The following is a 144179-nucleotide window of genomic DNA, read 5'->3' on the forward strand; positions in this document are numbered from 1 at the left end:
TTCAATCGCTCGTTTTTGATAGTGTTTTGTTTGTTTCTTTCATTAAAAAACACAACAGCAGCAGGCAAACGATTTACGTGTTCCCGGCTCTTCCAGAATCAAAAACCTTCTCCTTCCCCCTCACCACCCACTGCCTGAAGGGCAAACGTGTGTACGAACGAGCGAGCGAATGGGCGTTGAGCTCCGATGTATGCACTTTTTTCTTTTGTTTCTACTTCCCGGGGGTTTCTTCCCTCGTTTGGAGGGCAACGCGCACAAAAAGGGCAGCGTGACGAAACGGTTGGGGGGTTCTAAGAACACAGCGACGACACACTTTACCACACAACCATAAATAAGAGCGGGCGCTCACTGGGGCGAACCCCGACACTGTGCCAGACATTGTGCCGCCATGCCACGGGCTCAGGCGCGATCACGTTTTTCTGGCGCGCAGTGCACGACGACGCGCCGTTACAGAATAATGAGCGGGCGGGCAGCGGTGGCGAGCGAGACTGAGAAGAGGGAGAACGGGCGCAAAATGGCAAGCGGAAGCTGGGTTGAGACTGGCGGCGTGTGTTGGCCGGGAACGTCCCCCTCAGGATCGTGTTGCAGCACAGTGTTCGGGTGGTTGAACGGATGCAGAATTGCAAAATGCGCATTAAATAAACATGGCAATTTTGTGTATTCTTTTCAAAAAAAGTAGCGAATTTTTGGGTTGTTACAAAAATTGTTGAATTTAAAACGTTGAATCTTTTATATGTTAATTTAGTCCAACTGGTAGACACACACGCACTGCCCTGTTGGCGTTCTAATGATGCGATCCACCGTCGGGCGGAAACCACTTGCCGGATGGAAATTCCCTACTCCCCTTCCCAGACAGTCCGCACAGGTCCGGCACACTATTAGGGAAATACCGAGAAAACCACCACGCCACGCCTGATCCGACGGAAGCGGCCAGCCACTCGACTGCAGTTGGCGCGAGCGCGCGCTCGCGGGTCGGAAGCGATCGGTAGGAAGTTGTCGTCGTTTGAGTCGCATCGTATCATCCCGGATGGTTTATATTCCGTGCCCCTCTTATTTCCCTCCCATTGTATCCCCCACAACCTTCATGTTCCGGGGCTACAGGGGCAGCAAACGCCCACTTTCACGCGGCAGCGGCCGTTGACAGACGTGCGGTGATTCATTAATTGAGCGCTAGAAACACGATCGCCTAGAATGGTAAATTTAATTATTATTCTTGCCAGATCGTTGAACGGTTGAGGCGACGGTTTTTTAAGTGGGATGGGGTGGTTGGGCTCTTGGCTAGGTTGTAGTAAATTTAATCTGGAGTTTGGGTCGTATCGTTGGTTGTAACTTGTTGATGGTTGCATTATGATTGAATGGTGCATGCATTATTGATGGCTTTGGTGGCGTTTTGTAATTGTAGGTTCTATTACATCAAGTTGACATAGCATCAGACTCTTACAAAAAGAAGGTTTGTGCATATATGAGTAGTTTTGTTCATCGTTATGCTATCTTCAGATGAAAAGGGTTCCCTGTTTAGGGTTTTGTTATCTAAAGACCTGTTTAGATAGAATTCAGGTACCTAGTTTTATTTTTAATATGCCCTTTTAATATTTTATTTTTAATTTTATATTACCAAAGCATGATTAAATTAAATAAAAAAAATATAAATTCTATTTTGCTGACATGTAATGACATATTATTGGCAGATGAAGGCACATAAATAAATAGAATGAGGATGAGGTGCCTTTATAAACAGAAATGCGGTCATATCAGAATGTACTGTTAATAAATATATTTAAAAAATAATAATACGTCTTAATGAAAAAACCTAAGCTATCAAGGGTCAGTGGCTCAGTAAAAAAAAACTGGCCAGATGTCATTACAGTCCGGAGTGTTAAAATGGTACAGTTATGTACAGCTTGTCCTGAATTTTGGGTTAAAGTAAAAGGTTTGGTAATTTTTCAACATAAATTAAAAACAACTGAGAATACTATAAAAAGGCCTTAAAAAATTGCAAAATTGCATTGGATGCATAAGCTAGCTAAGATAATATACAGATTATGCACAATCTAATGAAAGGCATCGAAGGATAAGTCGTTGCATTCATCTGTTCATCAAAATTTTATATATATTTTAAATAATTTTCAATGAAATGTCAATAAAAAAATACCTTTCGTTTGATGGCAAAATCCTTTTTTATGTTGAAAATGGCTTGTTTTACAATTTGTACTAGGTGACCAGATTCCAAACAAACAGGTCTTAATTGATTCGTTTGTGATCATCAATTTTGTGATTGGCAGTGAACCACACTTTGAGGCAGTTGCAATGGTTTAACTTGTAATTAGAATAGAATAGAACAGATACTAAAATTATTATTTTTTTAATGCCACACTAATAGCCGAGTTCATACTTTGTTATAGCAAATGATATGGTTTTAAACACATTTAGAAATACTTCAACCTGTGCCAATATCGCCAACAATGATCACACTTTGCCTATCAGTAGTGAACTGTATTTTTCAAGAGCGACCGCCTAGCGACACACCTATCTTTGCTTCTTATCTGCGCTTGACCTTCTCGAGTGCTTAAATGCTTGGCTCAATGGGAATATTCTTTAATTTTAGCGAGGATTGTAGCTGACCGAAGCTATTAAGGTAGAATTGATTCGTCTTTTCAAGTATGTTAGAGATGTCAATGTGCATCATTTACTCAAATCTTGAAATCTTGAAATGCCATCCAATTAGGCTTATAAAAGAAGAAAAGGTATTCATCATTTACAACTTCACACAAGATGTTGGAATGCTGGAATTGACGAAGATATGTTAAAATTGCATGATTTATGACACATACATTTTTTTCGCTTAAACTGTGCAATTACAACGAAACTAATGAGCAGCTCAACCACAACACGCACCATAACGGCCGTGCTTTATGGTGTGCCGAAACCCGCTCAAAAAGATAGGTATCAGTTCGGGTACACCAAACCAAAAGTGCCTCAACTTTACCTCATTTTAACCTCGGGGGCACACTCACCACCTCTGCAACTGCTGCCGTTATCTCTTGCACTTGGCGTGCCGGTATTTGCGGTGGAAGAAACACTTTAAACACTTTAAACGGGGCGCCATAAGTGAGCGAGAGCCCCGCCATTTCCTGCGAAGATTGTTACATCATCGGGAGCAACAAGCAACTGCAGCCCTAATGATTGGACACACTGGGCGTTTCGATGGTTGAAACCGAGCGTGACGCGTGCGAGGGGTTGGTTTGGGTGTTTTTCCCAGTTTCGTTTTCCACCTAATTGGAGCAAGGTTTTTCAGCCCTAAGCAAAGACGACAGCCACACACACATGTACACATAATTCTCTTAAATAGTCGCTGTGCTGGGGCGTATTTGTTTTTCTCTGTTGTGGGTTTCGGTTTGTTGTTTTCGCTTTCTTTGAAATTTTCATGGGCCCATCATGGTACGGATTGCACGTAATCCAATTACCCCACAAATTGCACACGGACGACAGGGAAATTTGCCCCCCACCGGCGCGGGTTATGCTACTGTGGGGAGAGAGAAAACTTTCCTCTTCTATTGTAGTTGCACTTGCTGTGGGTTTGTCGCCATGCTGTCTCTCTTATGGAGACGTCTCGGATGGCGCTGTTGTAAAAAAGCTTGACCTCCTTCGGGAAATTATTGACGAGTCATATCGATTGGTAAACAATTCAGAGGAATGTTATGGTCGGGAAGCACCTTTGGCCATTGGTTCGTTTTGTGGGTGAGGTTTGATGTAACTGAAGAACTAATACGTTTAAGGTTGGAAATTGGAGTTGAGAATTTGTTGGGGAATTGAAGTTATAACGAAATGCTTTCTTTCTTGGAATGGATATTTGATAGAGCTTTACAGAAAAGGTATCTGTTTAATCTACGATCGAAGAACTCATGATCCATATAACTTTTACAAGATGATCTAATATTTGAGGACATATTTAAGCTATTTATGGCTATTGCTGAGATTTTTTGGTATTCAGTTATTGGAAAAAAAAGTAAATTTTACAACGGATAATAATAGGTACGGTGAAGTTGATGAAAATGTATGAAAGGTATTGACTTCAACAGTTCAATAAACAGTCATAAATAAACTCATATGCCTGTTCATTGTTCTTTATTACGTTCTTGAAACCGGAAATATAAAATTATCATAGTAATCACCACCAACGTGCAACAGTAGTAAGCATAAAATGTATCAACAAATGATTCCAAGAAACGCCTTAAATCCCAAAACCCACATTAAGAAGAAAAAAACGCCAAACTTTGTTGCTGAACACTGTTGTTCAAGGTTAACATAAATTATTACAACGATGCGTGTCGAACACGACATTGATGGTACTCTCGCGCCGTGAATCTTCAGGCTTTACCATAATTGAAAACAATAAAATCGCTTACGTGCGTGCGAGTGGAAGAAGCGCAAGAAGGGCGAGCAACGACGGCACCAACCTATCCCGCCGGGCCGGCTCCATCATGTCTGTCACAGACGGTGGCGGTTGGTCCGTCGGTCGGTGGTCGGTATTACACAGTAGCCCATCCGCCCCGTCACACAGGTTCGGCACACTCGAACACAGGAGGGAAAGGAAAAGGTTAAGCGGCTTTACCGGAGACCGTAAGTCGGTTCACGAGCCGTGTAGGCGGAAACAATGAGCAAAATGTTATAACTTCATAAGTGTGCAAAGATTTGTGTATTTGTTCTGGTGGTTAGAGTGTCGTATTTTTTTTTTGACGCTCTGAACGAGCCGCCAATGAATGAAGATGGTGCGAATGTGGGATGGTTTTGTGGGTATGTGTGTTTTTTTTACTATTTGCCTCTGGCACACATTTACCAAAGCGATGATGTGTAATCGTGGAGGAAAGATTTAGAAAACTGTGGGTTGTATTAGATATACACATTAGATAAAGTATTAAAGTCAGTATTGAAATTGAAATTTAAAACGCTCTAAAGTGGGACAAAATGAAAGCAAATGATTATTACAACGATTTCAAATATAATCTGCTTTTTAAAATAATAAAATAAAATAAATTAAACCCAACACTTCCAGCGCCAGTTCCGGATTTGTAGATAACCCTTACAAACAGCGTCTACATGACCGTTAATTTGTCAACATGCCGAACGCTCGTCATAACAAAAACACATCAAGTAGCATAGGGCTTCAATTTCACCTACTTGTTTTTGCCCCTCTTGTGTTTCCTTGTTTAATGTCTCGTGCCTTTTTTCTGCACCTGTTGCTGTTTTGCTAGCACTGGAGGTAAAACTACCCCGCGTAACATTATATTTAAACATTACTGGATATGTTTTTGTCATTCTTTGTTTTGTTGTGTAAATTATGCGTTGAAAGTCTTCTTTTTCGCCTAACTTGTAACACGCATGTAGAAAAAAACTCAACCAACCCATACGCATAAGTTTGTGCCAAACTCAACTCACCCAAGACAGGACAGCATCAGCAACATAAGCGTTACATCATCAGACAAAAATAAGTCCGCGTTCTAGCACGGACTCTTCACACTTCACAGGCGATCGCGAGCAGTGATGTGTGTTGGGATTTTTTGTTGTTAGTTCGGTTTCGTCTTTCCGTTGGCCGAAATCGATCGTGGTGCGTGTTGGAGCCGGATCAGGCTAGAAATGATCGATGACAGTCGACAGATTTGCTCAACGCGGGGTGGAAAAGAGTAAGAGAAAAGATTTAGCTAAACTTGTGTTTTACTTCAAAATTATGCCTTTTTTCATCTTTTTGGTGGGGTTTTGTAAATGATATATCCTTTATGATGTTTTCAAATAAAAGTAATTTACTTAAAACGGATTAAAATCACACAAAAAAACTCCACATCCCGGTGGAACAGGCACACAATGGTAGTGCTGCTGCTGCTGCGTGTGTCAGCTGTGGAGGTGAAGTGTAATAAAAATAGATGTTTATCTTTGAACATAACGATTAGCATAATGATTGAAATTGGCCCGCGAGGGTAGCCCTCCCTGGGTGCAAATGTGCGCCATTTGCGTGCGGGATTTATGGGACGTGCGGGGTGCCCACTTATGCTCTGAAGCAAGAGAGACTGTATGTTTTCTGTGGTAGAGATCTTTAGCGGCGGACAACGCAAAAAAAAAACAATAGCAAAGGACGTTACCGATCGGGTTGGCAAGGTCGCGCTTAAACCTGCTCGGTTTCGAGTAAAGGATTTGCGTGTCAAGTAGCAGAGAAGAGCGGCAATAGGTGGCAGCCACGGTGGCAGCCTGCAGGTGTATTGGCTTTGGCGCGCTCATTTATGCACACACGGCCGTTAGCATACATTAGCGAGAAAGTGGTCGCTTCTCGGCTTCTCGATTGAATGGTCGTATCAAGGAGGGGTTTGCGCTGTGTGCACAAACCCGCGAACAGACCTAATTTTCCCGGTGGTCAACTGATAAGATTCGCATTAGCGTTCGGTATCAGGGAGGATTGCGTCACCTTCCCAAAAGGAACCAAGCAGAAACACAGCAGTTTACAATGGTCGTTTTGATTGTTGTTTATACCATCGTAATACACGAGCGTATAGTGAAGACCGGGTAGTAAAGACAAATATCGATAGAAAATTTAAATTCCAAACTATAACTCATACACCGGACGGAGAAAGTGTCCATATGCATGGGGATGAGAGCTTGGGAATTATTGCACCGCATTGGGTTCGTCTTTTCCCGAACAGCAAGTTCCGTTAGCAGCTGGAAAGAAGCTATAGATGACATCAAAAACGGTTCGGTGGGAATGATTTGTTTAACAATTTGCATCCAATCCCAAGTTTTGCATATGAACGCACAGGTGTCCGATCACGAAAACTAAAAAGCTCCTCGTGCGGAAAAGCGTGTTTGTGTGTCGCTGGAAGAGTGCGCGCGGGTGTGCCAAGAACATCAAGCGCCCCGGAGGGGCGATTTGAGCAAATAAACACATAAAATGAAGTGTTATGACACGACATTTGATCCAAGCGGAGAAGCACTTGGACCGAGCGAATCGGTTGCCCCGGACCAAACTGTCCGTCTGGGTCGTAAATAATTTTATCGACCATCCATTTCCACGTCCACGAGTTTTAGGTAAATGGCGTTTGTGGGGTCGCTTTTAGTCGCTTTTAGGCATTAGTTTCCCACGGCTTGTGCGGAGAAACACAAACCAACATCCTTCACACAAACGATGGGGGAGTTGCCGTGATGCAAATGCAAATGCAAAGGATGTGTTTTGTTCCCGTGTTAATATGGTGCTGAATAATTGTTCAACGCGTCCGGGGGACGGACGCGATGCTCATAATGTTGGATGATTCTCGTAAATTATGGAACTCAAATTTGAATAAACTATAATCACCGATTTTTTTTTTATTATTGGGAACGCGTGTTATATGAACATGGGGCTTTGAGATGGTGAGAATTGTTTGTCCTGACATGCAAATTGATGGTGAAAATGTCTCCACTATTTGGGAGCTGTACTATGATTGACGGCAAAAATGACATTTAATCGATAAAAGATACGTTAAAAATTATATTTGTTATTTTTTGTTGCTTTTTGTTGTAAGATTACTAAATGTTTAGGTAATATTTTAATAACTTGAAAATTTTATCCTCTGCAAAAGTTTCAGAATCGTTCTGAAGATTCAACAATGGTACATGTCTAGTAAATCGTTCATGCGCAACAGGAATCAAATCTTAAATTTGAATTCAACATGTTTGTGAAAAGTTTGCGTAACTTTGAAGATTGATAATACTTTAAACTTCAGGATCTTTGTGGAATTATGTTTGGGTTTTGAAGTTGAAGAAGTGAAGTCCCTCGATGCATCTTATGTTATGACTCTTGAATATTGCCACACTGGAAATATTCTCGTGGTTCATGAATCAGATGATGCAGTTTAAAAACTATGTGTAATTTAAAATAATTTTCTATTTTATTAAAAGCATCACAGTCAGGATGATCCACAAGAATTGTAGACTCACAAGGCCTTGTATTCTATGATTAGGTAATAGGGTCGATTATGTGAGTCAAATGGAAAAGTCTCAAATAAACTCATTCCAAACAAACCGAAATTTTAGGTCCAATTATGCGACTCGAGTGTTACAAAAAGTGTCAACAATGCTGAATTTCTATTATGATCTGAAAAAATAGATAAATCACTAACAAGTTTGTATAAAGCCAGAGTGGTTTTGTTCGACACTTTTCCGTTTGACTCAGATTATTGGTCCTAATATTACCGAGCTCTCAAAATTCGACGATTTTTGAATAATGTAATGTATTGATTTAGTTTAAAGAAATCTAGTTTATCTCCAACAGCAACTCATCGAGGAATAGGTAACATATGAGTTCTTAAGTTAGAGTTCAAAATGGTCAATTTTTGAAAGATAAATCCAAACAAAGATATAGCAATTGAAATCAACTTCTTCTCCTTGCGAAGAGCTAGTCCTCCTGCTACACTTCTTGCCACACCAACTTGTGTACTACTACAACATCTAACATCAAACACAACTCACAGCTGGACGATACTGATGGAGTAGCGCGAGTAGCAGTTTGTTTGATTAACTCGCGCGTTTACTTTCGGTTTCCCTGTTTCTCCAAAAAAACGCCCCCCAAAAAGGGTTTTTGTAGCCTCCACGGCTAATTAGGTCATAAATATTTGCATCCACTAATATGTGCCCAGGGCGTACCGATGCGCGCTTGGCACGCTTATGTCGCTCGATGATTGTTGATACAACAACACATACACATCACGCCGTTCCAGGTCGCGATCAAAGCAAATGGATTGTGTGTGTGTTTTTTGTTGTTGCTGTGGCTTCCGATCACTTTCCCTGATGGGTGTGGGAAGCTCCGTAATCGATCACCAACGAAGTCAATATCTTGACCGTTTTTTTTTTAAAGGAGCGTGAACACCCACAACGAAAATAGGCAACATCAAATCGATCGATGCTTACATTGTGTGGTTTCCTGATTGCTGCTGCTGCTGCTACTCGTCTTCAAACAACACCCAAGATCATACCATCAAACGTAGCTAGCGAGATAGAGAGCAAACAGTGGATGTCCACTCCACCACGCAGCTGAAGGCAGACGAGAAGCCTGCATAATTCCCAGCCTCATTCTTGGGCTTTTTTGTTGTTGTTGGTTTGAGCAAATACCAGCAAGCAAGTACATTGTTGTTTGCGTTACGCAGTCGATCGCAATCCAAATAAATATTAACCCACCGTCCCGTCGGTGTGGACTCCGGGACAGCAATCGGTTTGGTACGTGCGCAGCCGAAAGACCACACACGATGCTGGATTGTGGTGGGATGGCTGGGAGTTTCAAAACTGGTAGGCAAACCCTGGGCAGGTCGCCGGTAGGTCTCGTACTGCCTGGACTGCTGTGTAAGAGGCACCAAAAGATCCAAAAGTTCAATTAACGCACCAGAGACCAGTTCCCCTGGTTGGTTGGTTGGTTGGTTGGTGGGTGTTTTGAAGGGTACTCCTTTATTTCTGACCGTATCTCACACGATCTGCGACGCTCGAAGGTGTCGAAGAAGCTGACTCCTTGAAGCTTGAGGTGTGCAACGAAAGACAACTTGACTCGATTACGATTGCGATCGTATTTAGCTGTGAATTGAATTTATACCTGTGTGTCCCGGTTCTGCAAAACTGTCTGATCTACGTGGGATCCATGGATTTGATGATGGTTGTAAGGGCTCGGGCCGCGAAAACCGGTCGCTGATTGGAGTGTAATAGGACCTAGATCAGGGCAACTTCTAGCAGATATTAAACCCTGCCCCAGGTTTAATCCGATAGCGGATTGATCGTCTCCCGAGCAAACCTGATTCGGGTAGGTAGCTATTAGAAATCTATTAGGCTATTCGACTCTCCCGTGGACATGGGGAGTTGCGTGGGATTCGCAACGCGCACCCGAGGCGCGTGATTGAGATCTAACTGCTATTGAGAATGTCACTGACGGTAACCGTTTTGACGAGGGTTTGTTGCCTAGAATTTAGTGCCAGTCCCACCGCAGTAGGCGTAGGTTTTGAAATGGCGTACGTACACGCGATCGCGATACAATTGCATGCTCGGTTGGTAATTGTTTGCCAGCTCCAGTAATGGTTCAACAGTGCGCGCGGTCCAACAAAACCCCCTTGCACAACCCATTAATGCTCTCCACTCCTTGGCATCCCGGACAACAAAACGGTCCAATTACGCGAGCGCTCTGAGGGGAGATTGCAACGGACGAACAGCACGCAAAGGTACTAGTGGGTGCCTCCCAATTCCAGCTGTCGCGCACCATTAGCCACGCGACCGGGGCAACCACCGGAGCGCCACTGGAGGATAATTTATTGACAGCACTGTCCGTCTCAGGTGGACGTGAAAGGCGCCCCAATTCCAATCGCGCTGCGCGGAGGTGTGCGCACGACACGGACATTGGTGACATTGTGAAATTACCTTTCTACCCGCCCTTGTTTCTCCTCTATCCTCTAGACCGGATTTCGGTTTTAATTACACGAATCAGAGGCAGTTTTTTTGCGGTAGTGGTGGTACACCCTCGATTGGAGTTCCGTGTGTTATCGGGCCGGGTTTTGTACACCACTCTGATAACTAACTAATATCTGTCACCGTATCGTGTGATGCGGAGAACACATAGCCCCCCCTGTCGATAATCAAGGACGTTTGGAAAGGTTGAATCATATCTCGACTTTTTCTGTTGTGCGCTGATTATTTGCTAAATCATATTGCTGTGTGCTGTTGTTGTTTTAAACTGAAGAATGGTGGCGAGCTTTCTATAGCGGTTCGCGCAGGGTGTGCCACCGTTTAGCAGAATTGCTAGGTAAGACGTGTGCGTACGTGTGGTTCTTATTTCACTTCACTGCGTACTTGTTGCAGAGATGGCTAATTGTGTGGTAGGGCCCTATCTGCCATGTGACAGCGCCCATTCTTAGAACGATATCTTTCGTCCGGCTGCATTAGACTGTTTGGCGCAACTGCACAAGGTACGTCAAGTCATGGTAAGAGTGGTTTTGTGCAAGATAATAGTTCCGAAGCTGGTACTTTTCCAGCTCCTAATTGTTTCTTGTGAGAATGACGTTGTGGACAATTTGCGCCACAGCAGCTGCAATAGGCTGAAAGTCTGAATGTTGAGTCAGAAGAGATCCCCAACAAAAAAGAACACAAAATCAGTGGATATGGTCTGGTTTTGTTGACTCACGACGTGCAGTAGTAATGATATGATTAATATTCACACGTTTTAGCGTATACCCAATATCACAAAAACTCTTGGGATGATGGTGGGTTTTGTTTTAGAAAATACGTTTATGCTATCAACCAATCTTGAGATGAAAATTGTCAAAACTCTGTAAGCTTAGAAATCTGTTACCATTATGAATTTTTAAGTAGAGTACTAGGAAGTTCATGACTGTGGACTTTTTATACATGTCGGTTGATTCGAAAAAAACTCCCTAGTTAATCATGTATCTTGAAGTTGACAAACGGGATGTACTCTTGAGTAATATTGCCTGACACGAACATATGTCTTGTTGTAACAATTCATACTTGGGACTCGAAGACATCTTTGGGTATTTTGATTATTTTGTTAAGTTTAGTTTTATTTAGTCTTTATTAATCGATTGACTATACAGCCCTCTCGAGTCAAATAGTGATTACAATATACAATAGATAATGTACAGAACATTTATATATAGTTTTGATTGGGCGCATTTCGAAAACTTAAACGTGAAGTCAGTTCTGCTATCGTAATTTCAGGCTCGTAGAGATTTTACTTAGAGTTACTAGTTTACTTAATTTTGTAAACGGCACATACAAAGAAGGGAGTTGCGAAAGCCAAATATTGTCCGGGTTTCAGCACCTGCCAGCAGGGGCCGGTGGCGGAGTAATCTGGTATGAACATAGAAGCGAATCCGCGAAAGCAGTTCGGGACAGTCGATGGTTCCGTTTAAGATTTCGTTGATAAATGCCAGCCTGGCGTGCTCAACACGTTCAGCGCAAGCGTTTTATTTTACAGATATTTGCATATTATTTCTGTACAGATTATTGGCTTTATTTGCTTCTTTTCATTTTAGAGATGTGTTCAATTCCATCAACCACACTAAAGAAAAATACATCCAGAATTAGCCTTGATACTCTATTATCTTATGCAAAATTGACTACAAAATTCTTAAGTTGAAATGCCTTTTTCCCTCCAGGACTACAGTAAAGGATAAATATTTATAATATGTGTCCTTGGATTGTTATTCTGGTAAACATTTAGTTATGAACTATTTACTACAATTACCCAGAGTTTGTTTATAAAAGGGGAACTTTCAAAGAACAAATGTGCAACCGGCACGATGAATCCCCAAAAATGACTGATCATAAAATTATTGCAAAAGAAAAATCAGTCTTAAACACGTCGAGACATGTCTAAACAAACCACAACAAACATAACGTTTTATCAGTTTTCTGCAACACAAATTGTTAGATAGATTAGTAGATAAAGCAAAAATGCTGTGTCTCTCTAGGGCGTATTTTTCATCAACATTAGTTTTTTTAATGCTACAATGCTAACAAAATAATGTATGAATGTGAACATCATGAATTGTGAACATCATGAATGTGAACATGGCAAGAAAGAAAATTATTGGTTTTCAGTTGAAATACAATGTCAAAATGGTTCAAACCCCATTCCGCACAACATCCTAGACGACGATTTCATAACGTGCGTTTTCAAAAATGTTTCAATAAAGCTTGCAATCTAACGGACGATCATAATTTCTTAACACTCTCTAACCGCCAATCCCGAAGAAGATGATCCTAAATCTCCTTCACAAGCAAAAAAAAAAAAAACATTTGAACACCAAACCGGAGCTACGAACACGCTGATCCAATCCAAATAGAGAGACACACGACAACAGAAAAAAAAAACAACCGCGGTCACCTCTGACCTTTCCGTCTTTTCTCGCGGTGACAAACAACAACTGCGTGCGCTTTGGCTATGTGCGACGACGGCTTCGGCTACAAAATCGTCCAAACTTAGCCGCTCACGTAACTGTTGCACCCCGCGCGCGCCCGAAGCGCGTTTCGTCCCACTGATAAGCCAACGCCGCTGGGAAGGGGGCACATGCGGCAGTCGTAGCGGGCCCCGTTACCGGTTTTTGCTTTCGCATTCGATTGTCGCGGCAATGTTGTCCAATTTCACCGCAACCATCAGACAAACGCCACCCCAGCATCGAATCTGGGACGCGCACTGGGCGCTCGGGCTGGAGGATTCCAGTGTGGGAGCACTGGGGGACTGGGATGGAGAGACCGGGCGGATGAAGGTTACGGGGCCCTGCTATTTGTCACCGGCCTATGACCTCGCGCGCGCTGATTAGACTTATCGTGCCAAAAGTCGTTCGGGCAAGTGATAGCGAGAGCCCGCGAGAGCCGCAGCAAATGTGGTCGCAACCCGCAACCTGCTGTTCGGGCAAGTAGCTTGTACTGGCCAGACAAGCCGTCGCCATGTCGGTTGTGCCTGAGAGAGGGAGGGTGCCTTAGGAGCTCTTGATCTTTTCAGTGGAACGTTCAAGATCGTCGATTGTTTCGACGTATCGGATGACAATGCCCGAGCCGCAGATGCAAACTCCCGAAAGGCGTGATCGAGCTCAATTAGCAAAGCAGGAATTATTAGTGCCCTCAGCTTGACTACGTCAATCAACCGGACCGTGTCAGCGAACCTGGCAAGCTTTTTGCACCATTATTACATTCTTCTATCGCTCCCTCGCTCAACCTCAAAGCCTCCCTATCCAATTGCTGCCCAAGAACGCCCACCAGCACTGCAAACGGAGTGCGTCTCTAAGCGTTTCTCAAATACAGTTGCAAGCCGATTTTATCTTTCCCCTTGTGGTGGTTCCCCTTCTCCCTTTGTTTCCAAAGTTGTGGCGGTGTGGTGGCGCGGAGTGCTGCGAGGGTGCGAGCGTGCGCGCGCGCGCACGCTTGCGATACGGCTGCGCATGTTTGCGCACTTGGCCAGCGGTGGAGGCCTCGATGTTTACAAACACCAGCGCAAGACCGAAGCCATCTCCCCGTCCCTTTGCTGTTTGGTTCAGTTGGTTCCTCATTTCTCACCCCCATATGTCCCACGTGTATGTGTGCCTGTGTGTCGGTGTGCGGCAGGCCGAAAGGCGCAGTCGTCGTCCCACACACCCGCTGAAGTCGTCGTCGTCCCACTGATGACGAGAAGCGATAATAAATTACCGCGCTAGACTGGCTGGCACAGTCATTTATTTATTTTATGATTAATTTTCCTCCGTTTTCTGCCTCCCGCAACGTGTTCCGTTCCGTGGGGAGTCAGAGGTTTCGGGTCTTCCGCCTAGGCCTCTTCCCTCTGGATCTCTTTCTCTCTCTCTCTCTCTCTCCCTCTCACAGTTTCTGGGATGCATTTTTCGACGTGGTCCTCGGGAAAATGTCTTCACCTCTAGATATTCAAATTTGAGGTTTGGAGTTGTTTTTTTTTTGTTGCTTCTTTCTCAGGTTTTGAGGTCCTCTACCGCTCTCCGGTCACACGGCGTTGCGATACGGTCCGCTTGGTTCCACACTGGCTGCTTTGTTCTTTCACTTGCCACAATGATCTGTCAATTGCTGTCACGTCGTCGTCGTAGTCGTCGTCGGCCGGAATGAGATTTCGAGTTGTCAATTTTTAAGCGCTTCTAGCAAGATCAATGGCCAATACGAGGCGAGGGATAGGAAGCTAGGGAGCCTGAAGAAATGAAATATTGTGCAGGGAGGTCTTTTAAGGTGACTTTTTTTGGCAATTGATGATGGTGTGGGAACGGAATTGGGAAAGGCATGACTTCCGATGGTCATTAACCTTCTAGGGGATATTTATTTCTTGTGGAGTTGTTGGGTGTAGATGGTTGGTGTTTTGACATCTGGCCACAAAAGGGTATATTTTTGCCACCTTTCAATACTATTGTGTGAGTGTGTGAGTGTTTGTATTGAACGGCTCGATATGGGATTTGTTATGACAGCTCAAAGAATGAAAACCCAAATGCCTCTCTATTTCATGTGTGTCATTTGTACTGTAATTTCGTGAAGATCACGATGCATAACACTAGCCACAGTGCGGGAAACACACATTCCTTGGCTTGATAGATGCAATAGATTGACGTTTACGGACGTAACAGAGCCAAAAAGCTGATCTATTGTTCGTTACATGGTTCACAGAGTGGTTGTCCCTGTGTCCCGAGATTAGACGCGCTAGACCTATCGACGCCATGACATGTTCCGAATGATCCGGTCCTTTGTTTGCCCCAGTACCTTCTAGCAGTCACATAATTCTCTGACATACCCGCCCGAGGCTACAACAGTCCTCCAGAAAGCAAATTAAATTATGCTCGCATGGTCTGATCGTTGTCTAAAAATAAACATATAAGCGCGGGCAAGATAACGCATCGGATTTATTAAAAATCACAACCTGTGCCACTGCTGCTGAGCGCCTGGGTTTAATCAAATCCCTATTGGTGGTACGATTTTATCACTGCACATGGTACATGGGCCAAATTAAACATTCCAATCCAGTTTGCGTGTGTGTGCGGGTGCTGCTTCCCCCAAACGCTACGGTCTCTTGACGTCCCGAAGGCCTGGCCCGATAAGCAAAAACATGAATTTCAATACGCCAACTCTAGGCAGAAGGAAAAACGCAACGCGGGCGGCACGAATGTTGAGAAAGTTGACGACAAACCGCCCCTAAAGACCGCAAGGTAGGTAGGATGGTAACGCCGCAAGCGTATTTGGTCGTGGAAGTGCGAAAATATCCGGGTCAGGTTTAGGTGGCGCACTGTTGCCAGTGGGACTGGCAGTGCAAAATGGCGCCTGACGTTGGCCTCGATTGATCCGGGGCCTAATCGGTGCGCATCTGACACTTGATGCATTGTTTGACAGCTGTCGGTGCTGCTGCATCTTGCGCGTTCGGTAATGAGCATGGTGTCTAGGCAGCGGAAAGCCTTTCGCATGGGGGGTTTGCAGGGGTTGACTGTGAGGGATTGGTCAGAGATGTTTAAATAAGTAGAATTAGTTACATTAAACTAGGTTTGAACCCGAGATTCTAGAACAGCTTTGGAGATTCAAGTTATTTACTGAAGATCTTCAGGATTTCTGGAGAGCTGAACGGCATTGAGGATTAGGACCTAATATAGGAAATTATTCTTTAGAATTTGGAACACTGTCATGAAAGACGTATAATCATATGAATATCAATTTACAGATACTTAAATGTAAAATATTCGGCGAACCTTTATTTGCCTGAATATTTGTCAAATTTGAAAAACAAGTAATATGGGATTTAGTTTCTCTAATTATCAATTATTGAGAATGGCATCAATTGTATGTTATTTACGTTTTCTGAGTGAGTTTAAACGATAGATTTTGTAGTTCCTTAGATATCTGGTTATTTGGAATGATTTAAACTAGCATTAATCTCCATTCTTTTGGATCTTGATGAAGTTCTGATTCCACTTTTAATTCCCACACTCAATCGACACCCAGAGAAGCCTTAGAAATGGTTACATTTCAACAGACAACCCCTTTTGGCCGATTAGCAGTAACTTCTGAACCGTAACAACCACTCTCATACTTAACAACCTTTTTCAAACACAAATCACACGTCAACTCCATCGCTCGATCCATCTAGCAACCGGAGCATGTGTGCTACCTACTTTCCCTTGGTGGCGCAAACACTGTCAGTCAGCCCCGGGGAAGGAACATGTCGGATGAGTGTTTGATAAGCGAGCGCCCGCGCAGTCAAATCGATTGGTACACACGCTCATACGCGATGCAGCGCAAAGTGTGTTCTACTGACACGAAACTGACTGGCGTCCGGGTGGGTAAAAGTTCTGCTGTGCTTGGGCCGTAGAGCCGCCAACGATTACTCAACGGTTTCGCACCGAGCTGACATCATCATCACCATCATCATCGCGAGTGCGGCCTAAAGAACTGATAACCATCGCCGGTCGCGGGTGTTTGTGCTGATAATTCCTGGGAGAATGGGGGAGGGGGAGTTATGGTTACGAAAAATAGCAAATTAGTAATACAGTAAGGGCCGACTGTACGGATTGGAATTTCTTTGTTGTACAAGGTGTATAGATGTGTTGTGAGATTAGATAGGCTTTTGAATTCGTAATTGTGTGTTAGAATAGAAGAGTGTTAGAATGAAATCATTTACTGCTCTGTTGGATTGAATGATTTGTTTTCTTTCCATGTACATTAAAAGAATTTCCTTAATAAACAACATTTAATAGTCTAAAAAGGATCCAAATAAATAAAAACTAGGCGTCTCCATCCAGACTTCAGTAAAATATACTAAATAGTAGAAAACAATCCTGTTATAGTATTCAACAATTAACCTTTTATAAAACTATGTTCGGATTTTATAAGCCATTTTTGCATAACCTTACCTTTTTCTCTTCTGCACCATAATGGGGTGTATGCATTTCAAATGAGTGTGCCATGGATTTTTATAGTTATTGCTGTGTTTTTAATGACAAAAACAAGCGAAATGAAAGTGTTACATACATCACAAACATCGTTAACGGTAGAATAATCTTAATTGTTATTGTTTGCATTAATTACACCCTAAATCCTTTCGCAACAAATTGTTAATTAAAAACAAAAACTGAATAACCAATAAGGTGACATTTTACTTAAGGTTCTCTCCCAATCGTCACCCCAACTTATCGAAAATGGAACATATTTTACCGTGAAGCTTTTAATTAAATTAAATGTCCCGGCAGAGGCAAAACGCTCCGGGCCCGTCTTTTGCTCGAGCCCATATGAAAGTTTTTCGATTTATAGCAAGTTTATTCAGCAAGCAGATCCGATTATAGCAATCTAATTTGTCGTAGCACAATAATTGAGCAAAAAATATTCATCCATTCCCCGCCGCATTCATTGCCATAGTCACAGGTTAGTCCTGCCAAAGAAAGCCTGCAGCACAGGCACAACTCTGCCCGAAAGCGGTGATGACTCACGTGCCGTGCGTGTGTTTGTCTTAGCGAAATGCCAAACCAATCGCAATCCGTCCCGAATCCGTCCGGCACGACTTTGACTTCGACTAATGAAACTGTCAGATGCCGAAAACCGCCGAAAACTGCCGAATTTAACGACTCATTTTCATTAGCATATACGCACGGCGGCAGGCGTGGGGATGCTTAGATTATGGTGGCTTCGGATTTCTCTCTCTTTCTCTCTCTCGCTCTCCCTTGCTTCCATCACCCCTTCCTATCCATCCTCTGCAGCATCAAAAAGTTGTTTTTCTCATTTCATTCAAAAAGCTAACCCATTCAAACGACTACCAAACTGGCCCGCTGGTCTCCGGTAACCACCCGAATTCCCCATTACCCCCGGCGGCACTTATCAACCGTGGCCCCCCCGTATAGGTGCACAGGTGATAATTTGAATTTTCGATTGGTTTGCCGCCTTTTTCGGGCGGTTGAGGATGAGACCCCTCGTACCCTGGATGCTCGACTAGAATCAATAAATATTGAATTTCATTTTGACGAAATCAACTGTCTTGCCGTGGTGCCGTCCCCGGAGAGATCAAACGGTTAATTTTTATCACACCGAAGAACCACCTACCCACCCGCTCACAGCTCTTCCGCCGTGTGTTGCAGAAGATTGAGTTAAAAAAAATAGCCACAGCATGAGCCAAGGCAGGGTGACGCCATCATCTAGTGACAATTTATGAATAAAATATTCACATTCTTGGCCCCGGGAGGAGGGAAAGAACAGAAATCTCGTTTCTTTTCGTGGCTGAATTAATTAGAGAGCATCGCGTTTTTTACTTCTTTTAGACGCCCAAACGGTGGGGTAGAGCTTTTTTGACATTGAGGCATACAGGAAGAGTTTTGGGAGCTTTTTTCCGTAATAGTCCGTTTATTGGATTAGATCATTCACGCTCCGGCTCGATTCCCCTAACTTGGGGATTTTTTGTATTGCGGAAAGAAAACGGCAACAATCAAGCGCCATCCAACGGTTGTTTGAAGCTGTCCTGGTTTTGAAATGTAAATAATACAAGCACATACATACAATTACTACCGCAGAATCATACGGTAGTTAGAGAGGAGATAAAATGTTGTTAAAATCTTTTTGGAATGTTGATTAAACACAATAAATGTATGAAATGAAACGCAGTATTTTCATGATGCTAGTATTTTTCTTTGACTTAACGACCTATCTGCTCAACTGGTCAGGTTTTTTGAGGCCTCTTTTACTACGTATCATGACAAATGCGTCGTGGTATACCCGTCAAAAGCATGCCGTAAGTACGCTGTCGCGCATCTCTCTGGGTTCAAATCTCAAATGGACATAACTTGACCTTCTTCCCAACATGGCCAAAAGCTCCAAAATGCTTCTTCTGACCAAAAATGAGCCACTATTTTCAAGAAGCTAGCGATAGAAGTTGCTGTGCACACGACGCCTGTTGTGTTGTGTTAAGCATTCAAAAAATGGTGTTGAACCATTGGAGCAGAGACGTGTTTGCTTGCTCCTAACCCCTCCTATCCTGCAAAGGCAAACACCACGCATCAAGAAGGTGCTGCTGCTGCTTGCTTTTGCTGGCTTTAATGTATTCTCCTTTTTGAAACTATTAATAGACATTCTGAAAACATTCCGTGCCCGATTACCATTCGTTGGGTTGCTCTCTCGGACCAGAGATTATGATCGCCTTTTCAAGATGATTGATCGTGTAGTCCAGCGAAGGAATGGCCCTAGAGGTGGTGCCTCGCTTCCCAAGAGTGTTGGAATTGATAATTCAATCGATTACGTTCCAAAAATGGTATTTTGATTGGCATACTTGCTTAAAGTGTTTTAGCAGAGGTAAGGTGAGGTACAAATTAGACAGTTCTCGGGGAAAGGAATTTTGAAGCAGCTATGCAAAATTTGATTAATGTGGGTTTGAACGTTTCACGTGGAGTCTGAATTCAAGAATTGAAGAATTATTCAACAATTTATTGCAATGGTTTTGCACTTATACTTATGATGACCATGTAGATCTCCAAAAAGGAATGATTGACAAAGCAAAGTATAAAAAATAATAGCCTAGAACATGAGCAAGAAATGTCAGTTTTATGTGCAGTTGAGTCATTGATATAAACGCCTTCCATCATTTACTGCTCATAGTTTATTCAAATTGATCACTGGAAGTCAAGACTTTGACACTATAGTCACTTCTTTTCCACGATCTCTTTAGACTTTGACATTAAGAAATCCAATTCAATAGCAACAAATTAAGCCTTTAAAATTAATCTTTCCGTCCAATTGGATCAGCTAGCGTCATTTAGCAGACATTCGTCGACAATTTATTTCGTTTCCCTTGTGAGCTTGCGAGCGTTGGAAAATTAATTATTGTTTTCCTTCACAATCGATCAACGAATGGTTGACGTTGCCTACTGCCACCGGTCGGTTGATAAAGCTAGCCAAACCGATCATTAAACGCTGGAGAAAAAAACAACAAACTAAAAGTCGTCGATCGTTTTGCACCATTCAAATGACGCACCTCTCCACCTGTTTCAGGCTGTTCTCCCCAACGGTGGCGTTAACTTAACGGGGCGCGCCCTAAAGAGGTGCATAATCGACCTCCCCGAACCTCCTGAACGGGCCCCGCGACAGCGCATTTATTATCCGTTGCGTTCGAATCCACCTGCGACCCGCCGTGCGGTCGTCCCACCAGGTTTTGATAAATGCCTTTTAATCGCCTTGGGAACCACACGTCCGCGCCGCTCCGCTAATGGTTGCGGTGGCCATTCGGCGCAACAAATCTTTCTCCCGGGGTCATAAATTTTAACCGATCGACGTTGGGTTTCCCTCCTGCCCTGCCTCGCTTCCGCACAGATTCTCTCTTCCTCAACCCACCGTCTTAGTCATGCCATAGGGACAGAGAGAGAGAGAGAGAGAGCAAGGAGTGTTGGCGCAGGTTGACGATTGAGTCGATCACTTTGAGGTCAAAACATACGCGCGAAGGTGAGGGCCCCCGAAGTGGAAGAAATAAAAGAGAAGAGGAGGGAGTATAAAACCCAATTCCACATCTACAACAGCTACAAGGGCTGGGAGGGAGGGAACACCCTCGAAGCAACTCCTGCCTCCTCTATCCGCTCTCGGCATGATCGACCCACCCGCCAATTCCAAGCGAGCCCCCGGGGCAATGCTCAACCGAGAGTGCTGGCCTAACTTCCATGTAAATATCTGCCCCGACGCGCACGACGACGATGGCGACGCGTTGTCTGGCCCGACTTGGCCTGGGCCAGCTTGCTCTCTCACTCTCTCGCGTGTGTTTGCGCACTCATTCTCGCCACCTTGAGCGGGGACGACGGCAAAACCCTAAGGCGATCGTTTCCCTTTTTCCATATTATCTTTTTTCGCTCTTCGCTCTCCGCTCCCGCATTCCCCGGCTTGCCTGCTGCCGGGCCCGGGGCGTGAATATTGGCCGTGGAGTGTCCGAAGAACTTGGAAAACAGCCATACACGCACATACAAACACACACACAGAGAGTGGTGCAACATAACACGCTTCGCGCAAGACGCGCAAGTCGTCGTTTAGCATCGAAAGCCTGAAAGGTGGACGAGGAGGAGCTCCGAGAAATAGAGGAGGCAACATGCTGATCGTATCTCCGCTTGAGTCTTCTTCTTCGTCTTCTGCCTTTTCTTCTTGTCTTCTTTGGCCCTGTTTGTATGAGATGATGATCAGGTTAAATGAGTGATTTAGTCCTTTGACGAGGAAAGAGACCATCCAAGTCTAAGGGAAGAGTCCAACCAACCTCCCAAAAAAAAAAAAAAACACACCCCAAAACTCTGCATTGCCCGTTTTTGTTTGCAAAAATAAAAGTATCACCCCATTGCTAAAACCGTCTTTTTATCTGATTCGCTTGGTGGTTGTGGTTTTTGTGGACCAGCTCTTTTAACGCCCTTCATCCCTACATCATCCCTCGTGCCTGGTTTGCGGTGTACGCGCGTGTGCGATCTGCTGGCAGCGATTGAATTCCCAAAAAAGGAAACCGACTCGCGCACGCTCGCGTCGGGTTTCGGCTCCATCCCGTCTGCTGCGGTCTGCGATGGCGTTTTCTGGCTGTGCGTGCCTACGTGCACATGCGGTGCACGGTCCCCGTGTGGTTCTCGGTGTGGGTTGGTGGAAGGGTGCACCCCAACGACTCCTTAAACTGTTCTTCGAAGAGAGTTCTGGAGATGGGGGTACGTTCTTGGTATGAGATGGTCCCGCTATGGTTGGGTTTTCGCAAAACACGAACGAAGTGTTTGGAGCACATTTGAAGTTATCATAAATGTTGTGGAAGTGTTTTACCGCTTGGATTGTTTAGGCTTTTAGCTTATTAGCTGTTTGTTTTTAAGCGTTTCGATGGTTGCAAACAAATTATCACGTCTTAGAGAATACTTTCTCAATTGCTGAAATCCTCAGAAGTCTCTCCAAAAATATGACTATAGATCGTCAGAAATTGGGTTGGGAAGGTTTATGTAACCCGTACATCGTAGAACCTCTTCAAGATGATCGCAATCGATCAGCGATCAAATGAATAATTTGATTCCATTTGAATGCACACAACCTTGGCGGGTTGGTCGAGGTCGTAGCAGGAATAAAACATTGATTTGCTATGAAAGCTGAGTCGTTACGTTGATTTCATTAAAATTTGATCGTTTAACGCCAATGATAGAGCTGATACTTTGACTGCAATGTCCAACATCAGGAAAAATGTAGATCTTTTTGTCCGCTTTTTGATCTTCTTTGTATAGATCATCGAGCTCAGGTCGAGATTTCATTTGTATATCTGTACACAGTGAAGTCTATCTGAAGTCACTCTCTAAGGGACCTAGAGCTGAGAGATCATTGAAGTTATCTCGTGTTAAAATATAGCCCTATTTGCCCTATTTAAAATGTGATCGTTTAACGCCAATGATAGAGTTGATACTTTGACTGCAATGTCCAACATCAGGAAAAATGTAGATCTTTTTGTCCGCCTTTTGATCTTCTTTGTATAGATCATCGAGCTCAGGTCGAGATTTCATTTGTATATCTGTACACAGTGAAGTCTCTCTGAAGTCACTCTCTATGGGACCTAGAGCTGAGGGATCATTGAAGTTATCTCGTGTTAAAATATAGCCCTATTTGTTCGCAAACAGAAATATTTCTGAGAATTCGTATTCTTGACAGGCAAATGCAGCTATGGTCAAGCAAGAAATAATTAACTGTATGGGAATGCTTGTGTACGTTTCAGATGACTGAAATCACTTCTATCATCACACAATCTTTCAAACAACAAAGATCTAGAGCTTGAAGAACTTAATCTACACTTGATCTTCCAAACGTGGATATTTCTTTCCTGATGTGATCATTAGGTCAAGATTGTTGAGAGATATTCTAGTTTAAGCATTAGGATTTGATTGAATTGTTACTAGAACTCTAATGTATTTTGAAAACTTTAGATATTCTGGAAGAATTTAAAATAGCTTTAGATGAGCGAAGAAACTCTGTAGTCATTAGACGACTGAAAATATTCATCTAATGATAAATTCTACACTTAATGAGATTTGGGTGGGAATGTAAGTATTTTTTTCCCTCCATTTAAAACAAAAGCAACGCCACAATGTCTTTACATGGTATGTCTGACTGCTGTATTCTGCCTCCAGACCTCCGAAAGATGTCCAACCATTCACTCGGCGTGCATGCCGCTGCAGTAAGTGCCTACCAAACATCCATTACACCTACAAGTCGCTGCATATTTGTGTACATTGGGAGAGTTCTTTCGCTGCCTGGCTACACCCACCCGTCCGTCCTTCCCATCGCGCCACCATATTCAATTGATTATTTCTCTTATGCTGCTCTGTCTTCCGACCCCCAGGGTTACGGGGCACTTTTAATGATTTTCCGTCCCATTCCCCCCCTCGAGCCTCACGAGCCAAGGGCGTGCGAGAATGTGTACCATGTTATTGTTGCTGTTGTTGTTGTTGTTGTTGTTGTTTGTGAACGGATCCTTCCCTTCGTAACGATCTCCGTACTCCGAACATAAAACACCCATCGCGTCGTCGATCGGTTGACTCAGCTTGCATGACGATGCTGCTGCTGCTACTACCTCTTCCTGTTAATGTTGTCGAATTGCGTCCCGTTTCCCGTCTTTCCTTGACACCTCTTGTTTGCCGCCCCTTCTGGTGGCGAATCGATCGCTGGACATGGTCGCTGTTGAGCTGTGCCCGAGGGCCTATCTCATCCCTTTTTCGGTGAATTCTTGAGTCTTCTTGAGCACCGCACCGAGTGTTCCAAAGGCGTCCGTCCCCCAAGAGGCGCAACGGTTTGTGTGGGCAGGTGTGTGAGGTGGGTGTTGTGTATAGAGGAGGTGCCTTTAAGCCTCGGCAACCCCTCGGTACCCGGCAACATCCCGGCACCTGATCTACACACAGCGTCCCGGGGATCTGCACCCGGGGATCGAGTGTGTGTGTGTGTTGCCTTTCATTTGTGCGTCTTCCTCTTCTTCTGCGTGTTGTTCGCTTCTCAGTTTCCAGCTTGTCTTGCTTCGTGCCCGCGCTTGCTGACGTGGCCCATCCCTTTGGTCAGCTCTTATGCTTTTTCTCGGCTTATGCTCGATGCTGTGTTACTGCGTCGCCCGCTTTCCCCCTGTTCCTTTCCCCTTGTTTTGTGGCACCCTTGCACTCTTGCTGTGTGCCGGGCATGAGCCCCGCGCGTCGCCACCTTCAGGTCGTTTTGAAAGTTTCACCCTGCCCCGAAAGGGATTCTCCGGGGACTGCCGGGGATAACAGAGGTCAGAGTGAGAATGAGAAGGAAAGAAAATGAGGGAAACAGAGAGAGAGAGAGAGGTTTTGCAGGGAACGAAACGATTGAAAGCAGCAACGTCAGCAACGATGATCTTCTTTGCCGCTTCTTTGCCGGCCCGGGGCGTTGTTGTCTTCCCCGTTTCTGGCAGACAGACTGGCATCGAGAGTTGTTGGATTTTTGCTAGGCACGGTTCGGGGGTGAAGAATCGGGGCAATCCGTAGTGAGGGGATCTTAAAAATGGACCTTTCCACACCGTCATCCCGTCCCCGCAGCAAGAACACGACCCATCGTCGACATGCAAGCGTACACAGGCCGGAGTCGGAGATTTCAAAACCTTCGCCGTGCCGGTCGTCGTTGCTGGTGCCATGCTGTCTGGAGTGTCTGATATTTATTTTTGAATGCATGCACCCCGTGGGCGTCTGGGATGGGTGCAGGTGATGCGGGTGCAGGGTTTCTTTAGCAGAGGGTTCCCGTGCAGAGCTGCTGCTGCTGCTAATAAGGATAGCCGATCCCCGGGCTAACAGCGTAGAAGCAATGTCGTTTCCTGGTTTTTAATAGATTGTGCGAAACAGCGCCCGGTTGAGTGAGCGACAGCCTATATAAACGCACTGGCAGAACAAAACAGGCGAACCGTTTTGCAGCACGTAATGACTTCCTAATAAGTCGCATGATTTATTAGGATGCGTGACAAATGGTTGTACCACTTCTCGCCCCCCCCCCCCCTCCCACTCCTCTGTGAGGGACCATTGGACGGTTTATTTTTGGCACGACCAGCATCCTTCGCGTCCCGGTTAGCTGCGGTTTCGATACTTTTTGGGGGTTGTTTTTCGGGGAGAAAAGATGAGCACAGATTTTACGCGAATGAATACTACTCCTTGCGTGGTGCAAATTTTAAGTTTTGGCAGATAATTTATGTTTTGGGGGTTTCGTGCCTTTTTTGGTTAGGTTGGGCTGTCTCGATGAAAGATAATGGTGGTCCTAAAACTGCATCCAATTTTGAGAACAGTTAATATCATATAAGATCATTGTAGTTCAATAACGATGTTGAAACATTTGATTATTTGCTACAAAAAGCAGCACTAGCAAATTTGTATTCAATTCAATATTTGATGGTTAAATTCATTCTTGAGCTAATAATGTATTTTTGGAATTTAATTTTGACTTCTAATTCCATGTAAAATTATTCATTATTCTCACGCAGTAACTGCTACATTGAAGAAAGAATTCCAAGGAACTACGGGACTGGGTAGAGTCGTCAAATAGTACGACTTAACAATCTACTTGTTGTAGGTTCAAACCTCATATGCACAGTCTCCTCGTAGTAAGGACTGACTACCTGTCCCGAAATAAGTCTGTTCTGTTCAACAAGTCCAATGAGTCAATTCAATAATATGTTCAATAAGTCCTGGATGCCTGTGCAGGCCGGCATGCTCACTTAGGACGTTACGTTAAGTAGTAGAAGATGAATTCGATGTCTTATTTGATTCAACTTAAACAAACAAGGAATCCAATATTCCAAATTATTTGGCTAAATTGTATACCGCCCATTATGTGTAATAATTAGGTAGATCGATTTTTATTCAAATACTATATGTCATGTACATTTATTGTACATGTTAAAATAAAAGAAATAAAAGATTTATTTTAAAGCTTGCTATTATGTTATCCATCAAACTTTTAAAAGGATAAATCTCATGTACAATTAATTTAACCCTTTTAATATCCTTAACTGTCATTGGGAAAAATGGATGATAACATTAATTATACATATAGTTTAATTTGTCTGAAGATCATATTAATTTGTTGTAGAATTGATTTATCAATTTTATTTTCATGCTCATTTTTACGATTTAATAACGGCTTAAAAATGTGTCATTTTTGTGTAAAAAAATTATTTTTAAATACTAATAACATCCAAAAAACGTTCTTATCGCACACATATTGTTTGTATACTTGAATATCCGGTTCGAAGGACTATTTACAGCCGTTTACTAGTTGGTAAATATTTACACTTATTTTGCTTTGTTAGGAGTTTTTGTTTTTGGGAGCTTTTGAAACTTTATTTGTTTTATTTTTCATCCTTTATTGATTAATCAGTTCCAACTTTACTGCTCTTGCTACGCTTACTCAATGAGCATTTGAAGAAAACGGTTCATAATATACTAAGCAAATGGTTAGAGCAAAAAAGGCAAATAACGAAACAATGTAATTCACACACCATAATCAAACGTTGTATATGCTGAAAAGATTCGGCTACTTGCAAACAGCAACACCATGCAATCATTTCATCACGGCTTCATCGTTCTTCATCGTGCAGCAAACAAAAAAAAAGGCAATCTAGAACGAAATGTTTGCTGCTGTCACAATTCAAGATCAACAAGTCAAAAACGCGGGCTACGGTCTCGTAGCTGGAACGAAGCGAACATAATAATAATAATAACAACACTTAAGCAAAAGAACAAAATCAAACAGCGCAGAAAAAAGGAGTATTCCGTTGGATTCCGTTTGCTTACAAAAAAAAAACGGCTTTCAAGAAGTGAAGCAAGGGCAGGACAAAAAACGCAACGCCTGCCGACGGATGTGGGAGGGAACCGAAAATCTTCGCCTCATTTGAAGGTTTCCAAATTTAAAAGGAGCTAGAAAGAGGAAGAGGTAGAAAAAGAGCAAGAGGAAGGGGGAAAGCAGTACCACAAGGAACTTGAAACGCATTCGAAGACGAAATGCGCGCGGCCTAACCTTAACTTTATCTTCGTTTCTCAGGAAACTCTCGCTCGGTGTGAGGGGTAGTGGGGAAGGGTGATCGTGCCAACAAGGGAAAGGTTGACAGCATAAAAGGGGGAGAAGAAGAAGAAAAAAGCTATACAACGTCAGAATCAGAAAGCAGAGTATACAAAAGTTGAAATACGACGGCGCAAAAGTTTGGAGTTGGAGTTGAGAGATTTTTTGTTTCTTGTCGTTGTTGTTCCTTCATCCTTACTTTCCCTTCGCCGTGTGCCTCCGTGCGGTTCGTTCTTTAGCACTTTGCCTTCGAAAGTTCTTTTGTATCGCGAGCATTGTGTGTTCGGTGGACTGGAGGACGTAGAGGAGAGGAGAGTACTGCTGCTCGAAGCATAATGTTGCTACCAGCGGCGAAACACGGGAGTGCGCCAGATCCGGCAGAGAGAGAGAGAGAGGGAAAGAAAGAGAGCCAGAAGGACTCGAAAATCACCGCATAATAATCTGATTAAGAAGAAGCATAAGTAGCGCCCACAGCATAAGAGCAAGGTGTGGGCCGCAGGAGTAGTCCCGGAGGACGCCAGCGGCGGTGGCGGTGGCCAGGCCTTTCAGGCATTTGTTCGGTGGCGTTGCCCAGTTGTTGTTCGTAAACTGGTTGGGCCCTATGTTGGCTTCCTCTGGTTAAAGGCGATCAGTTTCGGAAACACTGTTCCCGGTAGAACGCTTTGCTTCTTTTTGCTTTGGAGTGGTGTCTGTGTGTGTGTGTGTCTGTGTCACCAGTAGCCATTGTCACCCTTGGCTATCAGGCTCCTTGGCAACCCGCGCGTAACCTATTGCATTTGGGCATTGGGTGAAGGTGTTTGTTTCCCCTGGGAGGAAGAAACAGACCAGAAGCTGCCACTACACACACCGGAGTAATGCACCATTCAGTTCATTTTTTGCTGATGGTGGTGTGCGCTTGCGAGTCTCGGGTGAACAACAGGGGTAGCGCTGGTCTTTCGTGCATGAATGCATCTCGATTCGAAGAGGATCCTTTTCATTCTCTTCATAGTCCGTTCCGGTCCCGGGACGTGGAATTGGACGGATTGGATTATCGGGAGAAACAGGGTGTCGGCCCGGATACTATCCCCGGGCTAACGACAACAACGGTGCCCCGTGCAATGATCATGAAAGACGATCCTTGGTAAATCTGTGAACTTTGCTGTAATCCTTGGCGGAAAGTTGGGAAAACAAATCTACGAGCGAAACAAGCGATCGGGAATGGGTGAAAGGAGTTCAACGGAACAATGTGCGGTACTTGCATTGTATGTCTGTTGATCATTAGATCTTACTGATAGGTTGGTGGAATGGTTCTTTCCAACCAACCAACAAACGGGGAAACAATGGTTTTGGAAATATTTGCTCTTCATGGATCATTTAAAGTTTTTCTCTGGAAAATACTATGGAACATCTATGAACCTTCCGTAGTAATATTGTTATTCATTTGCGCTTCACGGTGACTTGTGCTAGACAATCTCAGGTGTAGATCAAAATCGTTTTTTTTTAAGAAATACCAGTCTAACGACTGGATTAACTGGAGAATTATGATTTGCATATTAGATATATAACGTTAAAATTCAACAAAATTTGAGTATAAGCAACCAAAAGTAAAAAACAATCCATCAATTCATTTTTTCATGGTTTTGAATTCATGATTTTATACGAAAAAAGCTAGACAAAACAGACATCAAGAAGAAACACATGGGCTCTCAACTGGAACCCATTGAAGCATTCTAGACTATGCCGGAGCATCTGATCGCCAATAAAAGTCTAATGGACCGTGCAGTGATCCAGATTTTGTTGTGTGGTTTCCTAGCTAAGGTTCTGGCCATCTGCACCGTGTGAGTCAGTCACATAAGGCTTTGAAGACTTTACATTGACACAGGAATCAAGAAATCACCTTTGATTACCTCCAATAAATCAAGCGTGCACACCAGATCTTTTGAAAAGACTCAAACTACCTGATAGATAACACAGTTAATCACTCTTCTCTTCTTAATATATTGCAGTTATAATTCTTGTCCAGTGTCGAGTGGGATTACCATTCGTGAATTGTTACACACGATGGATTGCATGAAGATTCTTTTCGATGACAGCTCGAGCATTTGATGTTGGTGCACAACTGTGAACAGGAAGAGGTAAGTAATAAAATATATTAAATATAGATCATAAATATCTTAGATGTCTAGACAATCAAGGGGTTCATTGTACTATGAGCCGTTAAAGTTGCAGTTCAATAGACATCTGGAGGACACGCATCGACCGTGTCGACTATTGATGTATTAAAATAGGATCTTTGAAGAAGTTATATTATTCCACAGTCTAGTCAACGCTGTGTGGCAGCAAAACGCGCATCAAAGGTACACGCATAAAACAATTGTTTTTGTTAGCATAATGCTTCTGCAAGCAAAGGGTATTGCATCCGGCTTAGTTGAAAGAACTACATATCCCATGTAGGCAGGCGATCGACGTGCGTTGGTAAAATATGTCCCACTGTCGTCAGCGCAATGACCTGCCAGCTCGATTGATGTTTTAAAATAATAGCGTCTGAAGTAGCGTTGTTATCTCAGCATTGTGCTCCTCCAGACCAGTACCACCGTGAAGGAACATCCTAATGCGAAAGGCGAAGGAGATCATCGCTCTAGCTCTAAGTGTGTGGGACACGTGCAGCATCAAACGACATTAGATGTTGTTAGCATTAGGCACTACACAGTCGATCGTTCTGCGTTGGTTTGAGGTATGAAAACACCGGAAGGCAGATCAAAGATGGCCAAACATGGTGAGATTGTTGAACTCTTCGCCGTTGTCGTCCAAAATAATTCTGATTGTAGGCATTTTTTCCACATCTTTCGGGGTGGGATTTTCGACCATATACGGTACACCTTTGGAAGGCATCTTTAAATAGCAACTGCTAGGCTGTATCCAAAGCACTGACGCATCGCACATCTACCCACACTAGGGTAAGCAGCAGTGCCTGTACAATTCGCAACGGGTGCAATGCTCGATGCCTCGCGATCGATCGCCGTGCCGTGAGAGATGCTGCGCAAATGAAAAGAAACGGCGTAGGAATGATGAACGGGAAAGGCAGCAAACACATTCTACACACTCCCTGCACACGCACAGGAAATCGTAAAAGTGCATGTTGCTCGAGTGCGCTCGATTTGGCGCAAAAAGAAGAAGAGGAAGAAGCCGGGCACAAGGGCGGCGGCTAATGCGATATAGCTGCGCGTAGCGCGTCGGTGCCAGCACGTCTAGCGCTGATGGTGCCTCCCCAACCCCAGTGTGATGTGGTGGGGAGTTGGAAGTTGGAAGGTTTCCGGCGCGAGGGGAGCGTATGCTCAGCGAACGAGGAAGCATACAAAAACACACACACGCACGTACGTACGCATGCACATAAACAAGTACGCGTCCATATCCGCCGCCGGGGCACACAGCAGGGCTGATGGGGCGGGCGCGATCGTTTCAAAAAACGGCGCGCGTTTTGGTTGCCTTTTGCTCGACGCGCTCACGACGCTCCACGCGGCCCCACTCGCGGAGGTTAGGGCGGGTGTTGCGCGAGTGCTCCCCATCTTCTACACACAGCCACAGTCACACCACACCCGCCGTATCCATGTGTCTCCCTTCCAACGGTTTGTCTCGGGAGCACGGGCCAGACTTTTTGACGCTACGTGTGTTATTTTCACTGCTGCGCGCTCCGCTTGCTATCTCTCGCACATACGCACAAACGGCATAAATCTATTGGCCGTGTTCCCTTCCATTCGCGTGTGTGTGTGCTGGGACGACGACGGTTTCTTTATTTGCCCGTTTATCATCTGAATTTTATCTCGAAAAATACTCTTATCTCAAATTCATCACGCGTCTCTCTCTCCCTTTTGCTGCGGGGAAAGGGGTGCCCATCGCCGAATCGGGGGGGGGGGGGGGTTGTTCGGGTTTCCTCCACGCCAGAGAATGGAGAGAAGTGTCCAGAACCGGTTAAACCACCACCATCACCCTCGAGAAAAGGGATGTATTGTGTTGTGCCTGCAGCTACCGTGCACTTTTGGGAACCGATCGATTGGGGTTTTTTGGGAAATGGTTTATTTATATTAGCCCCAGCGCCTTAGTTGTTCGAGTTATCGAGGTCGTCTTTTCGGTTGTGTCCGTCGAAATGTGTGTATGTGTACTCTGTCAGTCTGCGTGGCTGTCTTTTTTTGGTGGGGAGATCTTTGTTTTAATGGGTCTTGTTGCCTGAGAAGATGCTTTTTAGTTCTGGAGTTCAGATCTTTAGTATTATTTTTAATGCTACATTGAATTAGTCTTGATTGAAAGACTTCAATTGTGCCTAAAAGGTTTGGTGATGGGATTTGTTCCAGGAAGACTTCATATTCTGAATGTTATGATCAATAATACTTAAAAAATAAAACTACTCATTCTCCAACAAATAAAGAACAAACCTTCAAAAATGAGGCATCTTTCTATTTCGAACATCTCAAAAAGGTACTAAATGCTACTACCCCTCCTATTCTTCCTTGTGGTTTAGTGTGTGGGAAATGCCTTCTAATGAGCGGGCAACGGGTGTTTACGGAAAATTACACGCTTCAGATATTATTAGAACCATCTCGAAGCTCGTACCGCCACGATCCCCCTCAGTGCTGCTGCATCGCGCTTACGCACCATCCCCTGCGCTCGTTAATAATGCGCAATCTCCAAAAGCCGTCATCATCGGTCGAAGAAGACCACCCCGGCGGACCACATCAGCCGAGGATCGCCGTCCAACGTTTGATACACAAATCGTATCATTTCGAGTGGGGTTCGAGAAGAGCATTAGCAAAGCCGACGAAACCTTCTCGCGCACGTTTGTGTATGTGTGTGTGGTCAGGAAATTGACCACCCCATATACACACAGATACGTACCATCGATTTACGTAGTCTTCCATCATGCCGTTTGATCTGGTGATGTGTCGTTTTATTTATGAATTGAAAAAAAAAAAACGCACGCGCGGTGTGTTTAAAGTTCTGTGGGACGAGTGTTCGAGTGTTGAATTCTCTGCTAACCCGGAAGTTTTGCGTGTGTGTTTTGGTTTTGTATCTAGTAGTAATGCTATGCTTGCGAGGTGGTTTGGTTCGATCAATCGATCTTCATTTCGATTCTTTTCCTAACGGCGAAAGTGATTGAGTGTTTGATGATGTTCAAACGAATGCATTATGTGTTGTGTGTGTGTGTGTGTTTGTGGGCGGGCTATTGGGGCGGGTTAGATGGCTTCCGTTTTGGATGATTAATCGACGGGGAACACACACTGCTAGAGCAGGAGTTAGTAAATCATATGATGATCTTTTTAGTAAGATCATTTTTGTAATGTCTTCTTGGAGATCTTTTGGTAGAAATAAAAGACACTGAATGAAGTTGTTTTATTATTGGACACACCTAGGGTTTTAGTATTCCCCGGGTTTTATGAAAAAAAAAGTTGGTGAACTTTATTTATACAAACTATTTCGGATAATTTGAGTCATCATGTCCTGTCAATAGCCAAAATAATTAACAAATACATGGTGCTTTTGACTGAGAATCGGTGTGAAGTTGTATTTCCGAGAACTTCAGTAATTGTCAGCAAAATTGCAGTTTCCGGATAAATCGTATCGTTTTACATACATTATATATTAGTTTTGTATCGAGGTACGTAGTATTTTTTAACTATACTATATAGCATAAAATTTAACCAAAATTTAAGTGGCGAGTGGGCTTAAAATCGACACTTAGTAGTTTAATGATGGCTATTTGTAGTTTTTTAATATTATATTTTTATCGAAATTTAAAAGTGGCTATATTTTATACTTATAGCTTACTTTTTAGGCATCACTCTTTCTACGTAGAATACGTAGAAAAGTAATGCTTTAGAGGATATGATACCCGAGAAGTCAACACAGAAAAAAAGGTAATAAACATGGTATTTATTTATAATTATCTCATAGAACGTCTGCCAAGCTCGGACACAAATAATTTATTTAGTATCAGGATTAAGCTGAACAGCAGAGAAAAAATCCAGCATCTACACGATCTGGAGAGCCGTTTGTATGAGACCATAATATAATGACCAATGTTTGCCTTTTGGCTTTTGAGTTAGCAGAGAAACACAAAATAAACACACATCCATTTTATGAGACTATTATGACAAGACTGCTAGAAGAGACTGGTCGCACAGAGTTTTAAATGAATCCGAACCATACACTACTTCCTGAGTTTCTTCAATGTGGAACCTGGTTCATTGCTTCATTTCTTTCGTGTGTTTCAATAATTTTTTGTGTATTTTTTGTCATAAAATTGGTATGAAATACTTTGATGAGCTTAAATTTAAAAAAATGGCCATTATAGTTTATTAATTCAATAGTTATAACCAATTTGTCGAAATCTCCACACATGGTGTCGATCTTACCCGCACTGTAGTCTTGGTGCAACAAAAACACACTTTTTTTTTACTTAAATGTTTTGAAATCATTAGAGGAACCGTAATGTCTCATAAAATAGTACATAATGAATCAAAAAAGCTTTTTCGATGTTTACTAGTAAGTTAACAACCCGCCATGCAATTGACAGCGATTTGCGAGGGCGCGCGAGGGCTCGCACGCCATACAAGTTCACCGCCCCAGAGCCCTCGCATTAAAGAGCTTGCGAGCCTTGGTAGTTTTTTCACTCTTAGTTTTAGCAGTTATAATTATAGCACCCCAAGAGCAGGTATAACAGTGCAAATTGTAGCGTACTAAACACCTGAATTTTGTCATTTTATTTTAAAAAATCCACAAAAATTTAAATAGTGATCTTTTCGACAAATACTACCGCAAAAAAAAAATCCATGAATAAAAATCAAAGATTATTTAAAATACCATAAGATTTCGAGCAGATGATATCATTCGCAACCCTCGCAATGTTTGACGGGAATGTCAAAACTATTGGAATCAGGAGAAAACCCTGAGATGTTTATCTACCCCTACTTCCCCCCATACAATTATTCAGATGCTCTTAATAACACCAGAGCTTGCAGATTGATCAACCAATGGAAATTATTTAAAAGACCTTTAAACATGAAAATTTAAAAATAAGTAGATAAAATTAAGCTACTAAATGCATCATGGAAGGAATTGTCCAGAATTTATCCGGTTATTTGTTTAATCTGCGATTGATATTCTGCTGAGTACATTTGGCTCCAATTACGATTCTCTGCTCTAATGAAGCACGTGTCGTAATGACAACTTCAATGATACCAATATGTGGGTCGATTCCAATCCAATTGAATGTCCTGCAACAATGTCAAAATCAGTAATTCTATCGAAATGATAGTGACACAATCCTACAATGATATAATTTTAGACATAACCAAAACTTGCACAATTGCAATACAAAAGTAGTTTATAGGAAAAGTCAACTAAGGAGGGATTATATTCAATCCATTAAAGGAATTCAAGGAAGATATTGGGTAAAAAATTTCAGATCATTGAAAAAATCTTCAAAAAATCAAATTTGACATGAACGTACCGAAAAGATACAACTTTTTCTCATGCATTCTCAATCATCCGTACCCAGAAACTGTGAACTTATTTACTGCTTATTTTCATCAGAAGTTCTAAGCATTTGCACTACACAGGTGCCATCAAATATATAAGTCATCTTCTTCTATTTGACGTAAACGTCTCATGGGTTCAAGCCTGAAATGGACCGTCGCTCCGTTGCAAGGATTGACTATCCGGCTGCGTGGTAATGAATTAAGTCTCGAAAGCCTGTATAGGCCGGCATGTCCGCGTAGGACGTTACGCCAATTAGAAGAAGAAAAAGTCCCACGGGGACATGCCGGTCTACACAGACTTTATAGACATTATTTAGTACCACGCAGCCAGATAGTGAGTCTTTGCTACGGGGGAGTGGTCAATATGAGGGTTGAAACCATGGCGGACAAGTTGTTAAGTCGTATGAGTTGCCGACTGTACAATGATTTCGACCCGAAATCTCATACACAAATTACAAAACAGTAAAAAAAGATAGCAACATAACTTTCGCATCGAAAGAAAGCATTTTTACGGCAGATAGCGTTCTGTAAGTGTTCCAAAAGAATGAGAACCATTGAAAAATCCTGTAAATACGTACATTAATGAACCTTTTCGACGATTCATTTTTTAATGCCTCCCTAAAATCTATACTTTATTGTGGATATGTCTGTACAAAAAGTAGCAACATCAATGTACCTAGTTTTAAAATAATTAAATCGATGTTCAAATCAAAGTACAAATTAATTTCAATGTTGTAATTCCAATAATTTCCTTAATCCAATGTCATTTTCCTTCTTTTATGGTCATTTCGATTAAATTTCATGGACAATATTTTGCTGATGTTTTACCATGACAGTGTAAGTGACTGTTCTGTTAAATTTTACCCGAACGATCATAAACAGCAAAATGTGAAACAAAGTGCTTTGATACTTTCATACCTGTTTACCCGAGAGCTTATCAAAACGTGCGATTGTAAATAAAATTAAATAAAACGTAAATGAGCGATTTATTAAAAAGGTCAACCACGAGCCAAATGGGCTGTGCTGTGCCATATTTTGTACGCGCAAAATTCCATATCCCTTGCACCACAAACACGAGTACTTACGGGGAACGTTTTCATTCCATCATCTCTTCCCCCTGAAGCCAACCGAAGCCAGAGCAAGCGTGTATGATGAATTGGTTAAGACTGTTGCTGCTGCTGCTGCTGCTGCCAACCCTCAGTGGTACGACTTTTAATTTACGATTTCGATAACCTTGCCGGAACGGTTTTCAATGGACTTTAATATTTTTAACGATCCATAAAGATCTCTTACATTCTGCTGGGACGAGACGACGGGTGGGTCGTCGTTTGCTTTGCAAACGATAAGTTTTTACGACTACTGGCCGGTGCCGGTGGCGACCGTTTCCAGCGAAATGGGAAGATTACGAGTGCACAAATCTCGTGTTGTTGTGACTGAAAAACGGTTCAAGCGATCACTCGCCTAACGCATCATCCCCGTCCGACATACGGCTACGACGACGACGAGGATTTATGTTGTCTCCAGCGACATTAATTGCAGTTCGGTCTTAGGGAAACACATTTGCTTCTGCTTCTTCTTTTTCCGCCCAAATGTGGGTGTTTTGGGGAGTGGTGCCCAACCGTCAACCAGGCTCAGGCTAGGATGATAACGTGATACAGGGCACACTGTGTGTGTCAGCTTCTACTCTTTCTCTCCCTTGATGCGTTTGCGTTGATGCTTCCGCTGACAGCTTCCGGAGACGCTTGGTCTTGGTCGGAATGTCATTAATGTTATTTGACTGGATGCGCTCCAAAGGGACTCCATCCCAAAGAAGGCCCACGACCACGGCCCACAGGCTTCTGAATTCCAGACTCCCGTCTACCAATTCCCGAAGGAGTTTTCAACGCCATTGGGGATCGGATCGGAGAGAAGGACTCCAAAACGGGTCCGACTGTCAGCTTCTGCTACTTCTGTCCACTGCTGTGCACCGAAATACAGACAGAAGAGCAAGGGAAGGATGCTGGAAGCTGGCATATAAAATAATGTGTTAGGCTTCCTTTGCTCCGCGAGGCCAAGAGGCCGTCTCCCCGTCGATTAAGGGCAAACGCGCGCTTCATATCCCCAAGCTGTGCACAGCCTGACAAAAACACGCAAGTCAGCAAAACATTCCAGCACCGTCCGGGCTCACGGCGGGAGTATTCGTGCCAGTAAAAGATGGACGTTTAGAGATCGTTTACCCTGGACGACAAAACTCCGATCGCTGCCGGTTAATAATGCGCACACGCCACATGCCTCCCGGGGCCATATCGAAAAGGGGGGGGGGGGGGGGGGGGGTGAGTGAAAAAAGGCGATGGGTGGCAGCATTATGCTAATTGTTTGTGCCCCTTAGTTGGCACAAAGGATATGTGACTCCGCCACTATCCCTTGGTGGCGTTCATTGGCGGATGCTTTAATCTAATCGTCTACTTGGCAGCTCGTAAAGTACGGCACCACCACGAACTCCACCGTGAGTGTCGCGCTTGGTGGAGGTAATAAACGAAATAATTGTGCCACGATTGGCTAATGCAGCGCTTTTATGGGGTGTTCCGGTGGTGGCAATTTCATTTCACCGGAGAGTACTATTTAGCTGAGGTGTTTCGTTTAGTGTTATGGGGGTTTAATTAATGTGTGTGTTTGTGCTTTTGGTCGTTGTTCATTTCAGTGTGGCTCATTTTCAAGTAAATAGGATTGAGAGTGAAATGTCTATTCTTTTTAGGTAAACTGTTTGAACTGTTGAAGTGATTTGTTCTCAAGAGTGAACAATTTTATTATTTGTTACGTTACGTTTAGAAAATCCAGGTTAAAGCGTCTTTTGTTAAATAAATGTTTCCCCTTTTTATTTTTTTTATATTTTGTGCTGAATGTGTTTATTTGGTTCTTAAATACATTTCCATGTAATTTCGTCATATTGTCACAAAGTGTAACATAAATGATTGAATGAAAAGCTAGTAACATAATAGTCGTTGCCGCTAAATTTGGCGTTTAAGGAGCTACTTTTTGCCTCGATATTGCCAAATTGTGAAATTGTGTGCCAAAATAGGTAAATTGAAGTAACTTAATTAATAAAAAAATAATATACTGCAGAAAGTCGTTTCTCCGGGCCCCAATGAGACTCGAACTCGCACGGATATTTGAATAACACGAAAAACTAATGGGTCAACGGATATATTTCGATGTTTAGTGATTGGTGATTTATACCTAGAAGATTTTTAGAAATTTATATTATATTTGGTAAAACCTAAACAGCTTTTATCGACCAAATGTTTTTTCGATGAGAACATTCGAAATTTGCCATGACAAGCTTTTTATTTCGTTGTTTTGATATGAAAATGTACTCTGATAATGGTATTTTTCTTTCCAATATCCTGTGCACGCAATATCACCTTTGTATTCAACTCGATCATTTCGGTCAACAGCACGGATAAACTGCCGGATAAAAGGTATCCGGATAAACGGCGTCCCAATGTATTACGATTGATATACTAATTTCAAGAGCGATTTTAAGTTGTCATGTGTTTTTAAAACTAAACCCTTGAAAAAATGATTAAATTTCATGTAATTGTTTACAAACAAACAATGGAATTAACAGACTTTTAAATACTCTAAAGCAGGGGTTTCCAAACTTTTCAGTTTGCGGGCCCGCTTCACAAAAAAAGAAAAAAATGTTGAGGCCCATTTTGACGTTACTTTTTGGTTAATGGGTTAACGCTTAAATCTCGTGTTGATAAGAAAATTCTCAAATCTCTTCTTTGTATTTATTTTTTTAAGCTTGGTATCGTCTTTAAAAAGCCAAAATTGAAATTTTTAAACAAAACAATCAAACTAAAAGCAATTTATTTTAAACTTTACAAGGTCATCTCGGGTCACAGTATAGGCTCTCATTACAATTATACTACACAGTCGAGTGGTAAATAAATAGCTAAGAATGAACTGATTCAAAATAAGAAACAATAAGAAAACAAGTATACAAATATAACGCAATAATGATAACGAAAGATAAATATACAATATATGTGCAAAAACATATAAACAAAACATAGCATTCGAAACAAATACAAACGAAGTTGCTCTATGTTTAGAAATAAATCAAAAGTATTGCAGTTTGACAGCATAACATAAATTATATTAATTTCATCTGTCAAATTGGAGAATGGCACACTTTAACAGGAAACTAGTAAATAAACCAATCAAACCCCCATTAACTGCAGGTCAACACACTTCGCAGCACGTTTATGGCACATCAAAAACCACAAGACGATTCGAAAGCATGTCCGCCACCTAAGAAGAAGAAAAAAAAAACTCCGGAAGCTGCGAAAATTATCACCCTGCCGCAAAACATCGATGCAAATTGCTCATCAATCGATGGCAAAAAGCGTGTTGGCGGCTGACTAGGTGGTCTAGATGAAATTTGGACTCCCAAGTGCTGGAGCAGATGCTTTTATTTGCTCTTCGCGAGTTTCTTTGCCGTATGGTAAATTAGCCAAGTACAAAAATGAAATTAAAAAAAAAAGTTTTTCTAACTCAAGATTTTGAAGATGGCGCAACCGCCAACATTTACTTTCTTTCCATCACGATGTTTAAACACACTAAAAAGGCTTGCCGACAAGCATAATGCACAACGAAAACAACGGACAAAAAAGCCTTCTTTTCTCATTCGAAAAAGCGAGAGAGACACGAGATGGAGTAAAGGTAACTAGCCGCAGTGTGCATATATTTTACCTTCTTATTATGACAACATTAATGGTGCTTCACTTGTACCGTCCGTCATATGCACACCGCGAACGAGCGCGAACGCGCGCGCCCCTCCGGTGCCCGGTGGTAGTACGGCGGCAAAACACAACACGTCTGTGGCTGGCTGGCGCGAAAAAGAGAAACGATAATCGTATAATTAGACATAAATGTCAAGCAAGCAAAAGACGGCGACGGTGACTGCGGCGACTGTGGCGGTGACGGCTCCAAATGGCGACCGAGCGACTGGGAGATCACGGCACCGGGCACGGTTTAAGATACGGCCGCGGCAGACTCGGTGGTGCGCGCGCGAGACCTTATCTTAACCCATCTCCCCCATCTCCCCGAGGCTGACTGACTGGCTGTGTGTGTGTATGAGAGTGTCGCAGGTTTACTGCGAAGGATGTTCAGCTCCCTCCCTCTTCCATCCACTATTTGGGTGGACGATACGATCGGTGAAGTACCACCAGGTTCCATAGTGTCTGGGCGGCCACCACGGTTGTGTGTCTCTCTGCTGCTGCGTGGGAATGAATATGACGCCATCTCTCTTCTTGGTCCGATTCCGCGTCCGAGCGCGGGCTGCTGATGAACGTGATCATTTCTCGATCGTCGTCTTCCTCTGGGTTTTTTTTAATGCGGCTGGGGGCGAGTAGTGATGGAGGGCGCCAGCACAAAAATCCAAATCGAGAGGAAAATAAAGAGAAGTCCGTGAAGCGTAAGACGAATGTGCGGCGGTGCCGCGCGATAAGGTAGAACGGGCGATGATGGCGATGATGACGACGGTCACGGCGGTTTCTCCGGGGGTTTTTGGTTTTGGTACGGACTCCCACCCGCCACCATCACCTTCACCCTCCCACTTTACACACCTGAGCGATGGGGCTTATGCGTACGATAGACAGAGATGCAGAAAGTTGTCCGGATAGCTGAGGTGCTCCGACAGCCACTGGAGTGGAGTGGATTCCGGCACGGTAACGCCATGGGTTCTTGCCTCGACTGTGGAGTGGGAAAAGGAGAGAAAGAGAGAATGGCTGATTAGCTGATGGGGGCAATGGCGCGCAACGTGTGATCTGAAAAGGCAAAATCAAGCCCCATCGGGTTCCCGCCGTCCGCTTTCGATCACTTGCCGCCCGGGATACGCCTGGCCCACGATACACATCTTTTCCAATTAGGAGCGCTTCCCTTTGCCGGCTACAGAGGTCCCGCACGGGGCGCGCGGGCCGACAGACGGACGGCGGCGATGGGGCGAATGAAAAATAAAATCAAACGTATCTAAGTATCGCGTTTGCCGAATATGGCCACTTGGAACCGGTTTTGGGACAATGTTAAGAATTATTCGATCCCTTTAGGATGAGTAAACATGTTTGTCGAGCGCATGCTGGAGTAGAAGGGAGATCGTTCGTTTAGGGATGTGGGGATGATATAGGAAGAACACTACTATGCGACAAAGTAAAACCAAAAATTGAAAAGAGTCTTAACGTGATCTTTAGCCAAAGAAAGATAAAATGGGTGATACAGGAGATGATCAAAGTATTAGATTTCTTGATCTATGTCTAAAGAGCATAGTTCTCAATGAAAAATATGAAGTATACCAACCTACTACATTCCCGACAAGGTATTCCAAGGTAATACAGTCTGGGGTCTAATCTTTGCTAAGTAATCTGAGTATTATACGAGTATAGCATTGATTACCAATCAGGTTAGAACTCAAATTGCATAGAAAAAGGCAAATAGAATGCAGTAAATATCGAAGCATCATAGAACTGCATGATGTCATATCTTTAAGAGTGGACCCAACAAATGGTATATTGATCCAAATCATTTCTTTTTGATATGGGACAATGAGATCATTTATATTATGATCCGTCTATTCTATAAAGATTCATGTTTTGTTTGAAATCGTCCATGTATAATTGTTTGACTTAATTTGAGATTTTATCATCTTCTCAATAACATGTTCACAAAACAGTCTTCAAAGCTATGACATCAGCCAGAAGAAGAAGAATCAATGTGACCATTAAAATATCAAGTACCAGGAACATTTCTAATCACAGAGAAGTCTCTCAGAGGAGATCCTCGAAGGAGTCAGCTGATTAGACAGACGTTCTTGGATCTTGGACAAATTAACCAAATCTTTTAAAAACCAAACATTTATGTAAAATGACAGGACCTTTAATGTACTCATACTAGACAAACATCAAGCATTGGACATCTTGTAGAAATTTCAGAATAGAAAGACTTCACTGTATTTTGATTCTTAAAGTGTCTTAGCATTACGGTTGGGGTTTAGGATACATAGATGCAAAATATATGTAAGATAGGTCCATAGATCCAAGATTCTAGGTCTTCAAGATCCAAGATCCATGATCTTTATTACAAACAATCTCTAGTTATATATTCACCCAATATTATCAAAGAATCTAAAACTTCATACACAAACGATTGAAATCTATCTCAGAACATTCCCCTTTATATCTGTCATCATCATCACATCCCCCTTATTGCCACGTTAATCAGCAACCACCCATCGACAGAACGCCACCCATTGATAGGAGATTAGGCTTGCGTTGGAAAACAAACCGAAACCCAAAAGCCCTTCCGAACGTAACGACTCGTTTCTCAAGAAATTCTTAATTCGTTTCTTGGTTATTTAAATAGTTTCTCCCCACACAAACACACGTATATGGGTCTCAGAGCGAAAGAGTGTATCAGGCAACAGAAATGTGATCTTCAATCCTTCGACGTCGCACGTCGTTCTTTCTTGAAGGAAGCTGGCGTTTCGGATCGTTTTTGTATCTCTCTTCTCTCGCCCCTTTTCTTCAGGAAAATGATTTAACAACATTCCTGTTGCTGTTTTTGTAAGCTCGCTCCGTCCACCGGGACAGACCCGCGGGCGTCAAGCAGGGCGTGTATCAACTCTGCTTTGTTTGTTGTCCTCCGTGCTCTACAAAAATCCACCACCCATCCAAACAATCTTTGCTGGGGAGTAAAACTGTCGATCTGATGTATTCCTGTGTTGCTCGCTCTCCAACTCCAACCAGCACTTTAGTCATCCTCATCATCACCATCATATGTGTGGAACCTATCTCCACCATCGAGAGCCGCCGTTTGGGGACCCAAAAGGTGGCCCATAAAACCGGTCTCCAACGATCTGTAGAGAAAACGAGCCTTCCCGAGCAGGCTGGCTGCGCAAAGCAAGCTCGTCAAAGAGCGATTAGAAAATTAATAAACCGACCCTGTCTTTCTCTCTCTCTTTCCATTCGTTTGAGGTCTAGGGGTGCGCTTCTTGGGTTCCAAAATAAAATAAAATAAAATAAAAAAAATAAAAAAAAATACAGACGCCGGAAAGGAATGATCGAAAATTGCTTTGAAATGAGTTCACCATATCTCGAGAGCGAGTTTCGGTTAGATCGAGCGGGCTCTCTGCCGAAAGTCGAGAAGGAAAGGGGAAAAGACAAATTCCACAGAACAGACCCCTGGGCGATGATGGCGCAGCGAGATAGTGGCGACCCGGCCGAAGCAACGAGACGTCGAGGAGCCCAGGATCGGTTTCTTTTTTTTTGGGTAGGCTGGTTTGACGTAGGACCGTTTTATTTTTGCGGCTTTGTCGGGTTACGGGTTGTGTTAATTTTGGGCAAACTTGAGCATTGGGTTGGTTGGATGACGCCACCATCCAGTCGTTCCTGTACGAGCTCTCCTGGGCTTGTGTTTTTTAATCCAACCCAAAAGCAATTTAACAGAAAAAGAATTAAAATTAGACAGACAAAAAACAAGAACCTCAAGATTACCTCACTAAGTGGCTCTCTGTGTGAGCTCTTTTTTGCGTTGCTTTTTCCTGCCTCCACCGGCTCGTGGCTCATTTCGCACCTAAACCTTCTGCGGACATTCTTTGACGTGCTTCTACTTGTGATTTGCTGCCCGATAGGGATCGACACCACAAACAATGAATATCATTCAGCATAATCTCCCGTTTCCAACGTACTTTCACGAAGCTTCCAGGAAAACCGCACCCAAAAACCGTTGCTCTCGCTCATTTTGAACCAAACACACACGGGCTGAAATCTGAAATCCGCCGATCATTCTTGAGCCTTGACTCTCCCCTGCATCCCCGCGTTTTGGCGTTTGGAAGATCCTGTCAATCCGCGGGCTCACACTTCTTTATGTTATGGGCGGCAAAAGTTCAGGCATTTTTTTTCTCGATTGGCGCATATTATTTTTAGCTCTTTTATCGCATCCTTCATCCCCATCCTCAGGGTACACTTTTTTTCCTCTTCCTCCCCATTTTATAATTCATTAGGAGGCTTATGCATACACAGGATGCGGCGAGACCTGAGGATCGGGTGCGCGTTGAGCCGAAATTGAAAAATTCCATTCATCCCAATCATGAACGAATGTGTGATGGAGAGCGGTTTTTTTCGATTTACCGTGATCTTTTGGGGAGGTTCGAAATTCTTTGCCTCATTTAGGGTGTGTGTGTGTGTGTGTGTGTGTGGAATGCTACTCCATTTTAAGGCATGACTCGTAAAGGTGTGTTATTTTGGGGCAGATGCTACCGGTTCATCTGCTTGAACTGATCTAAATAGATCATTTGCATCTGAATATTACTTTTTGAGTTAGTTGAAGTTGAAAAACATGTGTATAATTTTATTTTTATATATTTTTATCACATTGTAACCGAAATGCACAAATATGAGAATTTAAGAAATTGTCCAGTACCAATTTTAATATTTTTTTCTTCAATGTGGCAAGAACAAATTGTCTCCACAAATAGAAGACATCTGAATTATAGAGGCATTGCAGGATCATCAGCCTTTTCTTTTAGTAGAGAAAAGAATTTGTCCATCATGATTAAATTTGTCGCTTACAAAGATAATAAAGATCTAAGACATAAAAGTAGGTTTAAAGAACCCAAACAGAGCTATTTGTTCGGTCTTTTGATTTTATTTTCGCGTTATTTAATAAATTTTGATAAAATTTATCGTATCTTTTTTAAAGGCTGGTGCAGGAAGCTTTAATTCTAAGTTATATTTCCGCTAAACAGCGGTTAAGCTTGTTTTAACGCGCCATAACCACGATCGCAAATAAATCAGATGATGCTTGGAAGAGTCAACTAACGTTTGTATTTAAAAAAATGCACAAAAATTGTCGATTTTTCAAGGGTTTATCTTCACCTGCACTAACGAAACGTTAATTTCACTTTCAATTATAGTATCCCATGAGCCTGTAGACAAAATTTGATACCTTTATCAGTCGAACTCTAACCGTGATGGTCAAAAAAGTAAAGCAACTTTATTCTGTAGCGTACGCGATCAAAGAACGGCACTCCGTGGCGTCTAAAACGGACTCCGTGAGGCGGTTTGTGGACGTCGTATAAGCCTGTTCCAGCATCTACAACATTTTGGCATTATTAGACAACAATCAGAGCTCCAAAAGAAGGCCCGGCACCGAATGGCCGACGACCCTGAGCGACTTGAGTCTCAAAGGAAGTTGAAAATGAAGACCGAGAGACAAGTGACTGCATCGCTGCGATAGATTGGCCCGGAGGTTGATGCAACCGGTCAAACAGTGAAATAGTACCTGGGGAATATTAACAAACATAACCGCGTCCATTGGCTTTGCAGCGGTAAGCTTTGACGCCAAAAGTCAATGTGATTATTTCAAGCGAATTTCGATTGAGTTTCGATATGACACTCTAGTCTGCGAACCGGTCCAACATCCACTAGCTGCGTCCCATCGATTTTTTTTCTGGACCAACATTATGCAAAAGCTCTACTCTAACAATTTTGTCGCGAAAACTGAGGAGGAATGGATAAAAATCAAAGGTAGATCTTTAAACATGCCTATACGCATATCTTCGTCTGCCATTAGTTAGTTTTATTTCATCTACTGTTCAGAATAGCTACTCCGTATTAGAAGTAAATGTAGAGAGAATGAGTAAGAATGTCTCAGCTTCTAAGAATCACACAATATGAACCATTAAACATTTAGTGAGTTGCTTCGTGCAGAGTTAACACATTCAACACTCAAAAGAGCTATATGAATCAAGAATGATTTAATAGTATTCAATATCGAGGTTAAAGTTATCATCGTGATCATGATCATCGTAACGCTCGAAAGAGATGTTTTACCCACAAATGATTAGAATCTTTGTGACTTACGAGTCACCATCGAGAGTTAAATCATTATTCGTAGCAATCAATCCATTCATGTTTACATTCTGACACATTATGTTGTTAATTATTTTTATTCAGCTTATTAATTTTGGTTCGTAAAATTCTTAAAAGTAGCTTTTAACTATTATTAAAAATAGAAGAATCAAGCAGTTTATAACTTTCCCATTCTTTACGGACGGTTACTGTGTCATACTGAAACAGTAACTGAAACCATTCTTCTGCACCATTCATAACTCAGGTTTTCCTCGACATTCAACTTGACCTCACCCAAACCGGAACCCCCCCCCCCCCCCCCCATTCCCTTTTGGACGGCGTCTTCTTTATTATGTGGAGCAGTTTCCCATTCTTAACACACGTCATTTCAAGACCAATGACCACCAACAACCGGTGTGGACACCGGCCAGAGCACGATGTGTGCTGGCTATGAGGACGCGGAAAAATATCACGTCAAACAACACCAGCCTTTTTCCCAACCAGCGCACACCGCAGGTAAGGCACTTGTCGACCGATAATGAACCGGTGAACCGAGTACGTTTGGTGCGTTTAAAAATAAGTACACAATTTTCCCCCCAGTGCGCGCACACCGAGATTTTTGCCAAGCGACAGTGACACGGCAGTGTCATGAAGACACATTGTCTACCACGATCCACCGGTTGGATACTTGGGAGAAGTGGACAACTTCAAAACCTGTTGGTATGCGCCACCCGCGCCATGGGAATATTGAAAAAGGGACAACAACGCGATTAGGAAAAAAGGCTGATAAAAAGGACAATCGTAGGACGTACAATCTATTTTCAAAACCAATCCTCTGCAGTTATGTTCCCGCAAGGAAGGCTCGTCCAATGGTCCGATTCTGATGATAGCTGATGCTGAGTTTCGTAACAGCCCAGGCAAAACCCATTGCTAATGATTGATTTTCTCAGCAAGGGATTTGGTTTCTTTTTTCTTCTCTCTCTAAAAATGTGTGCTGGCCATTGATGGGTGGGTGAATGGGGCAAGGGGGTGTTAGGGTAAAATCCACCACCGCCTCGGTACACGTTCGTTTGATGTACGTCAAATCGTTGACCGTTGTCGCGGTGTGGGTTGTTGTCAGTTCGGATGATCTATTTTCGAAATCGACCTCACCCTTTCCCTCCCACGAACACTTTTCCTCTCTTCCGCCCTCTGGTGACTCCACCCTCAGTAGTGGTAGAGGAATTTTTGCAGGCCTCAATTTGTCTGTAATGTGCCAAACACCGCCTCGGCTTGCCCTTTTTTTGTGCTGTACGCCCTCAGCCGTCTCACTGGGTGACTCGAGTCAGTGTTGGGTGGGTGTGTCCTCCGCGCTCACTGTCACCGCCGCCGCCGCCGATTTCGGTTTTGGTGCAGCATCCGAAGGATATTTTCAGATCGATTGAGTCACCGAGTGTAGAAGAGGCGGCAGAGAGATACGAAAAAAAGAACCAACAACCACGCCACATTGCTGCCGATGCTGCAATTACCGTTGCCAAAATAAAGCGAACATTCTCAACGCTCACTTAGGGCACCCTCTGCCCCCCACGCTGCTGTGTCTTTCCTCACCTCTCAGGTGGGGTGGTGACTTACTGTTTACTTCAAACCCCGCACGCTCGGTCGGTAGATAGTGTAGCATGTGCAGTTTCAGTTGCATGATGCAACCGTGAGGCAATGCGCCATATCACCAACGAACATCGAAGCCTTCGGCTAATGGGTAGTAAGTTGGCGCACTGATAGAACATTTCTTGGAATACGACGGGCTATTTGATACTTAGTACAAGATGCTATAAAAATGATTTATAGCAGTTTTATAGCAAGTTTATAGCAACTTTAATAATATCAAGAATGATGTCTACTGATTTTTAATTGGACTATTTATAATATTATGTAATGTAATTTTTATAACAGAATTATATAGCAACTTTATAGCATGGATAATTTTACTAAAATATGTTACTTAAAAGATTTGTAACGAATAATCTATACTTGTAACAACACTTCTATACCAGATAACTATCAGCAACGCCTTATGTCGCTTTTTTTACTCATCGTTCGCTGACGACGGCTGGCGATGATCGTTGCCAAGCGACACATGTGTTTTGCTACAATCCTTTTACCCGGGCTACAATCGGCCGGATCTGCACTTAGTGTCCCATTTAGCGCCGTCCTCTCTCCTTCCTCCTCCACCTTCCACCAAACCACCACCCACTCGAGGCTCCCTGCTTCACTGTTCGGCGCTTCCTTGCAAAACTATTCGCTTTTCTAATTCAGCCAAACAACCGCGGCGCAACAAAACCAACAACTTAAAAAAAAAGACAACCCGTGGCAGATGCTTTTCGCATGAGGCGATGCGCGTGACAGTAACGAAAAAGAGAAGAATAAGAAAAGGAAAAAGGGGCCCCCACGGCCCCAAAATTGCTATTGCTGCGGTGGTTGCCAAGAAAGAAGGATTCCACCGCGCGGCGTCTTTCAATCAGGTGTGCGGTGTGCGGTGGGTATGATGAAAGGGGTGGTGGAGTGGCTCTTTCAGGGGGTGATAAAAACACCACAAATAAAATTACCTCAAAAGTACACGCCCTGCGGATGACGTATGTGATGTGGTGTGGTACGGGGGGTAAGCGAAACAGTGATGGACAGTGAAATGTTGAACGTCACACCTTTCTATAGAAAAAAATGCTTTGCACGTACATTTTTATGCTTTATCACAACTGATAGAAAAAAAGATACGTCATACGAAGGATGTTTATTGCGATTTTTTTTAAATTTTTATGAACTGATGTGAAATTTTATAACTGAGTATTAAATAATTACCGAACTGTGCGTGAGTAATAAGTCTTAGGGAGTGCTCTAGCTAATGTTTCTTGTTTGGTTTTACAAAAAAGAAATAAATTGTTTATGGGTTGTAAGTTAACTGTCCAAAATTCATAACAAATCTTGCAAGTTGATGGCGGCGGGTATTGGATTAAATAAATGAAAAAAATGAATTGAAAATAAACAAACAAGCATGATAGGCATATTTTTATTTTTCAATTATTCTATTCCATTTACCTGTAATGTGATCGACGGCATACGATCAATCATACTTATTGATCAATTCTTTTATTGCTGCTATATGTGTTAGAGCACAGCCTTAGCTTTATTTATTCAATTGTGTACCTCCCTTGGGAAGGAATCTCTTTTATCTATTTTAAAATGCACAAAAATAAAAGGATTCGTCATAGACCCGCAACACAACTCATTATCGTAAAATTTCATGATCTCCTATCTATCTACAAAACACAACACGACCATGTTGCTCACCATAAAATAATAGTACCAATGTAAATTGAGGAGAGAGAATTGTTTGTTGAGTGACCTCTTTAATGGCTGTTTTCCCCCCCTTCTTCTGGGTGCTTTGGTTTGTTGCTCTTGATAGGCGTTTTGGCATCATTTTTTTTTTCGTTTTACTTTCACGCGTTCTCAGGCGCGCGGCAAAGAACAAAGTGAAAGCAAATTCGGGTGCAAAACGAAAATAAAACACCAACCAACGGGCAGGGCAAACGACGGCAGCAAAAAAGGGCTTTCTCTTTCATTTGTCCTCACACGCGCGTTGATCCTTACTTGCTGAGGGGGTTGGATGCGCACAAAAATTGCATGTGCTCGCCGCCATCACGAAAGCGCCAAAGGTATGCGCCAGAGCAGGCCGAAAAGGCAAAGCACAACACACCAGAATCGGTTCAATTTTTAGCAGGCACCGTCAGTTACATTTCGATCACTAAGTGCTCGGCGATGATTGACGATCGAGCGCCACATGATCAAGCGCAGCGCACGGGGGTTTATTTTCGCTCTCTGCGTATCACCGCCTTCCTTTCCACCACCACTTCCATTGCGCCACACGAGCGCAAAAAGGGCTCGAGAGAATGCCCGAGCGACTGCGACGTGCTGGTTCGCACGCAAACCCCGTGAAGATGAACCCACCACCACTAACACCACCAGTGTTGCTTGTTGTTTTGCCGTTTTTTCACCCTCCGTTCTTGACACACGGCGGCTCCGATGGGGGCGACACGATGGCTAATCTCTTCCGTTTTGGCAGACCGCGCTTGGCGCGCGGGGTGTTTCTGGTTGCGCGCCGCCGATGACCGATTAGGTCATTGTTTTATTTCGTGCTCGTGATGTCAGCCCATCGAAATGTTGGCCACCGGGCCATGGCGGTATGTGCGTGTGTGTGGTGGGGGTCTTTTTTTGCTTTTTGATACCGTTTTGTTGTGTGTGTGTTTTTTTAAAATTCAATAGGTAATAAGTATTCTCGGTAAAAGGGGAACAAACTCATCGAAAAATTGTCACAGAGTGCAAAATAAACCGACCGGGTTACACGCGTACCACGGTGTCCTGAGTATGTCTCTGGTAATTCGGGTAACCCATCCCGGTTACAACCGGACACACAAGGCCGCTTTGTCAAAGCGAAGACCCATTTTGGCAAGTTTTGGGCGAGGTCTCAAACGGACTCCAATGCCGCGCGATGATGGAATCGGTCCACAGCGCACAATCGACGAGATAAGAAAGCGCGTAATGGCGCCAGGGGATGTTTTCGCTGTAGCACAACCCGATAGCACAACCCCATTCCCCTGCCCGATAAGTTTGCTGTCAACAAAAAAAAAAAAAAAAAGAGCGCACCAAAATCGACAATGCATTCCAAAGTGCAAACCAATGGAGACCCACACGCGATAAGCTGACAACGCTTTGTGGCCGTTCGTATCAATTTTCACACTCGCAACTCGTCAATTTTATCAGCATCGATCGGTGACGTTCGTTTTTTGGGGGAAGGGCGGCTTCTTGAAAAAAACAAGATAGAAGGTGGTGCACACAACTGCTGCAAAGGTCTCGCTGTGTGGCCCTGCAAGAGTTGTTGCATTCCAATGTCAATGTTTGCGCAGAATGTGTGATGTAACGGTCTTTCGATTGACCAACTACACCATAAAGTGTGTTTGCTGTGAGAGTTTAAACGCTAAAATCCGCAAGCAAATGTGTATTAAAAATACAAAATAATGCCACGCAAAGCAACTAAGTGGGTACTGCGTACTCATACAGCACAACAACGCGCGCCAAGTCAACAAGAAGCTGCGCATCGGTAACGATGCGAGCCGATTTCCAATTAAAGCAAATGAGATAATCTACATTACGCTATGATTGATAATGTTGCGCGAGGTGACGTTATCGGTGACGGAGCGTGAAAACTGCATCATTAGTAGATAATGGGAGAAGTAAAAAAAGGTATAGCTCCCGAAGGGTTCCCAGTTGAGTCACGTGATGACTGACTTAGAAATATGGGAGGTTGTTTTGACTCTACGTAAAGCAATCATATTCATAAGAATCTTAAAAACATACAATAATCTAGATTAAAAGATCATCTAGATCATGTTTCTCATTTTCCTCAATGGAATTAAATTTGATGTTAGAAAAGATTGAACACCGTTTCGTGTGTGTATCTCTGTAATTTCAATTGTAAAATCAATTCAATTCGCATAGTATGCTAAAAATAGTGCTCTTTAGGGCTTAAGTGATGTAGGAGCAAAAATAGTGATGGGAGCTCGGAATCTGCTCCGGAATTGGAATCGACCTAGGAATCGCAATTTGCTCCGGTAACGAAATCAGAATTGACTCCAGAATTGGAATTATTTCAGAAATGAGAATCAACTCTTAAATTGGAATAAGAATTTTCAGAAGCGAAATCATTCCGGGCATCTCCTTTAGAATGGATCATTTACAAATAATTTTTTTGTAAATCTATCACGTAGCATCATTGGACCCAAACGCCTATTCTTATGGAGCTGCCAAAACTAACACCGATTTCGAAGCCGATTCTGATTCCGGAGCTGATTTCAATACCAGAACCGATTCCGGAACCGATTCCATAATTGATTCCAGACACTGATTCCGGGCCTAATAATCGGAATCGATTCCAGAAAACTTCGAAGCTAGCCGAAATCGATTCCGACGAAAACTTAATTTACAAATCACTAATCCTGAAGAAGTGTATGAGTGTTAATTCCAATTTCAGTATACATCCATACATTGGCAACCACAACAACTATGCAAAACTTAAAAAAAAAACTATGAAAAACGTAATTTGACGAACAATACAAATTACAGTCAGAATTCAATAGATTAACACTTTTCCGTGGTTTTACGAGATTTTTTCATATATGGACCTGAGTTTTTGACTGAAACATAGCAAAAGAATGTCAACTTCGACGTGTGAGCAAAGTTTTTAAAATAGCCCCAAGGAACTGTCTAGGAAACCACAAAGTCAGAATATATGTGTCTTACTTTAGGTGGACGCCATTGTAGGTCCAGATATATGAAAATGTCGCGGTAACAATTCCATAAACAAGTTACAGCATCAAATAACTTTCTTTTAGGGGTTACGGATCATGGCGGCCTATTCAGGCTTTCGAGACTTACTAAGTATCATGCAGCCGGATAGTCAATCGTTACTTAGAGCGATCGTTCATACGAAGCTTGAATTCAGGACGGGTATGTCGTTAAGTCGTCAGAGTTGAGAGGATAGTATTGATGAAAAAAGTACCGGTATAGGGTCAGCATAAGTTCTGGTTTGGGTTCGACATTAACTCCAGGACCGCTACAGATTTTGGAGCAGTTTCAGGACCGGTATAGGGTTAAGATCAATTCCATACCCGGTGTGGGATCGGGATCAATTCCACGACCGGTATGTTATCAGTATCAGTTAAAGGACCGTTAGGATCAGTACCAGGGCCAATATATGTTCATGACTAATTCTAACATCTGTATGGGATTGGAATCAGTTATAACACCAGTATGAGTGCTGTAAAATTCCAGGATCAACATGGGTTCTGAATCAGTTTCTTTCCATGTGTCCCTTGGAGTTAAAATTCTCCTGGAATTTGTGTTCTATTTTCAAACTGCAAAACACTGGAGTAGTATCCTAACGGCTATTATTTTATTTTATAATACGTTGAATAAATTCTCTTAGGGGCCATCTTGCATATCTGTATAAGAATAATTAACGATTAATTTTCACTAAGCTTTCACCATTTATCCTGCTCCCAAAGGTTGCCTTAAATCTTCACAACGGCAGCAGAACCCTACAAATAAAACAATTAACCTAATGCAAAACGGGAAAAGAAAACAAATGCAACAAGTTCTCGGGTAATACAACACAGGTTATTAAAAACCCTCTAAAGCTCTTCAAAGCCTAAACCCGTTGCTTGCTGAAGCCGAAACCGAATTAATTACCAATCCAACACACCCACCGAAAGGATCCATTTCCATAACTCTTCGACATTGTTACACTGATTGTTTCATGTTACCTGGGTTAAATCCTTTTCCTCAGCCAACAGAACAGATGAGCAAAACGTTTAAGATGCGCTCTTACCCGTCGACAACCATATTTTTACAAATAGCATTAAAAACGCACACATACAAAATCTACGCACAATGCTACGATCCTCCCACGAGTGTTGCATTTTGAAGATGCATTGCTGCATTCCACTTCTTCTAACATAAAGCCAAAAAGGGAACTGGTTCGGGATGCAGACACACATATGGCCCACCTCTCTGTGCGCAGTTGGAAATAATGATAATAATTTATGCAAATTTCTTTCTTCTCTCGCAACGCCAATCCGCTTTTCACTTGGGATTGGAGGTGTATTGTGCGCACATCGAAACCGTGGGAGAGATAGAGCACAAGGTGGACCACCATCACCACACCATGAATGGCAGGTAACGGAAGATTCCTTGGGCTGTTTGGAGTTGTTTAGAAGAAAGACAGCGCCGCACCATCCAACCCAACTTACACACTTTGCACTTGAGAGAAGTGCATTTGCATTTTTTATGTGACTCTCCGCACTCTGCACAGGTTTTGTCTGAACCTAATGTACGTGCCACATTCCCCTCCTTGGGTTTCCTCCTGGTGGGTGCAAGAACGCAGGTTGGGAAAGTCTCAACGATGGGCTGCCAACTTCATCTTGAAGGCGATAGCATCCCTTGCTTCCAAGTGTCGAACAACCAGAGTTCCTCTGATGCGTCCAAGGCTTCCTCGTACCTTGCACACCTTGCTGCTCTGTAGTGCAAGCAATAAAATCACTACCAACGGTTCAAATTACCTATTTTTTGCTTTCTCTCATCAACCATCGTGTGAGGTGCATTTTGACCATTGCAAACAGGACCGGCACAAGAACCATACAGCATCGTGTTGCTGCGCTCTTCAGACACTGTTGAAGCCTCCGCAAATAGGCGCTCGGGAAAAAGGACTAGAACACAGAACGAAACATAAAACGATCCGCGTATGCGCCTGTTGGCTCTTCTCTACTCGCCCTACACGTCTCCTTATTTATACATTTACGATGGTAATAAAATATTCACACCTTGCTGAATAAACAGCAGTCCGTTTTCGGCTGGAGGCGCAACCAACCAGGTACCTTTCTCTCGCCGTAGAGCCGGGCACGATCGACGATGATCCTTGGCGTTTTTCTTTTCTCTCGGTCAAGGTGCTTTCTCGTCAGGACATCGCATACACTTGTGGCATGTGAAGAACGGGCGGCTAGCGAGCAAAAAGGGAAAAGATCCGACCGTCTTTTCATTACATCCATAAGACACACACAGAAAGGCCGACCTTTCCGTTCCCTTTTGTTTTACCGCATTCGCATCTTCCTTTGCTGCTGCTGCTGGTGTTTGTGTTGCCACAGAGAGTCCTTTTAGGTCGGGACAAGGATCTTCCCATATCCTTCGAGAATCGGAGGATCTACCTGTCCTGTCCTAAAACAATATTTAACTGGCTAACACACCTTGATGCTGCTGCGATGGCAGTGAGGTGCAGCCGAGGACGGAAACATTCCATCTGGCAAAACGGCAGGTAGGCATGCCGGCAGGTTGGTTTAGTGTACTTTGCATATTGCACCGGGTTTAGGTTCGATGATTGAGTGTGGAAAAATAACAATCGTCAAGGTGTCAACGGGCAAACACCGACACACAAGTGGCGGGGAACGACCGGCTGCAGATGGCGACCGTGGGATCACACTTCAAATGGGCCGTCGGAAAATAAACCCATCGAACCTACAGGTCACATAAAGCCACAGCTGGCCACTACTGGTATGGGAGGCAGGATTTTTTTAATTATAAGAGAAAAAATCCACAATTCTATAAAACAAGTAGATTTCATTCCCTCGCAGCTGTTAAAACACAACGAATTTGCTTCCCTAGGATATTAATAATTCAAGTTGTTTATGATTTTGTGTTATTTTGAATATCTTAAACTAATCGTTACTCGAACACTCCTTACTCCAAGGCAACTCCAAGGATCTCATGAAGATTTTGAAAGTTATTATCTTATTTTTGGATCGATCTATCTCAGATCTTAGTTTGTTAAGGAGAACCTGCTCTCTTTCCTATCTAATACTTAAAGATCGATCGCTAATGATGTTGAATTGGGCAGATGATTATTACACACATGTGTTAGGAACACATTACTCCATTTATACTACCCGTACAGCTTAGATATTTATTGCTGGTACTGTCAGATGGTAGGTTGGTAGGTCTTCCTAGTTATTTCAATCATTCGAAGTAAAAATCCGATCTAGAAAATGTCAACCATCTGACAAACCCTGAAATGTAATTACATAAATCGTTTACTTCTTGTTGTAATAGGATAGATCAAACCATATGACCAAGTTTTGGCAAATATTGTTCCGTCTGTTACCGAGTAATGCGATTTGCGACCTACGCCGGCTCTGAGCCATTAGAATTAATAATAATTGTAATAATTAATAGTAAATCACAACAATTGTGTTGTGAAAAACATCAATGACAACAATGACACAAATAAGCAAATTGTCCGGCACGAATTTTTCATTGTTTATTGGCAAACCCCACAAAATTGTACCGGGACTACCCATATTAATTAAATATGTTATACAATTGCAGCTTTATAATACAATTTATGTATAAAAAAGTGCTCGTACGACTTAACAACATGCCCGCCATGGGTTCAAGCCCCAAATGGACCGTGCCGCCATACGTAGGACTGACTATCCTGCTATGGGGGGGATCAATAAGTCACTGAAAGCCAAGCCCACAAGCAGTGGTACAGGCAGGCCTTGACCGACAACGGTTGTTGAGCCAAAAAGAAGAAGAAGAAGAAGAAGATAAAAAGTCCTTTGTTGAAAAGATTGAAATGTAGATCCTTTGAAGCCAAAGGGACAAGAGTGTCAACAAGCGTTTTTTTTTTCAGTAAAACTTTAGTTAAATGACTAATTGAGTATTCAGATGGTTTCGTTCCAATGACTAGGTATACAGTGCCGAATTTCATATAACTTAATCGATTTTTCTCATTGTTTTCATCTGTTTTATATTTAGTATAAAAAATTAGCAGAGTATTTTCATTTTTGAACCATACCGAATAACCTCACAAAACACATAGGAACAAAGAACTGAGCTTAAACACATAGAAGCTGAGAAAAAGTGAAATTTTTCGTGGGATTGCTTTGAAATAAATCATTTGTCCTGTTCTCCTGTTTGTCAATTAAAAATCTAATTAAAAACAACTTTTGGGGCAAAAGAGCTACCTCTATTTGGGGCAAGTGTGCCACTATATTGCATAGACATGGAACTGTAAAAAAACATAAACATTGTTTTAGAATGCAGCTGTATGATGCGCTATTATGAGCGGATTTCGACCCCGAGAAAACAGACCACTAACTTCCATATTTAGGTTTTAGTGAGTTGTAACATGAAATGCTTAAGATGGCACACTTGTCCTAAATTACGCTACTGTTTATCATTCTTAAATAATAATAAAAACACGATAAAGAAGGTTTTTTTACCCATGGATATTTTTGTACAAATATTTCCTTATTGTCCTTTAATGATCTTTATTTGTGCTTTGTGCTCGCCCCAACATCAAACAACTTTTGGTATCACTAAATCATAATTATGGTTCATTCCCAACTGTAAGTAATTAGATCAAAATGTGAATTCTTATTGTTCGCCAGAGAAAGATCTCCCTCAGCCAACCGACAACCAACAACCAACAACCAAAATTATCGAAACCGCTAATAATCGAGCAAAATATGCTGCTGCGTGCCTGTATTTTTCGGGGCTAAAATTACCCAAAAGAATCCACCGGATCGGGTAGTTCCGCGTAGAGGAAGCTGGGAATGCTTTGCTATTTTCGAAGTAGATCACACCGCAGCACAGGAATGCCGGATCACAACGGGCGAACCACCCCGTTGGGGGTTGGCATCCTGGGAATGTTGTGAATTTTTAGCTTGAATCACAAACCAGGAAGTGGTAGTACAAGAGGGAATGAGAGGAAGGAAGCGATGTAGTAGGTGTGAAATTTATTTGTTTGTTTGCCGCACGCCCAAAAATGCTGCCCGAAAAAGTGTGTTTATATTAATTGAATTCTCACACAGAACAATTCGAACGATCCAACAATTCATCTTCATCGCGCAAGTATCGCCGTCCAACGACGTCACGATTTGGCCCCGAGTGCAGAGAGTTCAGAGCCGTCATCGGTTGGAATGCCAGAGACCCGAAGTGAGCTCGAAAGAACATTCGCCAAGGGTCGAGCCAAACGGCGACGATATCAATTGTCACTTGCGCGACGACAGACCATTGCTCGACCGTCTGCCTATTGCTCATAAATCAGATATTAAACAGGAGCGCGGTGGTAGCGAACTGCAACTCGTAAAGGAGCTATATCCATCGACAAATCGTCCGGGTCAGAGATAGACACCCCAAAATGACAAACGACTAATTGATAGACGACACTTGCACCATCCGTCGGCAACCAGGTGCTGTGTATTGTGCATTCGTGCATAGTTTCATCAGACAATTCCTTATCGTGTGTGTGTGTGTGTGTGCTTGTGGCGTGGCTAATGGCGGACAGCGATATGCGGACGACCACAAATCAACAAACAAACATCCTTTAATAACCCTCCCCCGGGGTACATCGTACATCGGGGCAGTTGTGAAAAAGCTTCCCCACCACTTTGCAATCGGGAGGTGGGCCGTCCTGTATGGGGTTGGGTTTGATTTTGCAACACCCAAACCGATCCCCCCCATTGCTCTATTGCGGTTGTGCAAACACCGAAACACTAACGAATCGATGAACCCTTCCCCATCCGATCCGGACTCGGAGCGGAGGACGAACACGGTCATCACGCGCGCGAACGATGTGGCACACGCGACTATTCCATCTCCCTTCCCAGACCCCGCAAAGCGACCACGGCACACCTGACACATGACAGGTGACGACCGATGCCCGTCCCGAAACAGGTGGAGAGCATAGTGTCTATAGGCGGGAAAGGGGGGGAAAGGAGAATGATCTTCTCCGTGGACAAATTTTCACTAATTGATCGTACGTGAGCGTACTGCTAAACGCATTATTCTGTTCGCATTGAATTTTAGGGCTGACCGCGTGCGTGGGGTTTTGGGTGTTGGAACGAGACAAGCAAACTAATCAAATCGCATACTCCCCTCAATTGGTCGTACTTTTCTTAAACGTATGTGTGTGTTTGTCGACAGCGCACGAATGGTAATGAGGCCGAAATCGCGCTTCGGTCAATGATCAATGATTTCCGATTGCTTATCGTCGTGTGTTTACCGAGAGCTGATGTGCGATCGGGCTACTTAACGCAGGTGATCGATCAGCACCAATCAAGGGTGCTGAAGCAGCACAATAGATAATATGGGCGGTGGAGGGTGGGGTGGTGTGCCCGCCGATCAGTCATCCAGTAGCGGAGCGCGTTTCTAATTGCCGGCAAATTTCGGTGTCGGTACGCTTTTCGACAACGGCAAAGGGACCACAAACTCAAACCCGATTGAGAAATGCATCGCAACCAGCAGCACTTCGTATTATCGATCTAATGGGCCGTTCCGTTGAATTATTCTGTAATTGATTAGATGAGATCTTAAGATTGGGCGAAAGGGTGTTTGACAAATGTGACCAAGCAGGGGTTATGGAAGTAATTTAATTTGAGCATTGGCACACTTTCTCGACACGCGATCAAGTAATGTGGAAACTATGTAGGAGAAGGTAGGTAAAGACGGACACGTTAAGGAAAATGTTAAAAAACTAGGGATATATAAATACAGTCACCATGAAGATGGGCATACCTTATCTTATAGCCATGTTTTATTGGAAAAACTGTTGAAATTGTCAAGTTCCTATCACCTGTTTTGTTTTGTCATGAATAAAAAACATGTCTTTTTCGTGCAGTTTTGAAATGTTCGGGTAAGACAGACACCTGATATGGGAAAGATGAACACTATGAAGGGTAAGATGGACACCTGTAGAAAACGTTAGATATTGAAGAGTTTTATAGTATTTTAGCACAACCTATTACTTTCCACATCCTCGTACGTACATAAACTAATTCTTGGCCAATTGGCACAAAGGTTCATTCTGCCATGAATTTAGGAATTGTAAGCGCAATCTATGATGTATTATAAACGGATATCATAGATTGCAGAATCTGAAGCATTATTGAAATATCGCACACTAACAGCTGACGTTGCTCCAGCTTACAGAGCAGCTGTTTAAAACTTCGCTTTAGGAAATTACTCCGCAGAAAGTACGTGGCCCCAGCGTGTTTGAAGGACTTGTTAACAGCTCAAGCCAATTTTTTCACCATGTCAAAATTCATCTTATTGGTCTTTGTAATCCCATAGAATCTCTCATCTATTCCTGAATGATGTCATATCAATGCCTCTTCTTTTTGTTGATCAAAGATGTCCAAGTCGTGGTTAGATATTGGGTTTCGTGAAGTGCCTCATCAGCGTCGAGCGAGTAATAGCATAAAGTATGAATGCTTTCTTTAGTTTCTGGATGGTTTATATCTTCAGAATACCCGTAGTATTTAAGGGATTTGATGAAATCTATTCATCATCAATTGATATACGAAGTAAAATGTTCCAACAAATTCGGTGTCAATCTTTCCCTACTAAAGAGTGTCCGTATTTCCCGCTTTGGTGTTAGGATGTTAAAAAACCACATGAAAACAAGATTTTTTAGTGCTTTCATCCTTGTTTTTTCGCTAGTTTTTTGCTTTATAACCACGACAGCTCATTAAAGTTGCAACTCACGAAATAAAAATTCCGAAAATATACACAAGATACAGAGCTTCAGAACTAAAGCAGTCAAATTAGATCCACAAGCGACCGCATGATTGAAAATTTGTTTTGTTCGTGAATTTAACCATTTTTGCATATATTATGCCGAAAATATTCTCAAATGGGTTGTTTTACTTTCAGTTTGGATGCTGCATTTTTTAATTATTCGATAATAACTTGTTTCATGAATTTATGAGAAGTATTCATTTTACCTGTAGTGTCCATCTTTACCTACCTTCCCCTACTATATTTAGGCTGTGAAATTATGTCAAAGAGTCGAAAATGTGTGCCAATTTGTTGAGAAAATAATGAAATTGTTTAGAAACTATTTTCTTATATCCTTATGATTGTGATTATTTGAAATATAATCGTTTAAACGGACTGCAAAAAGCCCCAAAAAGGGCTCGAGAAACTGTGCCACCTTACTAATTTAATCAATTATTCATTCACCGAAAGGACACCCATATCAGACCAGGTGACAAAAACTCCTGTAAAATCAACGATTTAAGTTCGCTGTGACACATTTACACAACCCTGTATGTCTGGTGTGCCATCAGAGCACCAGTTTGCTCTCATACAACAGAGCGACAAGCAATAATTAATTACCCCTCGACAACAACAAGCGAACCCGCACACCGGTGGATTGGTTTTAGAAGCCAAACCCCCCTACTGTCCTTCGTCGAACACAGCCGAAACGGATGCGATCGCACCATCCTAATTGGCTATAAAATACATCCATTTCGTGTCCATAACTTAAGTCCACCGGGACAGGAGTGTGAGGGAACGTGGAAAACCCCCGTGGAGGGGACCTAAGCGGAGTAAGCGGACAACTCGCCAGCGAACCAATAGCGAAATTCGGCACACGGTGTAAACAATTTGCATATAAACAGACACGGACCGACGACGATTCGGCAAATCAGATCGCTTGGCTTTGATTCGTCCGCCAAGGCGTGCGTGAGGGGTGGGGGATGCATACACACACACACCTGGCATGGCATCAGATACACACAACAAGCCGATGCCTGGTGGAGCAGTAGTGCCTAGAGAGTGCGCATAAATCCCGAAGGAGGTCCCATACATTCCCTTCGGGACGCGTCAAAGACGGCATCAGTGAAGAAGAAAAAAAAACCACCACCCCATCGATCGGAATCGAAATACAGAGAGACAGGGAGGCAAGAGAGTTTTAAATACATAACATAGAAATAATCGTTGCTCGTTAGCAATATTAATGAGCGGTGGGACACTCGGTTTTGAGACAGGCTGCGGACCCCGTTTTTGGAGGAGCATATGGAGATGCGAAGCATTATGGAAGCTCATTTCGTATTCCGGTTGGGTGATGGAAATTCGTAAACAAAATATTAATTTCAAAAAAACCGATCGAACCGAATCGATCGTATGCTTCCGTCCCTTCCCATCTGGGTAGGGTACCAGACCTTCTCGGCAGCGGCAAGTCCCGGTCCCGGCTGACAAGTGTGAGAAAATTAGCAATCCACCGATTGCATCGCATTACACAGAGAGAGAGAGAGGACCGACGGAATGGTCCAGATGGTCGGTAACGGAGAGGAAGCAAACAAAAACACTGATAGCATCATCGCCGTGTCTCCATGCTGTCTCGCATCATTTCAGCCAAGCTCAAGGATGATACAATGCAACAGGGCAACAGGGCCTCAGGGGGGAAACAAATTAGCCGTAAAGCTATACCTCCGAAAGCCGGGACTTTCCCGGGGTACCTGTGTACCGCCACGATTTCGGACAGTTTATCCTTAACCGTACGCACAATCACGTACGCACTACTGCACAGCAGTGCATTGTGTCCTTCGGGGCAGGTTCTGGTCCTGGCCCATTCATATGCCTCGAGCAGCATCGATCCTGACTGACCCACACACACACACACACAATAGCGCACCCTTGGTAGACAGGGAAAGAAGGCGAAACGCCAATAATTTCCACAATGTCATCCCTTCGCCGGGAGAGGAGCCACCGAGAAAAAAAAGGCTCAGGACACATCGGAGCACCAACAATACAACGGGCACCCCCAGAGGATAATGCTAAAGGTGTACATTGTTTTGTAGCAACGGTGTGTGTATGTAGTTCCTTTACCCGTGCGTGTGTGCGTGTGCGTTAAAGAGACCGTGCAATTGGGACACACTGCTGGGACACTGGGACAGGCTAAAACGAAGCGATACAACACAAACGGCAACAGTTTTTGGCGCTCACTTACCTGCTTTCCTAACAGGTGTTGAGAAATCGTCCAACAAATCCTGCAACAGACGCTTCTGACCGGATGCGGTGCTGGGTGCGACTAGTTTCTGCTGGTACGTACCGTCCTGAAGCGGGGGAAATGATAAAAAACAGAGACGTTAATCAAGGCAACTCTGCGCGGTTGGCTGAATTCGTGATAGTGCTGATAATTGCTGGGTTGGTTAGGCTATGCTCGAAACGACAGTTGTTGCAGCACAACTGACGATCTTTTGATTTTTACATCTTTCCGCATAAAGTTGATTGACTTTATGCAAGGCTAGTTTGGGGTAAATATTAACTTTTTGCTAGAGTTTTTTTTAATTGAATTTATGTTTCATGATGTACTAAAAGATCGATAGACATCAGCACAGACGTATCGCAAATGGAAGAAGTTATAGTAGCTATAATGCTTTAAAAATGCTGTGGGCCAATAAATGATTTAAAAAAACAATATTTTACGTAACGTTATTTCCTTTGTAGCGTCTGTAGCAATTCATACGAATCGATTAATAAATTATTACTTAAGCTTTACTTAGTTTCTAAAATTATCTTTTGTTTAGTGATATTGCATGCTCAAACCTTTGGATAATAAACTAATTCTAACCTTCGTAAAATCGTAAAATACGAACTAGCATGACCACAACATGAATTCTCATTGGAAAATATCCATTTCCTTGAAATGGGATTACACAAATCTAACTAGAAATACAGGGAGCATATGAATTGAAAATATATGAAAAAAGTTAATAAATGCAAGGTTTTTCAAGAATTCTCATAATTGTGAGACACTTCCTTGATTCTTTCTAAAGGAAGCTTAAGGGAAAATTATATGAGGAGAATTGGACTCTATGACACCCTTTTTAAACAGGCTCCTTGGGATTTCCTATTGGATTTGTCCATAACGGATGCTATAGAGTCCAATTTCCATCACATAAAGTTAATTTCCCAAAGAAAGAGTCAAGAAAATGTCCCACAACTATGAGAACCACCGAGAACCCCTGTAATGAGATGCATGCTGAACTAACTATTTTTTTTCTTAGTTGGCAACAATCCTGTCTAGGCCCAACTAACGTTGGTTTTTAGTGAATTGTTGGTTTACTCTGTATTGTAGTGTATTGCGGGACCGGCCAACGGGTTTTTCGATCCAGTTTAAATATGAATCATGATGATAATAAGTTCCACATCTTAACCCAAAAAAGGGTTGAAAAGCACCGAAGTATCTTATTCTAACGGTAGGTTTGAAGAAGTAAAATTTACGAACAAGTGGTGGCAGCTGATAACGCTCTAAAGCACTCATCGGGTACATACATTCGTCAAGGTCAATTGACAATGTTCTTCCATAGAAAAAATGAGTCTAATTCCATCAAATGCAATAATTGTTCCTAATATCCTTACCGAAGCTTGTCAAGAACATATTAATGGGTCGTAGGCCACCTACAATAATCAATGAGAGAATGTCGTTGAACATAATGGAAATATGTTCAGTATAATATCGAATGGAAATCATACTCATCATACATAAAGGTGCTTCAATTCTTGTTCTGCAATATATTCTACACTAGTTGAAAACCATGTATTTAGTATTTTAATATGCTCATTACCAAAATAATTAACTATTGTCGTCCTGTACGGTGAACATCATACAAGTTCTGATCGAACAAACGTTATCTTATAGCCAAACGACTTTCACGATCATGCTGGCCTTATCAGGCAGCCGGATAAGTCTTGCAATAGAGGAGGATAACATTACAGGGTTTTCCAAGAGTTCTCTTAGCTGTAGGACACTTTATTGACTCTTTCTTACGCGAAATGAACTTAATGTCATGGGAATTGGACTCTACAACACCCTTGTGGAACAAATCTAATTGCAATTTCAAAGGAGTCTGTCCAAAAAGGGTGCCAAAGTGTCCAATTTCCATTATATGAAGTTTACTTCCTATAAAAGGAAGTCAAGGAAGTGCCCCACAACTATGAGAACCCCTGGCAAACCCTGTATTAGGAATGAGGTCTGTCCGGCCTTCACCATCGGGCCGTCTCATCTTTAACTAAGCACTATGCTATGAGCAGGGGTGCATTAAGCAGTACGCAAACTAAACGGTCGCGAGGGCCCCAAAAAAAGGAACCCAACCCCTGCTCACACGTAAATTTGCTTCGTAAACATTTCCTGATTTAGAATTCTTTACACAACTTCTCACTCGACACCCTTGAAAGGCCTACATTCGTGTGAGCGCTTAGGGCTTCAACTTGTGCTAATCCGCCACTGGATATGAGACATCAAATGTCATGTAAGTTGATAATTTCAAATCATGCTTTGGTTTGAAGTGTTCAAGACTATATACTATGCTTGATATCCTGCTTAAGTTCTAACCTCTAACACTAGCTAAACCCTTTCGTTCTTGTCCGTTGATTTGAAATTCGGTTTAATTCTATACAGAGACCCTGCCATGGTTTTAGCATTTGTTTTTTTAAATTCAAAACTCCAAGCATTAGATAATATCGTATTATCGTAAGGCAACGTGTCAATAGACAATGAATCTTACCTCGGCATAGCACCTTACTGGAATGTGTTTGAAACCGTCCTGGTCGGGGATGGGTTCCATCAATCGCCTGTTTACCGCCCAGAACTGGTCGAACTTATCTGAAACGTGTTTATGGAGCACCATTAGCCACCAATCTACACGATCACGTGCACTCCCTCTCTCGTTATCGTTTCGCCTTACCATTAACTAATCCTAACCAGAGCTGATTGTGGTCTTTCTTCTGCATGGCGGAAACCACTTGACCGCGATGTTTCAACACATCGGCTTCTTTGAGACTAGACATGAAGTGTGCTTCAACAATTTCTCTGCAATAAAGGGGAAAAATGGCATACTGGTTTAGTAAGGCTTTTTGCGCAGCGAATACTCTGGAAGACATACTTGTTGGGACACCGGATGAGAATATCATCGGGAAACTTTGAAAAGTGTACTGTGACGTGCCAGGGCAGTGTCCCATCAGTACCGACGAGTAGATCGTACAAAACACCTAAAACAAGAAGACACGATTATGCTTCATGCTCTTCGATGCACCGGCGGCAACACACACACACACCCACCTATAGGGAAGTGCCACTTTAATGGTGTTCCATTGCTGTCCATCCACATTTCCCCGTCCTGCAGCTCGTTCGACACGAATCGTAGGAAATGTTTTCTTACCTAATCCGAGAAAGAAGAAAAAATAAACCTTTAGTTGGCACGCAACCCACCATCCATCCGTGAACCGTACTTACTTTATCAGTAACGAGAGGAAAGTAGCTCAACCGCGGTATGAGAAGAAAATACTCTTCCGGCTCTACATCGGTTTCGTCGGCCGATAGCTTAAAATGTACTGGAATTTTGCCCTCCCAAATTTCACGCAATATTTCACGATCGTTTGCCATGGTGTGTGTGTCTATGAGTAGTGTGCCGGGCAGTCCGCACGGTAGGACGCTTACAGCATCAAATCTTTGGATAGTTAAAGGACGGCGAAAAACAATACGGCACACACAGTATCAGCCAAAACACAGATTCTACTCTTGCTCCCTTTTGCCGATTTCTTTGCTTTTGTTCTGAATCGATTGTTGTTTTGATTTGTGCTGTCAAATGCGGCCCACAGGTAGTGTGACCAGATTATTTTTTTTTGCAGTTTTCGGTAGGAGCGTCAAAATTTTATCGGTAGTTTTTGGTAGGAGTTTCAATGTATAACGGTAGTTTTCGGTATGTTTTAAAATTAAGGGGAGGCGGGGGTTGAGATGGGAGTGCTAATTTGCACACATCATTTTTTGTTTAAAGGAGATGCATCAGATTTACTTCATAGCAGTCCTACCGGTAAAAATCGGTAGGAATATAGATAAATCAGTATTTCTGGTCACTCTGCTCTCGCGGTGCGTTTATGTGGCATCGTTGAAGCGTCAAAGTTGTCACGACGTGTATCGAAAGCTCGTTTTGTCGGGGTTGTAGAACCCGAACGAACGGATCGTTATTCAATATTTGAGAATAAAATTTAAATAGGTTGAATGATGAAATTGTATCGCATTAATGTAACAGATATCGCACATCAAATTAAAAAAAAACGAAAAATAAGAATGTTTGCAAGAACATTTCAATATTTTGCATTTTTTGCAAATGCTAATTATTCTACTTTGCCTACCGCGTCATCCATCAATTACGTATTGCAAAAATTGCAAATTGTCGACTTTCCCTTCCCTCTCCATTCTAGTGTAACAAACTGTAACATTTGAAAAATCCCCTCCCTCAAATCACATAACAGATGGACTACACCCCCTCCAATAACTTAGTTTAACAGATTTTTTTTGTGAATTTGTCTTTTTGTTTCCTTTATTCTGGTATATTCACTTTTTTAAATTAACCAAAATGAATTACATTATATTTTATATAAATTGAAGTTGTCCCATGCAGCAATAAATTTAAAAAATATGTTGATAATTGGCTCCTCAGCACGGTTTGCTATGTACAGGCGGTCCCCGAGATACACGGTACCTCTTATACGCGGATTCGGAGATACGCGGTTTTCTAAATTTGACAATTCTTTGAGCAAATTGTACTGATTTGACACATCAATTGCAAATTGCCAAATAATTTCCGTTTTGATCGAATGTTAAAATCTATTTCAAAAGGTTTAAAACAGTTATATTCAGTCAGAATAATATCAAATAATTCATAAAGTGACTAAAACCACCCCTTACTTGCAAAATTACACGAAAATTAGTGATATTTCAGCTGGAAATCACGAGATTCGACTTACGCGGAAATTCTAGATACGCGGTATTTTACGGCCGTTTTCGGTCCCCATTAACCGTGTATCTCGGGGACCGCCTGTACTTGCATCACCATCAGAAGCGTTTTTCATCCAGCCATCTTCCTGGTCCTCCATAAATATTTCTATCTTTCCAGAAATGTTCTTTGACTTTAGATGTTGTTTGATCATCAAATACACTATTGCATTTCACATAACATATGATGTTTTATAAGTTACGCCTGTCCTGCAACTTACGAACAAAATCGGTAATGTTTGCAAGAGTTTCGGCTGCATTTTCGATGTATTTATAAAATTACTCCCAATGATCAACTAAATAGCGTTGCAGTTAATTCTCGTGTCATTTGCTTCAAATCGTGTGTCGTTACTTGAGAATCGCATGCTACATCAAATGCCTGTACAAGCAGGCATTTGAAAAAGTAGTGAGATCCTTTTTAGCTTTACGTAATTAATGGATGACGCCTTATTTGCTTAAAATTAAAATCTAAGTAATATTTTTTAATATTCTTATAAATTGTAGCCACACACGATCAGTATTACGGCCTCCTGAATAATAAAAAGCCACACATACGATCGTGAAAGCAACGATGAACTTTTATCCCCTAAAACAAAGCTTTTCGTCCAGCTTTGCGTGAAAGCTCTAAGCATCGTGTGTTCTCATCAGCTGAAATAATTCTACTAATTTTCCATCAAACTGCTTTCTATTGGCGTTATCCAACAATATTTTCGAACAGCACTGTATAGAATGTATTGCTAAAAATCTAAAAACCTAAAAATCTGTTCGCTGTAGTGCTAAAGAACACGGTTATTTCATTAATTTCATGCTTCTGAGTTTATGAATATGAGTTTTTAATAATTTGTAACATAAGCAGAGAAACAATCACTAAATAATTAATTTTGCGAAGCTTGTCTTTCATTAAACGCGATCGAAGCTTTCATAATGCCCGTGCTACGACCAACGTGCTTTGCATACGAATCCGATGGAAATGCCCACCGATGCAGTGGCTAGAAACTTCGTCTTAAGGCGATAGTTAAAATGTATGTACATTTGGTAAATTTTTACATTTTAAACAATTAGCTTCTGAATGACATGTAATAATAGTACTTGGTGAAAAGAAAATATAAACATCGATTAAACTTGTCTGAAACACAGATCGATCGCGTATCTTAACAACCTCTGCCCCGAACAGGCGCAAGACGCATCACGTTGCGCAGGTGAAAGCACGCGCGGGCAAGAAAGCAAAAGCAAACGACGAACGCCGCGTTCGAACGGAAGAAGCTTGCTGGGGTGCGTCGTCTTGCCCGCAACCCGTCTGCAAGCAGTAACCGAGCGGTCCCGTTGGCTGCTACCATTCGCCCAGCCCAGCGCACCGGTTCAGTCTTCGCGCAAACCACGTTCGGAGTGGATCAGTCACAGTCGGCGTGATTCTATTCCCGCGGGCTTAGGCCTCTTCTCCTTTTTTTATTGATTTTGCTGCATCTCCAATTCCGTTGCGGTCTCTGCTGAGGTGAACGTTCGCTGATACAGTGTTTGTGTTTTCGGTCACAGTTTCCGTCTGTCGCAAAACGTGATCGCGCGATGAGTCACAACCATTACTATAGGATCATCGTTGTCGGCGCGCTGCTGCAGCTGATCGCGCTCGTCTCCCCGTCCGGTGCCGTCCGTTACGTGCCAAAGTGGAAGAAGCAGGTTGGGTGAAAATTATGCGCTTTTTCTGTGTTGTGTGTGTGTGCCTAGAGAGCTTTCGACCGCGATCATCGCCACGCGCCGTTCCCCGATGCGTTCGGTCGCAGATTAACGATGGCAATGACACTGATCCTAGATTTCTCCATTAGCGCTTGTGACCTCAGAGCCAGTACAGGGAGGGTTGTTTTTTTTTCTTCTTGGTCGCACTGTGGGGCGTGTGTGTAAACAAATGTTGGCCTATAAACAGTCCGGTTAAAGAAAGTGCAGGGGCTGTGGAAGAGAAATTTCGCTGCAACTGGATAAATGAACAATTTCTCTACCTGCTTCATCTACTCTCTTCCTACCATTGTCTCTAGAACGCACTTCCGGGCGATGGACACTATTTCTTCGATCAGATTTTGTCCACCAAGTTCTTGCTAGCGAACTACAGGAGCATAACAGGGAGTGAAAAGCGGGAGGGAAGCGAGGGGACGATGTGTTCGGAAAACCCGTTATGTTGTTATGTTTTTCTTCCGTTCACCGGTCGATTTTTGTGCTCCCCGCTTAATGGCCTTAAGGGAAGCAACGGTTCTACCCAGGCAAAACGGGCTGAAAATGATGCGAACCGATGCGTGAGACGCTTTTTATGGTCCCGGGAGTTGGAGGTGGAGGGATATGATGGGGCGGAGAGGTGGATGTTGTGGGAAAAACGCATCCCAGACACTCTCGTGCTCGTAACCAGTTTTCGTATGAGTGAAAATAGTTCTTGATCGTGCTCTTGCAAACAGTTACAGCTGTGGATAGGAAAGCTTTGCCAAGTGCAAGAACAAACGATGGAATCGCTCTTAACCAGTACTTTTCTCTCCAAATATAGAAGTAAATAGCAAACAAAAAAAGAAAGTTTTATTATTTTGAGTCATCAAAGTTTGTAAGGAGGATATCAAACAAAATGAGCAGTATCAACAATTGCAATTGACTCATGCCAGGGATCAATAGAGATCGTTTTCCTGACACGCCGTCTATTGTATTGAAGTGTGTCAAATTGATGTTTAGTGACTCATTTCTTCTGCATTACACCTGCCTTATTATAGTAGCTAGTTTCAAGGAATACGATCATCATCATGCTTTTGTTATGATCGATACAAGCCTTTTGTGAAAAAATACAGATTTGCTTATTTTAATCAAAAGAAGTTGCCACAATTTCGCGAAACCATTATTCCCAATTGGAGACATGATGATACAAAAACAAGCCCAATTGCCATCAGGTTAGACCAGTGATAGGCAAAGTAAGGCTCGCGAGCCTGCTTTTGCAGTCCATATTGGTGATGGGTAAAGTTGGCAAAAGCCGGAGTCGATTCCGATCCGACTGCGATGATTACAGATCCGACTTTGTAAGGTAGATCCACCCATCATCCGGAGTCGTTCGGAATCGCCCGGAGTCGTAGTCATCAGGAGGCTTCCGGAGTCGTCCAGAGTCGCCAGATGCTATATAGTCTCAGCTTCATCCGTCGCGACAGGTTCTTTGAAGTGAACTGATTTATCTGCATCCTTGCGCGCAACTCAGCTTCCATGCTATTGTCATTGCTGACCTTTGGCCCGAGATAGGTGAATTCTAGGACTACTTCAAAAGTGCGTTCACCTATCTGTACGTCACGCCTACGTAGGTTTGGATTATTAGTTGATTTGGAATCGTTTATCTGCAATTCGAGGTTATCTGCCCCCTGCTCGATCCCTTGGCAGGCTTTTGCTGCATAGGAGAGCCGCAGACCAATGATGTCTATATCACCAGCGTATGCCAGGATCTGGGTTGACTTATAGAAGATGGTCCCCGTAGTCTCCATCCTCGAGTCATGGATGGCCCTCTCTAGCGCCAAGTTGAATTGGAGACAGGAAAGCCCGTCCCCTTGGCGCATGGCCTTTGAGACTCCGTTCTCCCGGCCTTAATGGCAGACGTCTCCACGCCATCTTGTCACCTCAATTTGAGCCTAACACGCCTCCTCTGTCCTTGTGGACGGCCTAAAAAGACTTTCCAGAACTAGTGGTTCTCATTTTGCCCGAGTTAGAATCGGACTAACAATAGTCGGAGTCGGATTAGAGTCGTGGGTGCGCTCCAAACAAATATCGTGAAAGTATGCCAACTAGAATTGAGAAAGTTGTTCAGTTTTTGAAGAACTGGGGTGATTCATATTCGTTTTAATTCACATCAAATTCATGTTAATTAATTCATATTAAAGAACTGAACGTGAACGGCAATTCTTGCGTTCATTCAACTAACGGGTATGTCACAAAAACCTGCCGATGGACTTCAAAAATTTATCCTTTATTTCGACCGTACGATTGGAAGTTCTCATTATTTTGTCCGTTATGACGAAAAAATGTCCTTTAAACTCCAAACGATCTTCTTAATAAAATAATATTTTGAATTCTTGTAATACTTCGAAAAAAGATCGTGTTTTAAGAAGATGCATTATCTAATACTCCTTTTCTTATATTCTGACTGCTTCTTCACGAAGAATTGGAGCAGTTTTTTACGTTACGATTTACAAAAATAAAGCTCTACATCACTCCAAAAAGATTGAAGAATTTTACCAGAATTTGACAAGCATTCCATCAGAACAGTATCCACCGCTTAATTAACATTAAATTAGACATTCCTTGCCGGCTCACACCATCTACCACACCTTAATGAAACGATTTGTCCTATTCCTAAAACTCACCACTTTCCGCAACCGCTCTTTCTTCCGACAGGCCTGCGAGCTGCCAACGCCCCAGAACGAGTACTCCCACTACGTGTGCGATGACAACGGGGACGTAAAGTGTTTGCCAGGCTGGACGGGCGACCTGTGCGATGTGCCGATCTGCAAGAAGGGTTGCGATCCGCTCCAGGGCTACTGCAAACGGCCCGGCGAGTGCCGCTGCAAGCTTGGCTTTTACGGGGAAAACTGTAACCGATGTATCCCGCTGCCCGGGTGCCAGCACGGCGGCTGCCAGGTGTCGTTCGAGTGCGTCTGCCACAAGGGCTGGGATGGGATCTTCTGCTCGGAACGTAAGTAAAGGAATAGCTAAAAATGGGGTTTGATTTGTTGAACTAATTAAATTGTTTGATTGTGCCCTCTTTGTAGCAATTTGCCGTTCCGACTGCCATCCGTCCCGTGGGTACTGTGAAGCGCCTGGCGAGTGCCGTTGTCGGTTGGGCTGGGCCGGACCGACCTGTCGCGACTGCCAGGTGCTGCCCGGGTGTATGCACGGTACCTGCACCAAGCCGCTCGAATGCAAATGTCTTCCGGGATGGACGGGCATCCTGTGCCAGACGCGTAAGATGTCCACTTTTTGTGAAGAAGATAATGCGAACGATTAATGAGATGATTAATTGAACTTAATTTTAGCGATTTGTGCCGCCAACTGTAGCCGCGAGCATGGATATTGCCGCCGACCGGGAGAGTGCCGCTGTAAGGTGGGCTGGATGGGGCAGGAGTGCAACAAGTGTCACCCGTACCCGGGCTGCGTCAACGGTGACTGTCGCCGACCGTGGGAATGTAACTGCAAACCGGGCTGGGGTGGAATGCTCTGTGATGAGGGTAAGTCCGTAGCTCGTCCTAACAGAACATCGCCCTAATCCCCCTTTCCAAAAATCCTCCACTCAGAGCTTAATTATTGTGAGCAAAATCCCGACACCTGCCAGAACGGAGGCAAGTGTAAATCGGTCATCAAGGACGATGGTCACTATCGGTGTGAGTGTCCGTCCGGGTACAGGGGACGCAACTGTGAGATTCTTCCACCCTCTATGATGACGTCAACGACGAGCAGTAGCACCACGGAGCAGCCATCCACTACGATGATGGCCGACGTATCCTCCGAGCTGTCCACGATCGGTCTCGAGAATCTGGAAACGTACCGCAACAGTTCGTCCACGGGGGAGGACTACCTGGCCGATGAGTACAGCTCGGAGGATCTGGACAACGAAGCCTAAAAAGCTGTCCCAGGGTCAGGGCGTTTTGTGGTTGCAACATTTTAATTCATATTATTTATTTCACTTTACTTAACTTAACTTATTGTAGTACCGCTACTCCGGAGCCCGAAAGAAAGCCCGGTTTTTAAGAACCTCTAAAATCTCCAACTTTGTTGCATTATTCCTGTGGAAGGCTATCCAGCAGATCGATCACCATTTGGTTGCTTTCCAGTATATCACACTTGGCGGCGCTCGGTTTAGTACTGCCACCGGTCGCTTTCGCTTTCGTTTTAAACGTACGCTGCTGTGGATGGCCAAAGGAGAAATTTTTCCTACACTTTGGTGCGATCAGTTGGGTCGGCTCTTCGGCGTGCGGTGACGTCATGCCGCCGGCAGCACTTTCCGTCTCCATCGCGACTGTCGCTTTCGGCTGTTTGTCTGATTTGTTCGGTTGGTTGGCGCGTTGTTGCATATCGAACCGGAAATTGTGCGGGAACCGGTGCTCGCGGATGCAGTGATCTCGACGCTCGGCCGGATCTTTGCTGCGGTGTTTACATTCTTCTAAAAAGCAAGCGTACTTTAAAAGAAGAAAAAATGGGCTATTAGAATTGAGTTATATAAAAACAGAAGGGAACATTTTACCATTGCACGGCTTGCCGATTGGACCTGTGCGGCAAAGTAGGAGTCGTGCGTTTCCGACAGGTGCAGATCGAGCAGGTGAGCATTCGGGAGCGACTTTTTGCACTGACCGCACGTGTACCGATGCTGGGCGTTGTAGTGCGCCTCATAATCCATGACCGAATGGCAGAAAAAGTTACAATCCGGCACGTTGCAGCTGATCTCGCTGGAAGGAATCGGTTTGGTTATTTTGGTAACAACCTCTACACACATGGCATGACTCTGGCCCCTTACTTACATGCCGTCATCTTCCGGTTCCGTGTCATCCAAAGGAAATTTGCTCAACACTCCCAGCTTTGCGAATGGCTTGAGGTAAAAGTTTCCCTCCCGAAAGAACTCATCATCCTTGCCCCGCGGACCGTCAGCGTAGCGCTGCAGCAGGCTTAGCACCGTTTCTTTAGCAGTGTACTCCATTTTCCCATTGATGTTCGATACAATTGCATTCGTTTTTGCACAATTGCACATAGAAATGTGCTCAACACGCTTCCCAAAACGCGCCGCAAAATGGTAGAAATGGTTCTGTTTACAGCGACCAACAAGTGTGTTTGTTTTGAAAGTTTCTAAGCGCCGTGCGAAAGGATCAGCTGTATATCGCGCCGTCTCGTTCGCTCCAGCTGTCATACAAGCTGCTTGTGTAGGACAAAAATAGCTGCTGTTATACCATTTTCAAATTGACTGTTGTTGCAATAAAATATGAATTGCAATATAAAATTTCAGCAGTACTTGATTTTCCAACAAATCTTACAAGATTTTTATTTTATTGTAGTTTTTCGCAATTTTTTGAAAATGTATCGTGTCCCGATTTATTAAATTTCTCCCATATATTATTGAATCGTTCCAACGATTTTATTTTTTTTTTAAATCAATTCAAATGATCCAAAAAATCTGGCTAACACCTAATAAATTGTAGAATGAATAAAAAAAAAATTTGAAAACTTCTCAGAAACGTTTAGAAATGCAGTCCACGCTCGGAATTTCGCACATGTTTAATTTACACGCTCGATAATCCACACTTTTGTGAAACAATTTCATGAAATGAAATAATGACCCGTCAAAAATAGTAAAATATGATTGAAAAGATAAATATCTTTCGATTTTTAAAATTATAAGCTCTCTTTGTATAACATGAAAATGCTGAGATTTTACAACAAAGAGATCATTATTTCATGAACAAAAAAAGTTAAAAAAACGTATCAAAACGTCACTCGATCAAGTGCGGATTGCCCAAGGTTAAATGTAGCAACAACAAAAACCTTGGGAAAACCTGCTTGGATAAACCTTGCTCTACACTTTTTTATGATATTTATTTAATATTTTTTACTAAAAAATATAGAAACTTTATCCAGAACTGCCCGTTACTTGAGTAGTATTTTCAGTTTAAATCTTACAACTTATTATTTTCGCGCATGATTGCTATAGTTAATGATTTTTTATTGGTATTTTCTTCCTTCTAAAACAGCCCGAACTTATTTAGGGTTTGCGGAACATATTCTCCTACAACGGATCTGTTGCAATCTAGCCGTTTCGTTATCACACAGCGATCTTTTTTTGTTGAACAAACTCCATTTAAACATAAAATTGTCTTCAGAAACAAATTTTAAAATTCGTAGTAAGAGCAACCCCTTCAGAAACGGCCTGCATGTATAGCAATTAAATTTCACCCATGAAATATTTCATGAAACAAATTGAATGCAAGTTTTTTTTTCACGAGCTCGCGTACAACAATCTCTGGTGCAATTTTGTGCAAAGTAATGAGCCGTTAGAACCGATGATCACCTTTAAATAAAGTTTTAATGAGTTTCTGATCAAATTTAACAAGTTTATGAGTAGAAATTCCATTCTTTGTTATTTGTATTTCCATAGAAAAATTCAGACAGAAAATATTCAAACATCTCCATTCGTGATGATTCACCCGATCCGAGCAAAACGATCTTCCCGTGAATTCGTAACATTTCCTACTCGTACTGGTTTGTCTGCTTTTTTTTCGGTGTGATATGAATCACAACGGAACGGAAGCAGTGACGGCATCTCTCGCACCTGCCATTTAACTGAAATCGAGCATTACGACCTGTACAATCGTCTTGTAAATACAGATTAAATATGGCTGATCGCTATAGCTGGTTAAAGAAACACACCTTAAACTTCAATTACCACATACAATAAGCCAGATCCAGTTGTCATGAGACTGAGGCTCGTGCAATAAAAACCAACTAGCTGCTGGTCGTCCAGTCACCATCGCCGTCGTAGTTGTCGTCTTGATTACTTTTCGTCAATTACAACCAAACCCAACAGAGTGCAGAGTGTTGCAACGCCGGCGACTGGATGCATCAGGACGATGGACTCGAGGGGAACTCCCAAAAACAGACGATCATGCGGATGATGATGCTTTCTGGAAAGGGAAGCAACTTAATTGGAGTTGTTTCTCGTGCGTGCCCTCGGTAGCCCATGATGTTGTCCAGTGCAGGTTGGTGGAGCCTCCTTCCAAACTTTTCCCCAAATGCTCTGTCCATTCCCGTAAAAAAAAAAACAAAGCGCAAGAATAATGTGGACAAGCGATACGGTAGCAGCAACTGTGAAAACATTTCTGCGGACACTAATTGGTAGGTTCAAGTTCAGGGTTACCACCAGTCGCCTGGCAGCGCATGTTCCAGCTTGACGATGTGGTGTGACAGCCGGTAGATCTTATGCAGTTTTTGGTTGTTTTTGTTTTCTTATTTGGGGAGGAGGATTTTGGACCCTTTGAAAGCTGTACGGCGAGTCAAAAACCCCCTTTCTTAAGCTGCTGGATAACCCCGCTACAGAAATGGTACACTTGTGCGCGCACACAGGAACTACTTGGCACAGGATGGCAGTGCCAATTAGGCAATTTTGTTTTGCAGGATTCGGAAATGCCTGGAGGACGGGGAAGATGTCGGTGCGGTTGCAGCTAATCGTTAAAACACTATTCATCTTCAGCATAAAGAGATATTTTTATTGCAATTTGTAAAGAGATATATTTGGTACAGTAAAGTAACAATACAACATACCATTAAATTCGAACAAAACCACGTGAAACTATAACATAACTATAACAACACTTAACTATAACATTTTCACTTATATTGATATTTTATATATTTTCACAGAAATTACTAAGGAAACCCCTTGGAAAGAGAATAAAAGGATTAGTTTTCTAGCGCCAAATTAGCCGCATTCAGCCCGGTCGTATTTATTAAACGGGACAATACATTGGTAATAACAGTCAATCCATTAATACGAGCAGAAGAGAAACCCTGTACCAAATATCCTAACACAAAGCTGATTGGACTGAAATACTTCAGACAATGCGTTTGCGATGTAATGGGAAGGGAAAGAGAATGACTTATACCACCACACTCACTATCGATCACAGCACAGTTCCTCCGTGATATCAGTGTGATTGACGCTTACTTTGTTACCCAGCAGACCATACTGTAAAATTCGATTTCACACTCCATCTTAATCCTGATATAAGAAACAAACCATACTGAAAAGGATGCGATAAAACATGGAGGATCAATTTCCAATACAGATCAGGTCGTAGTAGATCAGGATCAAAACATTGAGGATCCAATTCCGATACAGATCACTTTGTTGAGTAGGATCAAGCCAGGACAGGGGGCGGTCTGATGGTATAGTCGACAATTACCACGACATCATAACATGTCCATCGTGGGTTCAAGCCTTGTATGGAGCGTTCACCCATACATAGGACTTGACTATATCCTGCTGCTTTTGGTATAAAATAAACATCGAAAGCCTGAATAGAGATCGATAGGACCGCGCGTAGGTCGTTACGCCAAAAAGAAAAAGAAAATCAGCTCGTTGTTTGAAAGCGAAAGAGCATTGTGCTGGATGCTGCTTCACCTTTGATAATAGGAGTGTTGTGATATCGATTGCTAATTTCATCTACTAATAACGACTTTTGATTGATCATGATCGAGGATGCAAATAAACATTATTGATCTCTTTTTCTTCCCCCGTCTTGATAAAAGTGTGACACCAAACACTTTCCCCATCCGTTAGTATTGAAAAATCAATCGTACGCTTACAAATTTTTAGTTTTGTTTACCCCTTACGAAGCATTCTACCCCATCAATGTTGCATATAGTTGATTACAATTGATCATTAATCATCTCAACAGCTACAAGATACACGCATAGATCACCATAAAGGATTTCAACATCAATAAGTAAACAAAACTTAAAGACTAAAGTAAACAAATAAAGCAACCCAGGAGGGGGTCAATTACTCACCAAACAATTCCTATGTCGACTACACACAGATTTGTGTGTCTGTGTGATTGTCATCCTTCGCGCCATAACGAACCGAACGATGACGTTCGAAGCACCTCCAGCTGGAAGAAAATACCGCTTTGCGTGTGGGAAAATTCATTTTCCTATCCATTCTCCACACAAAAAGAAATGTCGAAAAACGATGCAGTAATGCATTTTCCATTTCGTTCTGCTTTATCCTTTCAACGTTCCATCCCATGGTGTTGTTGCTTTCCACCATTCGCTTCTTGTTTTTCCCTTTGAAAAGAAGAACAAAAACGAAAAAAAGACCGGGTGCACAAGTCCCGTCCCCTGTGCACAACAACATCGCAAACCGCGCAAGTGAGAAATTGCATCTTCTTAAAGAAGCAAAAGGGGGAAAAAATAGAGGGCGACCCCGTCAATCCTGCTGCTTCTGCTGGTGCTGGTGGTCGAACAGTCTGTAACCTATTGGGAGATGTGTGCGCAGTGTTGTGAGATGCGTTTTGCTTCTATTTATTTTCGGGCACTACGATTTACAACCGGGAAGATGGGAAGAGGGAGGAGAAGAAGGAAAAAAACAGGGAAATTGAGGAAGGTTTCGGGTTTAAACGCAAACGTTGCACATGCTCAACGTTCCCACGCATCGATCCTCACGTGTGCAGCAGGGGGCGAAGATCACGATCAGGCAAAGGGAGAGAAATAAGGAAACAGGAGGTACAAGTGCAAACGACAGAGGGAGCGAGAGTGAGTGGAAAATGAAGGACATACAATCTGTAAAAACGCGCACAACTGCATAACGTTACTCTGCTTGGGGTCGTCGCTTTTCCACCGCTTTTTGTCCTCTTTCTTATTTTGTGCTCTTTTTTTTTGCTTTCTTTTGAACGTTCTTTGATTCGTTCTTGGTCCTTTGTCGTCGTTCCTTTTGAGCAGAACGGTTTTGGTTTACGTTTTGTATGGGCGCTCATCATCATCAGGTTTTCCATATTTTTATACCCACTTTTTCCTACTTGATCTCTCTCTTTCTTTCCTTTCTGTTGTTCTATTGCTGCCCTTCAATCTTTTTTACAAACGTTCTTTTTTTTGCTTCACTTGAATCATTCCATAAAGGAAGAAACCAGACACACAGACACGAAAAAAGGGACACACGGTGAGCATAATCGACGATGAAAATGTCGATCCTCTGTTTGGTTTCGAGCTTTTTCTTTTTGTCGCTGCTTATGCCTCCATGTGGGGTGTGGATGGCATAATATTATTACGAAAGGAACACGTGTTCGAAGTGTGCACGGTGTGATCCTCGCCTGAACCGAACGGCACGACGGTAGGTGTGATCGAGCACACGCAGAAGAGGAAAAGGAGAGACCGAGTGAAATAGGGAGAGTAGTGCGCAACGGGTAATGATTTCGGGTGGGGTTTGTGTATCGCAAAAGGGGCTAATTTTTTTTTTCGGAGGAAACCGCCGTTATGCTGCGATCCAGCTAAACAAAAAATAAAAATGGTTTTTGGTGTTCTTATTCATCCCATTTTTCGAAAAAGGATGCACGTAAGAAAAAAACCCAAATACGGTGAAAGTTGCCCAGAATGAACGTTCTTGGTGCAAAAATCTTGAACATTGAGGGGCACCGTTAAGGTTAAATTTGGAACCCTTTACTTTTGGGGAAGGGAGAGTATAATTTTTGTTCGGATGATTATGGTGGCAAGCATGAAACTTTAAACGAAGCTGTGAATGAACCACAAACCACAAGGTGGATGAGGGTTGAAGAGTGCATTAAAGAAACATCATTGGCATGAGGAGTTTGAGAAGCTTTTGTTACATTAATTTAAATGTTGTGCATGATATTTGGTGTGAAATTAAGGAATACGCTTAAATAAATTGAAAATCAAAGATTTGTTATTCGAACAGCAATTAAAGTCCTACGCTTTAATTTTAAGATTAAAATCAGAACTCTAAATAAATGTTGTTAGTCTGATTCTTAATTAGGTATAATAGTTAAAAAAATAGTTATAAAAATCATGACAGCTCAGTACATGGAACCAGCGGCTTGTAACAAATCCATTGATTACACAAGTTAGTCCGGTCCGAAGGACTATTTTTGTCCAATTTTGTGGTTATGTTTATCCTGAGCGTGTAGAGTCTCGCAAGGCTTATTGACGATTTCTCAACTTGTTTTGAATTTGTCCCATATTTTATTGACTGTCTCCCAACATTTTTTCAATTATGTTTTAGGACGATGTCTTAAAATCGCGAAACAAATTTTAACATATTTTGTTTGATTGTAAAAACTAACTGATTGTAAACTAAAACTGATATCAACTCCATTTAATTTGATCTACATTTATATTGATAAAAATTGAAGTTTTCACTATAGAAAATTAAACCCTACATCAGGGACTACAATCAGAAACCAGTGTAAACCTGAATGAATCGTAACGGCAACGTTAGTTTTTTTTTAAACACCGGCATAAGCACACGCACAACCAGCATACTCCACCACATGATCATGGCTCACGTGGTTCTCCTCCTTCATCGTCAGCAAGCGATTGAGTAGTTAATTGCTTTTGATTATTTTCACAAAGCGCCTCCTCGGTTCACTCCGGTCTCCTATAATGCGCTACTTCCTGCTACCGGGTGTTGCCGAGGTACGTAAGCGCACCCTTAGTAGCTGCAGGGAAATAAGGTGCCGCTTAGCGCCAGTTGTATGAAAAGTAGTTAGAAATAACAAGTTTTGTGTAAGGAAGAAAATTGGAAAATATTTAATTCTTGCATATTTTAAAACAAACCGGGAATATTTCTTTTTTTAGAACCATTTACCATCCTCCCAAATAAGTGATCCCCTCCCTCTGTTTGGGGGACTTATCAATTGGCTCATAATTACTTCTTCGATGCATCCTACCCTCCTCCTTGTCCACAAATGAGTTGGGGGTTCAAATCTCGCTGTCTTAACAGCTTGAAAAGCCAATACATACGACTCCGGATCGAGGGAAGATCTCCAACTGGGTTTGAGCTTTGCGGCCGGGGAAGGGTGGCCTGAAGTGGAACCTGTTTGACAGCTTCGTTTAATAAATGATTTTGATTGCGGCGAGGAATCGGTTAGTTAGAGATGTTAGTCGACGGACGAAGGAGGAGAGGACGAAGATCGACGACGTTAGGCAAACACAACTAGAGCCAGTAACAGAAGAAAGAGAGAAAGAGAGAGAAAAACCAGCCAGATTGCTACGATGGATGGATCATTAGGGTGCACTTGTCGGTGACACAAACAAACCGCGCGGGTGACAATCGACAGTCACCACCACCTCCGGCAAGGCCAACGTGGATTTGACGAAAGATTCCCCTTTCGTCGATGTGGACGAAGCGATCCGAAGCGTCCCCGGATGTGAGTTGTAGCTGGACGCGCTGTGTAGAGTTGCCTCAGGTTCAACGGATCTTTTTGGGGTTTTGGAAGACAAATAATGTAGTTCCAAAACAGGGAACCTCTAGAAAGAGAGTCGACTTCAAAATATATTGATTGTAACAAATGTTTAAGAGGATGGTTACATTATGATTAATTGAAAGATCGCTTTCCGCATCAAGGTTGAGCGGAATTGAAGCTGTGAAAGGTATTTTCGTCCTCACTCAGGATCGATTTGTGAAGGTTTCAGAGTTTTGTAGGGCAGGTCAAGACTGTAATTAAAAGCTCATTTGAAGTTGCCTTTTCCGAAGTCTGTGTGATTTCAATAATCGATCAATATTAGAAGCAATCGGGAATGGGAGTCACTTGATCGGTGTAATTCTAGCAAATCCGACAGAAATTCAAAAGAACACCTGTGTTGCACTATATGTACAACATACGAAACACTCTAGCGTACGATGATTAATCGATCGTTAATTAGGTGTCCGGTGAATATCCGAGCAATAAAAATGGTACAAGTTCTGCACCTACGATCGGCTTTTAAATACACCACCCCGTCGAACATACGATTCTTAACGGGCCACAAAGGAGCGTAACTAACCCTTCTTTTTTCTACTTATGCAGAATGGATGGTTGGAACGGTGGTGGAGGTTAGGCAACCATCTCACACGTTAGCGAAGCATTCAGCAACTCCACACGGAACAGCTTTACGATCGTTCCAACTCCCTGCCAACATCGAATCATTTTATGGCTCAGAGAGCTCACAGTGGTGATGGAATAGAGACCCGATGATCGTGTGCTGTGCCGGGGACTTGTCGTGTGCCAGTCTCGTTCGACACCATTCCACTGGCGATGGGGCGGCAGGAAGACGTCGAGAGTGTGGCAAAGTCACGACTACAGGAAATACAGTGTTGACCCCCCCAGAGAGACAGCCAGAATTTGATGTGTTAAGCCTCCACCGTTCGTAACGGGGTGGGTATGTGTGTTCGACTCTATTTATGGTAGGGTCTCCCCACTAGACCAGCCGTCATTCTTCCGTTAATCAGTGCCGGCCGATCGCGAAAAAAAAGCTTCACGCGGACATGCGGACATTAGAAATTGAAAGTTCTGTCGTGTTAGGACCGGCGGCACTGACGGCGTTGAAGAGTGTGGCGTGTGAATGTTTCCTTATTTTGAGTTCTCTCTTTTTTCCGGGGCCTCTAGGATTCTAGAGGATTTGAAGGTTTTGTCCTCCCCCGAAGGTTAAACGGACGCCAGCATTTTACGTTTCCCGTCTGAGAAGGGAGACAACCGTAACGAAAAGGAGGAAGTACAAGGTGTTGGTGTAGTGCTTCTTGGTTGATTTGCTGAATTAAATTAGAGATTCAGATCTAGCTTGGGTTGGGATTCAAAGAACGGAAGACTAGAGAACTAAAAGCCTGAATAAATCTGAGACTTAAACTAATGTGGTAACTAAAATTAAAGAAACGATTTTCTAATGTCCTTAAACTACAAGTCAGTTTAATTAAAAAATTTAGAAGTTTTCCAAGTCCAACAATTCCCTGTTCAGAACAAGCAAGTAGGCAAAATAGACAATAAACCTTACGATCGCGATCGCGAACCAGACGTGATGTCTCTTTCCATTCAGAATGACTGTCAAAACCAGTTCCTAGCACGTATCTAGGCATCATTTAAAGTCAGCTCAAGCAAACGGCGGTTCGAAAAATTTAACAACTTCTCATCAACAGCGTTCCTCCCGGCGGATCCACGCGGATGTGCTGCGTCGTTCCGTTGACAGTGAGAAATCTTCACCTCTCGCCATGTTTGGTGACTATTTGGCAAGCGAAAACAGACCTCGCCGCATTAAAACGTTGTCGAAATCTGTCGTTCGATGAAGCTGTGTCAGGACGAGCCTGTTAGGGGCTTTTGTCTCTAACTAACCTAAGCCACACGAAATCGGTTTCGGTTGATCTTGAAACAACAAGTTGAAAGCATCTAGCCAGCCCGCCAGTCGACAGGGTTTGCTTGAGAGCAGGAAGAGGTTTAGGTTTAGCTCGATCGATTAGTTGACGAACGTTCCTCTATCCGCTTGTAGAGTGCGCAACGTCGATCAGAATGAGCGAATTAAGTCAAAGTCCATCAATCACTGGTGTGTCGGAAATCTCCGGGTTTGCTCCTAAGTGCGCAAAAGAAACCAATTCTTTTGCTGCACACGATTGTCTAGGTGTTGTGCGAGAAGGGCTCCAAGTCGTGGCTAGATCATCTACACCTACACAATGCTAGATCTGATCCTCGCTCGAAGCAGCGGTGTTTTGCTCAGTGTGCTTAGGTTAATAGCACATCTTTCCACTTGACACGTTTTTGGAGCGTTGGGTGCGGGGGTTTTAGCGCCTTCTAGAATCAATCATCACGTTGAGGCTGATTATCATTAGATCAGGCAGAGAGCATCACCCAGACGTCATGCTGGTCTGGTGTCCTTCAGGAGCGGTGAAAGAGAATGTTTTGACAATCACGAATGAACGAATCAGGCTGAGGTTTGCAATAGAGCCTTGAGTTTTATTGTTGCAATGTTATAATTTATAGCATTCAGAGTGATTTTATGCCTTAAAAAGAGGAGCTAGTTTAACATTTTAGTCGTTGTTCTTGTTCTAGTTTCAATTCTGGTATTTCATGCTACATTCGGTTCCCTAGCCAAGGCTATCCTGAACTCGGTCCAGAAAAATAACTTGGTTTCTGTTCCGTCAGAACATGTTTGCTACATTGAACCTGTTTCATGCGAATTTTATTTATTATTAGACTTAATAGAGATGGAAATTTAACAAGCGGTACACGATCACGTGATCAATTCTTTAACTACTATAGAATTTCAGGAGGGAGTGAAACCATTGAAGTTATTTGGTACTCAAGTACACATTTGGAGAGCAATTAATTGAGCTTGGAAGCTAAAGTACAACTAAATGGACTTAGTTGCTTCTTGAAATACTAAAATTTGTTTTGACTATTCCCTTATAATATTGATCCAATATAAGCAGTAACTGAGAGCTGACAAAAATACTGAACTTTATTAGAAATTCAAATTCAAAAACACGTATGAGAAATACAAAAAAATGAAACGCCTTTTTCCCACTCCAACGTTGCTTTCCCAAAACGCAACGGCAAACCATCACGAGAGCATTATTATATCATTTGATAATAATGAAGGTCGCATTACAAACGTCCCTTCTTCGCATCCCCTACAAAACATATCTACTCATCCATCAATTAGGGGACCAGGGGGCTCGTTTAGTTAGTTTATTATACCGGCAGCAAAGCAAAAAGAAAACCTCACTTAATGCGCTAATTGTGACCCTTATGTACCGGCATGTCAACAGTGCCACCGCGACTCGTTCACAACAAAACCCTCTCCCCTCTTCGGGAGAACCTCGAATACTTCCCCCTTTTGCACTAAAGCTATCCATATCCCGTGTGTCGAACGAAACGAAGAGATGGGAGGGTAGAGCAGGATTCCGAATTGACTGTCAATTGATGAAAAGTGGGAAAATCAACTATCCCACCCAACCGCCTCTCGGCATACGGGACAGGTAACGAATTTCCCGAAAAACCACTCGAAAAGCAACCCAACTGCCGTAGATCCGTTTTGAGGAAGGATCTCCCGCTTCAGGTTTGATGCTTCATCGCGTGCTGTGTGCGTGAGGGTTTGCCGCGGTCCTTGATGGTTGCGGTAATAAATAAATGAGTAGCCCGCATAAACCGGTGCGAGATGCATTTTTGCTGCAGTACGAGGGGTCCTGAGCGTTTGAAAGATTCCTCCGAAAGGGTCGTCGTGTGAGAAGGAATCGGAAGTTGTGTACCGGCGTGGCGATCGTGGGGAAAGCGCGACAAAAGCGTTCACACGTGACCAGCACGCGTTTAGAGCCAATTCCCTTTTTGAAAAACACTCGAGAACTTTATAGTCTGTGCGGAGGGAACTGAGGCGCGCCCCTATCGGTATAGAACGCTTGAGGGTCCGCGCATCGCACCCTTCCGGTGTTGCTGAAGGATTTTCGGCTTTTTAAAAACAAAGTCGCACTACTTTCAGCGGCAAGGGCCACCGGTTGTGCGCGTGCTCGGTCGGTTCGGTTATGCCGGTTTTGCGTTTAGTAACGGTTAATAAAAATACACACTCACATTTATGCTGGTCGCCACCACAGGGAAAGTGGAACTTTTTCACACAGATTAGGTTATCCACAGAACCGTTAGAGCCGTTTGCAATCAATTGATGAGGACGGGAAAAGCCGATTTTTTAGATTAGTAAATCCATCTTTTCTAGACAGAACTAATATAGGCACCAAACTGGTTTGGATCACTTTTAAATTGAAGCAAATATATAAGCAATTACATTTGATTGGAGGATTACATTGCGTTAATTAAGAGTGATTTTCTTTGTAAATAGGATTAGAAGCATTTTAAACTGATTTTATGAAACCCTGATGAAAGACTGCTAGATAAGTCTATGAATGCTACTTATCTTATTTATATCCCTTATCTTAAACATTAAGTTACAAAATACACCAGCATGATAAATAATCGCATGTCATTCAACCGTTTTCAATGTTTTTCATCGTTTAATGATAGTAATAATAGATCAAAATATATGTTCTATTTATAGCCGAAAACATAGAAAAACAAGTACAACTGATCAACAACATTGTTCAATGCTATTACACCTTTGCTACGCTTTAACTGCATTTTAAAATCTAAAATAAACGAAAAAGCTAAAATTAACCACACACAAGCCAAACCAACGTCAAGCGAGCGAAGCGCGATAAGAGCTCGGTTACGCAGCGCAGCGTGCCATAACCTGTTTCAATCCACGCGTCTCTCCATCAACCAGCCGAAATAGCTCAGTTGGGAGAGCGTTAGACTGAAGATCTAAAGGTCCCCGGTTCAATCCCGGGTTTCGGCAGGAAAAGTATACTTTTTTGAATTATTTGTGAACTCTTTGTTCTTCGCGTTTTTACTTTCTTTTAATGATTTATTATGTTTTCAATAATGTTAAACAGGAAAATGCAAAGCTTATTTCGACAAATGTTTGTTTAATACTAAAATATAACAAATTACATGTGTGATAAAATTTAAATTTATATTAAATTATGATAATCATTGTTAAATATAGGCACTTTAAAGTATACTGGGAAAACAATTAAAATATAGATTAATTTGAATATGTTTCGTTGATTTTACGTGAAACAGCAATACAAAAATCTATAGCTAATGAAATCTCAACTCTTAACAAGCATGCCATAAGCATTAACTATGTTAAAATATAACAAAATAAATCAAAACAAACCAATTCAATAGAGTTAATTTATATAAGAACTCCATAATGAGCAGCAAACCACCAAACAGAAGCAGTTAACGGACAATGTAAAATTTTCCCGCTTGCCGAGAGGATTACTTTGGCGGCACCACAATGACACTTTTAATTCAATTTAACTTCCCCTTCCTTCTCCGCTCTTCCCTTGCTCAACCGTGCTGAAGCGGTGAGCCAAAAGCGACATTCAAGCATCAAGCCCTATTCAGCTGTCCCACGGCAGGGGAAGAAAAAATGAAAACAGTCTCTTTTCAGAACCATCCAATTTCCATTTCGCTTCCACCGGGCATCATGTGTCCAAATTGAGCATTTGTTGTTCACCCAATTAGATGAACAGAGGGCGCATGGTCGTCGCGTATACGTGTATGTGCTGTGCTGTGTGGAGATGCGCACTGAACGGAACCACTTGACCACTACCGTTCACGATCAATCATACCATTTTTCACCACTTTCACTACTTGCCCTGCTGCCCAATGGGAGGGGTGGGCTGGTAGGCTGGTGCGCATATGGAAGAGTGTGGGTGGCATTTTTCTTTTGTTATCATTTTCCGCCTTACACTGGCCCAATACTCCGCACGTACGACACGGCATGCGGACACGCCGGGCATGCCCCAGTACAACAATGGACGGAGCGGTCCGGAAGTGGGTCATGTGTGTTACCGAATGGTGTGTGTGTGTGTATCGTTTGTTCCGGTTTTCGCGCCGACACCAAACACACTAAATTACATTGTAATGTGAGGGCGGCGGAGGAGGAAGGTTTCCTGTCAAATGCCCACCCGGGCGGTCTGGCTGGCAGGCTTCCTCCTTCCGTACTCCGCGATCGTTGTGCGATCGCAAACAAAAGCGTAACAACGCACGTAAAAAACCAATGGTAGTAACAGCTTTTCCGCGTCTCGTTATACATTTTTGAGTCGTGTGCGTGTGTGTGTCGTCGTGTTTGTGGTACTGTGCTGTGCCGGTTGGAACAATGGCCCATTTTTAACGTTTCAAAAATCGAAATCGGAAGTGGCAAGCGCCACCACCGCCACACCACACGGTGACAAGATGAAAGCATTTCATTTTGTGGTTGGAAAGACACATCGTAATCGAAATGTGTGAATGGTTTTTTTGTCTATTTGATGATCTGTCGTTTGAGTCTTGTTTCGTGGTAGCAAGAGTTTTTATTTACAAGTTTGTGTGTAAATGTGTGTCAATTGGAAAATAAAAATATCAATAATTTCAATTAGCAGTTCCATTTAGATTTTTTTTTGTAAATCGTCATTTTTGAAAGATGTAAAATTTATTTGCCAAAAATACTTCAAACTATTCATAAAATATGCAGTTATTTTTACTCAAATAAGTTAATAACTGAACATAATTGTAATCATCGCTGCCGACTGGTTTTATCTTTAATTAGCAACTTTTGGAATTAAATGGTGTATTTTTCGATATCGTTAAACAGGGTTTCGAATGTTTAGTTGGTCTCTTTTAATCGTCCCATTGAAAATAAATAAATAATAATATTTTAATAATAAATTTCTCAAAAAATTCTGTAAAATGTCTGAGAATAAATCGTAAGAAAAATCCAAACAATATATGGGAAGCATTCCAAAAAAATCGGGAACCAATAAAAAAAAACTATAGCTGTAAATGAGGGTTAAGTCCAACAAATATACACTTTTTGCTCAGTTTATAGAGTTTGTTCCTCCTGATTGAAACAAAAAATGAATATGGAGCCTAAACCACCCACATGGAGGCTTGACTCCTACGACTCCGACGACTCCGACTCCAGATGTCTCCGGACGACTCCGGACGATTCCAGATGACTCCGGACAACTACAACTCCGAACGACTCTGAACGACTCCGGGCTTCTCCAAACGATTCCGGACGAATCCAGTCGACTACGACTTCGTGCGGAACTAGTGGTTTGAATTTTGCCGGAGAAGGAATCGGATCAACAATAACAGGAGTCGGATTGGAGTCATGGATACGCTCCAAAGAGATCCGTCCGTTGCAATGTGCTTGTGATCAGGCATTTCATTTCGTTGTGTTTTTGGTCTTTCTCTTTGCTCGTGCTCTTCGTATACAGGTCTTTGTTTCGAAGGCCGACTCTGGACGACTCTGACTTCCGAACCGATTTCGGACGACTCCAGACGACTCCAGACGACCTCGGGCGAGTCCGGACCATTCCGAACGACTCCAGGTAATGCTGGCCGGAACTACCTTCCGGAGTCGGTTCCGAAATTTTCGGAGTCGAATCGGAGTCGACTCTGGGTTTTTGCCAACTTTACCCATAACATAGGACGAGCATACCACTTTGGACATTAAATTCGAAACGATTAGTAAGAATGTGCAATTATCATACCTGAAAGCTTGTTTTTACAAATTTATTTATTAGTTTAACGACTTTAATGCTTTTATATAGGCATTAGATAAACATAACGACTATTGATTACTTGTTTTGTCATTATATGAAAGCTTATCCAGAGAAATTAAAAAAAAACAGTCAAAAATGCTTGGAAATGGAATATTCCCGAAAATCGCTGTCTGAAATGCCACAAAAACCCGTTTGATGAAGATCACAATCGGCATGGATTACCTATACCGACGAATATATCACACCGTAAATCTGCACTACACTTGAATTCCCTATAAAATATTTGCCTAAGTCATGTTCAAACGTCTCAAAGAGCGATAGGAGCCGTGAGGGTGGAATTTATGACCACAAGACAAAGCCGCGTAACACGAGTAAACACAGTAACACGTCCGAGATTGTGTCCATAGCGATTGGCTTAGCGTGCCACGAAAACCCGGATCCGTACTCAACCGTGTGTGTGTGTGTGTGTGTGTGTGTGTGTGTGTGTGTGTGTGTGTGTGTGTGTGTGTGTGTGTGTATGTGTTAACCGTTTCCGGGATGTTCAGGCCGGCAGATGAGAGTGATCGTCGCAAGCGCGATCAGCTGAGCTGTCAGACGAGGTGCGAGCGCGGTTTTGTTTGACATTTTTGCACTGTTTACCTTGTGTTTTTGTTTTGCGCGCGCACATTGAAGTACAGAACGATTCTCTTTGTATCCCGATACCGAGCGTCTGTTGACAGTGGCTTGCTAAGATGTGTTTACCCCATACACAGCACAAACACATTCTGCGCGATCTTCCGCTATAAAAAGATGTAAATTCCCATGCCGCGTCGCGAGATCCCAAGATCTCGCACAAAACTCATCTTCAGCTTCCAGTGCGATGGACAGAGAACTGGCAACAATACAAAAAAAAAAACGATTACGGACGACACCCCGACTGGCGCGAGGCTGGCGTGTTTTGCGAAAGCACCTTGGTAAAGGTCGTTCAAACATATCACCTTTTTGATGATGTCTGCCGATGTTGAGAATGATGAAGAAGGTGTTTGGCTTACACACAACGGAATAGAGGCGAGTCGTCGTTTATTTGGACTCTTGGACAACGAAAAAAAAGACCCGTCAATCCCAACCGCCTCGAGCCTCACTTCGGTTTTGTGATCATTGTTTCGTATTTAAACATAATCACACACCGCGTGGATTTTTTTGCTGTTCTCGCACTCTGCGGACTTTAAATACGCAACACTCTGGGCCCAACCGCGCAACCCTTTTCTCTGATTGGGGGAAGTGACGTGCCAAGTGTTTAAGCACCTCCGCCCGTTCGGAAACCTGGGGGGCTTTAACAAAACGAAACTCTAGGGTCTAGGAGGAGGTTGCCCATTCGATGGCGTTTTGTGCGTGTGTGCAGTAATATTTCCTGTCAATTCATACGCTTCGCGTACGATTTGTATCACACACGCATCACTTGGCGTTGTTGCAAATGTCAAGGGATGGAGGAAAAAAACATTAAGGTGTGGTAGAGTGAGAAAAAAATGGGTCCTCAATTATGCCATTATGCTGTCATAAGCGATTTGTCACTCTCACTTTTAGCTGTGTCGCGCTGCTGGATAAACTTCATTAAAGAGTGCACGCGTTTTGGGTTTTTTTTTGTTCCTATTTTTTTTCCAATGTGTTACATAAATGCTGTCTTCAATCATTGATGATGAATTGTTTGTGCTTATTGCATTGTGTTTTTACTTGTTTGTGTAAAGGTGTTTAGTTCCTTTTTCATATTGTTTGTTGTTTTCTTTTGTTACATTTCTGCTAACTGTTTTGAAGTGAGTAAACAGTCAATTATGATAGTTTGACGATTAAAAAAATGACTTACATATTTGCTTTTTTCATTTTCATATTGTAGAGCATTTAGCAGAAAGTCTTATCTTATTTTCTTAGTCTATTTTAAGAAGATTTTTCATTATCTTCTTTAACTTTCTCATGTACTTTTTCTTATTTAGTTTAGTTTGAAGCCTTTGCTATTATTTCCTATCTTTCTTCTAAGTTTATCTATTTATGTTATTGACTATTCTAATTATGTTTTCTATTTTCTAATCAATGTTTGTATTATTGCATTCCTAATAGCTTTCTCAAGACCTTTAAAATTATTCATTCATTTCCCTTCGTTATTGCTTCATTTCTTCATTTCTGTCGGTGCTCAATTTAGAAAGGAGTTGGGTACGATTGCACATTAAAGCTCAGCCAGGCTCACGCTTCCTGTTTTGCTGCTCAGGAACTTCCGCTTAGAAAGGTACGGGCGTCAAATCGCATTCCGGAACACTGCGCTAATCGACCAGCGTGTGTGTGTGTTTGAGGTGGATTAGGTGGGCGAACGGCGTGGCTTTAGTTCACTCGGAACTGTCAGCTTCGATTAAAGCCGAAATGGTACCAGAAATGCAACACCACAGTGTCGTCGGCGGCGGAAACGATTGCGCGATCATTTGCGCGCTTGGTCGGGTATGCAAAACACGCCTGACGGTACACATGTATTCACACACACACGCGCATGGATTCCGCGTGTTGAGCGAGCTTAGTACCAGATCTCAACTAGCTTAGCCTTTCGGTTGGATTAATTATGGCACCACCACGGGTTTGGAACATTACCGGGGGTTTTTTTTCTTCTCTCCGTTGGTCGGTTGGTTGGATGGTGGTGGGTGATGGAAACTTGCCGAGCCGTAACGCGTAATTGAAAGCACAAGCATAACTTGAAAGAGATTGCTTCTTGGCTGTTGGTCGGCACAATTAGAGTGCCAATTGGTCGGCTTGTAAGTGGACCTAATTAAATGGCTTTTAGAAGCAAAATAAAGCGATGTTTTGTAAAGGGGACTGTAAAACAAGCTTATTACAATGCAGTCAATAACCAATTGGATCGGTTCCATCGTGTTGGAAATTATCGTGCATTAACGTCACTGTGGTGGTAGTCATTTTTAGGACTAAAATACAGTTTACTAACGAACACGAATTGAAATATATTGCATTAACCTACTCCTTCATGATTACTCCATACATACCACGGAGAGTATTTTGGCACAATTTGAGCTGAAAATCTTTTACTGTCAGCTTTTAGATATTTTTAGATGTTTTTAGATGGGATAGTTTAGATGTTTCTAATTGGTGGTTTTTCTATACAAGGATTAAAGTAATTCAACGCTACAACTATGCTAAATACTATTATGGGTCTAGGAAAAGTATTAAAGGAGTTTAAAGTTCAAATTGTATGAAAAGGTAAACCAATAAGTTTGAAATAAAATGTGAAAATCATTCTTCTTATTGAAAATAAGGTCATTTCCGCGAAAATTTTGGTTCTATGGCACTTACTTCAGATAGCCTTTGACGTACCTATTTTTTAAATTTAGTTAACAGTTAACGAGTTAACAAATTTTGACTCTAGGATAAATTATGATAAGTCTATTCTGTATTTATTTATCTGTGCATGTGTTTATTCTTTATAATTTTTTTAACATATTTTTATACTTTTTTATTTATTTACTTAATTTTTAGTTATTTATGTATACATATTTTTTATTCAATTTTTTTATTTATATCTAAATCAATTCAATTAAAGACATTCGAGACATGGGCAACAAAGGTTCCACAGAGCTACACTGTCGCCTCCTAAAGTCAATACTTTAGTTAATACAGATCGGAGAATCGGGTAAGTACAATGATACTACTATTATGTATGCATTGGTGATTTTATCGTATTTATTTTAATGACTTGCCATTTAATTGCTATGAAATTATTAATTTTATAACTTGAATTAAATAACTTTGAGACACACATTTTTGGAAGCTAAGTAAACCAACAGTCAAATGTTGATGCATCAGAGACGAAAATGTATGAAAAAGAGGCAGAGACTTGCTGCCTTATAGGAAAATTTTAAACAAACTGTCCAACGTTTATGCTTTACAGACAAAACGTGGCGATTTAGAGACAAAAATTAGCTGTGTCGACTGTAACAGGATATAAACAGACCAAAGTTATACCAATTGAAGACGATACTTTTAAAATAATTCATCTTTTTTTAAATCAAATAAACAATTCTTTTGTTGAGCTCCTTTCCGTCAGAATAATATAAAATATTGTATTAATCTAGCAGTCAATTCGACGCAATTCTGAAAAAAACACTTATTTTAAAGAACTCGTAAACAATTTCTATAGCATCAAATTCCCATATTTTACGTATTGGGCGCTGCCGTTCTAGATTTGTCTATGCCACTTGGCTGTTGGAATAAATTCTTGACTGTTTGTGCCATTTTCTTTAAGCATTATAAACAACAAATATTAGAGACAATAAATCCAAAAGCCTTAATAAAGCGCAAACAAAACAAATAATTATAATGTGAATTCAATTCCATTCAATTAACGATTTTGAAAAGCGATTTGTTCTACACGCGCTAGTTGGAAAGGGATTTGAAGTCTTCTAAAATTATTACCTAACCAGAAAAGTTTGTCGTTTTTATGATGCTTTTTTTCTGCGTTTAAGGTCTGCTTCACATAGAATGTAACATTTTATTTGATTGCGAGCAAACGCGATTCCCCATTCTCGGCATACTTCCATTCTAAAAAACAACAAAAAAACCCCGCAACATAGAATAACCATAAAACAAACACTCACCTGTACGCACCACACGTTCCGCTTCGTTTACGATTCTGGTCAGCACCCGGCGGGGTTAGTTCGAAGAATCTTTCGATCGAAAAAAATAAGGAAAAAAGTATATAAAGATACATTCTCCCAATCTCCGAAGCACGCACATTCAGCGGCGTAATCCGATCGTCCGGCCGCCGTCATTCGCGCGATGGACTTTCCACCCGGTCAGAATTCTTATTGGTTCATTAGACTATCCCCGTCCCCGTCGCCACAAGGGGGGCTGCATCGGGCCGCAATCGCGGATGTGACCAAACACATAAGCCCTCTCTTCGCTCCGCGCCCTCTCGCACCACGATGGTGGTCATAAAAGTGTGAGGAGATGGGTTGGCCGAGGCTCAAACGTTCTACGCTAAGAAAATGGCCATTCTGAACAGCTCGACCGTTCTGAAGTATTTTCCACCCCATCAAACCGCCCGACGGTCAGTTTTGATGGAAGGAACCCGTTCCGCCTGCTGTCCAACTCTTCCATCCTCTTTGGTCTTTGGTGAATTTGCCCAGTAGTGTTCACAACATGTCGCGCATATGTAAACCGGCGAAGCCTCACAATGACGCGTGACAGGGCGTTACATTCTGCCGCAAGGGCCACCAGACCAGTATATGCCGTGAAACGATGAGTTTCTCGGTTTGCATGTGTGTGTCTGTGACTCGATAATGTGTAATTTAAATTGTTAATTGAATTCAGCCTGAGACGGTGTCCGGCATGGAGCAGAAGAGGTGCTGGATGAGCCGGGACGCTCTAGGCAGGATGCGCGCGCTGTTATGACGTGTCCGGTTTATTTATTTCCCATTAGCCACCTCACTGAAAGGTTCACTTTGGCTGGGAGCGGTCAATACACAGCTGACCCGGGAATTGTTTAAAGGCCGAGAAGGGAGTCAAGAATAGACTGATCTTGGCTATGATCATGCGATCCTGCAAACACGGCTCGTAGCGGTAAGTAAATAAAGCGTTTTATTTCCGTGAGCGCGAGCATACGTGCTAAATGGCTGTTTATTTAATCAGCGAATCCTTTCGGAATGGCGGTTGAATGCTTTCTGCGCCTTTTGGAATCAATTGATTTGATTGTTTTGTGGGGATAATATTTGTTTTATATCAAGCTGCTGTAGGCAATCTGTTGAACGTTAGTATAAGCTTGATTTAAGAAATAAACATCAATTGCTCAATTTGATACGTTTGGATGTTGTTGGACACAATAAATAGGATATATTCAAAACTGGAAAACAGTTTTACACTATCTAAGTTCGTTAGTACGTAGAGTTTTGATGCCAGATGTCGCTATTTGTTTCCTACATGTTTGTTTACTTAGGCATCCCTACTGTTTTGAAGTACCATCTTTAAATCTTCAACTATCTGTCATTTCGTAACATTATCTTCACAAAAAGAGTGTGTTTCGAGAAGTTTCACTTTATTCCTGACAATATGAATAAAACGTCTACCAAAAACCGTCGTATTTTAATGGTTTCTGGTAATCATGCCTAATTATAGCATTATTAGCATAAGTCATCAAAATATGATTTGTTGAGAGTGGCTTTCAGGGGTTCTAATTAAAAATTTAGATTAAGAACACAAGTCCAGTGTTTTTCATAAAAAAGTAGGGAAAACTAGACGTGATTTGCGGTGAAATTTCTGCCTAACAGCATCCATAACTTGCAGAAACACTTCCATTACTTCAGCAAGTCCTGTCGATTTAAAGTAGTGGAAACCATTAATAAGGTACAGGCGGTCCCCGAGATATACGGTTAATAGGGAACGAAAACCGCGTAAGTAATTTCCGCGTAAGTCGAATCTTGTAATTTCCAGTCAAAATATCACTTTTAGCCACCAAATTAATTATTTGATGTGATTCCGACTGAATTCAACAATTTTACACCATTTCAAATGGTTTTTAACATTCGATCAATAGGGAAATTATTTGGCATTTGACAATGGATGTGTCAAATCAGTACAACTTGCTCAACGAACTGTCAAAGGGGCCCTTCACGATTCTAGTTAGTTTTTTGTATGGAGTTTGACAGTTGGAGGCTTTTGCTCAAACAAGCTTTCTGCCGGCTTAACGAATACACAAAACACTCTTAAAATTTTCATTCAGAAGCAAAAGCGATAAAAATCAGCCTTCTAAATTCATACACCTTGGGATAAGCCCATCTGAATATTATACCCACTTAGATAGCTGCTCGAAAACTGCTATACAATGCAAACAGCTGACAGGCTGAAATTTCAGCCTACGAACTTAAAACGGAAAGGGCCCCAAATTTAGAAAACCGCATATCTCCGAATCCTCGTATAAGAGGTACCGTGCATTTCGGGGACCGCCTGTACATTATTGGGACCCATATGATGTGAAGCCACGAGATTTTGTTCACTTTTAAGCAAATGTTCCCAATGAACGCGGAAGAAACGTACTCAGAGACATTAAAAATGGGCTCTTTTATGATCAACTCGAACAGCAATTCTACTATCACGATAAAGTGAATCAAAAACAATCCAAAATTTACCTTAAAGTTGGGAAAAATGATGAAAAACGATTGAAAATACTTTCGAGCATAAATAGCGAAATTATACAGAAAAGCGAAAATGTTTAATTGAAAACGATTTGAACTTGTTTGTACACCCAATAGTGTGGTAAAGGTGTATGATGAGGTTAATTAAAAAAAAATAATACTAATAAAATAAATAATAAAATAATTAAAAATAAAAGTATATTGCTCTTCCTAGATTCAATCAACGTAGGAATCAAAGCTGACGTTAAGGGCTATTTGCATTTAAATCCTCAATTTTAAAAGCAAGAATACATCAAACATTTGAATTTTAATTTGCTTCAACTTCTTTGTTTCAAAAATGCCTTTTTATTATTCCTCTTCTATGCCATTTAATAAGCAGGTAAAATCGAGGAATCCCTTCAAACGAAACAACCCTGCCTCGGCAAGGTTAATGCAACATCAATCTTCATCAATCTCGGCTTTTGGTCACATGCAGGACACGTGTGGAAAGGTCCAAGGAGCAAAGCCAGACAGCATGCGATGCGTCCCGATGACCTGGACGCGTCCTTTCATTCTTCTCCGTCCTCTCTCTCTCCACAACGAACATAACATAACGAACGATCCATAACCGGGAGGATCCTTTTCATGCAGGCAGACGGAAGACACCACCACCGCCACGATCATGTTACGGACACAAACAGGGACGCAAGGGCTTCCGAGGGCCAGCGTAATTATATCTTGTGGCCTTTTAATTCTCCCATTCCCTGCTCTTCTCTGGGTCAGATTGAATATGCGCGCATTGCTGAAGATTCCCGTTGAAAACTCTTAATTTTAATTTTTATCTTTTATCCCTCCCTCCTGTCGTTCGTTGTTGTTTGCTCGCAGGGATTTCCTAACGATTTGTTTCGTACCTTTCGAGGTGCGCAACTTGCACTCGATTGATTGTCGATGAGTTCGTCGAATTGCTTCGCTGGTCAATCCAATGAACCGAACAGCAAAACACGATCGTTACGTGGAAACGTGTATCCCAAAGCGTTAAATAGGATACGGTTAGGAAAATCGAAGACTTCCAGTTCCTATCCTGCGCTCCTTTTTTCCCTTACGTTACTTTTTTATAATTTAAGGCTCCGTTTGGAAGGATGACCGGTTTTATTTGACCTTATTCTTTAATCGCTCTTTCGTTCTCTTTCTCTCTGTAATAGATTATTCTTATACACCAGAAGCATCAAATAGAAGTGAGGGACTGTGGTAAGGACGTTCGATCAGTGCTTGGTGGTAGAAATGATCACCGATTTATGCACCTCCCTCGGGCTACCCCCATTAGCCAAGGAAGTGAGGAGCAGCCAACTATATAGAGAGGATATGAAAATCAAACGATCAAACAAGGGTCGGAGGGATTTCTCTTTTGCTTCAATTTTGTTATCCCTTCCCTTTTTTACGCAGCTTGAAGATCGTTCGATCTTCGTTTGTTTCGAGTCCTGGACTGGTTTGTCCTGAATGGATGGTCGATGGTGCGTCTTGGTGTTGAATATAAATCAGTCCCTTCCCGTCTCCCCTCGGATGCTATTTTGTTACCATTTGCTGGTACTATCCAGTTTCCCGTGATTTTCCCTGCTTTCGGGGTTTCTCTACTCGATATCCTTTGCACTTTGCTGTTTGTTCCCTTTTTTCACAACTCCGTTTGAAATTTGAAACACCTGCAAGGGATCGGATCGGAAGAGAAAAGCAGCTAAAGCATAACCTGAATGATTGTGAATGAGAGAAAGAGACATGAAGCGATTTGACAGCAAAACTCTAAAACATTTTTTTGTGGTAGAACTAACCGAAACCCCCTATTTTGCCGTAAAGCATGCAAGAGTAAAACAAGCAAAACACAACAAAACAATCCCCCGACACATCAACAGTTTGCAACAGAAAGCAGAGAAGAAAAAGAGGAGGGAAGGAGAGATTTGTTCTTCCCAACCCCGAAAGGATGATTCTAGCTGTGATGTGATATTTTTCGGCACAAAATTACGTTGCAGAAGACGACCAAACACAGGCCTGACAAATATAAATTGTCATTCAGGAGCAATTATTTTCACAAAAGGAAAGCCATTGTTATGGTGCTGTGCTGCTGCTGCTGCAGTCCCTGCGTGCTATGTCATTTTGTAATGTTTTTTTTTGTAATAATAGTTCATTGTTGTGCTGGAGGGAAAATCAGGTTGATGGACAGGTGGGGCAAAAGGAATAATAGTGGAAATGGGTATGAAAAAAGCTTTTAGAAATGAAATATTCATATGTCATTTTTTTGAGTGCTAAAAATGTAATGGTAAAAATTATACGATCCTTTTTGACAGTTTTCTTAATACCTGATGTGATTTGATCTTCATATTTTCATTCCTTCTACGTGATCAACCTATAAGGTACATCAAATTTAACTAGTCATTTAACGTTAGGCTCCACAGTGTAGTGGTAAACAAACAAGTTAACGAATAGCTTGTTATTAGTTCGAGACTCATCTGGAACAGTTCAATTGAATAAGTTCGTGAATGATTCTTATTGTAATGAAGTGTATTTTCCAGTTGTTATAAATTGCATAGTTTTAGGTCAATGTGGCCCTTCACGATTCTAGACAGTTTTTTGTATGGAGTTTGACAGTTGGAGGCTGAAATCATGTAAACACTCCATACAAAACCACACACAAAACTAGCCTGCAATTTTCAGTCTAGATTATTCTAGCCTCAAAGCTAGAATTAGATTCGAGTACCTGCTCGAAAAATGGCAAAACAAGGTGGTATTTACATTTATCCCAAGGTGCATTAAACAGGTCTGGTGATGGAATCCAGAATCAAAGTGTATGTAGTCCAGGTGATCTCATAGCCTGTGTTTTATAACAAAATTTGAACATCACTTTTTGACAGGACGGGTGAAAACTTTTGTTCAAACAAGCTTTCTGGAGGCTTGACGAATACGAATAAAATCAGCCTTCTAAATTCATACACCTTGGGATAAGCCCACCTGTATATTATACCCACTTAGATAGCTGCTCGAAAACTGCTATATAATGCAAACAGCTGATAGGCTGAAATTTCAGCCTACCAACTTAAAACGGAAAAGACCCCAATATTGGTACAGGGTTTCTCAGCCTGTCTTCTCAGACACTTTTAAAAGGAACACACTCTTTCTTATAACGTAAATGTTGTAATCATAAAATAAAGACAAAAAATAAACAACTATACCGCACGCAAAATGTTGTTCCACTTCGATCTGACATTTCATTTCCGTCATAATAATTTTTAAAATCTACAGCATGATTTTCAACACGTCTCAAGCTGGATTGAGTTTGACAGTTCTTTATTATGTGTTGGAAAACCATGTGTTGAAACTGAAATTTCATTTTGAAACAAATAAACCTTTTGAGAGGTGTTGAAAAACATTTTTGATATGGTGAATAACAATGTTTACATTCGAAACTGACTTGGAAACCCCTGTATAACTGTGTGTTCGTTGTTCACTGTCGGAAGGAATGATTATGACGATTATCCATCCAACTATTATGAAATATTACACCCTTTGAAGCACAACAGTGATACAGGGGTTTCTGAGCCGAATTTCAATGTCTACAACATTTTTCATTGCATGCGAGATGTTTTTCATCAGCTGTGAAGTGTTGTATTTTGCATCACAATAATGTTTTAGTTTTTCCACATGATTTTCAACAAGTCTCAAGCTGCATTGAGTTTAATTGTTCTTTGTGATGTGTTGAAAATCATGTTCAAGAACTGAAATTTTATTCTGATGCAAATAAACCATTTGACAGCTGTTGAAAAACATCTTGGAGGCGGTGAATAATGATGGGGACGTACGAAAGTGTCTTTGAAAACCATGTTTATTTTCCTTTAAGATGTATATTACAACGCAACTGTCTGAACTATCTAGTTTTAAGATCTTTCTATAAAAAAAACATTATCATGTTTGAATCGATTTGATGAACTTCTTCTCTCAAAGGCATTTTTCCTTACCTCACCATAGCTGAACCAACAGCCTTCGGCACAAAATTGGACATTGGCCCCGAATCACAATTATCATCTGGTTGACCAACTCCGTACAAAAGTTACAAAACAGAGGAAGAAAATGACAAAAACCATTCCCCACTGCACACTTTCTGCACACTGCACCTTCCCAAGGCAACCTTACGCACACACCGTACAAGACAAACAAGACAACAAACTATGACAACAACCGTGCGGGTACAATGCACCGCGCATCACATTTGCACACAGCAAAAGTGCATTGCACACGGTATTGCACACACATACGCCGGGTTGATTGTGATGTTTATCCAACCTGGTGTTCCACCTACGCCACCGTCGTTGGTCACCAACCATTTCACTGTCAACCGCCCCGTGGCCACGTATCATCAGCGCGTATTGGAATTGTCACCACGAACGCCACCACCGCAGTTTGCTACGCACATTTCTGCGCAAACTGCAGCCGCCTTTCAATTCAAACCGTTCCCCGGTCCTCTCTTCAGGATACACACACGCTCCCCCAACTGTGTGTGTATGCATAATTACTGCAAAGTCAAAGACGCGCGATGCGTTTCTTTCTAAGCCGTTCGTTTACCGTTTTTATTAGCACCATCGTCTGGTTCGTCGCTTATTTGTTTATTTAATGCCCGGCCGCGCTCTCTTTCCGCCACACTCACTCGAGCTACTGCACATTACTACTGCCGCGAACGATGCAGCTAGTTCACATCTTTGCGAGGAGTTTTCTTGCGAAGTTCAATGGCATTTCTGCGCTGGCAGGGCAGTGCGCAGTTTTTGTATCGGATAGCGATGAGAATATATGCACTCATGCTGCTACCCCCCCAAGTGCTGTGCGTTTCGTTGTTTTAAGACAAATTAGCACCCAGTTGCGGTTCGAAGCAAATGCATTTCCTATCACGAGAGCGTTTTCATTAGCACTTCTTTTTTGCGCCTTTTGATGCTTACCATCATAAAAAATCGGAATTCTTTGACATGGGTGCATGTTGGATTGTATGTATTTACATATGTGCAACAGTTGTTGAAACTCTTGCAAGAATGCATCCGCTTGAAGTGCATGTTTTCTGCCGAATGAAGGTAAACATTGGATGTTTTTAAAAGTTGTTTAAATAAAACAGCCATTAAATGTGGAAAGAGTAGGAAGAATGCATTTTAAATGTACAAGTCTGCTCATTCTTTGAAAATTTAAGGCAGACAAAACGTTCTTCCAGACTAAATGTATCCTCGATTTGAGCTGATCGAATTAAAAAAATATATAAAAGCATAAAATTCTGTTAAATCTTAAGCACAACAACGTTTATAGATCTTTTATGTCTATTTTTTAGATGTTTTTCGTTAAAACTAGGTACGCTATACGCTATACGCTATACGATTTTTTACGAAATTATGTGAATGTGAGATGAAATGATCGTCCTTAACGTTTTGATTACTAAACATATCGTAGAAGTTCAGCACAAAGAGTACGGAAACCGTACTAACAGTATCAGAAGAATAGTAATGGGAAAACGTATGTTTTGGTAGGAATATATTCCGGATAGTAGGTCCAGAATCAGTTTCCGGAATCGATTTCGCAATCGGCATTGGCTCCGGAATCGTAATCGACTCCGGAATCGAAATTGGCTTCGGAATAAGATTCGGCTTTAAAATCAGAACCAGCTCCGGAATCAGTATCTGTAGCTCGATGAGAATATACGGTTGAACTTACTGGAAAGGACCCTACTGCGATTATATTGATAGCCGCAAAGAATCCAAATGTATTTGTACACGATCCATTCTCATGGAGATTCCAGAACTGATTCTGATTCTGGAACAAATTCCAATTGCAGAGTCAATTCTGATTCCGATTCTGCAGCTGATTGCGATTCCCGGCTTGAATCGGCTTCGGAATAGGCTGCTTAATCGGAATCGGTTCTGGAATTGTTTCTGAACACGGAATTGAAATCGGGTAATTCCGATTATGAGCACCAACCACTACTGAAGAACGTCTGGAAAGAGCTACGATGAATCCTCTGTTGGAATATTTTTTTTAAAATTTAATATTCCTTGCTAAACGTCATAAAAGTGATTTTATATTGTTCCTTTCTTAAACATACACATACATTTCGCGCTTAACCTGACACAGCAGTAATTCGCTTTGCGCTCTCTGTAACATGAATATGCACACCGAATGATCCGATCGCTTCACGTTGCCCAATAACACCCTTACGACTGACCTGTCAAAGCTTGATCACAGCAAAGCTTTATGCCCAAAGTGCACATGCACTTTCGAAGTGTCCACCTGTCCCCCCTCCCACTCTCCTCTGCCCACCTTCACCAATTCCAATCAATCCGATCGCGCGCAACCATTCCAATCGCTAATCGACCAAAACAGTGCGATCCCACTCCTTGCACGATCGGTTGCGCTTAGGGATTGCGCAAAGCGCAAGTTGTGTCACGGTGTACGCGTGTTGACGATGGAGCAAAAAAAAACCATACACAGCAGGCAAAAAAAGGGTACGACGATGCAGAGATTTCCGCATTCGGGGTTGCATGTTGGGGGCCAAGGAACATAGATACACAAACAAAACCGAAAACAACTACAACGGCAGCAAAGCGGGGGTTGGAGTGGTGTGAAACTGTGTTCACGGTACTAGATTTGAGTTTTTGCTAACACAGCTGCATTCGACAGCTCTCTAGCCAACATTATGGCCAAAGGGTCTATCGTGTCATTTTTCAATCAATATTCTACAATCATTTCGCTTTCAACGCGTACCGAACTGAGGTGGGATAGTAATTAATGTTTTTCTTGTATGCGTTTTGTCAGTGTTGCTGCCTCAGTCGCATAAACTCCATTGTCATTGGCGGTGGCGATGACACACAGAGAGGAAGCAGGAGAGTGACGAAACTATCAATTAAACGGCACCACAATCGCCACCGAACGATCTTCGCTGGGGTGACAAAACGGGGCAAAATTCAATTTCATTGTCTATGAGGTAATTTATGGCACGTGTGTGTACGTGTGTGTGCAATTGCAGTACACGATCCACTCTCTCCTACTACTCCCCCCTCCTCCCCCCGTGGCAGTGCGTACGCAGGGGGTGGGATTTGAGGATGAACTAGATTTGGTGACACGCGACACAACATGCAACCGCCGCCCGATCACGACCAGCAGCGGCGGCGTGACGCTCCGGACGCACGTTTGACCGTTTGGGGGGTGCGTTTGTATGTGTGATGTAACCGACGATAAGTGGATCAAATACGCCGGGAGGTTTTGTAATTGGCTGAGCCTCTACCGACCCCCGGGGGATGGGTTCCCCGGTCGATTACGCACGCGCGCCACACACACACACTTGCGCGCAGGCGAATGCCAAAAACCTATCGAAATGTTGATCGAACGTCAACCTGATGACTGTTTTGCGTTCGATTAGGTGCATCAGTTGCAGTCCGATGGGAAGGGGAAGCGGCCAGCCCGGTGTGTGGTTTTGCATGCGACACCCGAATTGGGTGGCCGGACCGGGTTTTTTTTGCTGACCTGGAATTGAAGTGGGTGCGCGTGCACGCGCGTGACACAACGTTGTCGTTGGTGACTTCTTCTGTTTTGTTTTAATTGGTGAGTTTTGCCCAATTTAGTGGTGGCGGGTTTGTTACAGGAACTGAATGGTAAAGTGTATTCGCAATTTGATCCATATATCTGCCGGACACGTGTTGCGTACGTTGGCAAAACCAGCAAAAGCATATGCTCAAGGTAACCGTTTGATTGGTATGGAAAATTCGTAATTAGGTTGAACAAAACGGTTGTGGGGAGTGGGAAATCAACAGGTGGATGTCCCGTCAATTGCATCATAACTTGCGATTAATTGGTCGTACAGGTTCGAACGATTTCATACATTTTGATTTTTTTAATCCTTTCAGGTCTATAAGACCTCATCAGTTTAGAAATATTTGTAACTATTAAAGAAAATATTCTTAATACATAATAATTGGCTTAATTTTTGGCTTATTATAGATGTTTTACGAAGAAGTTTACAAAGCGCCTATAATGATATCACAAATCCTGAAGCAAAATCACACATACTACTTTTTCTTATTCTAACTTTAAACCACTGCTTATTTATGAACTAATTATTGGTTTACCACCTCAAGTAGACAGAAGTCAAAGTCCTGCGTGCACATTTGGGGAAGTTTGGTCCACACAGGGCTCGATCGTAGGACGGACATGTGTTGTTGGCTTGTACGACTTGACGCCTGTACCATGGAGACGGCTCATAGTAAGCGTCAACATATTAGGGTAAAATGATTCAAGCTCAAGGAATGTAAATAAACGCCGATTCAGACCGGCTAGGAATAGTTCCTAAATGATAAATCATTTCTACATAATGGTTCTACGGCAAGGAAGGCTAAACGTACAGTGGTCGCCACCTAAAGTCGAACTCCTAAGTAACTCTAAAATTTTGAAAAACAATAACTCTCTCCAAAATTACTATGCTACATTTGTTGGAGCCTTCCCCCAGCGGTATTTGGTCGATTCAGACCGTAGAACGCTTGTCATAGGATATGTAATACGCAGATCACCACCCAAACTAAGTGATGGACCTTTAATAATTGATATCAAATGATTTAGGAACCATGTTGGTCAATATTGGCGGTTCCGTGGTAGTCGTCAATTCGAACGACTCAATAACATACCCGTCAGGGGTTAAAGCCTAGAATGGACCGTCCCCTCTTAGCAAGGATTGACTATCCGGCTACATGGTAATGAATTAAGTCTCGAAAGTCTCTGTATAGGCCGGCATGTCCATGTAGGACGTTACGCCAAATAGAAGATTGGTCAATATTGGCATGCTGCATGGTCATTTAGCTATGAAATGAAGACTGTCCGACTTTCAGTGGACCGCATACATTTCATACCTTTTATCACATTTATGAACGGTGTTCGGAGATTTTAAAAGATATCGGTCAGATTTTTTGCATGTGCATAGCTAAAGCATGTCCTCAAGGACTTGTGAAGAAAATTTTCCAATAAGAGATCTTGGGAACTGTACATGGTGTTGCAAAGTCAGATAAAAAGAAGAAAATATGAGGTGTCCGACTTTAGGTGACCGCCACTGTAGTTTGAAACGCTGTATTATTTCTACATAATTGTCACATTTTGGAAATGACAGGAAGTTTCAGTTTTTTTTATTTAATAGGAAAAAGCCTCGTTGAACATCGCATACGAATTAAATCGCCGAATGAAGCTGAAGAAGCCAATACATATATAGGAAATTGAAATTTCAATATTTTTATTCCTTCCTAAGTCATTCATTTTACTATCGGGATCTTTTTGCAGCATTACATGAAGCTAAGATTTAATTGCAATTCAAACTTCCTACACGTACATAAGGTCTGTAGTGTTTCATATTACGAAGTGAATTCTACAAACTCCAATGTCTTCTATTAGCAAAGTCATTTGGAGTGACAAAAAAGCTTCAATTTGATTATGTCATAGCATCGTACAAAGTTCAAGCAATTTGGATTCATTTCTAATACCAGACAAATTCCCACTTAGTACACATTTAACAGTATGGTGTATGGAAACGATTTGCAGTATGCAGGGTCTGAAAACCTAATAGTTGGATTTAATATTATTATTTTTATTGGGATTTTTTCTCTCCAAATAGTCACACTTTTTACATTATACCTAAACACGGTTTCTGATGCCCGCTTGGATTGACTTCATCCAATGAAATAGCGTAAAAACACAAACCAACCACACACTTATACCTGCATTACGTTGGCTGCGTTGCGCTGTACGACAGCTGCGAAAGTCCTCGCCCTTCCCTCGACTCACCGATATCGATCGATCTCGGAGTCGCAGTCCCGCGACGATTTGCCTCCCGCGCGATTAATCGATATCGGTTGCCGTCAGCCGCTGGTCGTTCGGGAAAAGAAAGTTGACCCCTCCACACCGGCCAACTAACGTCCACGCGGGAACCACGAGCAAATCCCGCCAGTGCCAGTTCCTGGGCCTCCCCCGCTGGACCGGATCGAACCCGGCCGTGGAGCGAAAAACAGGAACAGACACCCCCGGCGCCAACAGACCTCGGGCTCGGAACCGGAATTCGAACACGGCGCGGACGAATTGCGTAGAAAGCCACCTTCCTCTCCCCTTTCCTTACCCAAAAACGCCCATCACGGCGAGGGGAGATATTATAATTATCATTGTATAAGAGGCAAGCCGGCCTATTCCGTCGAGGGTTCGAACAGCCGGCCAAACCGGTCGCTTTCGTCAGCGGAACAGATCCTTCAGCTGGAGGCCAAGCGAGATGTGACAAGTGGCGCCAGCCGTCCGGAACACCTCCCAAATCGGGTGGGGAGTGTTTTGTAGCCCAAAGGATTGAAAACAGCCGGACGATCGGGTCTGAAGATTCGTCACAATCCAGTTGAATTGAATGGAGAAAAATAATAACAAAACTGACGGGCAGCAGGAGGAGTTGTTCGCTCCATTCACATACACACTCAGAGCAAAGGGTGTCCGGGGGTTCGTGCGTAAGATGGTAGACACAAAATTAAACCGTAAATCAATGCGCGTTAATGATACCGAAGGCGGGTGTAAGGGCTTATTAAGCGCTGCGCAGCTCTTTTATTGCAGCGCACTCCACAAATGCAGTTTTGCATTTTCTCCTCCTGTTGCTGCTGCTGCGTGCATTTTTGCGTATAGTGCGCACATTTATGCACCTCTTTGCTTGTGCTCTTCCACCCCATCCCCATCTTCCAACCGCATCACACGATCGAGTGAACCCCTTTCACCTTCAGTTCAGCTCGGAACCGTTGCCAGGAGTGAAAAAGAGCAGCAACTCGTTGTTGCATGCGTTGCACAAATGCACGGGACACCTTTACAGGGCTTCTTTCAGGCTTGAAGGGGTGCGCTGTGCGTGTGTACATGCAGCAACCTTTCACTCGTAACAGTGTGTGTGTGTGTAACCGTTCGTTGCTGCTTCAATTCGATCCGATCCGGCAGTAAAATCTCGGGCGAAATGCAAATTTGCATCAACCACTCCCTTCTCTTTGCTCTACTCTCCTCCCCCCCCCCCCCCCCCCCCCCTACCACATATTGACATGCACCGATGCGTTCTATCGGAAGGAAAATTGAACTGCATCCCACTGTGCGTGTGAGTGTGCATGTCCGTGTCGATAGGAGACACGCGGAAGGAAGGAAAAAATGCACGTCTGCAATCGTTTCACGCAATAAACGCGCGGCCTGCAATACTGGACACAGTGGAAGCGGGCGTGCGTGGGTGGTGCTGAGTGCACTTTTGCGGGGGAAGGAGGAGGCAATGCATGTGTGTGTGTGTGGGTGCAAGACGATCAATTTATTGCCGATTATCCAATCATGTCTTGATCTCGTGCATGTCCGTCCGTCGCGTTGTGGCGTTGATCCCCCTCTCTTCACCCCCTGGCGCGAAAGGGCTTTGAATGGTTTCACTCTCGTTTCTTTCTCTCTCTCTCTCTCTCTGGAGAGGAGGGGGAGTTGTTCGTGCTGGTCATGCTGTCGCATTTGTCTGGTTTTTTGCCTGTTTGTTTGTAAGTTTTGGGGTTTTGGTTTTTTTTGCAGGAACACTCTCCCGGAAGTGGGTTCATTGTGCTAACGAGGAAACGGTGCGCAAGAGTAAGAGTGAAGCATTTTTTTTTGTTGCATTTATAGAGAGGAACGTAACATGTTTTAGCACTACTAACTGATGGTTATGGTTGAAAATCTGAATATGAGAAATGATCAATTCCAGTTGTTTGTGTAACATTTAACCTCAAAGTCACCAATTCATAACGCCAAACGCATTCGATTTGGGTAGTTTAAGTTGTTCCCCTCACAAGCACCAAGTTTTAAATCGTTGTTATCAGGTTTTTGTCTTTTTAATACAAATTTATGCGTGTAATTAACAGAGTTTACAATGTTCCACATAGAATCTGCAACCATATGGTTCAACAGTTGTCAATTTATAACAAATAATCCATAATGTAATAGTTTAAGCTCCAATGCAGTTTTTTAAGCTGGTACACAAAGCTAAGTGAAAATTGATTGACATTCCTTCGGTATTTTCACGTAACATAAAACAACACTGCGGCTAGTGTCTATAACCGCACCTCTAATTTTCCTGTTTTTGCTATATCTTCGAAATATATGACATCGGTAAGTATGGGTCGTTTGTTTGTGGTTGTGAAAAAGGAATTTAGCGCATTTTAATTTTGTTTAATTATTTTACCATGGATTTCACCATTAACGTACATTTTGACCGTTTAGTTTCGATACCCGCAATTGAATAAATTGCAATAAAAGGTTGATGTTAATTCAAATCCATAAACTTTTCATTTGCATTCCTCTCAGGTTGTAAAGGGTGATGTATATTAAGATATCATAGGTAAAAGTTAATTCTATAGCAACAGAACGCCAGTATCCACAAGAGCACGGTAGCACATAGTAAACATAATTAAAAATGCACTAAATTTTCTTTTCACAACCACAAACAAATACCCCATACTGATCGAAATCATATATTTTGAAGATATAGCAAAAATACGAAAATTAGGGGTGCTGTAATAGAAACTAGCAGCAGTGTAGCATCGCGGGGGTTTATATTGAACCTTGATCGCTTAAAAAATTCCTTCGCTGGTCTAGAAACGGTTCAGGCTTAGCTAGTAAGAAATGTGAACTTATGGACCGTTCTCATGGTACAATTGTCGACTCAAATGGGTAATCAATAAGTCACTGATAGCCTGAAGCATTGATATCACTGAAAGAAAAAAAGTAATTTTAAAATATAGAATTTCAGGATTTTTTAATAACTCGATACATGTTCTAGGGCATAGAACCGATTGAAAAAACAGATTCGATTTTATATCAATTAAACGCAAGAAAATAAATGCTTAAAACATGGGGCACCGCTCAAGTACGAATGGTTGTACAGGCGTCCCCCGAGTTACGACCCCCTCGAGATACTACGATTCGCAGATACGACGATTTTGATTTTGACAGTTGAAAGATTGAGACGAAATTGATATATTTTTTTGAATTTCTGTGCAGATAACCGTTACAAACATATTTCCTCAGATTCCACAACACCCCGATCTTGAATATCTGGTCGTGTAAACGGCTTTTGGAGGAAAATTAATACATTATCGTACATTATTTTTAATAAAATATACGATTTCATAGATTCCGACTCTTCAATTTCGGTTATAAACTTTATATTCACAGATATTCGACATACAACTATTTCAACTTACGCCTTGCTTTAGGACATTTTTTCGGCCCCAAATACAGTCGTATCTCGGGGGACACCTGTATATTGTAATTTAAAATATTATCTTTTTTTCAACTATAAATTATATTTATAGCGAATTAAGCAAAATAATTATAATTTTCAATCTAAAAGAAATCTGTTGGAGACAAATATGAACGCACCATGTCGAAAATGGTGGCTTAGAGGCATACACAAGCGGAAAATTTAAAAAAAGTATTAAGAGCACTAAGTACCAAAAGTACCACTGAAAAAAATAAATAAGATCACTTGTAGGGACTGTAAGGATAAAAAATGAATACAAAATCTGGACAAAAAAAAATTAATCAACAATAAAAACATCCATGAAAATAATAAAACACAATAAAGATAACCGTTGTTGTACTCAAAGCTAAAGAGTAACGACTGTTCGCTAAATAGAAAGAAGTTATCTTTTCACTAAACTATTATTTTTTTTTAAGTGAACAAACCCCAACCAATTAGCCAGTTTATGTTCCCTGAAATATGACCCGTGCTGTCTGTCCTGTACAGAAGTCATCCGTTGTGACTCTTTATGGGTCATGAAATACGCCATTTAACTACCAACGAGCAGACTTCAAATTAACATTCATATTTATTTTGGCGCTTGAATTTGCATTTAAAATGAGCTAATAATTAACTGCATCCTGCCGACTGCAACATCCTGGGTGTTGCTGGACGGACGTGTTCCTTTTTGCCACCAAATAAACAAAAAGCCCAACTAGACCGTTCCTTCGTCGTCCTTGTACGATGCATACATACCGCCGCATACGGAAAAACTCCAAATCGCAAAAGATGAAATCATTATTTTTTATGTTCAAACAAGGAACCATCACACACACACACACACACTCGCACAGAGCCAGGGGACAAAAAGATGAGAGGAAAATTTACAATTGCTCGCGGGGGTTCGGCGAAGCGAACGAAATTGTCCAAAAACCAATCCAGAACCTCCAGAGCCAGATAAAGCCAACCGTTGCCACAGCAGCCAGAGGTCGAAGGATTTTATCAGCATAATAAGAAGGATGTTTGGTACCACCACCGAAAAAGGAATCGAGCGAAGGAAAATACACATACAGGCCAGAGCAAATGGAATATCCTCATTTGTTGGCGCGGGTGTGACTGGTGGTGGATGGTGATGGAATCTTTTTTCTTTCTTTTCCTGCTTTTTATGCGCTCCTTTATGTTGCGAGAACAGAGACCTCAATATCTTGCACATGTTGAAATTCCCACGCATCGGCACCGGTACAGATGCTGCCGAAGGGCGATGAGCCAGGGTCTCTTCGTCTTTGTCGTTCGCAACAGTGCGGTAGGGGAGGGTAAAGCGAGAACGGGACCAGCGAGGCAGAAGGCGAGAGGTCGGGTTCCGTTCCGTTCCGTTGTCAGGGCGAACATGTGGCAGGTTCACTGGTGACGGGAAGATTTTCCCGTGACCCGATCCAATTGCTCATCGAGGGTTCGGCCGCCGGTTTCGAAGGGTTTTTTGGCACAATGTACAGCTGCATACTGCAGACAAGAATCGGAATGATGAGTGCGTTTGGGAAAGGAGATTATGGTGGAGAAAACGGCACGCAATGCCGGAACGCGGCAGTGTCGACGGTTGCCGGGGTTAACTGCGTTGCCCATTGTTCTCTTCCGCTTTCCGCTGCCCGGTAGCATTGTCCTTGACATGGAAAACGTATGAATTGAGCGTGAGGAGAGCCAACAAAGCACACAAAAATCAATAACTATGGTTGAAATGGCTATTTTATGCATCGCCTCATAATCGATTAGCTGTCACTCAATTTTTAGCACAATTGCGATGCATATTGAAGGAATGTTTGTCTCGTAAAATAGTCTTTTGGTGAGTTCTTTCTTCCCATAAGACTTCGAATGGAAAATGGTAGTTTAAAAAAACTGTTTTAATTTAAAAGACTATGAAAAACCAATATTTATGTTTATCAAACTCCCGCTAGTTGTATTTTTTATAGCTTTGTTATAAAGCATAATTATAATAATAATATAATTATAATATAATAATATATTATTATTATAATTATAATAATAATAATATTCATAATAACAACACTTATAATAATAATAATAATAATAATAATAATAATAATAATAATAATAATAATAATAATAATAATAATAATAATAATAATAATAATAATAATAATAATAATAATAATAATAATAATAATAATACTAATAATAATAATAATAATAATAATAATAATAATAATAATAATAATAATAATAATAATAATAATAATAATAATAATAATAATAATAATAATAATAATAATAATAATAATAATAATAATAATAATAATAATAATAATGATAATAATAGTTATTATTATTATAATAATATTTATAATGATAGTAGTAATAACAATAATAATAATAAAAATAATAATAATAATAATAATAATAATTGTAATAGCATTAATAATGATAGTAATAATAAAAATATTTTTTAAGATTATAACGTTTATAATAATAATAATAAGAATAATAATAATAATAATAATAATAATAATTAATATTATTATGCTAATAACAGTTATAATCATGAAAAATGATGATAGTATGAATAATAATAATTACAATTTAACATAAATCATGATATTTCCAATAATACAATAATAATAGGACGAAGAGGACGAAGAAGACAGAAAAGAACAAAAAACATTAATAAAACAAGTAAGACAATGTGACTTGTACCAGAAAATACAAAATAATTATATAAAGGAATTGACAACAGAGATGAAATCATACAAAAAAAAAATCAAAACATAAAGCAACAAAAATCAACTGACAAACGGAAGGAAAGCGCCATGGAGAAAATGATACAATGTGTTACAAAAAAAAGGTAAGTGGCTGTCAAAAGTCAGTGAGTGCAGCAGGAGCATAACGCGCGATGATAAGTTTATTTATTCTTACGCACCATTTGCACCGTTTGCATAGTAAATCCCGACCGAACGATAAGGTTAATTCCCGTTCCCACGCACCGCGCGATGCAGTGACAAATGCAGATGTTTATTTGATCTTTCCCTCCGGCGGAAGACTTTTTCTTCTCTCCCCCTTTAGACTCGCCCCTCGTAAGTGAGTAGTGAGGAAACGTACCATCATCATAATTGACAGTCGGTGACGCCGCAGAAAAAAAGGGGTGAAACTCACAGACAACACAGGGCGATAAACTAATCAACTCCTAATTAGATAGCATACGTTTCATTTCATCTTACACACCGGTGTAACACTACCCCCATCTCGAAGGGAACCAACCAGTACTCTGGCACTTGGGGCAGCTTGCGATGCGCTTGCCGTACAAAGTGATTGACACGCTGAAGCAGAGCTATTCCCATTGCGCGTTGGTGCATGCGCAACCCGTCGTACGGATGATTAGTTGAGGCGTTTCGTCTAAATTTGTGCTACGCGAGGAAACGTTTTGTTTAGAAATCGAAACCCGGTGGGTTCTGTTTTCTCCGCCTTCGCAGCAACGTTGTCCGGAACATGCGCACAACACGCCGTAAAAAGGTGAGCTAATCAAAGGATTTCGATAGTAAAAAAGTAGACAACGAACCTTGTTTTTTTTGGATTTTAGTAAGGAATGTTATTTACTTTCTGCAATTGTTAATCATATATCTATAACATTCACTTTTACATTATCAAAATCGTAAAAAAAAATTGAGATTGGGTCTTAGAGGTTACAGGATTGATTATTATTGTCATATTTTCTGTACCTTCGTAGCAAAACATTGTTAGGACATGCGCATAACAGTGTCTTGTATCAAAAAGGACTTCGATACCAAACATGAAACAAGCCTTTTTTGAGTTTTGTTTGGATATTTTGGATATTTCTATTATATTTATGTTTTATTTGGATATTAAAAATCTACTATATATCAAAATTTTCCAAGGTTTTATATAGTTTTTAATTGGATTTTCGACTTTATTCCTAATATGAATTTAAACATTTGTACGAAAAGTCATCCCTTTTCTGCGAAACCCATGATGCTTATCGGTTTGATTATTAATCTTCCTAGTCAATGAACATTTTGGACATGTTTCGAAGCACAATCGACTTGACCGTCCTGCTTTGGGTATACGATTCGGTAACAGATTGCCCACTATTATTGTCTAATAAAAGAACTAGGACCGACAATGGTTTTTGAGTCCAAATAAGGAGAAGAATTACAATTAAAACTTTCATTGTTTTTGAACATAATTCTTGTGTCAGCTTCTTTGAGCTTGAATAATATTTCAAATTGGTCATGGCTGGTTTGATAATATTAAAAAGAAAAATTCTAAATAACTAGTGACTGATCCGTTTGACCTTGAACACTACTTTGTTCCAAATGTATTAACATACTACAACAATAACAGAGATATATCCATCAAATGCATGCAAAACTTCTGCCAACTTATATTCAAATTATATGACTCGTACCCAAAGCATCCCAAATTCCCCGTAATTTCACCAATTGCATATGTTACCCGTTCCCGTCGATCCCGACCGGATGATACCAACACCCCAAAAGCAAGCGACCAAAACCAAAAAAAAACCCAAAATAACAACAAAAAGGTCCGAGCAAAATATTTGCATCCCACATATGGTCCAAATATGTTTCACTATGTCAGCAGCCGATCGTGCGGCGTTTCGGGTGTAGCGCATCCCTCCCGCCCCGTACCGCCTTAAACCGGCCTCAATGTATGCCGCACCGAATTTTAACACATTCTTCTCGGTCCAAAACTTTGCAAAAAACTGTTTTTTCCCTTCCTGATGCTTCATCAAAACGCACCGAAAAGTAAAGGAGTCACCTACAAAAAAAAAAAAAACGAGCCAACCTATCCATCTTTATGACATGAGCGCTGAGACGACATCGGGACCGGAAAAAGGGTCCATCAAAAGCATCATGCAAAAGACGTAAAAAATGTTGAACCTTAAAATTTGAAACAAAACCCAAAGTGCCAAAAGAAGACTCTCGTTTTCGCTCTCGCTTGCGAAATATCAGCATCAGCAGCGACGACGACGACGGGGGCCATCATCATTGGGAAGGGGACCATACCCAAACAAAAAAAAAGAAGGAGGGATCCGCCGAGAGTAATCATACTTCATTCAAACAAAAACTGACGCCAGGAAATTGCAAATTACACATGCATGCACACACACCGAGCAGCTCCGCATGTTGTCTCGTCGTCGCCCGTTGTTGGTGTCGATTTGGGCTGCGTTTTTTTGTTTTTCTCCAAGGGCTTTTGGCTTTAAGGGTTTTTGTTTTCGTTCTTCTATCCGCCGTTTGAGCTCTTGGGGTTTTGGGATTTTGGGTTTTGCGAAGCAAATTCTGAGCTCGCAACTGCACGTGTGTGTTTTTTTTCGGAGGTTCTTCTCCGTTTCTGGTTCCGCTTTATCTCCCTGCATCATCACCATAAATCTTGGTGCCAACATAGAAAGCCTCTTTACGGTGCCACGGCCAGAAATCCGTATGGTACTCACACACACACAAACAGTGCGGCGTCTCAACCCAAAACCTCCGACACCCCGATAATGTACCGTATGGTTTTCCTTCTTCAAGCACAGGCCAAAGCCCCTATACCATCACCTCCACTGGGGTTTTATGTGTTATGTTGTTTTGTTTTAAAATTTTAATATTATTATGGTGGTTCTTCCTTCTTCTGCTCGGGGTTTTTGGTTTATGATCGCCGCTAGCAGGGCTAAAGTAATCTCCAGAACAGGAAGATCTGCCCAACCGAAGTGGCAGAACGACCTCGTTGGTTCCGACGGTTGTTCCTTATCCGTAGAAGGTCGTAGAGATCGGAGCGGTAGATTTCGCCGTACCTGGTGGTAGTGGTGCCGTTTCCATTGCAACTGCGTCCCGGAGAAGAGGAAAAGAAGAAGAAAAAAAAAAACGCTCCGTCCTCTGCTGTCCATAATTTATAACGAATTTTTGGAAACACACTTCGAAACGAAGCAAAAACCATAGCACGAGTGGCCCGTGCCCCGAACAAAAACCACAAGGCCAGGCCTGAGTGTGTATCCCAAACAAAAAAAATTGGACGAGGTCAAGGGTTATACCTGGGGTAAGGGCCAAAGGTCTCAACGGGATGGGCAAAAGTAGAAAAAGGGGGCATTTGCGTGTAAACCCTTACGAACCGGAAGTGTCGGCTTGATTATTGGTAGGCGAAAAAGGTTGGGTCCTTCTTCCAGAAGGAGTATGTAAAATAAAATCATAGTAAAAAGAAAAGACTTCATTCAAGAGTACGATGTAGAATATGAGAATTCAATATGAAGAATTAATCAAATGATTCCGTGATCAATATTCAATTTCTATACATTGCATGAAAGTCAGACGAAACCATAAAATTATCATTTGATATCACAACAATTGTAAATCGACAGACATGTTAAGACACTTTTAAGACAAAGTTAAAACTACACTCGCAAAAATGTCAAGATATCTGCTTTGCGTATTGTAGGGTTGTTTTTTTGGAATTTTAAGATATCATCTGAAGCCTTTTTTAAAATTGACATATAAGGGGCAAAATGAGCATACGGGGCAAAATAGGTACCCTTAATTTAAGCATTATTTCACAACAAGGATGAGCTCCAAGGCTCCACATGTGTTCATTGGAGTGTTCTATGAACACCTTGTAAGTATTATAGCCCGTAGTTAAAAAATAACAAAGAAAATACTAAAATAGATTTAGTCGCATTGTTAATAATTATTAACGGTCGATTAGCTGGCACCGTGTTAATTCCTGTAATTCCCAAAAGAGGGCGACACAGGAAAGGATTAGTGTGGTCAGCTTCTACCACTGATCGGGCCGAACAATCCCGAAGGATCCCGATCGAGGCTAAGCGAAGAATAACTCTTTGAACGAAGTCCACGACAAGTGACGGATTTTTAGCGTCATAAATTAATAAAACCAACTACTTAAAAAAACACTTGCAATAGTTTGAGTTTGCAGCAGCTTTTGGCGAAAGAAAGAGTCCTATTACCAAAGTTGCAACAAGCATATTGATGTTGTTTTTACCACTTTGAAAATAAGCTAAGCAATATCACAGGGATGCGTGGAAGCTTTGCATTGAGTAATTTTAAAGATATGATATTTTTATATAATTTTTATAAAATACTTCAATAAAACAAAAAAATAAAAATGCTTCACATGGGGCAAAATGGGCAGTCATGCTTGGGTCAAAATGGGCAGATGCTTTTGACATATGGCACTTGGTTAGGCTATGATGTAGTATTTATCCACACAATAATGCTTACAGGCACAGCTTCAAAAAATGTAAAAAATGTTTTAATTTTAATGAAACATTTTTCGAAAAAAAATTTGAAAGGCTTTCCTGAACAGCAAAACATTTCACAAAACGTGCGCAAAAGCTGTGACCATTACCCAAGCGCTGCTGTTGTTGTGGCCCATATTGCCCAAGTACTATGACATTTCACGTTTTGTTTACATACTTCCATTTTGCCTCAGGACTATGCCCATTTTGCATTTTACAGTTGTTTCATATGTTTACGTTATTTTCAGGCTATGTTGCAATTGTGATTCCTATGGAGGCTTATAATAATGAAAAAGATTTTTTGTGTTTTGTGGCAATTTCATATAATTATTCAATAAACTGCTTAACATGCCCATTTTGCTCCGCATTTCCCAAATTCAGCTAAAACTATTGCAAATGATTTCCTTATTGCCATATATTCTCATTCAAAACCCACCAACAATCAATAACAACCCTCAATATTTACGTCTACATTTCAAGCTACAACACACTACAATCACGGAGAAAAAAATCCTTCATCCTTCCTTCACTCAAAACTGATGGTGCCGATTATCATGATTGCTCATAAAGAGGCTGTTTGTAAACATGCTTTTTTGTGCTTCTTCTCCATCTCCAGCATCGCACAGATGAAGGAGCTGCCACCAGCTCCGGTGGAATTTATGTACCTCCCGGACGGAGTGCCGTCGTAACATTGCGTTATGATGTTATTTCCCATCCCGCTTTTCCCAGGAACTGTCGGAAAAGCCCCCTTTTTTCCTCGGCACGCAAACCTCGACGAACACGTGGTCGATGATGGTCTCCTGCAAAGCCGATTTTCCCGTGCCCTGAGAACCCTTCAGCGCGACAAGTCGCAGCAAAGAACGCAACGTTGAAAAAAAAGGCACGATGGTATTTATTTTTAGTGCTCCGGCTCTTCTCGAGAAGGAAACAAAACCTCCCTGCGCACATAACGATCATTCTTTTGGCTGCTGTTGGCGGGTCCCAAAAATGTTTCCTCCACCATACGCACACCATGCGTAAAAGCATACGGAGGCATCCCAATATGTTGCTGCTGCTGCGGCTGTAAACCTTTCCCTCCTCTACCCAGTTAAAAGGCTCACTAATTTATTGCGAGTGTAATTATTGGCCGGATGTTGGCACTTGCGTGCGTGCGTGGCTCTTATGTCAAGGTTAGCAGCGTGTGTGTGTGTGTCTGGTGTGGCCTTTTTTTTCTCATTCGATGTTCACCACTTTTCGGGCTACTTGCAATGGCAGCGACAACACAACGGCCAAAATTAAGCAGGAGTCATGAAAAATGAACACTTGTGAGAGTTATTTGTTCTTTTTTAGAGGCAGTATGAAAGGAAGGAAACCATTTGACAGGCAGCCCGCTGTTTGGCATTTGGGTAGGCGAAATTGGTGAAATATTCGTGTGCCCCTCCTGTTGGCGGGATGGGAAACAAATTATGAGGTTTTGTGATACGGAGGACGAGGATAACAAGAAGCGTATGTAATCCGGTACAAATTGTTGCTAATGAATTGCAATGTGCTTAATGATTCATTAGATTCCAATGTTTTGAGTTGATGAAACAAAATTGAAGAATGTTATTGGGGAAAAGGCCAGGCAAAAAAAGTGTTAAAATCGTTATTATTATTTTAGTTCAGAAATGAAAGATTTTGAGTAGGATCCTATACAAATTAAGTTAAAATTCCTATGCTATGTCCTACGCCAATTCCTACGCTATTCATACGCTGCACATGCACTGCCGGATATGGTTTGTTGACCAGCAGAATCAGTCACTAGAACCAAAATGGGACTGTATCGGTGCCAGACTCAAACCACACATTACAGTTCCAGAAACAGGATACAATCGGGACCTATTTCAGGACTGATATCATGAGTTCATGATCGATTCCAGGACCGATATGGGTTGGTGATCAGTTTCTGAACTGAAATAGGTTCAGTATCTTTTTCTGCACAGGACAACCTATTGCCTACGCCTACACGCGTGGTCAGTATCAGGTCCAGGACCGGCTCGACTTCATAATCAGCTCCTGGACCACTATTGGTATTGGTATGGGTTTGGTTTTGGTTTTTTTGTCTCTATATGGGTCGTCATCAGTTCCTCATTTTAATTGGGTTTCGGAGCAAAGAATTTCGGAGGACACCTGATAGCAAAGGGGATCCTTGAAATTTCGTTGCGTCACCCTGTAACCGGATCAAATCAACTAACTAAATCAAATAAAAGTATGAATTCAACAAAGTAAGAATTGAAAAAAAAAACAAAAGGAAAAGTGTAAACAACAGCAACAAAAAAAAGAAAGGTAGAAAGGAAGATAAAAGTAAATAAGTAAAAAGAGAAGTTATTGTAAGAATTAAATAAGGAAGTAAAAGATTAAGAAGGTAGGCAAATAAGCAAGTAACTGAATGAAAATAAGTAAATAGATGAGAAAGAAGTGAATAAAGATAAGAAATTAAGAATGTAAAAACATCACTAAACAATTAAACATGCAAGTAAGAAAATATGTAAGTAAATAGGTAGGGAAGTCAGTGCGAAAAATAAGAAATTAAGAAAGAAAATAACTAACGATGAGGTGAACGAAGTTGGTAAGTAAATAGAAAAAAACATTTTAAAATATAAGAAAGTAAGCAAATTAGTAGCTGAATAAGTGAATAGTAAAAAAGAGCCAATGAATAACTAACGAGGAAGGTAAACAAACTAATAACTTTTCAAAAACAAACTGCGCTATACTTCCTACCAAATCGTAAATCGTTCCTAATTGCCAACATAATCAAACACTGTTTCCAGCTCCCTGGCGGCCATAACACCATCTTAAAACTCGCAATAGCTGAAAGCATCCACAGCAATGATCGTCGTTAAGGCACACGATCGTAATCGCCATCTGAGAGCGCTCATAAACAGCTTCCAGGACACACAGCTCCCGCTAGTGTGCACTACCACCACCCTCTAGGACTGTTTTCACAACATTCAACCCATCGACTTTCGCTCCCAGGCGCGTTGTGGGTGAATCATCATCATCATCAGCAGCACCAGCAGCACGGAAACGTACCACGCACGGGGATCCGGGATGGGTCGTAAATGTGTTCATTTAGCCGAGAGCGCAATGGCGCAATTGCAATCCAAAGTGACATTTCGCTGCATCCTAAACAAAGCCCCCCCACGAGCCCGCAGAAACTAATGCCGATTTTCCAACCAACCCAACGGTGATGCATGTAGTGGGAAATGGTAGGCGAATGCAGTTCCAGTAGTGGGTGGCAGTAAAGTAAAGGGGGGACACGGTGGTTCGTCAAACTGATCACATCAGGCGCCTGAGGGCGCAGTTGATCGCCGCGCGAAGTTAATAAACTCATTCAACGGGGGGTGGCGTTCGCAATTGAAACTGTTTTTTCCACTCCGCCCCGTGGCTTGCTCCCTCCGTGTTTGCTAAATTAGTCAGGTCGTGCAATTTGCACAATGAAAATGATGAATACCGCCAGCTGATGGCAGAGGGCGCGCGAGTGCGGTGTTGCTACTAAATGGCTGGGAGTAGAAGAAAGTGAGCACGGCAAAGCATCAAATTGATTTGCAGCGACCAAGAGAAGTAGCACACAAGAAAAAAATAGGTACTTTGTGTTGAAATGTATCCTCTTTGCTTTGCCGCATGCGTTGGTGCTTCATAAACAAAGGCATTTTATTTGCCAAAGTGTTATAAATAATACCAGTAACTCACACAGTAAACGCACACTTCCCGATACCCGAACTGTTTACGAACTGTTGCGGCGTGCATATCACGTTGCACATGCATTGCCTTATTCTTAGGTTGGTTGTTCACCGCCAGATGGTTCACTTCCTCAATGCACTTAATCGTGCATCTTAAATCTTGTGCGATTCGTTCCGTCTGATGCGCGACGATGCAACCAGTTAGTGCAACAGTGTCGTACAAAGTTCTGACTTTTTTCGATCAATCGAGTTCATTCATGCCCAGTTTTTGTGCCCTTTTCCTCTGGCCCTTGCCTTCTCTCTCTCTGTCTCTTTTGCAAATAAACGCAACGTGCAACGTTGTAGTTGTTTTCATACAAAGAACACGATTGCTGACCTGTTCTTCGTCGTGAGAGCATTTTTTGCATTTTTAAGCAGCCCAAAAAAATACATCGAACCAAACAAAATCGATACCACACACGCACGAACCCAACAAAAAAAAACGAAGCTCACACAGCATTTGTGCTGACTATGCATCCAAGCGCAGCGTGTTCGGTTGGTAATCAGATACGTTCTTCTGACCAGGCCCTTTGCTTCTGCGCGTATTTTCGTGTATGTGTGGAAGGAAGTTGCCCGCGCAGGAGTCCAAAATTTATAGTCAGCTTTGTGACTATACGCACACTCTCTGGACGGTTCTAACATTTCATTGTGTTAACACAATTAAAGTGCATGATATGGTGGCTGGCAGTGGCTGGCTGGTGATGTTGGTTATGATTTGCACGTCTGGTGTGTGCCGCAAAAGGGAAGCAAACAAAACATGCCACCAGACTGGCCCAGACGCAATCTTTCAGGCTTTTCGTGCTGCTGCTGCTGCTGCTGTGGGTCGTCTTACTTCGCGTTTTTCGGTAGACATCGCTTCCCGTCTGGCTTGTGCGCTGCCAATTCCCCGAAAGTTCGTGTCGATCGTTATCCGCATACAAATGATATAATTTTTACTGGAAGTGTTGTTCTTGTTTTGTGTTTATGTATTTTGGTTTTTGTTTTGAAGAAACATCAACATCAATTCTCTTACGTTCTTTGTGGACCTTTCTGTGTTGAATCTTATGCAATGGAGAGCTTGGTTAAGAAAATTGAGATGACCTAGCCAAAACTAGTGATATCTTTTTATACAAACGAATGGTAACATAGAAGAGTTTGACCGAGAAATGGGTGGTTTTGATTGTTTTTACTTTAGTTCAACTTTAGTTTAGCAATCCATCTTCCTTTATGAAACATAAATTATTTTTTAACTGATTTTACACACATATATTTCACGTTATTATTTACAATGAATTCAGGCTACAGCCAGTCCTGCGGTACAGTTGACAAGTGTACGACATGACAACATCGTCTTAAATCGTTCCGTATCGTCCGGAGTCGTTCGGAGTCGTTCGGGTCGTCCCGAGTCGTCCCGAGCAGTTCGGAGTCGTCCCGAGTCGTTCGGAGTCGTTCGGAGTCGTCCGGAGTCGTTTGGAGTCGTTTGGAGTTGTCTGAAGTTTTTCAGAGTCGTTTGGAATCTTTTAAATCGTCGGGAGTCGTCCGGAGTCGTCTGGCGTCTTTCAGAGTCGTCCAAAGTTATCCCAAGCCAACTGGAGCCATCTGGAATCGTCCAAAGTCGTCTGGAACCTATTCGTTAGAAATCATCCGGATTTTTTCCGAATATTTTTGTTCGAGGTCATCCAGAGTCGTCCCGAGTAGTTCGAAGTCGTCCCGAGTCGTTCGGAGTCGTTCAAAGTTGTCTGAAATTTTTCAGAGTCGTTCAAAATTATCCCGAGCCAGCCATCTCGAGTCGTCCGGCGTCGTCCGAAATCATACGGAGTTCTCCGGAGTCGTTCCTATTCGTTCGAAGTCATCCAGAGCTATCCGGAATCTATTCGTTCGAAGTCATCCAGAGTCGTCCGGAGTCGTCTGGAGTATTTCAGAAACGTGCAGAGTTATCCAGAGTAGTACATAGACATTCAGAGTCACCTGGAGTCGAGAGAAATGTCCGGAGTAGTATAGAGTCGTCCGGAATCGTCTCGAGGAGTTCAGAGTCGTCGGAAGTCGCTCAGAATGAGTTGGAGTAGTCTCGAGTCTTAAGCAGTCATCCAAATATATCCAGAAATGTCCAGAGTTGTACGAAGTCGCCTGAATTCATCCAGATAATTCTAAATTCTACCGGACTGGAATTATGAAGTAACATTCGAATTGAAGTAGATCCACAACTCCACTCCGGATTACTGACATCTATGAAAATGCTTATTCTGTATTGCATTAATAAACATGGAGCTGATGAATCCTCACTGATAACATTTAAAGATCTATTGAATATGCTCAATAGCGTTGGGGATTCCTATTTTGGTACGACCATAAAGCTCAGTTCACGTGATTTTAGATTCATGCAACATCTTCTATCGAATATTCTATTGTATAAGTGACAACCATATTGAAGGTCATTATTTTTATCACATATATTACATTTATTATTTATTAATATTTATTAGCCATTCCACGCATGCTCTACACGCAATGACAAGCATTCATCGAGTGTAATTAATCATGAAAAGAAATAAAAATGCCTCAATGACACCAACCAAACGACACAGAAAACAGCTCACAAACAATCATTTGTCCCTTGTTGAAAAGTTCTTAGTTTCGTTTTTTCGGCAAGTTCCTAAACCCGACAACAAACGGAAGCGCCTCATTGAATGGTGTGTTGTTTTGATGTGCGCATCGAATGCATCCAAAACACAACCCGAAACATTGTCATGGTGTACAACATGCGTACATACCGGAATAGTCACACTAACCAGCCAGACAACCTGCTTCTCATTCATCGAACAATCGGTCAATTGAAATTTATGACCGTCCGGGCACAAGCGTATCGGCAAGCGTGAAACCGCTTCATTTATGGTCGATTTGGAATCTATTGATTAACTTGTTTTGTTTTTTTTGCTTGCTTGCTCGCTTGTTTGTTTGGTTATGAGAATGCGTTCATTTGAATGTCCGGTATGAGACCTAGAAACGGGTGTGTGTTTTTTTTCTCTTTGTCCTCACAGAATGCGCTTGCTGTCTATTAATTTTTAATCAAACGAGTGTTCCCCCCGTGCGCGCACGTGTATTAATGACCATTCATCTTGTCTGGGGTTGTTATAAAGTCGCTTTGCAGCCGGCTGTTTGTAAACAAGGGATGATACAGAAAAAAAGTGAACGACTGATGAAATTGGAGCACAAAAACGTGCAGGTTATCTATAATGGAAGTGTGCTGAGAACAACTGGTCTGTTGCTTTGCCCTGCAATCGTGCAGTTAGTGATTGGAGCTCCGAAGAAGCCGAATAATCGACGCGATGAGGTCAAGGATCGAATCAGACGATGAAGATGTCTTACGAAACATTAGTCGTCTAAATGCAGCACTCACTAATAACCCACATTGGATCGTTTGTTTACCTCGCCACTTTGCAACCATGCGTCTAACTTTGTAATCTGTTGCACTGCGGCTCCACTGGGAGACGTTCAATCAATACAGGAAAGCTTTACCATGTGTCCACCCTGTTGGTGCGGTAAATGGTGCCCGCCAGTGCTCAAACACCATCCGATACACGCCGGGGCGCCGGTGTCATAATTCTAAATTGACAACCTGCGACTGCATGCAACCTCGGTGCGACATATTTGCACCGAGCGAACTTTGCGGCAATCTAGGTTGTACAAATATATCGCGACGGTGCGGTCGGTAATAGGGCCAGCCACCACCGACACACAACTGCACACTCAGAGCATCGCGCAACTTGATTGATCGTGATTAGTGAAGGAGGAAATAGAAACGCAACCACGTCCATGTCCACCTTATGCATTTTGCCTCGGAGCAGGACAGTGCGTACTAAATACAGGGTGCTGAAGGGCCAGGAGAACACACGGGTCTGTGTAGCTGTGCGTGTGTACATAGCTAATGGCGAACATAACGCTAACGAAAGCGAAAAGGGTGCTGATAACGCAGAAACTGGTACTGTCAGCGAAAGTTGTTACATTACGTCGTAAGAGGTTGATAAGATCGGTTGACAATCTTGCGGTGGAGCGGGTGGACTCGAGCGAGATGCGAGCTTCGATTGATTTCGCTGGACATTGGGGCCTGTTGGGCTTGATAATGGTGTTTTTGGAGAGGTTCTGAACAATTTATGGTATTTGTCATGATCTAGAAATGAAGTGTTGAGTTGATTAATTCGTCTTAAAAGGAGCTCAAATCGATGGATCAAAGAAGTATTACTTAGTGGCATTAATTCACGAGCCTTGTTGAAGGTCTTCAATCAGGAATGTTTTAAGACCACTCGCAAGAATTTCACAACTTTCAAGATACAGGGTTCATCAGGTCATATGGCGATGTGAAACCCTGTAAAAATGAATGAGCTTGTTAACAATGGTATAAAAATATAAAAAGCTATATGGAATAAAAATAAATTACAAAATAGTTCAATAATTTATTGTACAACACCAGTCCCAGTCTCCAGTCCCGTTTTAGTCGTAAAGCACCTCCACTGAGTTCTTGCTACCACCAAACACGATACCCTCGCGCTTGTAAAACTCAATACGCGCCTGTCGTATCGACATCTTGGAGGTTTCCGGCAGCTTCCGGTAAAGCACATATCCAATGCCCAGCATTGGTAGCCCGGCCACTAGCAGCGTCACTCCGTACCGATCGTACACAGCAAAGTTCCACCAGTACACGACGCCAAACACGATCAGATGCAGTATCTGCTCCAGCACCTGAACTACAGCGATCGATAGCGCCTTCTTCTTCGTGTTGAACGCTTCCGAGCAGAGCACGTCCGGGATGAAGGTAAGACCGAGGGAGGCACCCACTTCACAGGCCACAAACAGTGCCATCCCGATGTCGGGCGTAATGGAGTCCGTCGCCAGGTAGACGATACCCATCGCGACCAGGACCAGCCCGGTGGAGCAGATCGATACGAGCTGGAGGGCGCGGCGCCCGAGTACATCGACCGCGAACATGGCGCCCATACCGACCACCATCCTTATCGACATCAGGATGACAATCGACAGCCGTATATCGGTGGTGGTGGTTGCGCTGCTATCCAACACCTCATCGATGACGTTCGCTTTGACCGTGTTGACGGCGTAGTTGAACGACAGCACGGACGCAACCTTGCCGAGCGCCACCAGTGCCAGTGGGCGAAGATTCCCGTCCATAAAGATGGACCGCGATGTAGTCGCATCCTCCGACAGCATGGTTTTAAATTCGGTCATTTCGTTACGAATTTCCCACGACTCGGTCGACTCGTTGCGCAGTTTCAGCATACTGCGTAGTGCCTCCGCATCTTGATTGCGCTGGAGCAGAAAGACGGGCGACTCGTAGCATAGCATCAGGTTCATGAAGAAAGCTAGCAGCATGTAGGTGAGCCCAATGATGCCCAGAAACTGGTGTGCGGTAAGGCTTTCCAGGTCGACCGGGTTTATGATGCCACCGATCAGCGCACCGGAGATGACGCAAAAGTTTACCGCCGCCATAATGACACCACGCAGCTCCTTGATCACTATCTCGCCGCCGTGCACTAGCACTAGTAGGTAGGCAAGACCGTGAGCCACTCCCATCAGGCTGCGGGCAAATGCGACGGCAATGAGGCTGTGCGGCACTGCGATGCTTACCGTGCAGCCCACGATCACGAAGGACATCGTTACAAACTGAACGGGAGGGAATTGAAGTCAGATCAGGATAGAGTCAGTGTACGGAGTTAGTTCTCGCTTACGTTGATCTGTTTTTTGGCGTAACGCTCGATCAAAATCCATCCTGCGAGTGATCCTACGATGGCCGCAATATGGAAGAGCATCAATGTTACAAGAACTGCCGTGTCTGAGCGACTGTAGGCCCACTCTTCATTTCGATATCCTGGATCGTACAGGGTTGCGGCATGGTACATGCCCGTCGCAAGAAGTGTAAACACTCCTAAAGATAAGGAGAAAGTGAAGGAGTGATTCAGTGAAGTGAGGAGAATGTGTCGTTTCTAAGTGGATTCAGTGAAAGAAGTGTGGGTCAATGATAATTTAAGTGATCATGTTGGATGATGTTTAAGCAGCTAGTAAGATCATGAAATATATTGTACTCCAATTATTAGTCGACATTGCAATAGTAAATGCTTTCTCGTTTCACGTGAATCGTTTCAAAAAGTCTGTTATCTGCTAAGATCAATCAATTCATGTCAGATCTGATACTGCAACACAAGGAAAGACCCTAAAAAGGCTATATCCTTTCAATTACCATACTTAATGGCAAATCCGCTTTTGTTTGAAGCATGCATTAAAATGGCAAACATTAATCAATTAAGAAATAAAGCGGCGTTTAAGTTAGACAATTCTCTTTAAATGTTTCGATCCATCCATCCTGACAAAGTCACGCAGAGATGTACGCACAGTGTAAGGGCGAACTGTTTCACGATTTAGTCGTAGCAATTGTATTACTTCTTAGTAGGGGAAGAAACACACTAAAAAAACAATCTTAGTTTGATGTGTGTTGAATCCTACACTAGGCTGTGAGTCAGTAGTCTTCATGGAATGATAATGAGTTTAATTTAAAAAAAAATGGCTCCTTATTGGGTGCAGAAAGTGAGTGCTATGCAAAGCCAAAAGTGTGAGTGAGAGCTAGTGAGTGCAGAGCTTGACTAATTTTAATTCCATAAGAGCGAGTCACTAGTCATGCTGAAAATGAGTGAGTTGAATCGTAAAGAGTGATAATGTTATTTAAAAATGAGTGATTTGAATCCTACAAGAGCACTACTTAATGAGCTTATGTAGTTAATTATTTTTTATGGGTCTCAAAATAGTGAGTGAAAGATTCAATTCCTTTTAATCACTCTCCTACTCTGATTCAACTCATTAAAAAGAGCGTTTATTCCCATCTCTATTGCGTAGTGTGTAGATCTATTAGATGATTCATTAGACTTTCAGGCACAATATGCAGATAATGCGCATTATGTTGCGCCAATTACGGCATTTGTCTTCCCACAACAGTATCGGCCAATCGTTCACTTCGGCTGCCTCGATGAATGAAAGCCTCTTTAGTGAAGCGTTGAGAGAAACAAAAAATGCAATCTTATCATTGCTCACTGTAGTGCGCCCAAGTGCGCCAAGTTGGACAGCTTCCTGGGTCATAAAACACACATTAGCACGGTCGTTTGGTGTTGAGACGTTTCCGCCCTCTTTGCAACACACACACATACACTCAATTGCACACCCATTGCATCTAGCTGTATGCACCAATCACCACCCCGTTAGGGGTGGTGCGTTTATCTGTGAGCTCGACGATAAGCAAACGTTAATAAGCCCAAGCACGTTATCTTGATGCCACGCACCTGTCGCAATTGCGTTGCTTTGTGGTTTGTTCTTCTGATTCAATTCTACCCACTCCGTGCAGCCCATCGTAGAAGGAATATGTGGCTATAATTGCCTATGAAAACTATTGTTAGTAAACACTATATGGACACCGGTTTTGCTGCTTTCGCCAGAAACAACTTCCCGTTCTTTTCCGAGGTTCGATATGTGCCACACACCACCACAAGATTAGTTGCGTCCCGGGAAGGCTACAAAGCGATACTAACCCTGGACGGGTTGCTGTCATTGTTTTGCTTCACTCTTCGCCCATACTACTGCTGATTGCAAAACACAAGCGTTATCATGCTCATGACGAATCATTTAACTGACCAGAACAGATATGATAAGTCTCTCTCTCTCCCGGCGGGGTAGGGAACAATTTGATCACCGTTTTTTTACTTCTGTTTTTATTTTAGGAACAGCAGACATACAGATGTAGGTGAAGCGCTGCTTGGAAGGACGTTCATTTCCGGCCCCGGCACATGATTTATCTGTTTTGGCTTGTTGATGTGTGCTGAGATGAGGGAAGTGGGTTTGTTTGGAGTGATAGGTTTGGATCACGTAGGCCACCATCACTGCAAAAAAGAGCTGAAATCAGATGTCCACAGCCCGATAACTGCAATGGTAAATATTGATCGAACGAATTATACAACCATTTGCTTGTGGTAAGTGTTGCTCGTTTGATATTCTCGTTGGATAATAAAACATTTTGAAATAGATATTCCACTTTTCCACAAATCTTTTTGTACTGATCCTTCTTTTCGTACAAACCTTTATCACCTCTACTGAAACACCTAAACAACCCCATGTTCTTCGACTAAGCACTTCAGCTTTTTGTTCCAATGTGTGCAGTTCGTTCGTTTACCCCGTTCAATGGTTGTAGTACTTGATGAATTGTACAAACAGAAGCAACATTTACACACAGACAAAGTACGTACATCACAGCTCCCCGAAGCCCGGTGCAATCCCCAGACGTCCGCGGGGCCAGGGGATAAGTACACAGTAAAACCGCTTTCAATGTGCCGTTGTCTTCCCGTCGTCGTGTCACTTGAGCTTGGCGTTTGAGAGGTCCCCTGTCGGACAGGTTGGAATCGTAGGGTCGTGTGTCTTGCGATTTACGTGTGAGTAATGGAGCATTTATTTGTTTTGGGGCAATTTTTCTAATACACTCCTAAGGATTAGACACTTTGTAAGCTAGCGTGGTCAGGTTAATTAAAGATTCTGAACTTCTGATTTATTAAAAACAATTGTTAATTTTACAATTTTCGGATAACTTGAAACACTCTAAACGCAAATTACTTCTTTCGCAATCTCTAAATTGCGTGATCGAAAAAGCTTGTCCCGGGTGTATCCCACGGTAATGCAACATTGCATTCTTTCTCGGCAGTCACCAGCGCACCGGGGCAAAACATACCGGAGACACCCGACCGCTCCGCCAGACCAGAGCTTCATTCATCAAACGATAAATTCTTACCCCAGAGCCTGAACCGCGCTGTCACATGAATTTGCACGCTACGGCTGCCTCGCCGTTGCCCATTTAAATTCCAAAGCGCGCAGTGTACGGATCCGATCAACATCTGGCTAAGCTGCAGAATCCATTCCGGTTCCGGAATCTTACACCTCGGTCCACAGCATCCCTCCCCTTCCATTCCGCTCATTGTCTGCATTTGCACCAAGTTGGTGGCACGCCAGCAACAGCAACTACCCCCAAACAATAAAAAAATGGTTGTTGTGCGAAACGGAACACATTACGCCACCGCGTGCGACTTTTGCTTGCCTGGACCCGCGAACCGATAGCCTTTCAGCCCGGTGTGGCTGCTGTCATCGGTAAAGTAACTCACTGCAGGCGACTGCGGGGCTTCCGGGGGGGAGGGGAAACGAGACGAGAACCCACGAAATAAACTGGCAAATAAGCGGTTTGGCAATCGGATTATCATAAATCTGTCAAATTTTAATTTATTTGCTTACATGACCGTGCTTGTCGAACCGGGGGCGCCGACACATCGACCTGTACACTTCTGCACTACGGTGGACACTCCGCCTGTATGTGTGTGTGTGTGCGTGTCTTTCGAGTGACGCTTGGAGGTGGGCCAATGAAGGGTTAAGCTTTCGCGCAGTGGCAGCACAGCCAGTACACGTTTATTATTTCCTTTGCTGGGGCCATTTTTTTGCATTTGCACAAGTTCAGTTACCTTCAGTGTGTGTTCTCACGTGAACTGCAGAGAAGTGGGAGGGGAGGTTGGATGTTGAAAGAAAAACTGCACCACCACCCACCTGGGCGTCGTACCCGGGGAGGACGAAGAGTTATGAATTTTAATTGCACAAAGAGTGGAATAAAATAATATCGTTTAATATTCTGCAATCGAGCGGGCCGATTGTTGATTGATGGAACACCGCGCGCATGATTAATCGGCAAATGGTTAAGCTGGTGACTATGGTTCGTTCGTTTGCGGTTCTTGATCAATAAAAAAAATATCAGCCTTGATGAGCAATAAAAATGAATAATAATGTTTAAACGATGACTCCCAGGCTAATGTGGAGAAATTAGTCGTGTTTTACCACGTAAGGAAATATCGTATTGCTATTCATTGCAAATTATTGTTATGTTCTATAACATTGATTGAATTGCTTACACATCAAAATATCTACAATTAACTAAAAAGATTCAAAAACTTGTCTTGGAGCAATTTTTACGTCTTTACGGCATTTAATTATGACTATTGATAGCAGCACGTTTTGTGCAATCGGTATAGCACAAGCCTGTCGACGTAGCCGTACAATGATCGAGTCCCTGCAAAACTTGAAGGTGATATTAAATTAAATAGGGAATCAAATTTATCAAATGGTGAAAGGAGGTATTCAGCAATTCGCATTGCAAAATTTGTTTCTGAACATAACGTTCTTTCAATCCTCTTTCTCAGTCTAACAAATATTGATGCATATTTAATAACATTTTTTTATTATGTAGGGTTATTTGCCAATTGTTGCACACTTCAGGAAACAGCCAACGTATTTCTTAGTTTTGAAATGCTTATAACCACAATATTCTATCAGGCTAGCATACATCATTATATATTTGAAAATAGTATGAATATTTTATTTTAGGGATAAAAATGATGAAAAATGACAAGAAATGCAGATTTTTAAACCTATCCAAAAATCCAATTGTTGCACATACACAAAAACTCCAAATTCTAATATTGCACACTTTATATCCAATTATTGCACACTTGCCAATACACTGAAACCGACGAAAAAGAGCCCTGAAACGGATGTTTTTTTTTTCTATCGAATAGTGTTTAGGACAATACGAAACGCTATTACCTACATTACACGTTTGTCCTTGGTTCAAGCCGGAATTCCGCAAAAATAAGTAGCGAACTTGCACCTGCTTCCGCACGTTAATGGTAAACAAAAAACTGTCAAAATGATAGCACGATGAAAACAGGAGGCTTTAGTCTGTGCAAGAAATAGGATCGAAGTACTCTCTTTGCTCCAATTATTAAACAGTGGATTAAAATAAGTGTGTTTTACAAATTTTTGATTTCAATTAAAATATAACTTTATTATATTTTTTATTTTATTTATTATTTTATTAAAAAATGCGACTTTTCATGAATGTTTTTTAAATATTTAGAAAAACTACAATTTATACGGATTGTGCAATAATTGGGTGGTGTGCAATGTTTGTCAAATTACCCTAATTCATTTGCTTTTTCATATTATTTGTTCTTTACTCTTCAATATTAAGTGTTTGCTGTTGTTATTATGGTTATTAGTTTTTTTAGTTCATGCTTCTTCAATGTTTTTTTTTTGTTCTTCATTGTTTTCTCTTCCGTTCAAAATCTTTTAACTATGACTCGTGATCTCGTGATATGACTCGTCTACGAGTCTAGATTTATTATAGGATTTATAGGTTTATTTGTAATCCGCTTAACTCGAACTGATAGTCGAACAGAAAGTAACATGGAAATTTGACAGAGAAAATTAGACTTTTTACATTGATTGGTGCATGTTTGATTGTCAAAAAGCTTCTAAAAACCGATCCAAGGTTAATTGATTCGAAATGGTTGGCACGATTTCGATATTTTTCCGTACGACTCCAAGCCTTCTGTTCCATTCAACAGCTGTTAGAGTGATGTGATCAGGCGGATGTTAAGTGATTTATTTGATGTAAAGCTATTTGAGACAAGCATTGTTTACTAATAAATAATGAATACACATATTGTCAAACATATTCGGTGTGAAGTCTGAAAGTCTTTTGATCTATCCGATCAACTTGGATATGACAAATAGGAAGAATGAAGTCTGAAAAATACAATCTAAAAGAAATCTAAAACCACTCATTTTAAGATGGAACCAATTCTACGAATGCTTTCTTCCTGGCATATAATTCATTACTACATTGTATGTTACATGCAAAGATAAAGCTTCTAATTCATCCTCAATATCTCTTGGACTCGACTGACTCATGTTCACCGACTCAAGAACTAATCTAAATTAATTCGAACAATGTTTATGGCACAGGTATTCCAGCATATTAGTCCCGTAATCTAGACCACAGGCGAATATCTTGGTCATTTGTACCCTCTATCTAGTAATGGGAGTTCTGCCTGGTGTAATCCACAAAAAATCCATTATAATTTATCGATCATGTGTTGGTCCTTTTCTTGCCATTCTTGATTTTCCATTTTCTACCATCCAACTATCAGTTTCGCTCGCCACATGCAGTCGCGTTCTGCGATCGGCTTGCGGCGATGTACCGGCAGGAGAATTAATTATAATGCAAATTGGTATCGTTAAAGTTATGGGTTTTGCGTTTGCTGCGGAACCCGTTCCCGGGCTAGGGACAGTGTTGTCTATTAAACTACAACTGTTTAGCATTTTAAGAGTCATCTCCGCTCGACCTTTATCACACACCGTACGCCCACGAGGTTTGAGCTTTATCAATGGCAAAATTCATTTACATAAAGGTGACGAGTTTATGTGTTCTAAGTCACGAGGGATTTTGCCAAAAGCTTAGCTTGCCTAATAAATTTCCAAACGCCCTAGCACTGCACAGCAACACTATGTAAAACTGTTGCATTGCGATTTGCAACAAATGCTTGATCGATTATTGTAGCGCTGTCAAAGTTTGGTTGGCCTTAGGGGTCCCAGTAGGAGGAGGGCTTTGCACACACTCGTTGCACGTGAGAATTTCATTAAAATTCGCTTAGTGCTGGCCGCTTCACCTCCATTCTACCATCCCTGCTACACCCCCTTTTCTGGCACTCACCCTGGGGCATGTGGAATTAATATCGCTTCCATGCAGCGTCCAAGCGGTGAACGGAGGAACGAAAACACACTCGCTCAAAAATCGACTGGCGCTGGTGGTCCAAACAGCGAGAACTGGTTCCTGCATCTTCGCAAAGCAAGGCGAGAACACGCCGAAGAATGGATAAAACAGCTGAAACCCTGAACTCAGCACAGAACCTGTCGGCATGTTTCCAAAAAATCTCCCTCGAGAGAAGGTGTTCCTGCCTTCCGGCTTGCGTTCTGGCCCCCTCCTCCGTGTGCATGTGTCCTCCCCACCTTTGGACATTGATCCACGTGAATACCATTAAGGGTTTTGCCAGCAGTTTGCAACCATCCAGCTCTTTCTTTCCGTCTGGTCGTCACATCAGCAGCAGCAGAACCTGCACGCAAGAACCTGCGGCAAAAGATGTTCTGAAGCTGAAGCGCCCCACTACAGCAAACCTGTCCACGGTGGAGAAGGTTGCACGAAATTGAGCCCAAAAATGGTTGGAAGATAAAAATATCACCCATCAGCACCGTTCGCATCGTCGTCGTGGTCGTCGTCTTCTTGAAGTGCTGAACCTTTTACGCCAAACCCAGCAAAAAAAAAAAACAGTCACACACACAGAGTTCTAGAACCAATGTTCGTGGAAGGAAAGTGCTGGAAAGAATGGTTCGCGGCCGGCTCTGGGGCTTCTCGGTCCGAAATGAAGTAATGTTGTTTCGGCGGTTCGTTCGTTTTGCTCATTTTGTTTAACGAGGAAGAATTTCAAAGCTCCCCTCTCCACCTTCCTTCCGAACCAGAAACACTGCAGCCTGAAATGTACGAGCCGTGGGGATGTCGGTTGGGGAATGAGAAAAGAACCGAACCGAAAGCATTAGAGCCCGCGGAGCGAACTCTTCTAGCGTCAACAGCAACAGCAAGAGCGCACCCGGAACATGAAATCATTAGCATTTGCGAGAATCATATATTTTATTCACGCATCATCGCAATCCGACGCCAAACTCCCCAATGTGCAAACCTATGCGTCTATGTTTGTATGTGTTCACCTGCTCCGTTTTAGTGTATTGGTTTTTATGGCACAGCATTATTCGCTTCAGCTTCAAGGTGATTCCCTGATTCGCGATGGGGAAAGCACCCCCGGAGCTGAGAGGGCTGATCGTACAGGGCTGGGTGATACATTAACTGTTTTTTTTGCTCGAGAAAAAGCCGGACACACGAGTCTGTGTACTGCGTGTGCCAGTTGTTGTCTTTTTTTTACGAACGATAAACACGATGACACTGGTCATCTTAATCAGGGTATTAATTTGACATGTTGAGTCATTAGGGGTTTTTTTCATTTTGTTTCTTACAGCACTTCTCATGCCTTATAAAGGGGGGTTTAATGAGTCGTTTTTTATTTGAAGCAAATTTCAATGTTGTACGATCCGAGAGAGGTTGTTTAGGTGTTTAGATTCTAGAAAAGGAATGTGATGACAATAGTTAAAAGCTATCGTTCTGCCTTTAATAGATAAAGGTCGAGGACTAAGATCAGAATAAAAGAGCAGGTGAATTAAAGTGGAGTTCTTATGCAGTGAATGTGTCTGTTTCAAACTTATGAGTAATACCTTAGATATGCAAAATACGTAGATTTAAAATCTTACATTGTAAATGTTTCTAGCATGAGATTGAGTTTACTTTAGAAAGTTTTTATTACTTAAATTGGTTTGACGGAAGTTCCACTTGACTTGAATTGACAAATTTTTGATAAAAAAAATCTTTTTGGAGTTCAGTTTCTCACATCCTACCAAGTCGAAACCTGACAAATTGTTTATAACCTTATCTGATTAGTATAATCTCATCTGGTCTTGTCTGAGGCTCTATCAACGTATCGACAACATCATCATATCGTATCTACTAAGACCAAATCTTGTGTTATCATTCGTGAATATAACAGGTCCATAATCCTGTTAAGACACTTTTTATCGAATTTTGTTTAAGCGAATGCTTCACAACAGAATTACAATATGATGTTGTAACACTGCAAAAGCATTAGACGCTAGTTAAATCGCAAATAAGTTCAGTAAACTTACATATAAACAACATAGTGTAATTCTAAATTGAAAAGAGATTTGCGGAGCTGTATGCCAAGATTTCTTCATGCTAGAGATAAAGTAGAGTAGTGGCGGCTTAGGCAATGCTGCAGCAAGAAATAGTTTCAATAGCTCCAGGAGGCTCCCATCTCTTTAATAGTCTGCGATTTTCAGAACGAGCAGGAGTTAGTCCGGTAATGCCTATCTATATTTTGTTTGCTATAGGTTGTTTGCTAACTACATTTTGCATATCGTTGATAACAACGATGATGAGAATTGTCTCATGCAATCAAAATAGCTTGGACACTTCATAAGAACAAGAAAGGAGAAAACTTTTAACTGTAACTACATCTAACTATAGCTATAACAGTCTTAACACGAACATTACAACAAAGCTGATATTTCTTGAATGGCATTATTCATCAAAAACAATCATCATCATCATTTCTACATCAGACACACTGCTACAATCACACAAAGTTTTCGCAATAACAATGTTTCTGACATGTTGAAATTCAATAAATCATACTGTAAGGTTGCAAAATTCTTTCTCGAATAGCCTACTATCAGTGTGCTAAACCGGAACAAACACGTGCATCATACCCTCCACTTGCCAGATGATTACAAACTAAACAAACAAACCAAAGCCCCCGCCAGCGAACGTTGATTTAATTATCAATAAAATACGCACCATCTCTCACAAACACACAGCACGCATACACAGACATCCATCATCCAACCGCATCAAAACACATTGCTCGGATGCTGCCTGAATCGACCCAAGAAGACGTCAGTCGGCGGCGGTTGAAGGTCACCCTCAAGAAAATCATCCCAAATCATTCACTCCGGGGACTGCTGCTCCCCGTTGTACGTTGCGAAATTCCAACCACCACCTTCAACCCGCACGAACATCGTCATCATCATCATCGTGAAAAATCCAGCCCAAACACTGTAACCCCCCACATGGCCGCCATCACCATCATCTTCACCTCACCTCCAGCAGCAATATTCCATTCTTCGCGCTTATCAACCATGCACGATCGCATAATCCATCACGGCTTCAGCCAGTCCGCTCAGCACACGCTTGTATTTGGAACCGATTTTGGAAGAACCTGTGCCGGAAGAGGATGGGGAGGGGAAGATCTCACTTTGCTAATTCCTTTTTTTGAAATTCTAACCCTCATACGGCTTAATTCTTCCACCTGGCTACTTCACTCTCCACTCCACCCCGGCGACGGTTAATTTCGCGGAATGAGTTGCAACTATTTTGGCCAGCGTAAGACATGAAGCAGTCGGTGCGCCTTCTCCCTACAACGCAGGAAGCTTCTACACCCATCCACAATGGCCATATTTTTGCCGAACCAAGCCCAGGGTGCTCGAAATAGGCTCACAAGTGCTCCGCCTCGACCAACCAAACCTCGGGACGCAATGCGAGAAGGTCAAAACTCGGGCGCGCATGCGAGTATGAAATTTCAAACAGTGAATAAAAGTAAATTGCACACCGAGAGGATTACCGAGCCGAACGCCATAACAACATCAGCAAGTAAAAAAAACTGCCTTCTCCAGTGATCTACTCACCTAATTTATGTTTCATGCTTTTTTGTTGTTGTTGTTGCTGCTGCTACACTACCCGGGTTGCCCTCTTTTTTTTCGTACACCATTATTGTATGTGGTTCTAAACAGCAACACACAAAAAAACCTGGCGAGAAACTCAATAATGATGCGAGAATAATATACGAAGCAGCAGCAGCTAAATATGACCAGCAGTCGGAGGGGTAGGCAGCGGGGATGTTGGCGGTGGTGGCGGCAGCAATCAGTTTCATTTTTATTTTGTTCCCCAAACAATGAATGAAAGCGATTTAGAATGCTTCTAGAAAAATGGGAAGTTGGAATTTTTGCTGCTCTTTTGCGCGGTGGTTCATTCAGACATGAAGTAATAACAAGCAACACTGTTAGACATACACACAAAGGCAAACCAAACTTCTCCTCACACACGCTACGTGAAAAATAGCGAACAAAATTACCATTAAAATCGAAATGCGGTAACTTGCACTTTTACGCCGTCTAGGCCCGGGTTTTGAAGTCACGAAAACACTTCCTATAAGTTCCGTCAACCGTGAAATACATCGGCTTGCACAAAAAAAACTTCGTAACTATCTCCGATGGTTCGCCGTCTTTCGTCAGCAAGCGAACAAAAAATAAATGATAATCAACAACCACAGCAGCAGCAGCAGTAGGAAAGAAAAACACAACTATTCGTCTGGCGCTAAAAGTGACTTAAACGGTACATTAGAGCAGTGAGCGCGCGAGCGCGAACGCGGGGTTTCTGTATGTTTGTATTTTGTTGCTGTTGCTGTGTCGCGCTTGGTACGGTGGTTATGCTGCTACCGACGCAGTTGTGCAAGAATTTTCTCTTACGTCACCACGTGCAGGCGCACAACATTATGGATTTGATCGGAATGAAAGATTGATGAAGGGAAATAGGCGCATTACCGAGCGAGCGCGCGCGCACGCCGGGCGAAAGCGAAAATCCGCAACAGTGCACGGTTTGCTATTTGTTTTTTTGCTGTTAAATCTTTTGCACTACTGCAGTCTGGTTTAATGCATTTCCATTGTGAGTCACCTCTTTTTTATAATTTTCATTTACGTTTTACTTTTTACCTGCTTTATTAAAGTTAAAAAATGTATTCTAAATGTATTACTACAAAAGATTACAACCGTTAAGGTACTTCCAGGTGCTTTGACATTCATCCAGAAGCTTTGACACGACAACCGAGTTCAGGGACTTCAATATTTGACATAATTTAATGGTTCAAACATTTTTAAGGCTTTCACTGATTGTTTACCACAACTGCCCTTATAGAAACAGTATTGTACATTTTTCAATCTTAATTCGATAGACATTCTTCAACCCCGTATCAAGAAAATCGTTGATAATCGCTTAAAATAGGTATTTCACTCTTTGGGATTGGGTAGCATTGAAACAAAGATTTAATCGATGTCCAATAAATAATTATTGATAGACCTTAGCTCTAGAATTGGCGTCCAGCATAAATCTCAAAGCCGATCTGGTGGTACAGTCGTCAACTCGTACGACTTAACAACATGCCTGTCATGGATTCAAGCCTCAAATAGACCGTGCCCCCATTCGTAGGATTATGGTAACAATAAGTCAATGAAAGCCAAGTTCACTTCACTAGTGGTTACAGGCAGGCCTTGACCGGCAACGGTTGTTGTATAAAAAAAGAAGAGGATACGTCTCTACCAGTCACAATCAATCTATACTAAATCATCTGGACCACTCTTGAAGTATATTATCGCTCACAGTTCCAGTTTCTTCTGATATTACCAAACAAAAAACCTATAAAAAAACAAGTTCCTTTTCGATCTTCAGTTTGGTTCAGTTTGGAGTTTAGTTTGCTTACTCCCATATTTGTGATCTGATATACTTCCGAACACCTTTATGCCTTAACTTTACTTCATATTATCACTATTAATAGACGGAGGTAATTTTAGATCCTAGCCCTGTGCCATACTAAGGTGTACGAGCTAGCTCTTATCTTGTCTCAAAAGTCAAATAGTTCTCCAGACTTCAGGATATCCAGAATATCCACCTGAGCCTAAAATATCAAACGGACAGATGGTTTCGTCCTCCGTTTGGGTTCTAAGCTACTATAAGAATCTCAAGATGTTGTAATTAAAAGGAACGACTCTTAAATATACGAAAATACGATGAGATCTGGAAAAAGTCTGGAAATAACTTCTAGATTATTTTTGTGCTTGTTTCGTGTAATTCTCACAAATAGATAAAAACAAATTCGTTCTATAATATCAAACTATAAACGGCTGCAATAAAAATCATGTCGAAAGTCTTGCAGAAGCATCGTACAGCTTTCGAACACTTTGAACCACAAATATGCCCGAATAATTGAAGCATTACTCATCGCTTCTTGCCGCTTTAAACACCACACTAATGTAGTCATAAGTAAGAAACAAATCCTTCTTCTCTCTCTCTTCAATTCAACACTTCAATCACTGCCCCATCAAGCAGCAGCAGAACACCCCAACAACGACGGTGTTGTTGTCACAAAATTAATATTCATTGAAAGCATTTCCCTTTCGTGATGCACATTTGCGTTTCGTTTGCGCCATACGCCATCTCCCCTTCTCTCGTAGTAGTGCCTACATACGTATGCTAGCCGCAAACTTCAGCTCAGGAAGGGCTCATACGAAACATGTGTTAAACATGCCTATGAATGAGTGGCATTGTGTGAGAAGAGGTAAATTTATTCATAAAGCAACCAAGATAAAGCAGAATTATCGATAAAACGCCATACGGGGTGGCGTTTTTTGGGTGATAGGGTGGGATGGGACGACGGTGGTCGTCACAACCTTTCTTCCAACCGTTCTGGTGCATTTGCATTTTTCGTCCGAACGTTTTGCATTCTTCGCCGCTACTTACTGGTTTCTTTCTCACTTTTAGTCGTGTAACCATTAAAACCATCTTTCGTGCCCGAGACTGTTTCGATCGACCCGCACTGCAGTGAGTGCTGTTGCATATTGATGCGTCTACTTTCCTCTGTCCTCCTACGGCTCCTGCACACGGCAATATGCATCCTGTCCACATGCAAACGCTACCTCTCTCTCTCGTTACTTCATTATTTTGGGTGGCATTTAGCAGCGAAAAAACGCAACACCAACCCACCAACCAACCAACCAACCATCAATTGGCGCTATTTATTCTACGTTCGACAGCTTCATATTTGCCCCGCGGTTACATGAAATCGGCCGCTAGCCGGACGCACACAACCGCGCGTTGATTTATTGCAAACCATTTCGAAGCCTCCGATCAACGCGACAGCAGACAGGCTGCAGGGTAAAGGCAGCAGGCATGTGTGCAAATCGCGGTGCAAATTGATTGCTCAAAAATCTCAAAACGATCAAGCAAGCGGTTTCGGTTGCGAACGGTTTTGTTCAATCGCGGCACTGTTCACGCAGTAGCAGTGGACGATCGTCGTCCACTTTTACACAACAACAATGTTGCAGACGGTCATTTTTTGGTTCGCAAAACGTGCGAAACTTTAACATATTTTTATGAGGCCTGCAGACCGACCGACAAACGAAACAGTTGCCCGCATGATGTATTGATCAACAATCGATCAAATCGGGTTGGGCTGTCGCTTGGAGGATGGCAGGGTGTGTGCAGTCGAATGGCATGTGAAGAAGTGTTGAGAGATCAGGGTAACAGGCTCACGATCAGGATAACAGGAATCGATGGTCGTTCTGTACGGTCAGGTAATTTTATAATACAAACGATATTAAACGCATGACCTTTTCATAGGTCTGCAAAATACAAGAAGAGGCGTATGCTGGATGAAGGTGAATATCTTAGCAGTGCCTTTCTTGCATCTTATTTTTTAATGAGTCCCATAGCCACGTCATCCCAGAATGTACCTTAAGATGTTCAAGGTTGTAAGCAGGTCTTGATAGTCAGTTCACATCACATAAACACATTTATTATAATACTTTGAATTACTGCAACTTCAATGGTCTTTATCTCATACATGGACCGGAAGGATCATGCAGAAATTGCTAGTATCACCTTATTTCAAAGTTATTGCCCAATATCTTCAACTAGAGTTTTCTTTATCCAGCATTTGAATAGTACTAGCTGTTTAAAGTGCCATCCAGGACACTATAGTGTATTATTCTTTCTAAAATGTTTAAGCAACTTATAAGTCCAAGGAATTTAAGATCTTCAGAAAATCGCTTGTTTTACTAACTACGTCTGCTCATGCAACTAGTCGAAAAAAAAACACATTCATCTCATCAGACCAGGAATTTTATATAAACAAAAATAAATTCAGACAAAGTTCGTCTTAAATCTACTGGTAAAAAAGATCATCTGAGGACCACAGCATTTTACTTACTACGTCTACTGATCAAATAACTACTGATATGCTTCTCATCTGTTCAGAGATTTTAGATCTTCACAAGCAGATCATCTGGGAAGAAGATAATCTAAGTCATACTTCAAGTGTCTAAAATGTAAATGCTACATTTCAAGCTACGGATTTGAGGTGACCTTGGAAGCAGCACTTCTGAGTAATGTAGTATCTATTACTAGCTATTCAAGTGAAAAGTGTACGTGCTACTCATCCGTTCAGGGATTTTGAATCATTATATCATCAATCAAGATCAATCATGATATTCAGATGTTTCAAACAATCCAACACGAATTTGTTCATGAAATTCCCAGACACATTGTCCTAATACACTTTTTGTTGAATGGACTTTATGTAGCAGTTGTTCACTAAAATTTGTGTAACTCTTGGGTAACTAGATCTCCGTACCACCTCATTTTGCTCGGCTATTGCCATCGATACGACGACACGAGGAAGTCAGCGGGCAACAACAAAATAATTGATTCGATTACCGCAAGTAAGTGTGAATAAATCAGATGCAAATTGCCACTAATTCTGTGAAATCAAGCGCACTACTCACCACACCACACCGTTCGCAACGCATCGACAAGCTGGCAGTAGCGTCCTCCACATCCCCCTCCCCGCACAGACCCGCGCAAAAGGAAAGGGGAAGAATGTCACCGGATTGTGGCAAGATTTATGATCACCGACACACTGGGAAGAGTGGAACGCTGGCTCGCTGTGTGTACTACACCTTTGCCCATCCAGAGTTGCACACTTTGCACAACGCCTACGGTATATCAGGACCCTGCTACATGCACTTCTGCGAGTGACTGAGTAAGACGTTGGAGCATTGCAAGTACGACAATCGCTGGGGCATATTGTCCCAGAACTCGTGAGCACGCCGAGGTCGCAAATAGCAAACAAGAGGCCAGAGGAAGGACGGAACACCATAAACAAACGGAGAACTGACACTGCACCACCATCACCCGGGACGTCGGGTTCTATCTAGCCTGCTCTTCTGCTCTCAATCTCAATTCTCCGAGTCCCGCCCTGGCCGTGGTTTCCCTTTCGCGTGGTACGCTAATTAACGATGCCATTTGCGGGGCTATGAATCACTAACGAGAACCAGTTCGGGTCATTGTGGTACTGTCAGGCCACCAGAGACACTCCTCACCGGGAGGTTAAATCAATCCCGGCGCTGATGCTGGCGCGAGTAATGTAACAGAGCACACCAGTCGGTTTGCGACGGAATGGGCAGTTTTTCATCTTCCCGCAAAACTGTGCTGTTATCTGTAGTTGGAGAGAAAATTGTGTTCCTGTGCCTGCTGATGGCTGTTCCCGTCCCCATCTTGGTAATCTTTCTAGTACCTTTCAAGATTGAGCGTACGGCTTGATGAGCGGCGACTGCGACTCTGGCGGGCTAATCCCAGAATTAATTATCTTGTACTTACAGCGAGCTAAATGTGTGTGCGTGGTGAATCGTTCTGTCCAGCCAGTGTGAGTGCGTTTTGTCATTAATTTTAATTTAAATTGTTTAACGTTTATAAGATAAAGTTGTAATTAATTTTACAACACGCGTTGGACCAGAACTGCTTGGACTATCCATGGATTACGCTCGAGCGTACCAATTCTTGGATTTTGTTTCATAAAGCTTTAACGAAAAGATATGAAACGGTAAACCATCAAGCTGTAACTCTACACTATTTGCTCTCCCCCTGCACCTGACTGGCAAAGGCCTTGGAGAGGACATAATCGAGGCCTATTACAAAATCATTACCCTGCTTTGCGTACATTACACGATGCGTCTGCTTTTGCTTTGCTACGTTTACGCTTTACGTTTGCTTTTGTCGTCACACACGCTCACATTCGGCAGCATAACCTCGCGCATAACGAAGGGACGCCATTACCCAGCGTGCGTACTCTACAAACAGTTCGATTCAATAAAGGGCTCCACTGCCCCTGCGCCAATGAACCAAACCGACCGTACTGCGTAAGGGATCTTGAAAGAACCTAGCCCCTCCGCGATCGCGCCAGACAGACGTTAACATGTTTCGTGATGCGTTTTATGGCGTTAGCTTGTTAGCGAGCAGTACGTGCGATTGTGGCGACACTTGGCCGCATGGCCACACTGGCAGCATTCATAATTTAACCATCAACAACAGACCACCCCCCGTCCTATCAGTTACGAGCCCGAGTTTGATGGATTTTACAATGCCGAGTAGGGGCGATAGATCGTTCCGATCATGCAGCTTTTCGTTGCACGATCGAAATAATCATGCACAGCGACGACTCCATCGGCTCCACCAATTGGGAATGTAATCGGAGATTTTTTGGACAAAGCTAATGAGCGATCGTAAATTGTGGCTACGGTTTTTCGGGGAGAAGCAACATATTTTAACGAGCTGTTTTTACGAGAAACGCGTGCGCCGCTAAAACCCGTAACGGTTGTCGGGATAATGTTTTTCGTTTTGGTCGGGGCGGAGAGCGTTTGAACGATCTGGTGTGAAACGGGTTTGAATTATGATCAATTCTTCCACCTCTGCTGGTTATTGTATCCTTAATTATGTTTCTGTGTTGTGCAAGGGGAAAACTTTTACGTTTTGGTTGAGCAACAGTTTTGACCGTATCAAATCGCTTTTTTGGCATTTTAAGGATCGGTGTGATAGTTTTATTGCTTTGTTTGAAGTATGCTGAAGTTACTATGTCTAAAGTGCAACAAATGGCGGATTTGTTCAACCTATGTACAACTAAGCATCATTGAATATGCCATACAGACTTCTCTTGTTCAAACTTATTTTTTCAAATAAACTATCATAAAGCATCAAATCCAAAACGGAGACGTAATCGGAGCAATGACTGATAAATCAATCTAGACTGAAACTTAGCAAGATACATAGTGAGAATTGGTCTAACAAATATCAGACCTGACACAAGTATTGCGAAAATGAAGGAAACATGAACGGAGAGACTATTCTCATAGTGTGAAATAGCAAGATAGTAGCTCGAGATTAGAGACAAGGAAGGAGATTGGAACTATTACTGGTGTCAACGAATTAACGACATTGGCATACAAATAAAAATAGGCAGACACGGGTAGATATCTGAACAGGAACTGAGTGAAAAGCTAGTAGTTTCGATTAAGAACTGAGGATCACATTTCAGTTGATTGTAGATAAAAATGATCGAACTTCATAATTAAACTGATGTACTATTATTAATCTAGCCCGGTACTGATAGTCAGGATCTTGTAGTTAATAACATGTGTGTGTGTGTGTAGGAAACATAAAATAGAAGACGAAAGCAGAGTTCAGAAGTTTTGAGACAACCTTTCATAATCTAAGGATAGAA

General features: G+C 42.1%; 4 protein-coding genes and 1 non-coding gene across 7 annotated transcripts in view; 2 read left to right on the forward strand and 3 right to left on the reverse strand.

Annotated features, from left to right (window-relative positions):
• Positions 1–39759: 39759 nt before the first annotated feature.
• Positions 39760–65948, reverse strand: LOC1271014 (autophagy protein 5). 2 transcript variants are annotated; one of them, XM_061653767.1, is made up of 8 exons: positions 65607–65948; positions 65433–65532; positions 65257–65362; positions 65059–65183; positions 64879–64976; positions 62319–62424; positions 40670–40796; positions 39760–40442 (listed from the first exon to the last, which is right to left on the reverse strand). In XM_061653767.1, the coding sequence occupies exons 1-7, from the start codon at positions 65754–65756 to the stop codon at positions 40684–40686; spliced, it is 798 nt and encodes a 265-aa protein (XP_061509751.1). In that variant the 5' UTR covers positions 65757–65948; the 3' UTR covers positions 39760–40442; positions 40670–40683. The 2 variants fall into 2 exon arrangements, with proteins under 2 accessions (XP_061509751.1, XP_309756.4); XM_309756.5 differs by having other exon boundaries at positions 39760–40796.
• A 2436-nt stretch (positions 65949–68384) lies between these two features.
• Positions 68385–72908, forward strand: LOC1271013 (delta-like protein 1). The gene is made up of 5 exons (XM_309755.5): positions 68385–68822; positions 71547–71844; positions 71921–72112; positions 72185–72376; positions 72443–72908. Exons 1-5 carry the CDS (start codon positions 68712–68714, stop codon positions 72766–72768), a joined length of 1119 nt encoding a protein of 372 aa, XP_309755.5. The 5' UTR covers positions 68385–68711; the 3' UTR covers positions 72769–72908.
• Positions 72792–73991, reverse strand: LOC1271012 (protein lethal(2)k10201). The gene is made up of 3 exons (XM_309754.5): positions 73664–73991; positions 73390–73591; positions 72792–73324 (listed from the first exon to the last, which is right to left on the reverse strand). The coding sequence occupies exons 1-3, from the start codon at positions 73888–73890 to the stop codon at positions 72926–72928; spliced, it is 828 nt and encodes a 275-aa protein (XP_309754.5). The 5' UTR covers positions 73891–73991; the 3' UTR covers positions 72792–72925.
• An 11945-nt stretch (positions 73992–85936) lies between these two features.
• Positions 85937–86009, forward strand: Trnaf-gaa (transfer RNA phenylalanine (anticodon GAA)). Its single transcript has one exon. It is a non-coding gene; the product is annotated as a tRNA-Phe (tRNA).
• A 38623-nt stretch (positions 86010–124632) lies between these two features.
• Positions 124633–144179, reverse strand: part of LOC1271011 (uncharacterized) — a 28016-nt gene continuing 8469 nt past the window's right edge. The window contains exons 1-3 of one of the 2 annotated variants that reach the window (XM_309753.5): positions 127539–127792; positions 125940–126136; positions 124633–125874 (exon numbers count right to left, since the gene is read on the reverse strand). In XM_309753.5, the coding sequence (XP_309753.5) occupies positions 124690–125874; positions 125940–126136; positions 127539–127605 (1449 nt within the window). In that variant the 5' untranslated portion in view covers positions 127606–127792 and the 3' untranslated portion in view covers positions 124633–124689. Of the gene's footprint in view, positions 125875–125939; positions 126137–127538; positions 127793–144179 lie in introns of those variants that run through there. The other variant, XM_061655907.1, reaches the window with a different exon arrangement.

Source organism: Anopheles gambiae, chromosome 3 (assembly GCF_943734735.2).
Source record: "Anopheles gambiae chromosome 3, idAnoGambNW_F1_1, whole genome shotgun sequence".
In the NCBI taxonomy this organism is placed as follows: domain Eukaryota; kingdom Metazoa; phylum Arthropoda; class Insecta; order Diptera; family Culicidae; genus Anopheles; species Anopheles gambiae.

What these genes read in the sequence shown, in the direction of transcription:
- LOC1271014 (XM_061653767.1), bottom strand. Translation starts at nt 65,756, where the DNA reads ATGGCAAACGATCGTGAAATATTGCGTGAAATTTGGGAGGGCAAAATT. An exon ending in CTGGTTAGGATTAGTTAATG is followed by an intron (nt 64,977 to 65,058) that starts GTAAGGCGAAAC and finishes AACACGTTTCAG; the next exon opens with ATAAGTTCGACCAGTTCTGG. An exon ending in AACACCTGTTAGGAAAGCAG is followed by an intron (nt 40,797 to 62,318) that starts GTAAGTGAGCGC and finishes CCCACTCCACAG; the next exon opens with TCGAGGCAAGAACCCATGGC.
- LOC1271013 (XM_309755.5), top strand. Translation starts at nt 68,712, where the DNA reads ATGAGTCACAACCATTACTATAGGATCATCGTTGTCGGCGCGCTGCTG. An exon ending in TGGGATCTTCTGCTCGGAAC is followed by an intron (nt 71,845 to 71,920) that starts GTAAGTAAAGGA and finishes CCCTCTTTGTAG; the next exon opens with CAATTTGCCGTTCCGACTGC. An exon ending in GGGCATCCTGTGCCAGACGC is followed by an intron (nt 72,113 to 72,184) that starts GTAAGATGTCCA and finishes ACTTAATTTTAG; the next exon opens with CGATTTGTGCCGCCAACTGT.
- LOC1271012 (XM_309754.5), bottom strand. Translation starts at nt 73,890, where the DNA reads ATGTGCAATTGTGCAAAAACGAATGCAATTGTATCGAACATCAATGGG. An exon ending in GAACCGGAAGATGACGGCAT is followed by an intron (nt 73,592 to 73,663) that starts GTAAGTAAGGGG and finishes GATTCCTTCCAG; the next exon opens with CGAGATCAGCTGCAACGTGC. An exon ending in AATCGGCAAGCCGTGCAATG is followed by an intron (nt 73,325 to 73,389) that starts GTAAAATGTTCC and finishes CTTCTTTTAAAG; the next exon opens with TACGCTTGCTTTTTAGAAGA.